Source organism: Pseudopodoces humilis, chromosome 22, assembly GCF_049639895.1.
Source record: "Pseudopodoces humilis isolate 2021_Gansu_Grassland_sample_001 chromosome 22, ASM4963989v1, whole genome shotgun sequence".
Lineage (NCBI taxonomy): Eukaryota > Metazoa > Chordata > Aves > Passeriformes > Paridae > Pseudopodoces > Pseudopodoces humilis.
The window spans coordinates 5,051,787-5,153,600 of NC_142221.1; the positions used below are offsets into that span (position 1 = coordinate 5,051,787).

General features: G+C 41.8%; 1 protein-coding gene across 27 annotated transcripts; it reads left to right on the plus strand.

The window, feature by feature from the left end:
* The first annotated feature begins 1,006 nt into the window (after positions 1–1,006).
* Positions 1,007–99,567, plus strand: FNBP1 (formin binding protein 1). 27 transcript variants are annotated; one of them, XM_088065961.1, is made up of 19 exons: positions 1,007–1,133; positions 3,903–4,036; positions 34,947–35,062; positions 39,675–39,731; positions 42,214–42,361; positions 54,506–54,568; positions 55,370–55,474; positions 68,909–69,037; positions 70,748–70,894; positions 74,072–74,269; positions 75,645–75,827; positions 80,718–80,804; positions 83,913–83,927; positions 87,975–88,084; positions 89,772–89,904; positions 90,861–90,982; positions 91,319–91,458; positions 91,826–91,984; positions 94,217–95,557. In XM_088065961.1, the coding sequence occupies exons 2-19, from the start codon at positions 4,013–4,015 to the stop codon at positions 94,249–94,251; spliced, it is 1,971 nt and encodes a 656-aa protein (XP_087922087.1). In that variant the 5' UTR covers positions 1,007–1,133; positions 3,903–4,012; the 3' UTR covers positions 94,252–95,557. The 27 variants fall into 27 exon arrangements, with proteins under 27 accessions (XP_087922087.1, XP_087922088.1, XP_087922090.1 ...); XM_088065962.1 differs by lacking the exon at positions 1,007–1,133 and adding an exon at positions 2,131–2,257; XM_088065964.1 differs by lacking the exons at positions 1,007–1,133; positions 3,903–4,036; positions 94,217–95,557 and adding exons at positions 5,575–5,759; positions 96,472–99,567.
* The last annotated feature ends 2,247 nt before the right edge of the window (positions 99,568–101,814 follow it).

Below are 101,814 nucleotides of genomic sequence, written 5' to 3' on the forward strand. Positions count from 1 at the left end.
TACTAGTAAAACAAAAAGCAGATTGGGCCTGGTTTCCATGACTTGTTGCTCAAAATGAGAGTAACACAAGAAGCAAAGTGAACATGAATAGGGGCAATTAAAATGGCTTTTTTGGTTGGCACATTGCTAAAAAAAAGAAAATGGAAAGACTATGCAATGGGAAGCCATCAATGTCAATAAACCTAATTTTTCAGTGAGGAGCCTTGTGTTTTCAGCTCCCAAAACTCAGACATTCTGATTTCCCCTTTCAGTGTGTGGAGTAACAGCTGTGCAAGTTCTATTGTCTAGAGGCAGATAAACAACTGGACTGGATTAGGCAAGTGAGGGTGAAAAGGGAGAGGAAAAATCAACGGCCTTGACCTTTATTTTATCAAGATTGTGTAGTGTGTCCCATCTTTATTTGGAGAGATGATTCACATGGTCCTGTAGATTTTTTCTCACAATTTCATTTCCCCCTTGTATATTCTTAGGTGAAATCTCAGCAACAGCCAAAGAAGCCTGGAGTAGTACCAAGAAATATCTGGAAGCATGAAAAAAAAAAAAAATTGTTTTTCTAGTAATGTGCTTTCTCTGGGCAGTACGTATGTGTGCCACTAGATGTCCTGGCAGCATCAGCCCTTGCACTACACGGAGCTACAACCCAGGTTGCAAAAAACCCCCACGGACCTACAAACATCGCATGATTTATTCTAAAAATCTCCGGTTAGATATTTTCTTGGAATTGGGTAGGGGGTTGCTGGGGTTTTTTTGGGTTTTTTAAGGATTGTAATTATTATAATACCTGTGCACTGACCACCTGGGAAAACTGGGGAGTTTTGACTCCTGAAAAACAGCTGCTTGCAACCACAGCTGCAGCACAGGCTGTCGTGCCTGGCTCCACTAACAAGTATCAGGCACACTTTGACTGCTTGAGTGGTCAAGAAATTCCCCTATAATTCTGGGATTTGGTTCAGCTGCAGAGTCTTTTTTAGTCTGAGGATGCTTCTTTTCGGAGCTCCCTTCAGAAGAAGAATCATCCTTAGTCTGAAGATGATCCCTAGTAATCAGGGATTTTTATGCAACAGAATGCAATTTTTCTGAAGCTCTTTATTGTTTTTTCAATGTTTCTTCACCATTAGGATATTGTAGTAACTGTAAGTTTCCCAATTACCTATACAAAATGAACAAAAAACAGAATTTATAACATGTTTACTTTCTTTGGCTATGCATTTTTCTAAGAATTTGTATGCTAAAAGATGTATATTTCTTCTTTAAATCTCTATCAAGATACAAAGCAGCTTCTGACTGCCATTAATAAGCTGTAACAATATCTTTCATTGTGATATCAATGTGTTTCATTGTAGCTTCCGCACAAGATCATTTTGCTGTAAGTCTGCTGTTTCCAGTATATGCTGTTATTTTTAGCCTGGACATCTTTTTTCTTTACTCCTTAATTGTAACTAAACCTATAATTAGAACTCTTCACAGGATTTTTTTTTTGTTTGTTTGTTTTTTGTGGGTTTTTTTAAGTGTATCATGGACAGCTATCGAGGTTGGATGGAAGGAATCAGCATTGTCAGAAAATCATAATGGAGGAGCAGTCTGCAGGTACAGCTCAGAACAGAATTAACCAGATTGCCATTTTGTTAACATGTTTTGTGAGCCAGGGTACAGTCGTGGAGTGGGGAGGTGACCAAGATAACACAGACCCAGGGCAGGAGCCACCCAAGATCCAGTCCCTGGGGTAAGAGAGAGGAGCAGCCCAGGGGTCAGAGCTGGAAGCAGCCAAAATCGAAGTGATCTGCTGAGTTCAGAGCAATGAGACAGGGGTGAGGCTGAGTTGGGAAGTCCATCTGCAGTTTGGGTGATGGTAACCAAAGTCAGTCATGGTCTCATGATGCCTGGACAGGGACAAGGCAGGTCTGAGATAAGGTCAGATGTGAGCTAGGCTGCATGTCAACAGGATCTGCAGCCAGGCATAGCCTGAGCTGGAACTGGGACCCCCTAAAACACTGGGCAAAGCAACTGGGCTTTCAGGCCAGAGTTTAAATGAAGCTCCTTGATCCATGGGCAGAGGGTGTGGGTGGGGGCCCCAGGTGAAGTTGGCCAGGGCCATTAGGGTTTATCAAGTATTTATCAGGTTTTGATCAGGCTCCTCTGGGCCCTGATGGGGCATTAAAGAGCACTGAGGTCCCTTGTTGTGTGTCTGAGTGATCTGTGTAGTGTTGGAACAGCAGAGAGGAAACAGCTGTGATGATGATGATGGCCTCTAGGAAAGGTGTGTCCTCTTCCTTTCCTGGTGCTGTTTCAGTCTCAGTGTATGAGAGGTTACAAGCAACATCCATGTTCTTTATCTTGGAAGTGGATAATTTGGGTAGAATTGTTAAATCAAAGGGAAGCAGCTGTAAGGGTGATAACTCTGGGGGGAAAGGTACGTCCTCTTCCTGCTATATCCTGGAAACTGGAAGTGCTTGTCCATGCTCTCAGAGTTGTGATTTTTCTTGCTTTGCATAAGTAAACAAACACAGAGTAAAATGGTTTAGACTGAACCATAGTTTACGGATTTATTTTATCTACTATATATGGTTTCTCAATAATTTAGCAGTGAATCTGGCCGTTTTCAAGGGGGATTGGGGTTTAGTAAACAAAGTCCTGGCTTTCTAAAAATGGAATTGCTTCTAGTGGGGTTTTGGAGCTGAATCTGGGAGTGTTCTGAATCATAACAACAGGAGAGATAAACAGAGAATTTACAGGAATAGGCCCATATCTGGATAACAGATCTGCATGGTCTTATTCTCAGCCTGGCTGAGGGAAAATTCCTACCCAGCTTCTGTGGCTCAGATATGGATTGTGCAAACTCAGTGGAGAAGTGCTAGATAATGTAACTTCTAAGTGTAATTTTTAGTTATTTTTTGAGACTGGAACCTACTGAGCTTTCCAGCATCAGCTTTGGCATAAAGGGCTCTTAATGCTCCTGTCATTGCTAATTAAATTAGTAATTAGGGACCAACCAAGCTGCAGGCCCCGTTGTTTCAGGCACTGCACAACTGAAAGTAATAATGTAAGTGCAGTCCCTGCCTTGGAGAGTTTCAGGCTAAACAATAAAGGCAGTTATATAAAAAATAGGGGAAAATCCTGTTCTTGAAACATCTAGAATTTTTATTTTTTTTTTTTAGATTTTGTCTTGAGCCTCTGTCCACAGAAATTTTGATAACTTGTAATAGTTTTGGGCATGGTTTGTTCTAATGTACCATCATAATACAAAACTTGTATTTCTGGCCTTTATCTCCCTGGAACTGGCGGAGCATTTCTATCTCTCGCTGTGGACAGGTTTCCCTGCCCATGCTGGTGTAACAGGTTTGCCCTGTTCCCCTCCCAGCTCTTTCTGCAAAAGGAAATTCCACACAAACTTAGCTCAGATGATACCAGTGCTGCTTTCTGTTTTTGTACTTCTTTTTCTGCCCCTATTTGTGGGTTACGTTCTCAAAAAGTCGTGATGCAACTGTGCTGTCTGGTTTTGCAATGTGTCCTGGGTGGATGTAGGGCTAAAGATGGTGGTCTGGGAGCCTGTGGAAGTACAGGCCCTTGGAAGACTGTGGTTGTGCTTCAGGCAGCAGGGCAGGCTTGGATATTCAAATATGTTGGCAGCAGAAGGAAGAACTATTCTAAAATGAGCTGAACAGGGTGTCTCTTAGTTGTTATGAAGTCAGCCCTTTAAAGTAATAACTTTTAATGATGAACAAAAGCACTGCCTGTTGTGTCTCTCTTCAAAGACAGCTGTGTGAGGAGCAGCACTCTCCCCTCATGTTCAAATCAATGGAACTTGGATAAAAATAAATGCCATTCTGTTATTAACATAACATTTGTCTTCATTGTTGTTCAAAATGTTGGAATTGCTTAATGTGTTTTTCTTCCTCATGTAGGGTAGCAGCCAAGCATCAGTGGAAGAAGTGCATTAATCTAGGGGAGATAATGCTTCTTGTAGCAGCTGGTCAATTTTTATCTTCTCACATCAAAAGCATCTCCACCGTGTATGAACAGAAGCCTTTTACCTCAGGTGAATTAATATGCTTTCCTTTTTTATTCCCCCCACAAAAATATCTCATGAATAGATACAGCAATAAATATATCAGTCTAAAGCTCTTTTTACATTTGTTGTAGCTGAAAAGCAGCACTGCAAAATGAGATTGACACAGCTCAAATAAATGACACAGAGGAAGAGGATCACAAAATAAATATTCTTCTGGCAAGGAAATGAGCTATTTTCTGCAAGGCCTGTGTAATTGCTACAATAACCCACATTTATGTGAAGGCAGATAATTTGGTTATTTTTCTGCTTGCTTCTTGAGCATTTTGGTGACAGATGGTGGATTTAATATTCTTGGATTTGGGTTATTTTGGGGGTGAGGGATGTATATACTGCTTAGCTGAGTTAGAAGTCAGCCCTTGCAGTGAATTCACATAATTAATTCAGTTGGAAAAGACCTCTGAGGTCATTGAGTCCAACCTGTGACCAATCCCTATTGTCAGTCAGACCATGGCATTGAGTGCCACATGCAGTTTTTTCTTTAACACCTCCGGCGATGGCGACTCCACCACCTCCCTGGGTAGCTCATGACAATATCTAATCACCCTTTATATGAAGAAATTCCTCCCGATGTCCAACCCGAACCACACATGACACAGCCTCAAGGGGTCTAAGGCAGTGGGTTCTCTCCCTTTCTAGGGCCCTCACCTCCTTTACAAATGCCCAAAGCAGGAACATTTGCTTGAAAAACAGCCTCACCTGGCTCGGGGAGAGGGTGGTAAGAGGCAGGGAAGGGCACCTGAGAGTGGGTGGGACTGGGATCACCACCTCTGTACTCAGCACAGGTGAGGCATCTCAAACACTGCATTCAGTTTTGGGTCCTTCATTTGGAAAAAGGACATTGAGATCCTGGAGCGTATCCAGCAAAGGGAGTTCTAAAACTTGCACAGAATCGTACCATAGTTAGGGTTAGAAGGGGCCTTTAAAGGCCATCCAGTCCAACCTCCTGCAATGAAAAAGGACCTCTTCAATCGTAACAAATTGCTCAGAGCCCTGTCCAACCTGGCCTTGAGTGTTTCCAGGGATGGAGCCTCCACCACCTCTCTGGGCAACCTCTGCCATGCTGATAATTCTGTGATCAGGACGGGAAAGCCTCCTCCACCTGTCCGACACCCTTTCCTTAGCGACCCCCTCTTTCTACTGATCCCCGCTCCTCCACTGCTGCCCATTCCCCAGAGACCCGCGTTCTTCATTCATCGCCGCTTCCCCATTGACGCCGGTTCCCCAGCGACCGCCGCTCCCCATTATCTCCGCTCCCCAGCGATAACCCGCATTGCCGTCGTTCTTCACTGGCTGCCGCTCCCCACCGATGCCCTTCTCCCGCCCGGATCCCCCTTTTCCCCGCGGATCTCCTTTCCCCCCGGCCCCGCCGCCGCCCCGCGCTCCCCTCGCGGCCGGGCCGCGCCTGCGCTCCTCCGGCGGGGCCGCCCCCCCGCGCCAGCCGCGGCGGCCCCGCGCCTGCGCAGCCCGGAGCTGTCAGTCGCGCCCCCGCCCCGCGCCGCCCGGGCCATTTTGCGGCGCGATGAGGCGGGAGCGGCGGTGAGAAGCGCCCGTCCCGCCCGCTCCGCTCGCACCGCCGGGCACGGCCCTCCCCAGGGCGAACACAGACAGCCAGGGGACAGCGACACCCCCAGCGCCCCCCGCCCGCCCCCTCAGCGCCGGCGGAGCCATGAGCTGGGGCACGGAGCTGTGGGTGAGTGCGAGCGCGGGGGGAGCGGGGCTGCGGGAGCCGCACCGGGGTATAACGGTCCGTGCCCGGGGCCGGCGCGGGGAGCCGGCTTCGCTCCGTGCCGGCACCTCGGCGCTGCTCAGCCCGGGGGTGCCCCCCGCTCCGGAAAGTTTCATGTGCAGCCTCCGGAGAGAAATCCCAGTGGAGGTTCAGGAGTTTGATTTAATTTTACTGAAGGAATTAAAAAAAAAAAAAAAAAAGGCTCTGTAGCACGAAAAAAGCGGCGGCGGCTGGGGAGCGGAGGGAGGCTCGCAGCGGAGCGTGGGGTGGGTTTTGTGTGTGGCTGCTGCGGGAGGCTCTGAGGTGGATCTATGGACAGGGGGTCCGGTTTCAGGAGAGGGAGCTGCAGGGAAGAAAAGCCAGATGATAGAATTTCCTGCCGCTGCTGTTGAGGGGCTTCTCTCCACGCTGGATCTGAAGGACGGAGATTTTTACGAGAAGAGTTTTGTGTTGTGTGTAAATAAAGCAGGTTTTAATGGTGCAGAGGGTTTCAATGTATTGAGCTTCTTGATGCTTTTGGTGAGAACCTGGAAAGTATAAATGCATTTGGTTTACGGTGGAACGTTAATGGAAGCTGTCGGACTGTTAAAAGGAATTAGAAGTGGGCAATAGCGATGTGAAGCGGTCCCTTGCTAAAGAGAAGAAATAAGGCAAGGGAGATAAAAGAAGTCTGGGAAGGCAGAAGAGCTGTTCCACATATTCAATCACAAAGAGGACATGGTGCAGCCATGTTTGATGGTGGAGCATGGGAGCAAACCTGCTGGGTCTGGGAGGGCTGGTACCCGCGGGCAGGAGGCTGTGGAGCAGCTCTCCCCTGAGTGCTGGGACATGAAACACCTTGGGACGAATCTGTGCTCGGGAGGAGGGGAAAGGGGGAAACGGAAACGGTGTTTTGAATGAAGTCAAGAATAAGTGGCAGAGGGTCATCTGGATTGTAAAGCACTGCAGGATTCTCTCCTGTAGTCATGTGTTTGTGGCTGGTAACCGTTGTGGGTTGAGATGAAAATATATCTGAGCTTTTGAGCTGGCTGTTGTAGAAATGGTTATTTTAGATGTGCTAATTGCTGTCCTTTCTGGGTGCATTCCTGGCCCGCTCTGGCAGGCAGTTCAGTATCCCGTTTTGCTGTGACATTGGAGTCATGTTTTAGCCAGATCTTTGCAGTAAATTAGGGAGCAACTGCTGACCGGGAGAGGTTATTTTGGTGTGTTTTTATATGTCATAGAAAGAAAGGTGATAAATGCTGGTGAAATAGTGTAGAGATTGATTCATCAGTATATGACCAGGTCTGCTGCATGGGAATGTTTCTGGGAGAACCTGCAGTTGCCTCCTTTTTCTGCATCTTGGATGCTTTGGGAGGAGACTGAATGGCATGGAATTAAAATAAGAGGCAGTATAATTTGACAATTTGGACACTGGAAAATAAATTCTGAATTCTCAAAAGGAACTTTTCTTTTTTTTGCATTCCTGAACTGCAGGCAATACTGAGGTGTTCCTGAACCAGAACGGTAGTAGAGAGTAGTGACTATAAATAGTTCTTGTTCTATGTAGTGTTTGTAGGGGCGTGTGCGTGTGTGCAGCCATATATATCTTCTGCAACAGTTATAAATTGCTTTTGTAACATTTTTTTATGAGAAAATTTTGTTTCTGAAATTGACTTCAGCAGCAACAAAGTATCTTTTTTTTCCTGTCCTCAATGTAGCATTCTGAGAAATGTAGCAGGTTACTGAGGAAAAGGGTTGGACTAAGAGAATAAATGATTCTAGATACAAATTTGGCAGGAGTTGTTCCATTTTAATTTGGGCAGAGCTCTGAAAACACATCGGTTTCCAGCGCTCTGGGTATTTAGGCCAAAACAGTGATTTCTCACTCTGTGTTCTCCCTTTCGTTGGAAAGAAAACCACAAAAACACCCTATATTTAATACATGCCACCTTATTTTGTTGATTATGGCATTTCTTTTTTAAACAAAATTAAATTTCCATTTACCTTAGAACTTAGTTGCTTTTTTTTTTTTAATGGGTTTTCAGGAGCAGGTGTGGTAAGCAGCAAATGCCTGTTCTACATGTGACTCATATGTGGTTTGAAGGGCTGAAAGTTGAAGCAAAAGCAAGTGTTTTTAATTGTAGCTCAGAAATTTGCTAGAAAAATCATCAATTTGCTAGAAAAATCACCAGTGTTTGATCAGGCTTGACTTGCAACCAGTATCTCTGATCTACCAGGCTTGCATGAGTGTTCATGATTCACCCCTTTAAATATAGCAAAGAAGTAAAATCGAGCTTGCTTTTTAGAGCTCATAGAATGTTAATGTACTTGGAGTTATGTAGAATTTCTGTTCATTCCTTGGGGGAGAAAAAGCCTGGTTGCAGAAAGCCTCATACTTCAGAAGCAATAAAATCCCTTTGGCAACATGTGAGTTGTTCCCAAAACAGGCTTTTAGCCTTGTGCTGTGCCAAGAGTGTATCCGGTGCCTTTGGGTTGCAAATCCTATTGCCAAGTTCCTACTGATATTTCACTTGATTCTGGACTTTGAGTAACATCTCAAGATTGTCCCTGTGAGCATAAATGGATCCATAACCAGCAGAATTATTAGATGTCCTAATGCAGCATTTATATTCTGTATGAGGTGGAATGCTGGGGGTAATGAGATCATCTGGGGCCTCCCAGCAATCCGGTGTTGCAGAACAAACCTGGAGGTCTCATATAACCCTGCTTGCAGCTTCTGTCCACCCAAACCCTGCAGAATTCTTTCTGCCTGTTACACTCCAAACGTTCAGGAGCAGAGGAGGAGGCAGCAGGTTAAGGACAAAGTGCGGCCACAGCACCAAAACATTTTGTTTTTCACCTGAGTTCAAGAGTGCGTTAAGGGCTGACAGGTAGGAGGGTGTAGTACATATTGATTTCACGTCTGATTCTTGAAACTGGCGGTGTTTTCTAAATACTTAACAAGTGGAAGTGATAAGCAAAAGTTATTTGGGGTGCACAGGCCTGACTTGCACCTTCAGGGCTATGCTTTGGGGACAACGGGCTATAAAAAGCACACTTGGATCTCCTTCACCTTTTTCTTCTTTTGGCTAATGGGAAAGAACATGAAGCATGGCACCCACAGCTCTTCTGAAGGGTACTTGAGTGGGTAAAATCAGAAGTGTGTGCCACACTTCCCACCAGTGTCCTTTTGTGTGGTATGAAGCCCTTGAAACAAGTGGGATTATATTGCAAACTGAGCTGAAACCAATCTCGGCACTTTGGTGCTTGTGTTCAGGACAGAAAAAGCTGTGGCTGCATGGATGGTATATTGAATAGAATGAACCTTCTTGATTGTGACATTTGGTACAGGATGTAGTTTGGAGACTTATGTGTAAGTTTGTGGTTAGGTGATCCAGGAAAAATTCTGCCTTTTCAAAACGCTGTCACAGCACATCAGGTGCAGCTGGCAAAGTGATTGAATGTGGAAGGTTTTATCTTTTTGTTATGAATGTTTCTGAGGTGCAGACGCTGTGGGTTTGATGCTGCAGGGTTTTTTTTTCCACATTCAGTGTAAAATTTTAAAAAAAGCCTGGGGAGGGAGGTGATTTAATCAAGTTTTACTTTGACCTTTGTGAAAGCTGGGTGGCTGCTAACAGCTGTCACTGTCCTTTCAGCCTGGGAGAAGGTGGATATTCAGTATTTGCACGGGTCTTAATTTGCTGCCCTGATGCTCTGTTGGCCAACTCTTGACGGAAGCACTACTTTGGGGACCACACCTTTTGTTTATAGGGTGTTCCAGTGTGCTTTACTGTGAAATCACATGGTTTGTGGATATGGTTTTTTTTGCTTTTAAAAGTTTATTCCACATGAACTCTGAGGACTTAAAGGCCCCCTTGCTATTTGTAACTGCTAAACCGTTTCCTCTTTCAGTACTCATGCCTCTATTTCATCAGCAGAATTTGTGTTTAAACAGCTGTAATCTTGCATTTCTGCAATTCGCTTGAACGCAGCATTGTTCTTCAATAGCATTTGCAATATATGGGTGTTGCATGTGCTGGTGACTCACATTTGGAAGCCACCTGGAATACCTGGGTGATTTTGACCTTGGCGGCATTGCACAGTGTGCGTGCATAATGGGCACAGTAGTCCAATGTGATCTCAAATGAAAACCCTGTTTCCTTCTGCTTGTAGGAGCATCTGCAGAGCTGGATCTAGGTTTGATGTATTGATCCTTGAGCCGACATCCAGTTTTATTGTATGCAGCATTGGAGCTGATTGCAGACAGTAGAAATTGTGTGTCATCCCACCCATCCCATTCTTACACCTCCTACAGCCCTCACCCCCCAAGCTCTTTGGGTTTGGGTGTTAAGTGCTGTTTTCCAAGACTTAAAAGAGAAGGAAATGGTGTCTGATGGGAAAAGGACGCAGGTAATTAGTCTTGCATGATAAGTCATAGGTTAACTCTGATGAGCTGAGAGTTTCCATTATGGGCCTAACCTTCACAGGTGGGTGGGTGAATTGTTGGCAGCTTAGACAATCTTCTCCTGTGGTAATGGCAAATGCTTTTCTGAAACGTGTATTTTATTCTAAATTTGCTGTGAAACTTACTTGATGCCATTCAGACAACTCCCAGAGGCAGAGCTGGGTATCCCTGGCCCTTTTTTTTTGTGTCTGCTTCATAAAAACTTGTTTCCTGTTTAGTAATATGTTAAAACTTTTGTATATTTCAAGGAATTTTACCCACAAAAATATGCTATAAAAGCACCCTAAGAGCAAATACAGTGAAAGGCTGAGGTCAGTAGTGAATGCTTCGTATTTTTAATTTTTGCTTGGTTATTCTAAAGTTCTTAGTAAAAGTTGTGCGGAGAGTGCTGGAGATGGGCACTTCAAAGCAAAACACACTTTTTATTAGTTAAGTAGTATTAGTTTAGTATTCTGCATAGTTATTTGGACAGTTTTGAGGCAGCAAAATTATCTGACATTAACATCCCCTTATTTCACAGTGGCTCTCTCGCTGTTTTAAGTGGTCAGCCTGTATATGCAGATTAGTGAGTGAGAAATAGTTTATAGAAGCTGAGTCATTACAGAGTATCTGCATTCTGCAGCTCACACCTTTGGGTGCATGCCCAGCTCAGGGTGGGATTCGGGGCTGCTGCAGCCTCTGTGCACATGCATTGTAAAGAACTATCAGAGTCCTTTTCATGAGCTTAAAAAGAGATTTTATTTTTTTAAAACTTTGTGTTGTGTGGGGGCTGCCCTGCTGCTCCCAGGAGGTGGCTGGGAGGAGAATGGGGTTATGTGAGAGGTCCCTGGTATAACCCATTGGCACCTCCAGGCACCAGGAGCAGAAAGATTCCCTTTTGGTACCTGAAGAGCTGCTGGGACTTTAATGTTTGAATGTCTGAGTAATTTCGTTTACAATTCTGATTTGCTTTACGAACGAAAATTTCTATAATGTTGTCAAACGACCTATTCTCGTATTTCCTACCTATTCATTAAAGAATGAGGGATTTACAGTCCCCCATTACGGTTCAGTGTGAGTCAAGACTTGCAGAATTCAGTGTTTTCCCTTCCAGCCGTATTGTGGCTGCTCAAGATCCCCCGCTTCCTTGAACCATATGGGGAAGGCAGTCAAACAGAGCCGATGTTTTTCTGGACTCTTTGCAGCTCATTAGTGTTACTCATGTTGTGAAACATTCTTTTACAGCAGAATTTCAAAAGCTGTAAAACACTCTTTTAAAGCAGAATTTCAAAAGCTGAATTCCACATAAAGAGTAAGAGCCACTGCTGCACTGCCACTGTAACTTAATAACCTGCTTTACATTATTGCCTTTGATTGCTGGACAGGTAACCTGCTAATGAATTTTTGGAAATTCACTTTCATCCTGTTTGAAATACTGCTGCTGAGATTGGTTATACATTGAACCCAGTCCAGCTGTCAAAATCCAATGGTTTGTTGTGTTTCCTTAGTGTTAGTGTAAATATTTTTAAATAACTTCCCCCTTCAGTATAATTGTACGCTTCAGATGAAACTTCTCTTCTTCCTTTCACCTCTAGAAACTGTTTTTCTATTTTTTTTTATTTTTTTTTTCCTGAAAACAGTAAGCTGGTTAAATTGGTAAAGCACTGCTGTCTCTTGGCGTTTTGCAGTCTTTGCCATTCTTTTAAATCAATGGCTTTGGCTCTAAAATAGAAAACAGTGGGAAAAAAAAAATATATATATATTGTATGTATGTACAGGATATGATGCTTTTAGTCTTTCTTCTCAAGCAGGTGTGGTGGGCTGGTTTGGATCCCTTTGGAATTTAACACGATCACTCTGTTTCTGTGTTGCCTGGAGACAACCTTATTAACCTGGTCAATAATTTCTTTCGTCTCTGTTTATTAAGAATGGCTTTTTGGCATAATTAAATTGTTTATTTTTGCATCTAAAAATGGAAAAAAAAACTGTAGAAGGGCTTCTAGATTAACTCTTCTGTAAGTAAAGTGCAGGAATGAAATATTGTTTGTCTGGTGTTCATTGCTGATCACTGAAGCAGATCATGTTGTAAACCATGTAAAGAAACGATTCTGTTGCAATGTTGTCCTTAATTTATTTGAGGAAGAGTCAGCCTAATTGGCAAAACAGTTAAAAGAACAACAGCAATCCCCCAGATGCCCTCAGAAACCCTGTAAAGCAATAAACTTGAAAAGGAATCAGTTGGGAATTAATGTCTGGTTCAGAAGGATGGTTCCCAATGAGCTACCAAGTCACCCAGATAGTCCTTAATCCTGAGGAAATCCCAGAGTGGATTCTTCTGCTTGTTGTAGCTGAAATAATATAGATTTCTTCCGTTAAATGTGTCACTTGGCCATCTCTTGTTCAGTGTTTTTCAAGAGTTTCTGTTTGGTACCTAAAATGTTTTTATAAAGTTCTGCCCTTGCAGTGGGGCTGGTGTAAGTGCTACCAGTACCATTCATTCCCTGAAGGGAAAGGGTCATTTGTCATGTTTAGATTTACTCCTCTGGGAGTAGCAGATACAATATCTCTCATAAATTATTAATTTTACAGTTAAAAAAAAATAATTTAATTGCTCTGAGTCTGTGGATGTGCAGGTAAAGGAGTGCTACCTATGTGATGAGAAGAATCATCTCACAAGGATTCTGAGCATATTCCTTATTCCTAGCTGCACTCATGGAGATTTTGCTCCAATTAACACCAAGAAATTGCTTATTTGGTGCCCTGGACAGTTTTCTTTGTCTCAGACTCTATTCTAAACTGAGCTGGCAGCCCTTAATTTTGAAAATGTATTTAAGATTTTTTGTTCAAATCATCTATTTTCTGCTGTTTAATTTTTTTTCCATTTAAGGGTGCTCAGGCTGCAGTTTTCCTCTTTCTGTGCCTGCCTCATGCTTTTTCTGTTTCAGAGCAGTCAGGATCATTCAGTTATTACCAGGGCAAACATATTGCACATGCTGAACACGGTGCCTCTTTGGTTTTGGAGAGCTGTAGCACTCCCATTTATTGGAGCAAGGTTTTGAAATTTGACGGACAGAAGCTGTTGAACAGGGATATGCCTGCTGATGTTGTTGAGAAAATATTCCTCAATTAGGCAAACCTGTAAGTCCTTGGAAAAATACCACTTTGCCTGTACTCAGTAAAGATGTTATTGACCAAATCTTCCTGGGTGCTGGCTGTGTTTTGGCCTTGGAGGGATTTTTGTGGGGCAAGATGAGGTCACCCACAGAATAACCGAAGGTGGCTCAGGCTGGTCCTTGCAGGAGAGCAGCCAGGCTTCCCATGGCATGGCTGCTCGAGGCCAGGGCGGAGCTGGGCAGCCAGCTCTTCTCTCAGGCTCCTTTGTTGGCACCCAGTGGCACAGGGGGAGAAGCTGGCTGGAGGACAGTTCTGGATGGGTGGGATCTGGGCTGTGTGATGGAAGGACAGCGTGGGTCAGTGAGCAGGGGGAAAGCATGGCTGCACCAAGTCAAGGTAAAGATCCCTCTGACCACTTTTATTCTTTGTTCATAGCAGCAAACCGGTTCTTCTGTTGTCATGGACTGGTTCTTGTTACACTCACCTGAGGGTGAGTGAGGTGTGTGGTCAGAGAGGAAACCACCTGATTCAGGAGACTGAATGTGGAGAAGGAGGACTTGAGATCACACCAGGATCTAGTTACAGACAGCTGGGTCTGCTTGCTAGGAAGTGTTCCTGTGATGGAAGTGCCAGGAATGATGGAGAGGGTCATTTGAAGAGAGATAATTCAAATTGGCAGTTCTGACAGTGAGTGAATAAGGACTAGTAGGGCAAAGGAAACTGCAGAAATGAGCTCAGGAGGGGAAAATTAATTTAAAGAAAGAAAACAAGGAACCAGTCAGTAACAAGGAAACAGCTTGGATAAAAGCACATGAGCAGGGCTGGGCTCTGGGCAGGCCGGGTGGGATTGTGAGTTGCTGTCAGACTGGATGTGCAATGGGATTAGTGCATTAGGAACCACAAGTCAAGAGTTTGATGGGATCAGGAGAAAGTATAGTGGGTGCACAAGGTGAAGGAATAAGCATGGAGCAAAGGATGAGGATTAGATAAGGAGTAAAGCAGAAAAGTAGTGCAGAGACCTAGCAGCCCTCTTTTGGCTTTGTATATTTCTATTTTATGTGGCTTTTTCCATGTCATGTTTAAGTGGAGTTGATGTACTGATTACAGTGTATATGCATTGATTTCTGTGGTTGCACTTTGCGTCTTTACTTACTGTGGAAGAATATTTGACAACATCCCCAAATAAAAGCTTTTTCCAGAACTTTGTGCACTGCTGTTTTTCATTCACTCATTCTGTGCAGAAAGCCTGAAGGAATTTTTTAGCAAATAAGTTCAAAATATGTTTAGATAATATTTTTCACTTCGCATTATACTCTCTTAGGCAGAGAGAAGTGCTTTAGCACTTTTATCTTGTATTTACAAAAAGAAAAAAATGATTGGCATGGAGCAGGGAGTGAATGGAAGTGTGTTTTCTCAAACAGAAGTTAAATGGGGAAGAGAAATATTTCTTTCCCTCTCGAGGGCTGTTGATCTGTCAAATGTGGGTCTTACAGGAGTGGTGTTCATTAAGAGAGTGTAACTCAGGTTTTGCTGTAGTAAAAGAAAAGCTGGCAGTAGATGATCAGGGAGGGCTGCGATAGAGCACTACATAAATATTTTTTCACCCATCCTGGCTCTTTCTCCCAAATATAACAGTCTGAGATCCTTTTGCTCATATGTAGTCACTGGAAAAGCCTAAAAATAAAGGGTGAGAGGAAAGGGTTATATGTGCTGGTCAAAAGCCTTTATTTCCTTACAAGTCTCTGGAGCTGTGGAACATCTGGGTTTCACACAGGATGCTTTTGGCATGTGTTTGTAAGTTAACATGCAAAAGCTAAAAAACTGCACAGCTTTGCTTCAGTTTTTGGTGTGCAAAACAACTCCTAAGCAAATGTTGCAGTGATGGAAATATCGGTTAGGGGTTCCTCTGTTGCTTTGCACCGTCATCAGCTGATCTGAGAGGCTCCATCCTCCCAAAGTACTGCCAGGCTGACCACCAGGATCAAGGCATCCACACAGATTATGGTTGCATGCTCTACCTGAAACCCAAATTTGCACCAGCCGACTCTTTAGGTAGTGAGAATGCATCTCACATGACATGTGTGACTTGGTGCCTGTTTAAATCAGTGCCCTGGGGATTTACAGCCTTATTTTTGGAAAGTGGGGGCTAGCTAGGTTCCAGCTCTATTTAAAGATAAAATCAAGTGTCTGGCTGTGTGGCTGCATGTGTCTTTCTGAGATGTGTTGGAGGAGCCCAAGAGACCATGCTGGAGGTGGGTAGGCGCTTGCATCCATTCCTGGTATGTGTGAGCATCTCCCACCACCTCCTCCTCTGGGTAACTGTGGGCTGGTTTTATTTTTGCATTGTGGTTCCTATTCTGATTCTTGTCTGCATCATCCTTTTACCTATATTATGTATAAAATTGCTAGAAACCTCATTTTTCAGAGGTTCAGTATGATTGACATGAGATGATCTTGAAATAGGAAAGCTGTAATTGTTGAAAAATGACAATTTTTGCTAGAAAATGTGCTGGTTTAAAACACATGCACCTAATTTAGGCATCATTGGAGACTGGGTCTGCATAGTTGTCACTCTTGGAAAATATACAGTCTTGAACAGAAAGATATCTCAGTGCCAACATTTAATGGTTGAGAGCGTGTGTTGAATTGTTCTGCTAACAAAAACCTTTGCTGAGCTAAACAATACAAATATAAATATTCCACTTGCCTGTTAGCAGTTGAGTTGAAGTACCCGATGGCTGGGAACAGCATGACAGAATGGTGTGCTCCATTCACACAGAGGTCAGAAGACATTTCACATGATATTTATGAGTTTCATGCACAGAGTTATAGACATTTGTATTGACTTGGATCTACTGTTGGCTTGGTGTAGTCTTCTGTGGTTTGCTTGTGGGTTAATCTCTGGGAACAAAAATAAATGGAATAGTGACAGAGGAATGAAAAGCCAGAATCCACACTAGGAGAGTTGGACAAGTGAAAAATGTCAAAATAATGGAAATTCAGACCCCATTTTTACAGTTAGAATGTAAGAATGAAGTGTTTGGGGGTTTTATTCATGATACATTGACACATGTATTGTTTGGGAGATGCTGGTCAGTGGAGCACAATTGATTTCCCTCTGGGGGCAAGGCATCCATCCAACCTTCCTGGCGGGGGTTGGGATTGATTCTTTAATCAGAACACCAACAATCTATCCTGAAGCTTCCTCAAGGTATTAGGGCTAAATTAAACAGTCTGGGACTAGTGTGTTAGCCCTAATGCACTTCAAGAGGCTTTTGTGGATAGGAGAATTTTGAAAATAATCAGAAGATGAACCCAAAAGTAACAGAAAAAAAGCCACAGGCACAAATCACTCTTAAAAAGGGGGACCATAATACGTTTTCTTTGTGTGGTGCAATGCTTAATGCTCAGATTCTCTTAGGGAAGAAAAGATGCATGAACTGTACTCTATTCACAGCACTGCATTTAGAACTTGTTTTTTCTCTTTTGTATATGTGTTCCATAGCTGCTCCAAAAATAGATATGGTCACAAATACCAAATTAATAGAATTAGGCATCTTAAAGCCAGGAAATACATCATTTTTTAAACAACAATCACTACAGAGGAAGTGTAGGATCTTACACATATTGTGTTATGTCTTTATTTTACAAAATGTTAAGACTGTGTTCGCTTGTGTGCATTTGCAGAGTCCATAAGCCATGTGAATTTCATAAGGATAAAAATGTCATGGTTGTGTTCAGCTTTATTTATTTGGCATTTTACTTTTCTTTAACTTGGAGGAGGAATAAAACATGATTAATGAACTTTTGTCAGTATAGTAAATACTCATAAGCAAGAACTACAAAGTGTCAGCAGCCTTGTTAGATGTGCTTACTGATCATGGTGGATGCCATTTGTGTACAAAAGTAGTCGAAAAATAAAAGTGAGGAGCCCACATGACAGATGTTCTGTCTTGCTCTTAGTTCTCAGTCACTTTGTCTTGATCCATCTCACTCTGCAGAGCCAGGTAAACTGCAATTTTATTTTACAAGAATCCTGTACAAGTACACCCTTAAGGACTTTATGAAAGCTGGAATGTTTTAGGGTGGCTCTTTGTTAGTAACATCTGAATTCTGAATGTCCCTGGTAGAAACTGGCAGGTGTGGTCATCTTGAGCTCTGGCTTCAGAGATGCTCTGCCCAAGTCTTCTCCCATAACATAAACTTCACTGCTCTTAGTGGTTCTTGGTCCACCAGTTTGGGCCATGAATTAGCAGCCAAAAATTTGGAGAGATGGATTTGAAATTCAGAGTTTGTGAAAAACAAACCCTTTGTTTTCACTTCCTTGGCTGGGAGAAGTTTTGACTCAACCTTTGGACCAGAGTTGTAGCTTCCAAAAACTATTTTAAGTGGAAGGTATTGTCATTGGAACAACTGTAGAGCACTGAGTGACCTCATTGTCCTTACTGTGGGAGGGGATGTTCTTGTCAATTTGTGAGAAATTTTCTTTCTTTCCCTGCCTTCTTTGTAGGCAGGCAAACACACCTTTGTTTTCCTCTTCCTCTCTGAATCAGTCTGGTTCAGAGGCCAAACTTGCTTTCCCTGCTTGGCAGATAAAGCATCTTGTAGATTCAAGTCAATATCCTCTTTCATATTTTTTAGATGATTCAACTGCTCATCAAGCAACTGCTCTATCCCTGTGTTATAAAATAGTTGGGGAGTCATGGGATGCTCAGGGAACTGAGCCCAGAAGCTCCAGTTGCTGTGTGAAGATCGGTAGCTCAGACCTGTTGAAGTCAAAGGTTAGAGAGGAGGTTCCTCTTTGTTCTTCAAACAAAAGTGTTTCTAACGTGTTTGAATGCTCATTAATCCAACAGGCAGAGCTGCAGCCTTACAATGGGTGAAATCTGAAGTAAGCAAAGTGTAGATATGAGGAAGAAGGAAAGGGGAAGAGGAAGGCTGACATTGTTGTGCAGATGCCTTACACCTTTAGTTTTGACCTCTGCTAAAGAGACAATTTACTTTTCTAATGTTCTGCAGCAGAGCAGGTTCTCTTTTTAAATATCCCATTATTTTCCCATGCCCCCTCCATGCATCTTACTTCCCATGAGTAGATTATTTATTCTCAAAACCAGTTTGTTTTGCCTTTCTTGCATTACTCATAAGATTTATCTTATCACCGTGTACTTTAGAATTTGCAACATTTGTTTCCAAAGATGTTGCCTAAATTGCAGTGTGATAACCTCTCACAGCCTTGAGCACCAAGTCAGAAATGTCAAATTTAGCAAGGCTCCTGTAGATCAGCTGAATACATCAAGTGTCACAGGAACAGCAAATTGATTTTTCTGGAAGACCCAGAGCACTGCAGAGAGACTTGCTGATAGTGACCTGGCAACGTAATAAAACAGCAAGATATTTCAAAATTAAAAAAGTGTCTTGAGGTGATGAGTTTTCATTTGCTCCAGTGAGCTGTAATATCCAAAGGTGTCTCTTCCACAAAAATAAGAACTTGCCCTTGAATATCTTCCACTTTTGAGTAAATGGCCATTATTGTCTCATTTCAGTAATAAGTTATTTGGAAGTCTATCTATCAAGACTTCTGAGGAATGCCTCAGTGTAAGTTGGTGTTAAAGTATTGTACTGTTCCAGAAGTCCTTTGATTATTTTTAAAATTTAAATATGTATTTGTTTTGTGAACTTGGGTTTGTTGACAGCATTTTTTGCTGGAGATCCAACCCCCTTGTGCTGGGTAAGCACTGTGCAATCCAGGCACTGATGGTCCCAGTCTTGCAAATTATGTGACATGAATTAAAGACAAGAATGATTGGGAGGATGGAGCACAAGACACTCAAGGATGTGGAAATCATCAACCTCTTCTGTCGCATGACTCTTCTGGTATAGGCTAAAATATGGTTATTTCTCTTGTGCCCACGTTTGTTATGGAAGTTCTGTGTTGTGAAATTGTAACTATGGAATAGTTACTGGAGGCTGGGACAAAGCTAAAAGTGAAATAGAGGTTATCTATTTTATTGTATCTTCTGATATTGAAAAGCAATATAGCAAGCTGATAGTACAATTTATTTTAGGTATTGCAGTATTCCCTGGATGTTATAAAAAGTATGTGTCTGACAGCCACATTTCAAAGAGTTTTTTCAATGTACTAATTAATTCTCTTCAAATAAATAGTCATGCAAAAAATGAAATGCAACATCAATATTTAATGGCATCTGCTTAAAACCCTCCCAATCTAGACTTCTGAAGTTGTGTGGGGGTGATATTCACACATCCCTGCTAAAGGGAGGATGGAATGTGTGTTTTCTTTTCATTTGAGTAATTAATTACTTGTTAAAGATGTCATTGTGAGGTGCCCTACATGGCCCTGTGCAAAAATAATGTAAGAAACAGCTTCTTTTCCCTTTGGAGGCTGTTGCACTGTGAATCCTGTAGATGTTACCAGAAGGGGAGATTCTGTTTCCTGAATGGAATGATCCGGTCTCCACCTTGCAGGCTTGTCCAGTTGCGCTGAAAATGAGCTGCAGTTTTTCTCTTGCTGCAGGAAACCATGAGCCCAAGTGACCAACATCTTACTCTGCACATCACATCGTTTCATGTTCCTCTGTTGAGCAGTACAGCAATGAGCTGACCTAAATTCATGGTTCTCTTGCAAGATGTCAGTCTGCTCTTAAGCTGTTTGCAGTACTTTCATCTGTGAACTGGCTGTGTTTGATGTTAGTGCTGTGTTATCAGTTGCTGATGTTAAATGGAGAATTGTTCTTGAGAAGAAGTGAATTTGTGACAGATTTGCATGCAATTTGTGGGCACTGTTTATGCCAGAGTTGGGGAATCCATTACTTTCTGGAAATGACAAGCATTTATTAGACTTCCTCCCACAATAGTGACAGAAAAGAGCAGTGCTGTGCTTGCCATCCTCTTTTAATGCTTCATGGTTTGTTATTGCTGTGATAGGAAAACACAAGGAGCAGGCTGTAATGTAAGCATTCCAGTGTTTATTTGTTGGTGGTGTTATGGTAGCCTTCCACTTGATCTTCCAGGAATGTGAGAAGAGTGGGAATCAGGATGACTTATCCGTAATCTTAGTCACAAAGTTCCACTCCATGTGCTCTGTGAGCAGCATACTTTGCTATTACAGAGTCCTAATAAACCAATTAATTAAGAAATATTCCTGTAACACACACTGTGCTGTCACAATGACCCAAACTTAACTGGCAGCTCTCCACAACGAAGATTTTAATAACATTTCACCATGGTTTGTGTTAGTTCTTTGACTAAGCACATCATGATGTATGTGATGTGGTGGTCTTGGTTTTGTTTGCCCTCAAGACACAAGAATGCTTTTTATTGCTGTCCCAGTAACCAGTCCAAAGTACAGCAAGCAGCTTTACACTTGAAAAACTGTAGCACCCTTTCAGGAAATATCTGCGGCGCCTCAGATTTTTTCAGCCTGCTCACACATTCAGAACCCCGGACAAGCAGCTTAAGATCTGAATGAGATTGTTCACCAAATGAGTTGGTGCAGCATATTAATTTGCTGGTGCTTCTAAATGCCTGCAGTGTTATAAGAGCCTGCAATGGCACTGAAATACCAGGAGCTTTGTTGGCTCTAAACTCCTTAAAAGAGTTTAAAATTCTTGTCTGCTTGCCGTAGCCTTACCAGCTTTATAAAGAATTTGGAAATCTGTATTTCAGAAAGGTTGTGCATCTTGGGCTTAGGAAAGTTAGTAAGAGCTTTTCCTGGTAGTATTAATTGTCTTGGAGCTTGATTGTGCTCTAGGTTTTACTGCATAGCTGGTTATGTGAGCCTCCTATTAGTCCCTTTATCTAGATGCTAATGGATACATTTATTGCATGGTTTTATGCATAGGATTTATGTTGAAAAAATATTTGCCTTTGCAGTTAGGTAAACTAATATAATATGGTTTTAATGAGGCTGGATGCAGCCTCAGCCTGATTTTATGTGTATTTTCAGTTTCATTTTAAGTTAATATTTAAATGCCAGAGTAGAACTGATAAAACATTAAACCATTTTTCTTTTTTTGTCTTTGTCTGGTGAGCATACACCTTCCTCCCTCAGAACCAGTATTCTGCCTGGCAGCTGGAGAGATATGAATCGTCAAAAACTACAAAAAGTTTAAAACTTCAGAAGTCAATTTTCAAGGTCTTGAAGTAGATGTCTTTATTTAGAGGATGAACCCAAATATTTTAGTGAAAGCTAAAAAATTCAGTCTTCCATGCTGTCCCTTGTTTCACTGTTCCTGGATTTAGGCAAATATGTAGTTCTAGAAGATGGGGTGAGCAGAGGCAAGTGGTCAGACTGGTGAGACCCAAGTGTGGTTTTTAATCTTGGCTCCAACAAGCACTGCTTTAAATTGGGTAGTGATTTTCTTCACAACTTTGTCTGAAAACTGTATTAATAGGAGGCTGTTTACTGTTGTAATTTCCATTAGTATTGTGAAGATATTTCTTCTAGTGCAGTGAAAGCTTGAAATCTGTATCATGGTATTGTCATTATTATAGCACGAGCTATAAAATATTGACATGTGGTTTTGGAACCTAAGGAAATGAGATTGTTGTTGCAAGAAAACTGGATTACCCCTTTTGCTCAGCTAGACTTGCCTATCCAGCTTAGGAGCAGAATATCCTTGCTGAGGGAAGCAGTCCTTACTTAAAGGATCAAAGGATGTTGCTCTTCTAGCTCAGGATGGCAAAATGTCATTTATTCTTAATGCTTAGGTTTCCAAGCCATTTTGGTCAAAAGAAACTATAATTGTTGATTTATTTCCATAAAATGTTCTGACTGTTTTTCTTTGAGAGGCTGGAGGCTGTGTAGGGAGCCAGACCAAAAGGTTTGGACAGTCTGTAGCTGCCCTACTTTCTAGAAACTGTAATTTTAGGTTGCCTTGGCTGGCATGGTATGGTCAGCACAGTGAACTTGAGCTTTGTCTGCTGGGGCTCAGAGTGTGGCTGTCCTGCAGCATCCTTGTGGCACAGGCAGCAAACCACCGAGCCTCGCTCGCCACGCTGTGGTTCCCCACGTGTCTCTGATTTCTGTGAGCTGGACCCAGCTCTGGATTTGTTGGACTAAAGGCAGCATTTAGCACAACGAGGCTGCTGTTAGACTGGGGAGTCTTAGCTGCTGCTACAACTTGCTTTAAATGCTCTCTGATCAGGTGCTCAGGCCTTAAAATTGATGGATGGTGGAGACATAGTTCTGCACGTTTCATGAGTGTTGTTTATGGGTAAGGAACTCTGATTTCTTGCATTTTACAAGGCTAGGTGACACGTGGTCTCTTTATTCTTCTTGTATGAATGTTTGTTTAGTGTGATGAAGTTAAGTTTACCTCTTTCTCTTTAGATTCTTGCAGTTGTCATATGTCCTGTTGAGAATGTCAAGTATCCCTGAGTGAGCAGCCTGGATGACTGTCACAGAGTGCATTGTGCTGCTCTATTGACTCTGCAAACCTGAAATGTGTGTGGGAGAACTTTCTCTTGTAGTCTAGCATGTAATTTAATTGATGTTTGTTTGGTAATTTGCCTCAGATTAAATTATTCATTGTCACCACTGAACAAATGCTTTGTATGCTTCTGATGGGTCAGCATTTTGCACAATGATTCCCCCTTCTTATTCCACCTACTTTGATGCATTCATTTAGTTTTGCTGCAGTCTTGGTACTGGGAGCTGAGAGAGGCTTCTGTTGGGAGAAGGGGGAGACCCAGTGGGGTTTGAGAGGCTTTGGACAGTGATTATTTGGCTAAAGGAAATGTGATTACTTTTCCTCATATTTAAACTTTGATGTAGCACAAGTTCACACTACAGTTAATGGAAGCTGTTACCTGGAAATGTCACAGAAGTGAGCATGTGAGAATAGAAAGATATGCTCTCTTTATCCAAAGGATAAGAGACTGAAGTAATTGAAGAATTGCTATCAATAGCAATTCATGCTTTGATGCACAGGTGAATGTTTCTGATCCTTAGCAAGATGTGTAGGTGGTAGAGTTGCCACATTAGTTTTGGTCTGACCATATTTTAGCTTGGTAATTCTATGGCTGTACTGGTAATGTTGTCTTTTGTACAGGAAAAGAAGCACGGCAAGGATCAGCTTAAAGTCTGAATATTTTAGGCAAGTGGGATCAGACTGAAACAATGTTTTTGTCAAAATTGAGATAAGTGGCCCAGCTCTAGGATGTTGCAGAGTGCAGTTGCAGCTGGGGTTAAGTTCTTCCCTGAATGTTTATCAGTGAAAAACTGAGAGGAGAAAGATATTGGGTAAAAGGAAAATATGTGGCAGGATGTTAGAGTACTGTCTTGCTTGCCATTTTTACAGCTACAGGAGAGGCCAGATCTTATTGTAATAAAAAAGCTGTGTGAGAAACCCTCATAGATAGATTTAAGGTATAGAGCCTCTACAGCTTTCTTTTGGCTCTTTGCTTACATTTCTGGCCTAGTAACAGAATTTATTCATTTTTTGCCAGTGTAGCTTGACTCCACTCCACAGAGTGGAGTGTATGAATAGATAATTCTGAATTATGAAATGCACTTTGAACGGAGTTTGTTAACGTATTTTGAAGTGGCCAACTTTGTTGTTTGCAGACATTTAAAATGTTATGCACTCTGACATTGTTCTATCCATTGCATTAGATTTCTGAGTTGCATATATCTCTGATAATCTTCCTGTTCTGGAAACTTCACTATTTCTTGGATCACAGTGGAAGCACCTAATCTAATTTCTGGGTTAAAAATGGAATGCAATGGCAGATAGAAGTACTTCAGGCATAGCAGTAATCTTATTTGGTCTTGAATGTGAAGTGGCTCTTGAAGAATCTAGGACTGTATTTGTCATGTCATGGTATTTCAGGTATTAAATACTTTTTGAATCCCATCTACAAAAAAGTTTTTCAGCAGTTTATTCCGTTTAATTCGGAAATGAGAGGAGGGAACAGTTAGTTCAGATCTTCACTTTCTTTTTGAACTTTAGGGAAGAATTTGGAGCACTCTGAAGTGGGGGGTTTTATTTTTTTAACTCTAGTTACTGCCATGGCTCCAGTGATTCCAGGAGTCAACCTCAAGCTAAGCAGAATTAATGATTTTTGCAACATTTTTCTTTTCCAAGTGTCTGCATAAACATCCTGGAAGGACAATGTGCCTGCTCTGGGGTTTGGTCAGGTCTGGCTTCACAGCCAGGGAAGGAGGTGAAAAGGCTGTTGAGTTCAGTGAATAAATACATCTCTGCATTAACGTGTGTAGAAAAGAGCTTTGCACACGTGCTCAGTTCTACACCCACCAGGGGATTTATTTAATGGAGATTAGAAGTTTTGCTGTTGAGAATACCAGGCATACCTGGCAAGACCTTTGGTGGTTTTTTAACTGTTATCTTTTTAGGCTAGTTTTGATAGAGGGAGACCAAGGACTCTTATTTGTAAAGTGTAACAATGTCACAGTGATTGTTTTTAAGTGATGATGCAAAAAAAATCAAATTAATCCCCTGGAACCCCTTTTTTAAACTCCAACTGTGTGGCCAAAGCTGAATCATATTCAAAATGTTTGATACTAATGAAGAAAGGTTGACTTTGAGGATGGATAAAACAACTTGGGTATTCTGCATGATGAAACCAGTATGGCATTGGTTTGTGATGAAGCTGGGCAAAAAGCTAATTTCCACAAAAAAAACCAAAACCATAACAAACCCATTCCCACAGACTTCTACAGTTTGAAGTATTGTTCTTGTGAATAAGATTCTGCTATTGTGATTCAGTATGGTTTTGGATAAGAGGGCAGAATTGCCTTTTTTGTGTGTGTTCTTTTAAATGGATCAGCAGGCTCGTTTGGCTTTCTATTGTAGTTACCCATGCCATGCAATAAACCAGAACACTCTATGGCTCATTTTTAATAATCAGTACACAGCTGCCCAAAGGGGAAACCGTGGGCAAGAGCTCTTGTTGATCTTTGTTTTAACAGCTGGTATTATTAAGGGAGAGCTTCGCCGACTGGGGAAAAAAAAAAAAGAGAATGAAAATCAGTCAACAGTTAATCCAAGATGTGGCCAGACAGCAAAAGATTTACTGGGAATTAGTTCTAAAATTGCATTTGTTCAAATAATTTCAGAACAAATGGGTGTGTATTAAATCAGGGAAGTGGGATGATGCTGGGGAACAGTGAAAAAGTTGCAACATTTGTCAACTGAAAATCCTTCCTGGAGCAACAGCAGAGTATATTTAGCATTGGTTACCATGCTGCAACTCCTGGGGGAGGCAGCTTGGATCTGGAGCTCTGCTGAAGCGCATGGTTTGTACCCTCCCAGCAGAGCCCCACAAACCAGGAGGATCTGCTCATTTTCAAAGCTCTTGTTTATAATGCACAGAACAGAGAATCCCTGTGGGTCCTTGCAGCTTTCAGGCTGTAACTCTGGATACTGTCAGCAAAAACCAAATCTTTATCCCATTCCTATTCCCCCTGGATGAGCAGGAGGAGGTTAGCATTGCTTTGTTTTGTTTCTTTTTTTTTCTTTTTCCTAAATGAGTTTTGTGGCTATAATTAATGCTAATGGTAGAGATGCATCATCTCTCTGGCCTGAGTAGATTTTAGTAGTTATGAGCCTTTGCTTAGCTAATGAGTCTGGATTTTAAAGTCTAGATTCTCCTGTTTATCCTTATACCTGGTACAAATAAGTTCACTTAAATCAGTTGAATTGCACTAGAATCACCAAAAGTAGCAACATGTGCATTTTGTCTCCTATTTAAATAACTTAACAAGTGCATAAAAATATTGAAATGCACTCAGTCCTTCAATAAAAATAGTTCAGCTTAACATCTGGCATTAGTTGAAGTTTCTCTCTTATTATCTTGCTCTTTAAGAGCTTTCTTACAACCTGGGTTATAATTTGCACATTATAATGTATTTTGAAACAAAACTGTGTCTTGTTCTGGGGTTTCTCGAATGTGTTTTATAAGTAGAATTGTAGGTTTGAAAAGAAATGTTCCTTTCTGAATGGGCTGCTCATGACAGATGGTTCTCATTGTGGCAAAGTCATGCAGTGCCTCAAACCTCAAAGTGTATAAATTTATTTGAAGGAAATGAATCGCTGCTGCATTGTGCCCATCTATGAAAAGTGTCCTTGGACATAGCAAACAGTGATTTTTGAGCCTTGTCTTTCCCTTATTCAAAGAGAGCTATAAAATTAATTTTCAAGTGCATGAGACTGTGACACCTCTAAGAAGCACATTTCCTCTTTCAAGGGATGCAACACTATCTATCTTTAGAAGGATCTCCTGCTCATAACAGCAGGTAATGCCTCAGTATGGCCTCTTCAGGTACCTGTCTGAATAAAACCAAAGCAACACCTAATGCTCCATGCTGGATGTATTTCTGTCCATGCTGTCCAGGACATGTAACCTACACAATTTACCATCAAAAAATCCCTTGTTCCAGGAAAACAAAGGATAGTCTTATTTGTCCTCACTATCCAGTATTTGGCTCAGTTGCTGTTTCTCTTAATCACCTGTTGCTCATCAGCTCTGTCCTGCTGTAGCTGAACTGATCACATCCTCCTGCCTCCCACTCCCCAGAATTAATCGCTCCTCTCTGTTATCTTGCATCTTTCTGAGCTGCTGCAACACCAACAACCACATCCTCTCTCGGATGGAACATCCCCTCTCTCACCTTCCGTCCTGGCTGCTGTGTTAGCACAGTTACTTGCCCTGTTGCTATGGAGGGACTACAAGTTCTGCTTTACCACATCCTTTGCAAGATACAACAGGCATAGGGGGAGGAGGAAGAGGCTTCGTTTGACACCAGGATGGCAGAGGTGGAGGGTTTGGGGCTCCAGCTGGTTTGGGCTCTGATGAGGAAGGCTCTTTGCTGCAGTGGTAAGAGCAACCCTTGGGGGCAAGACCAGGAGGTTTCTTGCAGGATCACCTGCTCCTGGAACTCCACTGCTTCTGTGGCCTCAGAGCCTTCTGGCTGCTGCAAAAGAAGCAGTTTCACTTCACAGTTTAAGCTGTCAGCAGAGAGAATGAGACGTTGAGACACTGAGTGTGTGTGTGTGTGTGTGTGTGTGTGTGTGTGTGTGTGAATGCCTTGGCAGTCAATGACATGTGTTGTACTCACACTGGGAAGCTTCTCCCCATGAACCACGTGCTGGGTTTTGCAAGGCTTCCATAATAGGTGTTAAAGTGGGTCACCACGGCAGGAGTGTGGCTGTACTCCCAGTGACCTCCCCAGCAGGCAGAGGTGTCCTCTTGCCGACCTGTTGCTCTGAGCTGCTGTCCAGCCCTGCTTTGGGAGCCTGATGTTGGCATTGCTGCTGTGGGCTCTGTAACCCAGTGCTGTTTTAATCTGGTGTTGGGCACCTTCTCTAGAGGGAGGTTTAACAACCTTCATCAGTACCAGGCTCACCTCTTTCATTAGTGGGGGATGTTCCTGTGTAACTCTGCTGTAGGTTGATCTTTTTGTGAGATGTTGCAATCAAATTGGTTCCCTGTCAGCCCTGATGGTCTGGTTGTACTCCCAGGACTGGCCATGCCTCAGAGCAGCTGGAATATTAATGTTGCTCTCCAGGTGCCGGCCTTTGTGCCAGCTGCTCATGGCTTTTCTCAGAAGTGCTTCTTGTTTGAATTAAGTCAGGTTTTTATCCAGGTAGGGTTAAGGTACGGCCAAAAACTGCCTGTGGGACAGCACCCTGGATTAATTAACAGGAGGGGTCACTCTTGAGTTTGTGGAAGGTGGTTTTTTTGGGGTGGGGATGAGTGTGGTTGGTCTCAGAAGCAATTACAAGGCTGTGCAAAGGGCCTTGCTATTTTACTGGGGCAATGTTATAGTCTATACAAATTAAAACTGGCATAAATATTAGAACTTATTTTGCTTTCCAGCTTCAGCAAAATGTTGAAGAGGGTAAGCATTTCACGGCTGAAATATGGCCCAGAAACTGCTTTATTTGTAATGTCTATTGAAATAGGACAATTAGAGGTGAGTTTACCTAGCAACATAAAAGGTATTTCAACCTGAAATATAGTTTGTTTCCACTCTTGGTTTCTGTCAATTCCCCTTCACACAGGTTTGAAATATATTCCATTTCTTAATGATGCAGCGAAGAATCTTATGTTTCTTTTTGTGATCTCCTACTTAGATCAAGTTCCCAGATGAATGGAAGAGATAGAATAGTTAACCTTGAGGGCTTTATGGAAAAATGTGTTTAGGGGATGGTGACGAAAGGAAGATGGAGGTGGGCAAGTAAGATGGCTTTTTTTCTCTGGGCTATCTATTGTTCATCTCAAGCAGAAACCATGCCTGTTTAGGCATCCTGGTGAAAGGTCAAGAGGAATTTAACACGTGAAGGGTAAAATGAAATTAGGCATGTGTGGCTGAAGAGGTGATCTGCATGACAAATGCATGTGATCTTAAATAGCTTTGTTAAGAAGAACTGGATGTGTGGGGGAATGGAAGGGTTCACTCAGAAAACAACCAGTGAAGCCACAGCATCGTTTGAGTGTCAGCCAGGCTGAGATGGTCTCCCTGCCTCATCCCTCTGTGCTCCATGGTGCTGTGAGTGCTCCTTGTCTCTGCTGCAGGAAGGGAAAGGTTGGTGTCCCATGTACCATATATAATCAGGGATGTTTGTTTAGTGTCATTAACTGAGGGTTTCACTGACTGTTGCTGACAAGTTTTGTGTGGGAAGTTGAGTCTCATCAGTAGAGGCTGAGTCAACAGATGCTGAATTGCTTTGGTATTTTCTACTCATCTCTATTTTCTGGAAGGCTCTTGCAGTGGTAGCCTGTATTTTATGCATTTTTTTTCATTATTAATTTGCCTGGAGACTGTTAGCATTTGCATATAGCTTTATTGTAGGTCGCTGAGGATCTGTGATCTGAATTCCCATGTATTCTGCCAGCATTGTAGTGCCATATGGGACTCAGCTGAGCCTGTGAAGGGCTCATCATCTTGTTAATTATTTTTATAATTTGAAGTTGTTAAACCATGGAATCTAAAAAAGTAATTTAGAAATTGAACACTGTAATGTATTCTTTATCTTCACTTTAATTCCTTTTTGCCTATGAAAGTGAATGAGGGAGTTTTAAAAAAAAGGGATATGGGAGGAGAAGGTATGATAAGAGGTAAAAAGTAGCTATTAATTTTCCTATCACTATTTTTGTTATTGATGAATGTGTGTAAACAAATAATCTTGTGGGGAAACAATCAAACTCACTGGGCAATGAAGTAGTAGAAAGTCTTCAAATATTTTTAACGTTCAAGAATCCTGGGTCTTTTCTTGTATTGCTGCATTAGAATTACAGGAGGCATATGCTAATATAAAGGCTTTTCATTTGCTATTAGCATCTGAATTTTCAGCATAGTCTTTCTTCATTATTTGTCTCTGTGTAGTATTATTAATTTCACACTTCTGCACTGTCACCTGTGAAAGCAGCAGAAAGGGTGACAGTGACAGTTTAGCCCAGATACTGGTACAGTAAATGCTGCCAGCTCAGTCTGCTCTGGGCAGGTTTGACAGGAAGATTTAAATTGCAGAATTAATTGGAAAAATTCTCCTAGAATCTAATGTTTTGTTCACAGTTGAAACCAAGTAGAAAACCCCAGTTCTTCTGGCCTGGCTGTGTGTTGGAGCTGGACAGGGTGAATCTGACTGGCTGCAGAGAGACTGATGCTGCAGCTCAAGGGAAAAGTGAGGACATTTCCTTTATTTCAGTCAGTGTTAAGGCTGAAGAAGTCCCTTGGTGGCAAGTGAAGGTCTATCAGTGTATCTGAACTACATGGGCTGAACTATTTCGCAATAGATGGAAGGAAGCCTTGTAGAAAGAGGAAGGAATATGTCACTGAGCTGATCTTCAAAGACTTTATTGCTCAAGAATTGGTTGTACTCCATGTTATATGGCCAAGAAATGGGAAGAAGGTTTTACTTTTCTTTAATGGCTAACTTTCCTCTTCCCAAAATACTTCAGTTAGCTGGGGAATGTGACTTCAGGAGGGCAATTCAGAAGTGAAGGGGTTCTGACAGCTTAAAGTAACTGTTCAAATGAAGCAAAGCAAACGGGCAGCACTGTTTCCATTTTAAGCATTGTCACGGTAACAAGCATGCAACCAAACTTTAGAAAGAATGCATGGATGGAAGGTTATTTGGGCAGCAGTAAAAGCACCGGGAGGGAATTAATGGAAACAGAAATGAAGTTAGAAAATTAATTTAGAAACATGCTTTGCCTTAAGGTTAAAATATTCAAAGCAACCTGGGTACTTGGATGTCAAATTCCTGCTCATGTTAATGACTGAAGTTCTACTTCCTTCTTTTGAGCTTCAATTTTTGTGTGTGTGCTCAAGAACAAGCTGAGCAGTTTGTTTCAAGCAGCAGGGACTCTGCTTTCCCACCTGTGTGAGTCAGGTGGGTCAGCTCCTGTATTCCCTCTCCTCCATCACCTGGGGAAGTGCTTGTAGTGGCACATGTTTCTGGATTTGGGAAGCAGGTGGAATCTGATTAAGGGGAGTAAGTTACAGTTACACAAGCAGTTTAATTACATGGACATTGTGATGGTCAATTAGAAGTCTATTCTATTTAGTAAGCTAATACCACAATAAACACAGGCACTTGAAACTGGGAGAAGATGAGATTTGGTAGTTTGGAAGGACATAGCAACATGAAGGCTGTGGTGGAAGCCTACTGTGATAGAAACTGATTGTCAATGCAGTATGCCTGCTCACAGAACATTCTTAGTTGTGAACCTGTCTCTGAGCCAGAGGAAAGTAGTGAATTCTTCTTGAAAATGTTTTGGTGCTTCTCTTTTGGAGAAAACAGGTGTGGTATGACCTTTGTTTCTCCCTCGCTGTGGTCAAGTGGGAGCATTCTTACTGAACATTGCATCATATTTCTTGCCTTGTTTTCTTGATTGCTAAAGCCCTGTGGAGTTTATTGTTTCCTATGTTCTCCCTGACTGGAAGGGTGAGAATGCTGCAAAAAAACAGAGGAGAGTCTGTGTATTAAAGCTGAAAGCTGAAACAGCATCTCATGGGGCACCTGAGCCCTTTTGCAGCTGATGACTGAACCTGCAGAGCTGCAGTGGCACAGTTCACCTGCTAAACCATCCCTGCCATGGCTGGTGCACTTTGTGCTGAAAACATGTGTTGTTCTCATTAGACTCCAGAATAATTGAAGGACTTTTTTTAAAACTCAAGATTCCTACCAATAATTTTCATTTTTGTAATGAACTTGGAGAAAAGTAAATCAATTTCTAAAAATTGTTTTCAGTATTGATTATTTGGAGGCACAATATTATTGTTAACTGCTCTCAAATATCTTTTTCAGAAGTCCTATTTTACATTGATTACATGTATCCCAATACTTTGGGATTTCATGAATTGAAGGTTATGCTGTACAATCAACACATTTTGTGTCCTCTGTAATCCTAGTGATTCATCAGCTTTAACTCAGAGCCTTTCCTTACCTTCAGTGTCCTTCCAGATGCATGGAATGAGGACAGTCTGTATTGTGTCCCTCTGGCTGCACTGCCCTTCCTTTGGAATCTCGTGCTCAGCCAGTGATGGTGTTGCCAATTTTACTGATTTTTTTTCATCCTCCAGGCACTCAGCAAAGGGAAGGGACAATGGAATGCATGACCCCAGTGTAACACACTGCTGTGGGGCGTTGGCTGCTGGGTGAAATGGCACTTGGGCCAACTCTTCCATGCCCAGAAAAGAACAGAAACTCTTCTCTTTAGCAAATCTGTAGAGTTAAACTTCCCCATGCCTCTCTTCTTAATAGTGGAGGTCAGTGCTTGTAGTTTTGAGGTGGTTCTGCCTAGAACTTGGCATGGGGCAAGTGCCTCATCTCACTTTATAAATAGAAATTCAGCATCTTCCCCAGGCTGATCTGTCCAACAGCTGCACCACCATGTGCTCCTCTTACACTGCTCCTTAGGGAGTTTTATTTCACCAAACTTGGCCTAGTGAGGCCTCAGAAACAGTCCAGCAGGTCCCTCTGTGGGATGCCAGCCCACACCCTGGAGCCATTTCTGGATTTTTATTCAAACTCTGATATAAATGATGCTCTGAGAATTGATTCAGGGTGGGATGATTGTGGGAGGTTTATACAAGCCACCACCAGGGTTGCCTTTTCAGGGTGAACCTGCTCTATCTTGAAATCTGGATTACCTTGAAGGGCAGGATCTCCTTGAAAGGCATTCTTTCCTCTGGGAAACCTTGACCTTTCCTCTTTGGATGGGGTCACAATAGGATAATAAGCTAGTTTCTTGGTACAAATATGATCTATTTGATAAAGGTGGTTAAATTTACTTACAGGGATTGCAGAGTGAATTTCCCTGCCTGAGATTTCCCTTCTCTAATCAGGAGTGTGTGAATCCATGTAGACTTGTGACTAATGGACTTCCCCATAGGGTATTTATTTTATATGCATGTGTTTATGTTAAATAATGTAAATGGTGGAAGAGTAGGGTGTGGGAGAGCTAGAAGACCTCTTTATCAGAAACCTTAAAAAGGCCATGTTTGCATTACTCTCCTGACTCCAGCATAATCCCAGAGATGGAGAGGTTGTATATTTGAAGCAGAGCAGAAGGTGCTTCTCTTAGCTTCCATCAGACTCCAGGCTGAGCTGAGCCCTCTGTCAGGAGGAGGACCCATTGTTATCCCTGATTTTGCCTTCTCAGCTGTGAAACTGTCTGAAATCGAAATTTGTATATACGCAAACACTTACGTTTTTAGTCTGTGTATTCCCTTTCTGCAAAATACATGCATCCTCTTTCTGAGTGACTGATGCTACACTGGTTCAAGGGTGATTTATATTGCTGGAATTCAGGCTTTTACTCTGTGTAGTTTGAATTTTTTTACTTCAGTTGCCCTTAAACACATTCTCGTAGTTTCTGGAGCACTTAGTCCTGGAGCACTTAGCAGTTCTTAACTATTTTTGTTACTTTACACTATTACCTTTTTGCTCTTCTGCCCCCAGTGCCTTCTTAATTGACACAAACTGACATAACCTAAGTTGAAACCTAGTCTGGCTTGGCTGACTCGCTTTGAAATAATACCTGATGCTAAACCAGAGCAAACACACAATGCCCAAACCCCATGGGTCCTATTCCACGTGTCTCACCTGTGGTTAACTCGCTTCTTGATGGTGTTTTGCAAATTGGTTCCTATTTCTCCCCTTCAAATTACAGTTAAGCAGTTTTATTAGCAGGTTTATTTTCTTTGTTAGCTCCTGTGTACATGACTGTGTGCAATGCTGGCAGAGTCCCTCCTGCCACCAGCGTCACTCGCTGTCACAACCAGATGTGCTACAGAGCAGAAAGTGGTATTTGATAAAAGCAACATATTCACAAACCAGGCTTTGTTGTAGCTTTAAGTTCTTTTTCTGCTCTGTGTCTAAAGGGAATGGGCCTGTCTGGCTTTTGTAACTCAGTGATAGCTCTGCAAATTGAGTAACAGGGCCAAATATTTTGCAGAGAAGCATCACTTGTGTCAGAATCTTGGGTAGTGGCAGCCCAGCATTCTACCTAAACCTAGTGCTGTGTGTTGTTTTCTGTTAAACATGGTCAATCTAATTTGTAGATTGTACAAACTTACTCTCTATTTTCCTTTTAAACCCTAATGGAACCTGATGCCAAATAACTTAGGCTGATATTAAAGCCCTTGTTTATTTTACATTGTATGTCTGTCAGATAAAGTATTCAATATTTTACAGTTTAAAAATTATATTTTGAGTATTGTAGAAACAGCGACTTCTGCAGAGCTATGTGGAATGGATTGTGGAATTTGAGTGTTGTTGAAGTAATTAAATTTTTAAAAATAAGGTGATTATAATTGAAATCTGCAGAGAGTAATAAACTGGCTTGGATAATTAATTTGGATTTAGAATTGCTTAATTTCTCTTGGCATTTGCAAATCCCAAACTGACTTGTGGAATGTTCTTGATGTTATTGAAAACATCTGTGATTGTTTTTGAGGGCAACAATATTTGAAGAACAAAGTAATATCTGTATATAAATGGAGGTGGACAAGAAATCTTTCAGAAAACATAGCTTATGTCATTTTGGGAGGCATTGTGTCATCTGTTTCAGAATGAAAAAAGCTACAGAGGAATTGAAGTCTGCTCTGTAAAAAGATTAACTGTTCTAAATAACATTTTAAATTCATAGCACTGACAAAGCTGGGGTTTAAATCTACAATTTTCATATGAAAATCAGAATTATTAACTAGGAGTCCAAATTCATGGAACTTCCATTAGTTCTTCAGAGTAAAACAAAATATCATGAGTATCTATTTCTTATCCTACGTTTAAGTATGTTTTTATGTTAGAAGATGGTATTTAATAGAATTGCCAGTATTTATGGAATGAAACTGATTCAGAAATTAATAATAAAGAATGTTACTGAATTGGGCTCATGTTAAAACACAGATTTCTGTTGATTAAAAATCTGTCTCACTATAAAAGCATCTAACTGGTAATGGAAAATAGTAACAATATTTTCTGTATGGTGATACTCCCTTTGTAAATTAATTTTAGTTGTCTCTGTGTTCAATTCTTTTGAAGACTAAACTATTTGAGACTAAACTATTATTTTCTTTTTTTTTTTTTTTTTTTTTTTTATTTGATTCATTGCAGGACCAGTTTGACAACTTAGAAAAACACACACAGTGGGGTATTGATGTTCTGGAAAAGTACATCAAGTTTGTAAAAGAAAGAACAGAGATTGAACTCAGCTATGCAAAGCAGCTTAGGTAAGTCGATATGTAAAATTCTGGACTTTGAGTTGCATCTCCTCAGAGCCTGTAATCAACCCTAGATTTGCTGTGTCGGTGGTGATTTTGTTTATAATAATGGCTTTTAGAAAGTAGCTTTAATTTAGAGATTGGAAAGTAAAAGTTAATTTAAGATCCTGTTGTATTATATCTGCTAGTAATCATATGTTTTGCAAAAAGAGGTTGTTGAGGTGGCTCAGCAGCACACTAAGGCTTACTCACGGTTTATGCATGATTAATGGCTCAGGCTTTGAGGACAGCACTGTAATGTTTTCCATGAGACTGGGGCTGCTGTGCAAAAATGCTGAAGGGTTTAGGAATTCAACAGAATAATGATCATGTGTTAGGCGAAGTTTAGGTTTTCTTTTCCTAAGACAGGCCCTTTTTGAACGGGCAAGGGGAGGAACTGCAGGTCAGAAAGTCAGCCCCAGCCCTTGGTAATTTTTCCTATGTAGTTAAGAAGGTTACAGCCTGAGATTTGAATTAGAGTTTTGTAATCTTTTGAGGTGTCTGTGGATCAGGGCAGAGATCTTTGTGAATTAATCTCAAATAATTCCTGCTGGGTACTTTCTACATGTCCATGCCTGGTTTGATTGTACACAGAGATGAGTGTGTGCGAAACAGCTACAGAAAACAAATCTTCCTTGAGGTCAGAAGGGAGGAAGTGCCAAGAACCCTCCCAGAGGAGTAGATATTGCCTTGCTTTTCCCAGTAAGGCAAAAAAACTGAGAAGTGATGGAGGTTAGAAGGGAGTGAAGCACATGGGGGGTCTGTTCTGCTGCTGCCTGTGGAACAACATTGTTGGCAGCCACTAGTGACCAGTGCTAAACTGGAAGGGCTGGAGTTAACTGGGAAGAGGAGAGCAGTGAACTGCTCCAGTGAACTCACCTTTTATTTGGATGGTGATAATAAATCTTGGGAACTCCTTCCATCTTCTCGGATTTTAAAGAGATGGGAACTGAGGTTTCAGTTGATCTGTGTATCTAACACACTGTCTGTTAAAAAAAAATCCCCCAGAATTTGCTTGTGTTTGAGTGGATTTGAGATGCACAGTGGCCTGTGATTTATGAGGAGCTGGTAGTAGATAAATCCCCACCTTGATGATTGTGTGCTCTCCCAGGGGAATGCCAGGAGGGTTCCCCAGGGTTTTTGCTACAGACAAGCAGGAAATAGAAAATGACTTGTGCAGGAACAAATTGCTCACATCCTATGGAGAGGAGCAGAGATTGAATTACAGAGGCAAAATGAGCTGGAACAAAGAGAATGTGACTGGACTGGGAAAGCCCAGCAGAGTATCTGGATGAGCTGGCCTGTCTTAGGCACAATCCTGCACTAGACTCACTGAGTATTCAGGATGACAAATTCCAGGTATAAAGAGCTTAGTTATTAAAATAAATATACAAAGAACATGTAAATGAAAGTTTTACCTGTGACCATGTAAAAACTATGAATTCCTGAGCTTTATTTCTTATTCTGTCCTAGACTTCCCAAAAAAAAACATAGTCAGTTTGTTTCTTGCCTCTGTATTTTTTATGGTTTGAGGACAAATACGTATGTCCCCAAGGAACTCTTAAACACAGGGCTCCTTGCAGGCACCTAAGTTAGAATTATAAAAGAAGAAAACCAAAAATGTAGACTTGTCAAATGCTGAGGTAAAACAGTGCTAGACATTAAAAAAAGAAAAATAAATCATGCATCTGCTTTTATTAAATAAGTGTCCTTAAGACTGGTGCAAACCTTTTTTGTACCAGATCCATTTGATGTAAAAGGGCTGCATCACATCACTGCATGTCATAACATGCAGAAAATTCTATTAGAAAGGGACAGGCTAACTCAAGGTACTCCTGGGGATGTAACTCTATTTTGTTTATAGTGTAAGTAAAGCTGCTGAAATTTATTTCCTTCTGTGAAACTTGTATTTTCTGTTCCATCCCTGGGCTCCCTAACTAGCTCTTTCTCCTCTCTGACTACCCACATCTCAGCCTGGTCATCTATTGAAGTTACATTTTCTTCTGTTTAAAAATGTTTAATTTTTTCTTCTTTATGATTCTGCAAATGTATATTTAATATTTTAGGTTAGACCTACATACCATTTACAATTAGCCTGGTGGTTTGAGAGCCCATTTCAGATCTGATATTATATTCTTAATTGTTTTACATTATATTTATTGCATCATTAAGCAAGGCTGGGAGGGAAGGGATGTAGAAATGATGGTAGAATGCTTATTTTAAGTATTATAACTTCCATGGAACACTGATGTGCTGGATGCTGTGCTCCCAGTGCTGAGGTGGTGTGTCCTTGTCTCTTCCCTTGCAACACATGCACTCAGAGCATCACAAAGGGTGTCAAAACCCTTGCCTAATGTGATGATGGATTGATAGCCTCGAGGAAAATCTGTTGGAAGAAATGCTTCAGGTGTCAGGATAATCTGAGAATCAGAACCCCTGATGTCTGACATCTCTTTCTCTCGCATTTGTCACCCAGGTTGAAATAAGGGAGCAGAGAAATAAGCTGGAAAGGCAGAAAAAATGAAGCAGAGTGAAAGGCAAATAGAAACACTCATAGGGGCGAGTGCTCAGGGTAGCACAGAATCTTTCCAGAGCTGGTGTTTTACTGCTGGTCTTTATTATGTGTCAGCTCTCTCTCCAATCACTGTTAGCACTGAAGGTGCCACTGTCACTGCTTCCTGAGCCTAGGCAGTGCTGGTGTGACACTGCACCATGCATACTGAACTCCGGCAATAATTCTGGGTTCACTATCACTTGTGGGGGTTTTTGTGTGAACCTGGTTGAACCCCATCATCTGATTTTAGAAAAGGAAAAAAAAAAAATAGAGTACTTCAATATATAGACTCAATTTGTGTGTTGTGTAAATTGCATAGAAGATAATGAAGTGTTTAACCCAGATGCTAATCCTTGGTAAGTGGTTTTTGTCTGTGAAAGCAGACTGTGGAGTTTTTTTGGGTTTTTTTTTGCCTCAGCTCTGTAGCATTTCTGCACCTTTAAAGATTCACAGGAAGCCAGTTGCTGTGTGTGTCAGAATTAATTGGGCAGAGTGACAGTGCATGGAGTTTTGACTGTGTGAAAATGCCTTATTACTGTAGCCTTCTGTGCTTGTTTTCTTGTGGTTTTTCCTTTTCCCTTCCAGCTGGTGCATGAAAGGAGGCATTCCCATGGCATACAAAGGGTGCTGCAAGATTTATTTTCATCATGCAGAACAGTTTGCAGAGCTCTTCCCATGCTGGTGTTTGGTGGAAGCTGCAGAACTAGAGAAGTTCATTTTTTCAGAGCATATTCTTGGAGAGAAGGCACAGACTGAGAGGGAGATACTCATTTGGATCCCTTCCAGTCAAGATACTTAAATTTTGAGGAGCACATGTTTGTGCAAATCTGCCAGCATTCTGGCTACTCCTCTTTTGGGGCAGATGCTCCTTAATTCCTCAAGGAGAACAAAAGGAATAAGAAATGTGAGATGGGGGGCCCTGCTGTCTCCAAGTCAGCAGTAAAATCAGCATCAGCAGGGAATGGGTTACACCTCTGAAAAAGCAGTTTCTTTACAACTTGATGTATTCTGGGACTTCTCCAAAGAGTTTGGCATGGATAAGTTGATAAAACTCAGTTCTCCTTTGGACTACAATTCCATCAATACTTCTTGTGTGCTGTTCTTCATCGCTGAAACAACCTTGTAAAACTGAACCAAATGGCTTCCCTTTCACAATAGGGTGAGAGGCTGCCAGAGGGAACAGAGTAATAGGGCTCAGTTTAGGACAGAGGAGTGCTGGAAAGGCCTCAAAATAGCTCTGTGAGGTTGGTCAGCTCTGTGGTGTGCTCTGGTTAAAGGGTGTACTGTGCTGCAGTGCCCTGTGCATCCTCATGCTGATACCAGCAAGGTGCACACCTTCACAAATCCCTGGATTTGCTGCTGATGAGAAGCTTGTGGGGCAATGAAAACCATACAATTACTGTCAGATGTGCTCACAGCAAGGTTCAGGTTTCTTATTTGAGATACAATCACTCCAAGGGCATATTGGTGTTTTAAAATTAAAACAGTAGTTGGCTGGGGGATAATGAGATGCAATCATCTGTGCTAATTAGGATAATCAAATGTCACACTTCCCCCAGCATTAGTTGATAATCACAAAATTATCTCCTTTTTGCTATCTCAGGGCAGCTTCCCACAGCTTTATGAAGGTTTTTTTGCCTTCTAATCATCCTGCTAAAGGCAGGCAAACCTGCCTGGCTAAGAGTGTCGTCTGCTGCTTCAGATCTCCCTTTCCTGGGATGACTCCTACTCTAAAAGAATCTCTCCTCTAGATCAGGTGAAGGAGTTCTGTGCATCAGCAGAACCACAGCCCAGATGTATGACTTCATGACCTTAATTCAGCAACCTCTTGGGTTCAGAATCTGCTACTTTGTTTAGTTACAGACTGGAGCACTGTGCAGCCCATTTTAGAGCCTGATTGCTTCAGGAAAGGTGTCTGCTCACTGCAGACAAAAACTCCAGCCTCACATAATGTGTGTGCATCTAAAGATCATCAGTAAGCTTCAAAGGATATTTTAAAATTTTATATTTCTGTATTTTTAATTTTAGGAATCTTTCAAAGAAATACCAGCCCAAGAAGAACTCCAAGGAGGAGGAAGAATACAGGTATGTTCATGATCCCCTTCTGGGTGAGCATGCATTGACGGAGGAATGGAAAGTTTGGGTCATCACCTAGAATTTACTTTGTAAGGCCAAGATTTTGAAGTCAAGTGTGAGAATACAGATGTCACAGTTGCAGAAACAGACTTATGTGGTAGATTCTAAGGAGTGGATTTGGCCTGTAACTTCTCAGTTCCCTTATGTTGCAGTTTCTGGATGCCTGGGTTGGGGTTTTTGTTTCATTAATTTTTTAATGTGCCTTAAAACCTTCAAGCCAGACTGGTTCTGGCTTTTTGAAGTGAATGACCAAATTCATATCTGCTTTCAGCAGGAGCAGAGACAGTTGTTAATTTTAGCATGAAACTCAAGCACTCTGTGTAAGTATTAAATTACTCAAACAGGCTGATAGCACAGATTAGTAACTTACAAAAGGGGTTATGTTCTAACACTGCAGTGGCTCCTGCAGAGCAGAGTGGAGGATGAGGTTTGTACTCCCAATATCCCCAGGCTTGCTGCTCTTGAAGGATGTGGCACAGCCTCACCTGTCTGCTTTTGATTCACCTGCTCACTCCTGTGTCCCCATGGCAGGGGGTTGATGTTGTGCTTGCAGGCAGCAGCAGAGAGCTCAGCTCCTTCTCTGAGACACCACAGGTCCCTAAGAACACTCCTGCCTTTGGGATGAATAAAGATATTCTTTAAGGAGAACTTTCTAGAAGATGAGCTTCCCAGCAGACTCTAAAGCAGAGCTAGAACTTATACCCTTAGAGCACTGTGACCCTGGAGTTTCTCAATGTCTGTGTTTTGTAATGCAGCTCTGAAGGAAGGCATGGCAGGGGCTGACCCTCAGCCTGGTGTTTCAGGAGGCTGTTCAGCCTCTGGAGAGCCCAGCAGCAGCCTCAAACCCTTGACTTTAAAATTTGACATGTTTCAAAAGAGCATGGATATGGGTCCAGCTGGATGATTATATTAATACAGATTTTTGGGTCAGCCCCCAAGCTGCTCTATACAGCTACTCCAGTGGCTTGTGTAACAGAGATAACAGCCTTTTTGCTTGCTTTTTAATTTATTTTTAGTAACATTGTTTGGGAATCAGTTATTTATGCTATTGTTTCCTGAGATACTGGTATTTACACAAGGAAGATTATGTTACCAGCACAGTGGCTGTTTTGGTCTGTGCCCAGGATTAGGAATAAATCTGCCTTTGGATAGCTCTACCATAAATGGGTATTTTGAATTTATCACAATGAATTTTGACACATCCTTCATTGCTGAAAAAAGGCTATCAGAGTTAAATGATTCTATGTGATGTGGCACAGAATATCCTGTGTATCCTTTGCCCTTTATTAATACAGTGTTCACCTCAGTGTAGTTACTTCATGTCTCAAAACAATGTCTGGGGATTTGTCATATGACCTTTGGGTGCCTCAGATGCTGCTTGGAGACAACCTGGCTAAAAATCAGCTTTTTCAAGCTCATTGTCAGTCTCTAGTTCTATGCCTTTTATATTTAGGATTTTCTTGCAACTGGGATTTCTCTCATTTCACATCTTGACTGTGGATGTTTCTGCTTGTATTGGATTATATTTTTAGTCCCTTTTTTAGTTTCTCTTGTTTTTAATTTCATCTGATGCCTTTTTCATCTCTACTTGTATCACTCCTCTAAATATCTCCATCTTTGCTTTGATTTTTTCAGTTTTAGGTGATGTTATCAGCTCAGGCCACTACTATTTTAGAATAATAATAACAACAATAATAGTTTTTCTAGTATGTAGTAGTGTCTTGCTGCTGGCTTCCAGCTGCCCAGCACAGCCAGCTGGGCTATTTAAATGAAGCTCTGTTGGCACTGGGCTGAATATACCAGTGACATAATCTGCTGTTTCAAAATTTGTGTGCACAGATGTTTCTTCTTTTCAATAATACATGGAATGCTGTATAGCAGATTATTTGGTATGAAAAATAAACCTTATGATGGAAGATACTAAAAAATATGGGTTGACAATGAACACCTGGTTGGTAAACTCGCTACTTACTTGAAAACTTTATACACTATATCTGATTTAAATCAAATTTACACTATGAAAAACTTTCTTTTCTAGGCTTTGCTGGCCAAAATTTTGCTTGCTTAGACAGGATTTTGCCAGGTAGGATATACTGATGACCCTGTGCACTGAATTGTAGGACTTGAGAGAGTGTAACTAGAAATGTTTGGTGAATAGAGATTAGAGAACTGAAGCTCCAGAGCTGTGCTGATAAAGAACCTGGCACTCTAAAGTGGTGATATTTTAAGAGCCAGTGTCAAACTGTCTGAATTGAGATAGATTTATCAGAGAACTGTCAGTGTGTGGGATAGGCTTCCTTTGGAGAAGTTCCTTCCAGTGAATCTGTGCTAATTCATAGCAATGCTAAGTGCTTAAGCAGGATCCCACCTCCCTTTGCAGTGTTTCTGAAAAGAAAGGGACTAAAGCAAAATGCACTTCTGTCCTTTGCAGGTACACATCAACTAGAGCCTTCCTAGCCACTTTAAATGAAATGAATGACTATGCTGGACAGCACGAGGTCATTTCAGAGAACATGACCTCTCTGATCACTGGAGAGTTAACACGCTACGTGCAGGAGCTGAAACAGGAGAGGAAATCGGTAATCAATCTTTTTTATTTATTATTCACAATGAATTGCTATCTAAGACAGCTAATTAGTGGTACTGGAGTTCAATGTTAAGTGAGATTTATTTGTAGTTAATAAAGATGAGCTGTGCTAATGAACCAAGCATTAAAGAAGTGGGTTATGTGGCCTGGCCAAGTCACTGAACCGTTTGAATCAAATGTTATAAAATCAGACAGCAATGCCTGCAGGAGAATCCCTGCTAAATAAGGTCAGAGACCCATCTGTGCTTAAGGCTCTGTTAGCCAAAAGCTTGCTTAAGGAAGAGTCCAGCAGTGCTGTGTGTAGCTTGAAATAAACAGAGGAACTGCAGTGCTGAGGTTGATTGAGAGAACTATTTGGATTTTGATTCATATTTTTATCCTTTACAGCCAGATCTGGCGAATTGGGTCTATGTAAAAAAAGTTATTCTAATAAGAAATAGGGGGTTCATCTTGTTTGGTGAAGGTGGGGAATGTGGATTTCAACCTGTTGTCCTTCAAGACTGATAGAATTAATAGCTTTATGTTAGTGCTCTGTTTCAGCTGGTACTTTAGGGACCTATGTGCCTGCTACAGTGAATGTTCAAAGCTGATTAATTTGCACATCACCAGCTCTAAAAAATGGTTAGTTAAGATGTGATTTCCTTCCTCGCCTTGAATCCTTTCATCTCCTGGATGTGTGAGCATAGAAGATGGATTTTAAGCACTACAAATACTCACAGAGCATAAAATGACTAAGCAAAGTGCAAAGGGAACATCACGGCATTACATTTCATTTCCAAACTGTTGGTCTATTTTGGAAAGTGCAAAAATACTCCTGCAGAACTCATATATTTATATGTAGTCCCACTAAACACTAAGCATGTGTTGAGGTGCTGTCTGGGATCAGAGCTCTGGAAATCACCACCTTTTCCTAAGTATAGCATTAGAATGATAATTCTGTCAACAGAGGAAGAGAATATATAGACATACCTTGAATCTGCAGAATGGTGTGTAATCTTTCAGGGGCATCATAAAGGATGTTTTACATATAGCTGTGATGAGAATATTTTCTCAGCCCCTGTGTGACCTTGAATCTAGTGTGGATCTGGGCAAAAAGGAATAAAAAAAGACAAAAACAGCATTCTAGTGTGGCATTCTTCTGTCAGCTCTAATGTTTTTACCATTTTTTTTCAATTACGTGGGCATATAAATTGATTGGAATATCTATTAGACATTTTAAGTACCATGGAAGAGGGCTTGCAATATTTCTTGTAAAGAATTTGAGCAGTAACTATTGGTTTTTTGTTTTGTTTGTAAATTTTCTAGGAAATATGGCTCATATAAGTAATGGGTGAATGACAGGAAAATTAGTTTAATATTGACCTAGTGATAAGAACATGAGAACAGCAAAAAGAAACTGAGAGTATTTACCTGCTGTTGCTGATAATTACTGGCCTTTAACAGAAAACAGTTGTCAGTCACATTTGTTTTGTTCTTGCAACATAAATAGAAGCTTATATGAATTAGGAATCCATGTCTGGTTCCTGTAGATTTCTCATTTATGAGAAAACAGTGTTGAAAAGGAAACTGTTCCCGCCCTCAGGCATTTTTCATACCTAGCCTCACTTCATCCTGTAAAAGCATTGATCCTGCTGAGATCTGCAAGAGGGGAGGGTGGTTGTTGTGTAAATATCACAGAGAGCTGCAGCTTAGGCAAAACCTTTTATTATATAAATTAATGAACGACTTGTTGAAATTTTGTTGCTAGAGTTCTTGTTCTTGCTGCTTGTTCAACATCAACTGCTGTGTTCCAGATCCAAAGAATCATTTGGATGAGCCATCCTGGGGCTGGGTCTGTGTGTAGGAGCTGGGAGACCCACATTCTTGTCCACTGAGTCTTGAATTAAGTCATTCAAGTGTCCAAATACCTGTAAAATGGCACAAATTTCCAATGATTTCAGCATGGCTGTGGTAGATAAGCACCTTTGCTCTTTTGGTTGTACTTTCCCACCTGGAAGATGGAAATGATACACAGAGGTGTCATAACTATAAATGTGTGAAAGATGAACTCAAGTCCAGCAGAAAGTGGTCAGGCAAATCAGAATGGGGTTGGAAGGGACCTTAGATCTCATCTCATTGTCCCCCTGCCATGGGCAGGGATAACTTGACCAGCCTGCACAAAGCCCTGGCCAACCTGGCCTTGGGCACTTCCAGGGATGGGGCAGCCCCACCATCTCTGGGCAACCTGTGCTGGGGCCTCAGCACCCCCACAGGGAAGAATTTTTTCAAATATCTCTAAATACATCTTCTAAAACACTTCTCTAAATATGACCTCTGATGCACAAGAGTGTTTGTGGGAGTTGTGGGCAGTGAGTGTGGCTGGTGATCTTTAAACATGTGGGAGCTGGTGCCTGCCTGCTCTGCTCTGTTTTCATGCTCATTTAGCTCTATTGATTCAAGTGGAATTACACCAGCAGATGATCAGGGTCGCACAGTAACAAATCACTTCTTGGGTTTTCCTTGATAAGTGCAAGCCCCTGGCCTGTAAGTGCTGTAGAACTGATACTGTATCATGCCTTGCATTGGTTTTATGCTGGATAAAATTCATTTGGCATGCAAATTGTACATATGTTGTGTTTGTCTGGCTCTCTGAAAGGTGTGCTTGATGGCTGCCTATGTCATGTTTTCTCTATAAAAGATAGTTTCTATTGGTGAAAATAAGGAAAGAAGCAACTAATCAAAACCAGGCAGGACAAGTGTGCAGGTTGGACAAGTGGGATGATGTGCAAGGTCAGTGGTTTGGTGCTATTGTTCAAAAGAGAGATACCTCCTTTGTCCTCTGGTCTGATTCAGAGCTTGGGAGATTTCTGCATTACCTTTACATTTTTTCAGATCCTGTGTTTTGTTGCATGATGGCTTCTGACCATGTGGTAGTTTGACAAAAAGTGGTTACAAAAAATCAGGCAAAGACTCCTTGTGTGAAACTTGAATACTTTTAGCAACAAAGGTGAATCAATGACTTTATCATATTGCACATTCCTCTTCCATAGGATTACTCTCAATGTTGTCACTGTACCAAATGAGCTGTTTTGCCCTTAGTCGCTGAAGTCAGGTACACGCCCTGCCTGTTCTTCATGCAGTGAGAGAGAGAACTCCTTGTGTTTCAGTTCTTCCCAGCTGCCCAGTGAAGTGAAACTCTTTATAGTGCAGTTCCTCACTTGAACTTCTTGTATTCTCTTGATCTTGCTGTGTCCATGCTCTCCCAGAAAAAATTCTCGTCCTCAGGGTCCTTGTTAGCTGCTTAAAAGCTCAAATTTCAGTTCTGTGTAGTGTGAAGGGCATGCCCCATCCATATTCCTCTTGAGGTTATTGAGGTTAGATGTCTGTGACTGAATTCCCCTTTGCTGTTGGAAGATGTCACCAAGTCACACAGATGAGGTGGGAATCATCTTTGAGTGGTTCAGGAAAAGAATTTGCTTCTGCAGTCATGCTTCATGTCACCCAGTGTCATCAAAGCCTTACTTTGGGGGTAGTCCTCAAAGGTGTCAAGTTTGAGCTAGAGGACCTGCAGTATTACAAAATTGGGGTCTTAATCTTGTCCATCTTTGACAAAAGAAAAGATGGTGGTCCTGTCACATCAAGAGGAACATTTGGACTTTACTTCACAAGCACTGACATGTAATACACTTCAAAGTTGGAAATGTCCTGAGCCAACCATGGAAAATTTCTGTTTGTTGGCTTATTTTTTTCCTTAATGTTTCACAGGACATAGCTTGATTTATAGATCCAGCTCTGGCTGAGGAAACCCTTCAATTCTGTAACTTGGATTGAAATTCAAGAATTATTTCCTGGGGCCATTCTGATTTAGATCTCTGGTCACAAACTAGGTGTAGCCATTGCTTATGGCAGCTTTGCTAAAAATGTGTTTGGGAGTTGTGAACTATCCCTCTTATTACTGCTGCTACTCTCACCTCTACCTCCACCTCCCCTTGGGGCTGGTCTGGCTCCATACAATTGGGCATGAAAGTCAAGTAGAAGCCAAGGGCTTTGCTACAGACTGAACTGGTGCAGCACTGGGATTCTGTGGTTGGGAGAAAATTTACCTGGTGTCAATACATTCCATTTTGTGCAGGGATAGATGGGGAACAGGGAATGAATGAATCCTTATGGGTACCATGGGGGCAAAACAGGTCTGGTTCTTTATGGTGGAGCATGTGCGCCCTCCTTGTGTGCATTCATCCTGGGGGTGCCTGTCAGAGGACTTTCTGTTTCTTGTTAGCTCTCAGGTGTTGATGCAAAGTAAATAATTGGAGGAATTCTGTCACGCTCACTCATTCTGAATAGTGCACTGTTCTGCAAATAGTCCTGTGGTTTTCCAGAGGATTTCTCCCGGTGTGGAGCAGGCGTGAGGCAGGATGGCAGCACATGGCCCTGTCAGGAGCACAATGGATTTTTCCATGTTGCATTTTGGATGTGCCTCAAGGTCTGTGTGTGTTTGGAGCACAGCTGTGCTTCGTGCTGCAGGGCCAGACACTGCTGTCTTCCAGAAGTGACAAACCAATGGTCAAGTGAGGGGTAGGAGAAGGAAAAGAGTGACAGTAAAAGGAAGTGATCTGCCAAACTTCAAACTGATTCAATTTAAACCAAGCTTTCCCCGGCTTCTGTTCTGTGACTAACCCCACTTCCAGCTCACTGCCCTATGAATGGAGTGAAGGTCTTAGTTTTAATCTAAATATGAAGTTATTTATGGGAGATTATGTTGTGATTGATAAATACACTGCACAACAGTCCTACTCCAAATATACATCCTCTTTCTTGCAAAGTATTTCAGCTGTATTTTGTTTAAGTTAAATTGTACCAGTAGAATGTTAAGTGATAATTATTAAAAAAAAAAAAAATTAAGAATGCAGATGATTATTTAGGAAAATGCAGAAGATTATTTAGGAAAGAACATAATAAATTCTATGTGTTCTTTTGGAGTGTTTGCTGGTTTTCACCATATTATGGATGGTAAATGCAATGAAGCTGTGTTAAATATCGGTGTGTTACCATGGGAGGGGGTGCTATGAAGGGGAAAAAGCAAGTGTTTACTCTGGAAGTTTCCAAAGCATTTTTGGGTGGGAAACTAATAGTAATATCCCATCCAACTGAAAGGTATAACGTGACCTTTGGATTTATCAGGATTCAAAGTTGAGACCATTGAACTTCATATCACACTCTTCCCAGTTTTGAATGGGTACATTGAGTTATGAAATGATAGTCCAAATAAATAAACTGGCTTCTGTTTACCACATGAAGGAATCAGATTGGGAAAACAAGATCTGTTTACTAACAAATGTGGTTCCATTTTCTATGAATTAACCTGAATATTGCTCTGCACAGCAAGAGCCCTTTGGAGGGACAAGATGAGAGATGCCTTCTATGAACAGCAGCATTTCCTGCTCAGTGCATGACTGAGAGATGCCTGAGGGTGAGGGGGTTGAGCATTGGCCATGGATGTATTTTTCCCTTTGTGTTCTGCCTGTACAGCCACAGAGATTGGCCTGAAAAGAAAGAGCAACAATAAAGCCAGATGAGTAGTGCATATGTTAACTGTGGAGAATGGTGTTCATCCAAGCCTGTGGTGCACATGGGCACGTTCAGCTGGCATTTTAGCTGACATTTAATATTTTATGTATCTGATGCAGGTCTTGATACTTCTGTGTAGGTGGATGTGTGCGTGAAGGGTATATGGAAACAGCTAAAAGTATTTCCTTGCATATTGAAGCACTAACTTGTACATCTTCTAGTTTTTGTAGTGCAAGTCTTACACAGGAATGTCACAGACAATTTGAAATGACATCTTTTAACTGGATCAGTGGAAGGAGAGCTTGGTAACAAGGCTGGGAATGAGAAGAGGTGGAAGCTAGAGCAGCATGTTCCTCTAATTGAAGGATATAAAACCACAATCAACTTTTCACACCATAGTTTTTAGTAGTAATGATGAATCTCCATTTGATAAGTCCTGGGTTTGCTATTGTGGAGCACTTGGGCACAGCTGAGCTTTTAAGGACAAGATTAGTCCCTAGGGATGGGTTGGAGGAGGGTACATGTTCTCCAAACAACCTGTCACACCTGTGTGCTCACTGATTCCAGGGTCTGCTGGCCAGTGCAACAGAGTGTTCCTGAGGACCCCTTAGCTCTGCTGCCATGGAGTTGTGCTGGAACCTGCAGGATTGTCTCTGTACCTGAGAAGAAGTTCTGAGTTTCAATTCCCAGTATAAAGACTTTATCTGTCATACGTAACATATGACATAAAAATGACAAGTTATCATAAATATTACACAGTGTCTTTTAGGTTTGTGCCAATCACCAGGGAGTCACAGAATGGTTTGGTTTGGAAGGGACTTTAAAGATGATCTCATTCCAACTCCCTGACCAGGGCAGGGACACCTTCCACTGGTCCAGGTTGCTCCAAACCCCATCCATCATTTTGTTACAGCTCAGTAACAACAGGGGTAGCTATTTCAGGTTGTCATGTGCAGCTGATCTGGAGTTTGAAGCCTGGGAAGCTTTGGTCTATAGTGCTTATTAAATGGAATTTCTCTGGAATGCACCACTCCAGGAGCAGATAGTTCAATCAAATTAAATTCAGCCTTGAACAGATATTTGTATAACTTGTTCCAGGCTTGACCAAGTTGATAATTACATGTTAAGAATAATGTTCCTATGGATATTACAAAGGAGAACAGGGTTATGCACCAATATTAAGTAGCTGATGAATATGTGTTAAAATGGTCATGAATTTCATGTCAACATTCACAGGACTGTCTTATGCTCCTCTTACTACAACTGGGAGAGATAAGACCTCAAGAACACGTTGCTATTTTTGGAAACAAAGATGCCTTTGGAGGAGACTGTTCCCTGTGTTTGCAGCCAGGAAAAGAAAAAACATTTGACAAGGCTTTTTGCAAATGTTGCTGAGAAAATTGAGGGAAAAAATAGTATTCTCTTATTTCCGTCTCTGGTGTGCTTTAATCACTAGCCATTATTTTAGAAATCACTTGTAACAAAAATGGAGATAAGAGTTTGAATTGGAGGATGAAGTACTGTGTTTATATTTATTGTCAGTGTGAACTGGGAGTACTTGTTACAGAAGCCAAAGGTAACTATTTTGTCAGTCTGTTGTATTATCTCATATGTAAATGGAAATGAGAATGAAGCACCCTTGCCTTAGATACATTATTTGAAAATTCTTGAAAAGGATGTTGTCAAATGAACCATATGCTATGCATATAAATTGAGACAGTTTTTGTGATTATTTCTTATACAAACATACTGTAGATGTACAAGTCCTCAGTTCAACCATGTAATCAACTCCTGTTTGTTTAGGAAAAACAAGGCTGACTTACTACAGCCTTTTTTTAAAAGGTTTAGTAAGATCAGTTTAGACAGAGCCTAAGCAGCCCTGTTGTCATGTTGGTGTAATCTACGTAATTCAGGAAATTCTTCCATTTCAAACTGCCCAGGAGCTCCTCAGCAAAAATGCTGGAATGTGTTGTCCTTCTTTAGATGCTTTTAGCAACATCTTTTCTCCTGCTTCTCTCAAAAGGTCAGGAAAAAGATAGGATGCATCTTCTAACAAGCTGTTGTTGTCTGCTGGGTGAGCTCTGGGGCTGTGTAAACCCTCGTGCATACCAAGGAAGTTTTGCAAAAATATCCCGCTGCTCCTAATTGTGGCAGTGTTGGCAGGAACAGGCTCTGCATTGTGGGTCCCTCGCTCGCTGCTCCCGGGGTTTTGATCAACACGGGTGAAATCTGAGCCCAACAAAAGTCAATGAGAGGTTTGTCTTTGATTGCACAGCAGTCAGGATTGCTCCCCAGCTGTTCCAGACACAGACAGCATCCTAATGAGAGCACACCGATCCTGGTGGCTGGATTTGCAAGGGGAAAAGCTCATTCCTTGAGCTGCAAGCTTTTTGAATATAACAAAAGCTTTAAAAAGTTGAGTTAATCCACAGTCCTCACATGAGCAGCTTAATACTCTGATAAAAGTATCTCAAATCTTAACAACTGAATTTTGGAATTCTAGGAAGAATTTCTGTCATGGAAAGGGTTGGATTGGATTGCCCAGGGAGGTGGTGGAGTCACCATCCTTGCAAGTGTTTAAGGAAAGTCTGCACGTGGCACCGAGGTCTGGTTGAAATGATGGTGCTTGGTCACAAGTTGAACTCGGTCTTGGAGATCTTCTCCAAACTGATTCTGTGAACTCTCATGAGATCACCTAAAACCTGCATTATTGTGTCTATCCTGTGGGCTGGAATGGATGGAGTTGTCCAGTCAAAACATGACCATTGTGGATTGTTCAGAGCACCCCAGGACACAACGGGCTTTAACACAGGGAAAAGGGACAGTTGTGGTCACATGTAGATTGAGCACTTGGGCAGTGCTGCTGTGTTTAAAGCCATTTAGTTGGTTTAATATTTCAATAAAATATTGTTCAGGGAAATATTAAAGTTGGCAGTGTTTGCCAGCTAAAGACTGCAATGTATAGACTTGAAGGTGATTTAGGGGAGGTTGACTTAATGGACACTGATAAGCCCAAACTTTTCACTTTACTGTGTTTCTAATGTGTTTTTAGAATTCTGTAGATATGGGTGAAAAGTCTGGAGGAAATGATGGCATGTGAGCCACCAACACTGCTGCTAATGTCTCACTGGCACACTTGAGGTGTGATTTATTAATTGAATATCTTGCTTATATTCTGATTTTTTTTTATAAGCAGCCTGATTTGGGGCATTAATTTGTGGGGGCAAAAAGTAATATTGTATCAATTACTCTAAATACATCATTGTGTGCTGCTGAAATGTATGTGACTAAGAGTGCTAGTTTTCCACAGGATTTGCTAAATCGTTTTTCATGTTTCCATTTGCTAAATGTTCAGGTGTAGAATAACCAATTATTTAATTTGTTCAAAGAAATGTATTTAAATTAGAATGTGTATCTTGAAACCTTGGCAAGGAATGGTTGAGCTTAGAGTTATTTTTGCTGGGGTTTGGGAGGGGGAGGAGAGGAAGGTAAAGGACATTTGCTGTTTAAGAGGATTGTAAAGGAAATGAGTTTGCAGAAGTTGAAGATAGTGCATGGTTTGAGGAAACTGGAGGCTTCCTGTATGACTTTAGTCAGATCACTTGACCATAGTGCCTTGATTTTTCTTACCCATAAAATTGGGCCAGTGAAGAAATATAGATATTTGGAAGGTCCCACTTAGTTCCTGTATATGAAAATGAATTTTTGTAAGGCAGAAATTGCCATTTGAGGGCAAAAGATTTGCAAAACCAGAAATGCCTTTGCTCACAACAAGGATCTATATGGGACAACACAGCAAGAATTAGGGGATGTAAGTATATGTCCAAATTTGTTGAACTAAAAAGAGGCAGTAATTCACTGAACTCTTCAAGATGTGATGCACCTGTATTTATCACTATTTAATACTTCATTATTTAATAATCTTCAGCACTTCCCATTTTACATCTCAGAGTTCTGTTTGTGCAGAAAACTTTCTAAAAAAAAGTATCAAAATGCAGCAAAATCTGAACTAGATGCAGTCTCACTGCTCAGGCTCAATGCCTCTTATGTACTTTTTAGAAGCTTTTACAGTTTGTCTTACAGGGAAGGCAAATTTGGAAGTGACAGGGATGGCTTGTTAAAATTACATTATTCAACTACAAAGGTTTAAAAATACACACTGAGGGCAGTCCTGTTATCTGATAAACTTTTGTTTCCAAGTTCATCCTCCAGCTCCTCTCTGCAATTGTCTTCTGTTAAATGAACCTGGCATGGTGTTTTCCTGAGGTTTATGGGTCATTCACGGTATTGGGTTTCACACAGGCCAGCTGCTCCCAAATCAGGTCCCTCCCTACCCCAGCCAAGTTGGAGCAATCGGAGTGGGGAGCACACAAATGGGGGCTGGTGGAACACGAAGACATCAGAATCATTTTACTTCCAGCTTTACTGTTAAAGCTTCCATGAATTTCATGCTCGTTAACAAAATGTTGAAAAATGTAGTGTTAAATTACAGTTGTTCCTTGGGATTGTTTTTGTTACTCCTTGGGACTGTTTTCCTAAACTCTAATTACAAAAGCCTGAAACAAGAAGCCCCTGGCAGGGAAGAGGCAGCATCTGTCACACGCTGAGTTGAAAGGACATGGGGATCTACAAAAGGAACTGAAATCAACTTGGAGCCTTTCCCCACCACCCAGCAGTTTTACAGTGATGTCAAGGGTTTTTTTAATGTCACAGTGTGGTGAGGCAGTGTTTGCAGAAGGTCTCTGCTGTCCCAGGCTGTCACTGCTCCTCTTTCCATGGCCCAGTGGCCACACGTGCTCCCTCCTCAAAGGGCAGGAGCAGAGCCAGAGCTGAGCATGGCACATGCCAGGATGGAAAGTGCTTCTGACACTGGGCCTCTCTTGTCTGCTTTAAGAATTTTCATGTGGAGATAAGCACCATCCAGACAGAATGTCCCCGTGCTCAGTTCTAGGGGAGCATCTCTCCTTAGCAGACAGTGTTTGGGACTACAGGAAAGAGCATCCAGAGCACCCAGGGTAGCCCTGGTGTTGTTCTGTTCTTGCAGACTTGTTGAACACTACTGTGATTTTTAAGGCTAAATGAGTCTATTGGACATGACAGAGAACTGCAGTTTTGTGGCTTTTTGCTGTTATGTGTGATGGAGCCAGAACAGCAGCTCTGAAATGTCCCTCACTCCCCTGACACAGGAAAATACCAGTTGCTCTAGTGGAAGATGCAGGAAACCAAGGAGATGCCAATTGTAGTGCTTTTTCTCCAACTGTGGCATTTTGTAGCAGGTTAATGATCTGGAGTGTAAGCTTTTTTTAACCCAATATACCGTTCCTTAAGATTTATCTAAAATCTGATTATGCTTGGGTGTGAGAGCACATGAATTCTAGTGAGATTATCTGGCAATATCTGGCCTTTATTTTTCAAGTTTACTGTGTGACACCATTCCTGTATTTGAGTAAAACTAATTGCCAGTAAATAATACAAAATAAAGACCTCTCTCTTCCTGTTTCAGTTTGCTTCATTATTTATTTTACAGGACAGTTTGTGGAGGGGAGTAACCTATTGTAGCAGTCAGCTGGGTCTGCATTTACATTCCTGCCCAGAGCTGGGTCACTGACTTATACAATGATCTGGAATGAATTGTTTATCTTGAGGGAAAGCCAGGCATATGGAAGAACAGTTTGCCCAGAGAAGCTGTGGCTGCCCTATCCCTGGAAGTGTTCAATCCAGGCTGGATGAGCTTGGAACACCCTGGGATAGTGGAAGGTGTCCCTGCCCATGGCAGGGGGTTGGAACAAGGTGGTCTTAGAGGTCCCTTCCCACCCAAACCATTCTGAGATTCTACAGAGGGATAAACACTAACAGTGGTTAGATTATTTGATAAAGAGCATTGTGTAAGGGCTAAGAACTGCTACTTAAACCAACTGCCATTAAGAGACTTGTTTCAAAAAGCATGTCAGGAGAGGAGTTCCTTGTTGTTTAGGTGACATCTCAATTTAAAAATTATGTTAACACCTCACTCTGTGAACACACACTCACCCCCAGCATGTGGGAGGGGAGGGATTCTGGAGGGACCCATGGCACCAAAAACCTCTCAAGAGGAAGGAGCAGCTGGCCTTGCACACACAACTAGTAACAAGGAAAGAAGAGGGTTTTTTTTGTGGAGTCTGAATGAAAATCAGGACAAACATCAGTTGTTAGAATGTGCCAATCAAGTGCATCTTGGTAAATTCATGTAGAGAGAAATTTTAATTTAGAGCTTGTGTTCAGTCTGTCACCAAAGAAATACTCGTCAGATAAAAGTGCTTCAGATCTCATGATACGGAAAACCAATAATTATGAGATACAGTGAACAATACAAGGTAGAATTGCTAAAGGCATTAATTAGCCTTAGTCAAACTAACCACTATAATTGATGCAAATATCCATCTGCAGCCTGCTGAGACATTAGATAGTCATCACACACCTGCTCAATTCGCCAGCCTTGCAGAACACAGCTGTCAGAATGATTTCTGGTTGGGCTTTTTCTTGAGCATACTTGAATGTTTGTTCTTTTGTTGTTCAGAATGTTTTCTTTCTCTTTTCTTTTTCTAAACAGCACTTCCATGATGGCAGAAAGGCACAACAACACATTGAAACTTGCTGGAAACAACTTGAAGCAGTAAGTGGCAAATTCCTCAGATGTGACATTTAAGTCATTTATTGTTTTCAAAGAGATGGTTCCAAATGTTTTATTTGGAAAAAGAAAGGTAAATGGATAAAAGTTGTAGAAATGGGATTTTTAAAACTCTGTCTTAAATACGCTTGTAGTCCTGAAAAAGTCTGTTTTAACAGAATATTTGGCTTCTGTGGGCTCTTTGTCTATCATGAGTAACGTTTCATTTGATATGACTTGAAAAGTGTGCTTAGCATTGCTGAAACTGCTGAGTCCCCAAGGATCCTGTTCAGATACTCCACTGAAAGTTGAACAGCTTCATACTGTGTGAATAAATTGAACAGGGACATCTCTTGAGGTGCTGCTTCCCAAAAGTAAATACATTGGAATTGTCATTCATGTGATAAACGAAAAGTGAGGCTGTAGGTACAGGAGAGGATAGAAAGGGGCTATCAATAACTGAAAGTCCTACTTGCAAATTTATTAATCTTAGTAACTCCCTCATTCATTTACAAAAATGAAGGGGTTAAGTGTTGAAAGAGAGTAATTACATCTACAAGAGTGGAAGTGATGCTAAAAGGGAAGAATAGTGAAATATGAGCAGCCTTGATAATGGAACAAAAAATGTGCCTCTGGTAACTCCATTTTTTGAAGTTCATTAATATGGAAATGTATTCCAGTGTAAACAAGAGAGCCCTAAAATCCTTCAGTTGTTACAACAGATTGTTGTAGTGGCAGGCAGTAATTTTAGGTAGATTTTTGTATCTTTTGCTTTCCACAATGAAGGTTTCTGGTTTTTCTTCTCAGAGTAAAAGGCGGTTTGAGCGTGATTGCAAAGAAGCTGATCGAGCACAGCAATATTTTGAGAAGATGGATGCTGACATCAACGTGACAAAAGCAGATGTTGAAAAGGTGAGCTGGAAGGTGGAGACTGTAAACATGGATATGATAGGTTTATTTCCTCAATCCTCCCGGTAGGATAAACCCTCTGAGGCTTAATGCCTTACTTGAATCAGTCTGTAGGTTAATTAAACCCAGGGAGATCTCTACAGAAACCTTTATTTATATAAAAACTCTAAACAGAGAGAGTCATATTTCTTTACTAGGTGTTATTTGATTTTAACAGAGCTGATTTGGCTCTAAAGGAGTTTATGCAATATTGGTTTTAACTCATACCCCAGGTTCTGTGACAGTCAGGCCTGTGAGGGATGCCTGATGGCTGCTTGCAGTTTCACACATTTTCATTCCCTCTTGTGATCCAGGTAGAACCAAGCTTCCTGCCCTTTGAGCAGCACTTCAGAGATTTCCCAGTGTCATTGGATGCAGTGAAGTATTACCAGAATTGTTTTTCATAGCCGTAGGTTTCAAGCAGGACAGTTCTTCTATGTGATGCAGAATCCTGGAATCCATGCTTGTCGCAGATGGCGCAGGGCTTTTGTTTTCATTTCTCAGTTGCTGGCTGGTTGCAGAGTCATTTGTGGCTTTTTTACAATGATCCTCACTCAGTGAAGCTTTTGAACTAATGCTTAATTTTAAACATCTAGTCCTGTTTCAGCACATGTGTCTGGAAATACTTTCTCTCTTTAGTTTGAGTCAAAATTGGATGTGTGGAAGGATGCGCAAAGTTTAAATTTTACTGGTCCAAGTCCAGTACCTGTAACTTAAGGAAGCAATGAAGAGGAAGAAAGTGTTTTAAATAGCTTCTGTTTTTGGAGTTACACATTTCCTCAGAAGATGCACTAATGTAGATCAGATACACCACATTAAAATGTGTAAGGACAGTTTTGTCCTCCTTGAGTTTTGAGTCAGACAAGCACAAAATAGCCAGAACATTTGAAAATGTTTATTTCTTGAAGGAAAGGAAAAGAAAAAAAGAAAAAGGAAAAAAAAGGCAACCAAAGGAGAAAGTAAAATGTGAAGCTTAAAATATGCCAAATGTTTTGTTACAGAGACAGGAAAGGAAAGTGAATTATAGGTAAGAAATCCTTTTAGTCTGAGGTCTCCTTGTAAAATGTAGGTTTTACTTCTCAAGAGGTCTGCTTCATTCTATTCTCAGTTACTTCAATCCTGTGAAGATATGAAATATAAATTTCCCTTTACATCTGTGGGATCTCATGTTTCTGGTATGCTGAGCATCAGGATGTTGCATGGCAGAGAGCATGAAGGATGCTCTTGGAAATGAGGACAGTAAATGATAAACAAGCTCAGAAAATTTCCCCCAAGTGCTATTGCATATCAAAGGACAAAATACCTCTGTGGTCTTGTAATTTGCTTGGCTCTTAGTTGCAAATTCACCATGTAGATTTGATCCTTTGTTGCCTTCTGGATTTGCCAGGGCACTTGACAGATGAATGCATGTACAGATTGTTAAAGATGTAGCACCACATGTGGGTTTTTCTAACAGAGAGGGATCATCTCTGCTTTATCTGTATAAAGTGATTTTAGAATACTTCTTTCATAGATAAAATTAGGGCTTGCCTTAGATTTTTTTTCCAAAGCTGAGGTCATGTCAAAGGGATACAAAGACATGACTTACTGTTTGAAATAGAGGAGTAAAATTCCTTGTTTCTACATTCCTTTCCAAGGCTGGCCTTTTCTGGTCAAAGGCATATTGGTGATATATCAATCTAAGAATGTTAGGTAAATTCTGGGAAGCAATTGCCTACCCTAGTGCTCTTTCCCTGTCAAGTGAAGCAGAGAGACTTCCCTTTTAAATTCCTCTAGCTTTTTATTGTATGAATTTGTAAATTATTTATTGCAAAATGAGGCTCAGTGGTATCTTGAAAGAAAAATCTGTTATGCGTGTTGGCAGCTCTCAGGAGAAGGCATTACTCCACTTTCCAGGCAGTCAACAGAGTAGATGTGAGAAGGAAAAGGTTATCAAAATGAGTGGAATGTGAAATAATATTACTGAACAGAGAGAACAGTGTTTTCCAAGTGCATGTGTTAAACTGGGTTCATCCATGTCAGGCTGTGAATAATGCCCTTTCTTTGCTCTGCTCTGCCCGTGTGACTGGGAGGCTCTTGCATAACTCCCAGTGCAGAATGGGATATTGTTTCACCAGCACTGCTGCTCTCCCCAGCTCGCTCCAGGGGGATGCAGGAACTGCTCAGCTCCAAATGAAGCAATAGGATGACTTCAGCCTCCTCCTTCTACTGCAGCAGTTCTGATTTCTCTTGCCCCTTATGGCTTGGCTGCTGCACTCCCACCCCCAAAAGCTCCCAGAAATCCACCTGGCCAGGAGAACAGGCAGTTTGGCTGAGTCAGAGCTTTTCTCTTTGGCAGAACAAGGTGCTCCTCAAGCAGTGGGGCTGGTTGCCCTCATTTCTTTGGCTTGAGATTGACACCTTGGCTGCTTCAGCTTGTACCTGCCAATATGAGGAGACACAGGAGCTGTATTTTGCATCACACATGATAGAGTGGATGGCATTAATGGAATTAAAATTCTACAGTGATCACAATGACACATACAGTCAGAAGAGAATACAGCTGCAGTTCCCTAATTCTAAGCTGTGTAAGGTTTTGAAATGCTCACATCCCTTCATCTTTCAAGTCTTTGTAGGCTTTGACAACTGCAGCAGGAAATTCTGTGCCAGAGCTGCCATCTACCAGCACCTATCCCTTGCCCAAGGTATTAGAATTTGGGAGCATTAAGTAACTGGAAAAGTGGCACAGAAGCAGAATAAGAGTTGCTTTCCTCCTTATTTCTCCAGGACTGCTTGGCAAAGGGCCTAAAGGCAGGGCTGGATGTGGAGCCTGGGCATCATGTACCAAGGTCCACATTCCTTCTGTAGGAGCAGGAACATGGAGGGCACATCCCTTCTCCACCCCTTCTGTGGCCAGGATGGGCTCCATCACCTTGCCAGACATCAGCCTGGTAGCTGATCTTGGAGGGAGGAGTGTTTGGCTTTGTTTCCTCTCAGCTCCTTTTTTGGTATTAGGAATAGGGAGCAGAAGCTCTTCAATAATCACACTATGCAGAACAGAGGGAGAGTGGAGCAGGGCACCTGGACTCTCTTCCCTGTTTGGACTGAGCCTCTAAACCACCAGCAGCCAAAGCTTGCAGAGATGTTTGTGTCAACACAAAATGCACTGTAGCAAAGTCAGGGCAGGAAGCTCACTGTCTGTGAAAATGTCCTTATAAACTAAATAAATGCTGCAACATGCTGATGCTGCTTCCAGGAAGCCTCATAGGTATCACTGAAAGCTTTATTTCCTTTGGATCACAGTGGGTTGTATGCTTTACAGCACTTCTCTTTCAAAAGCCACAGAGGAGCTGCTTCAATTTTTTGACCATTTGGGGAAATGGTCTCTGTCGCCAGCACGGAGCCACTGTACATATAAGGTAGAGCTCTATTGTTTCTGCCTTCTCTTCAGAGCTGCAATCACTAAAAAGCTGACATCTTTATGGGATAATGTGGTGCCCAGTGGTGCCTTTGCAGACTTCTTGTAATAAAATTAAAAAATCAACTGGCTTTTGTAAGGGTTGCTTTTCCAGGTAGGCGTTTTGGAGTCTGATTTTAAAGAGGAAGTGGCTGAGGCTAACCATGGGAAGGGTTTGCTTCTTGATTTGCTCAGCAGTTGTGGCGAGGAGAGTGGTTTGAAGTACTTGGTGTCAGGCAAGATCTGTCCCTCGGCTGAAGAGGAAGACGGTCAAATATTGACCTTAGGTGCAATAATCTGAGATGCTTAGGAACTTTAGATATATTTGCATTTGGTTTTGAAGTGGACAAACTGAGGGAAATGAGTGATCTCAAGTTTACTGAAATCTTCAGGAGCTTTCCCCAGTGCCCTGCAACTTTCAGGTTATGTCTGCAATACCCAAGATGTTTTGGAGACCCAGAATAGCTAAAAATTCACATAAAGCATTAAAATATATTATCACCATGATATTAGTTTTCTAGTCTGTAAATATAACTGTGGGGAGATACTGAGGTTTCACATTTGAGGTTTCATTTTCTCTTCTCTTGTGCCATGTTATCTGGGTGCTGAATTTCTGCACAAAGCACAGAGTCTGCCCTGCTTCTTACCCACAGGAGACACCCTTAGCATGGCTTGGGGTAGCCATGAGCTGAATCATGGGCAAAGTCTGACAGAACGTAGGTGTAGAAATCCTGCTAATTGGAAACTGGGATTAGCTGATCTTCCTCAGCAATGCTGTCAGGTGGTAACTGCTTTTCCAGCCTGTGGGCTGCCGTGCTGTGGAACACAAATCCCTTCACTGGGAGCTTACACATCCTTACAGTCAGGGGTGTAAGAAGCTATTTTGGGCTCTGGAGACATCTCAGGTGGGTGTTTGAGCAGCTGAGTGAAGCCAGATGCAATCACTGACATCCCCCCAGACTAGCCTGCAGGAAAATCTCCAGCTCAGGGCTCTGCTGTTCCACATCCCCCTGAGGTTTAGTCAGCAAAGTCTGTCAGCAGTAAACTCCACCACAACCCCAGGCTGTGGGTATCTGCATTCTATAGACTGTAACTACTTAATAGGCCTGGCTTCTCAGGAGATGCCAAGTCATCTGCTCTGTGATGGTGGGACTTGTATCCCTCCCCTCTCCCGTCCACAACAAGGCACCCACTGGCACCATGAGAGTACCAGCATTGTAGAAAATGTAGTGCCATGCAAAGGTGGTTTTGCAAGGTGGAGAAGACTTAGAGTGCTTGTGTTATTAATACTGCAGTGAGTGATTCCAGAGGCTTTGCTTTTCCTGTTCTTTGCTGTGAATTTGTAGAGACACAGCAGCAGCATCAAGGTGAAATATGCAGGTGAGGTGTGCCAGGCCCAGTCCTGAGCTTGGTGCAGGAGGGCCTGGCCTGTGCATTTCTTGCTGGAGAGTTTGATACTGCAGAGGGTTTTCCCTGTGTGGTGGTAAGTTTTTTTGTATGTTGAGTAGCTGCATCTCCTTTGCTCCTCAAATGGAACTGGCTAAATTTCTGTGTCTTTGCGTGTGATGTGTGTCAGATTTCTCATCAGTTCAAAGGCTGGGTAATGTGATTTAATGTTATTTCTTTGGGTTACGCAGACCCCAATCTCCTTCTTGAACTACTTACTTCCTTCCTGCAGGATGATGCAGTGTGTGAATGCAGGGAGTCCCTCAGGAGAGCAATTTGCATTTCTGGAAGAGTAAGCCTTGTTTACAACCTGCCGTCCCTGCCGCTCCGTGCAGAGCAGCTGTTTCCCTTTTGGAATCATGACTAATTTAAGAGGGTCGATTTCTACTCAATAGGGAGTTAATGACTCCAGCAGGAGTGTCCAGGGGACTTCATAAATCTCCATATGTACCCTATACATTCCCTATGCTTGGTGATAAGAGATCAGTGAGCCGATTGTGAGCCAGTTTTAGTGTAAAGCAAGGAAATCCAACTGAACTTAAATTTCCTTTTAGCAGTGCTCCCCTGCAGCAATGCTCTACGTGGCAATTTGACTGAGTTTTGTAACAATACAACTCTTTTGGGAGGTGATTGCTAAAGGGAGGGAAAGGGGGTGTGAAGGGGAGGTTTAAGAATATCTTCTGAATTAAACAACTGCAGTTTGAATCACCATTGCAATAGAAGTGGTATTCTAAGCTAATGCAAAGCAATTATTTCATGCTGTACAGTTGGAAAGCTTCTTTATAGTCACTCTTTTTCTGTCAAAACATTGGAACAAATCTTTTCACCTGCATGAGAAGTAAGGCTTCAGAATTTAGCTAATTTAGTTTGTAAGCTGTTCAGTTTCGGTAAATCATAGAATACCAGGTTGGAAGGGAATTGAAGGATTGTCTGGCCCAGTGTTCCTTGGCAAAAGCACAGTCTAGACAAGATGGCCCAGAACCCTTTTCAGCTGAATTCTGCCCCATGTTGGGAATTCCACCATTTCCCTGGGGAGATTATTCCAATAGCTCATTGTTGTCACTGTGAAAAATTGTCCCCTGGTGTCTAATTGGGATCTCCCCAGGGGTAACTTGTACCCATTACTCCTTGTCTTTTCCATGTGACTCCTTGTACAGTCTCCATCTTCTCTGTAGTTTCCCTTCAAGCACTGGGGCACAGTGACAGGGTATCCTAAGCCTTCATTCTCAAGGCTGACCTAACCCAGGTCTCTCAGCATATGACAGCTTCCCTGTGCTGGATCATCTTTGTGGCCTTTCTAGATCTTCTCCAGTCTATCCAAATATTCTTTTTTGTATAGTGGGGACCACTGAACACAATATTCCAGGTGTGGCCTGACTGACTTTTATCTCTGCTGGGAAAGCCCTTGTTGCTGCAGCTCAGCATCAGCATCACCCTGGTTGCTCAGACTAATTTGCCTCCCAAGAGACAAAGTTGTGTATTTTACCCATAAAATTGACCTTCAAGGCTACAAAATTTGTCCTGGTAACTTTTTCAACCCTGACTGTCCCTTCTGCCTTGGCTGTGTTTGTAAATTCTTTCTTGGAGAGAGAGGACTAGAACCGTGCCCAGTATTCCAAGTATGAGCTAAGCAGTCTATTACCCAGTCCTGAAATTTCCATTATTTATATTCAAGAAATAATTTCCATTTTTTGTATTCAATACCCAGATTTATCCATGGCAGAGTTTAATTGCTTATGTAGTACAACTAAACAGACCTCCAGAAATCATTTAAACATTGTCAGCTAGTTCCAAATACATCTTTTTCTTTTCTCTTTTCTTTTCTCTTTTCTTTTCTCTTTTCTCCTTTTCTTTTCTCTCTTTTCTCTCTTTTCTCTCTTTTCTCTCTTTTCTCTCTTTTCTCTCTTTTCTCTCTTTTCTCTCTTTTCTCTCTTTTCTCTCTTTTCTCTCTTTTCTCTCTCTTTTCTCTCTTTTCTCTCTCTTTTCTCTCTCTTTCTCTCTTTCTCTCTTTCTCTCCTTTTCTCTCTTTTCTCTCTTTCTCTCTTTTCTCTCTTTTCTCTCTTTTCTCTCTTTTCTCTCTTTTCTCTCTTTTCTCTCTTTTTCTCTCTTTTCTCTCTTTTCTCCTCTTTTCTCTCTTTTCTCTCTTTTCTCTCTTTTCTCTCTTTTCTCTCTTTTCTCTCTTTTTCTCTCTTTTCTCTCTTTTCTCTCTTTTCTCTCTTTTCTCTCTTTTCTCTCTTTTTCTCTTTTTCTCTCTTTTTTCTCTCTTTTTTCTCTCTTTTTTCTCTCTTTTTTCTCTCTTTTTTCTCTCTTTTTTCTCTCTTTTCTCTCTTTTTTCTCTCTTTTCTCTCTCTTTTCTCTCTCTTTTCTCTCTTTTCTCTCTTTTCTCTCTTTTCTCTCTTTTCTCTTTTTTCTCTCTTTTCTCTCTCTTTTCTCTCTTTTCTCTTCTTTTCTCTTTCCTCTTTTTCTCTTTTCCTCTTTTTCCTTTTTCTTTTCTCTTTTCTCTCTTTTCTCTTTTTCTTTCCTCTTTTCTCTTTTCTCTTTTCTCTTTTCTCTTTTCTCTTTTCTCTTTTCTCTTTTTTCTTTTTCTTTTTCTTTTTCTTTTTCTTTTTCTTTTTCTTTTTCTTTTTCTTTTTCTTTTTCTTTTTCTTTTTCTTTTTCTTTTTCTTTTTCTTTTTCTTTTTCTTTTTCTTTTTCTTTTTCTTTTTCTTTTTCTTTTTCTTTTTCTTTTTCTTTTTCTTTTTCCATCAAACCCACATAACCTTGCATCCACAGAGATTATCCTTCTTTTATAATGAATTAGACTTGCCAGATATCCTCATGGAACTGCATTTCTCTGAGCTTTGTGGAAAACTCCTGGGTGTTTGCAGGGATTCACAGTTCAGTCATCCAGAGAGTTTGGTTATTTAGTATTCATGACATGAGAAGGGCAGTGCAAGGAGACAAACTTTTGGGTCTGAGGCACAGTTATTCCCTAGGGTCTTGGAGCAGTGTGCTTGAGAGGTGCTGCTGTGCTGCTCTTCTTAATTAATTTAGTCTGTCTCAGCTGTTAGAGCTTCAGCAGGACGGTGTTGTTTGGGGATATCTTTTGTTAGTGTGAGTTTCTGAATTCTGGTAGTGAGACTGCACTAGATAACAATTCCTGAGATGTGGTGAGGAAGATTTTCCATCCTCTGTCAGTGGTTTACTCATTTGTATATTATATTCAGCCAAAGGATTTCAGGGACCCACAGAATCTCAGTTTTTTCCTCCACCTCTTCAAGTGTTAAGGAAGGATTTTTCTTTCTGTTTATTTCCCTGCTGTTGTTTTTCACCTCCCCATTCTACTTTTTCTTTCAGGGAAGCAAATTTCAAATCCTTTCTTTGCTTGCCGCTTCAGAGAGACCCAGCTGGTTATTGTAAAATAGTAAAGAGTGGAGCTTGATTTGGAGGCTGTGTAAATCCAAGCCTGGAACCCTGGCCCTGTTTTGAAGTCTGTGGCAGGATGCCCACTGTTATTAATGATCCTGTACACGCTGCCACTGCTGCTGCTCCCGGAGGCTCCCGGTGCCCAGTGGTCGTGGGGCAGCCGTGGAGGGAGAGCCAGAGCCTAGAGCTGAAAAATCTGTGAGCAATAGAAAGCATTCCTGAAATTGGTGAAGTATTTCTGAGTCTGCCTTTATCATTAAGCTATTTTGGAGGGATTGGGTAGTTGAGGGGAGGGGGCAGGGGTGACTTTTTTGTGTTTGCATTTTAGTCTGATCTTGGATTTGCCAAAGACAGATCTGTTTTGGCAGGCAGTGGCCTGGCAGTGATCATCTCACATACTGTCTGAGTTTGAAAGAAAAGAGGGGGTGCAGAATGGGAGAAAAGAAAGAAGAAACAAAGTGACACCAAAGTTTTGACTGGAAACTTTGCCATTCTGGACAAGAGCAACTGCTGAGAAGTTGAACTGTCCCACTTAGTGTGGACCAGCTGAATAACAGCCAAAGTTTTTTTCTGGCCTTTTCAGTTATTCATATCACTCCCACCATAACAGCCCTGAGGAGCTGCATTTTTTGTCTGTGTAAACCCAGAAGACAGTGTGTCTATTGACCCTTTTGCTGTTTCTGGAATGTGTCTCAGAAAATTGTTCTCAGCAAAATATCCTCATTCTTTTCTGCATTGGAGACCAAAATGGCAGAAAATGTACTTGGTTTTTAAAATTTTCTCCTACACTTCAGCATCAGCAAGTTGCTTTTCATATCAAAGGAGGCTTGGGGGAGAAGGTGTAGTCAACAATACAAATGGATTTATTTAATTCTCTAAGAGTCTTCATGTAAAGTGTAGAAGTTTGCAAAAGTTTTCTTACACTGTCAGGGTTGACAGTGCCCATCATAAAGTATCCATATTCCCTTTCTCTTCAATTTTCCTGTTCAAAGGCATAAAATATTAGGACTGATTTAATTCAGATCTATATATAAAGCTTTACTTGTGCTGAATGTTTGCAAGGATTATGGATAAGTTCCCTTGTCTGTAATTCTTTGATCTCATTCTGCTCTGCACTGATTGCTGAAGTTGCATCATATTGATAAACTGCAGATGGTAACAAGCAGGTGATAAGAAGGCTCAGGGTTAACTTTTTTCTAATTTCTTATTTTAAAAGGGAAAGAAATATCCCCATAAATACTTAGGTCAGATTTTAGCACATCAGTGTCCCACCCTGGCATCTCTGAGCAACTTGTAGAGTCATTTGTCCAAACTAACTTGTTATTTGAGAGTCTGGTTTTTGCAACTCAGTTGTTATGAAGAAAATCTGCAGGAAGTGTAGTTAAAATCTTATTGAGAAAACAGTGTTTGTGTTTTTCCCCACTACCTTAAAAGAGAGATGCCACAGTGTGTGTTGCCAGCTCATATGGCCACTGAATTTAGTGTTGTTTTTCACCTATGGTGGATGTGCTGCTGAGGCCTGATTTTTTAAAAAAATATTTTTAAACTACTGAAGACAGCCACAAAAATCAGCAGTTTGCAAGTTAATACTTCTCTGCTGTTAGCTACTGTCCTGCATTCTTGCCCATGGAGCAGCAAGGCTGTATAAGGGAAGAGAAAAAGGTGGGTTTTGATTCTATTTAGTGGCACTTCTGAATAGATTCTGAGACAGGTCACATATGATAAGCCTTACATGCTGCTGGTGAGCTATTGCCTGGTTCAGGCTGTGAGAGCTGCACTCCTTTACCTCGAGTGTTCTCCCAGGGCTGTGGAAACACTCCCCTGGTGTGACTGCTCAGATTGCAGTGGCAGTGGGAGCCCAAAGCTCACCTGTCTGCTCCCTGCAAGGCTGGAGGTACTGCAGGTCCTGGGCTGTTGCTCAATTTGGGGAGTTCATTTTCTGGATAAGACAAACATTGATATTTATGACCTTTTGATTTTGGTGCTGCCACATGAGTTCAGACAAGTGCTGCCTTAACAAAACCAGGCTTCAGGGAGGAAGCACTGCCTATGTGTGCAAGTTTATTTTAGGGCAAAAAACTGTTACAAAGGTATGTTTGGGGTGGGAGATGTTTGAAATCTGTGCACCTTTTGCAGTGGAAGGCATTTGGAAGCAAAATGCTGCTGTTCTCCCCACAGACCCCTCAGGTGTACATACCCTTTTTGCTTTTCTACAGTGCTGAAAGGTGACCTCAATCTTTCTTCCTTCGAAGAGGGGAGTTTTTTGCTGCATTCAGAGTCCCTGGCCCTGACACCACTTAAAACTGAGCAATCTGTCAGCCTGTAGAGGTGAATTGTGTTTCACATATGGGGCTGGAAACTGAGCTCTTGCTCACTCATCCCTGCCCAATTAAAGGAGAGAATATGTTGACTGAAAGCTGCATCCCAGCATTGTTCTCCTATATCTGAAGTCATTGTCTGGTTTTCCAGACCCCGATTATTCCAAAGCCTTTCCTTCTGGAAATACTGTTCAGGGCAAATCTTTTAGCATTAACTCTAAGAAGCCCCCAAAAAACCTCTGAAGCTGTTTGCTTGCACAAGTGAGCAGCAGAGAAGCAAAACTTCATTTTCTGTAAAGCCCAGCTATAAATTATTCCTGAAATAACTTCTATAACTCTCTGCAGTTCTGGGCTACTGCATCCATTACTCTGAATGTGAAATTTAAAATCATTGTCTTGTTTTTATCATTCTGTGCTTCAACAGAGTGCAGGAATCTCACTATAAAGCACAATTCTGTTAATACTAGAAGTGATGATGTTAGAGGAAGTGACATACTGAAATGAAGTAATAAAGAAGTCTAGATTTTAAAAAATATTTTTATTTTAAGATCCAAATACCTCATTGCAAAGATATTTAAACAGTTTGAGGCTTGCCAAATGCATTAAATGGCCAAGAGGAACAAGACATCACTAGGGCTCTCACACAAAAAGTTCTGATTTTGGAATGCACACAATTTTATTTACTCATCTGCTGCCCCCTCTTATTTAGGGCCAGTTAAGATCATTTTGGAAACTGAGTGTATACATTGAGCTCAGAGTTACTTTGTCATATCCAGCCAATGATTTTGCTCATGAAAACGAAATCTGATGGCTTTAATGCTTGCTGGGTCTGCCTGGAAATGTGTAATAATGGATTTCTTGTTTGTCTGCTTCAACAATAGAGTCAAGGGACAAATTCCTGAGCTGCATTATTTAAAATTATTTTTAAAAAAAGAAAGAGTGAGACAGCTATATGAGTGGGAGTAGGGCTGGTGTGAAGTCAGCTCAGACAATGGGTTCCTCTTAGGTAGATGAGGAGAATGGACCTCACAAATGGATATTGATCTGCAGGAGCTGGGATGTGAGGAAGGGGCTGGGAGATGAGTGTGAACCACTCTTACTGCTGCCTGCCTTTCCATGGCCAACTTTGTTTTCCTGGTAAATTTTTTTTTGTGGCACAAAGATATATTGTTTTCCACTTGTATTTAATGTAGTTGTATGTGAGTGTGGGGATGGTAAAGCTAAATAAACTTTATTAGTGCTTGGGCAGGGAAATTAATGATGTGGCTTCTTGGAATTTGATTGCAGGAGGTGAATTTTCTAAAATTAGACACTCATCATTTGCAGGAGTTAGTGGACAGTTAAAACCCCTGGGAACAAAAAAAAAGTTGAAAATATGTCTTTTATTGGATTCACTTATTTGGTTATAGTCATATTCTTCTCCATTTGATGCTACTGTTTCATCTCCTGTGATGCACTTAGTGCCCAGTATCTCCTCATTCTGCTTGAATTATTTTTGTAGAAAGAATGTGAAGGGGATCTGTGAAATTCCTACAATCAACTGCAGAAGCAATATCTGAGTTGAGGTGAAATAAATTATTAGGTGAGATGGCAAATGCAGGGAAAGGCTACTTCTTTACAAACTGAGATTTGAAACCTCCTGGCAGAATTTGTCACCTTCCAGTTATGATTACAAAAACGTTCCATGATTTGATATTCCATGGATTTATTGTCAGGAAACTATTGACTGCTTGGAACAGTTCAAAGAATAACCCTGCTCTGAACTGATTTTAATGGGAAATATACACTTAAAATATACTGAAATTCTCTGCTGTGTTGTGTCCCCTGAAACATGATTTTTCAAAGTAACATTTCTCTGCCTTGTCTTAAGGAATTATTCTGAAATTCAGCAGCAGAGCTCCAGCCAGGGAGGGAGAGCTTCAGTGTGGGGAAGGCATAGGGGATGTTGGAAAGGAAGAGAAGGAAGAGCTGCTGTATGGAGGCCAATGGCAAGGAAGGAAAAGGCATCTAAACCAAACAGATGGGGAGAGGCAGTAAGGGAAGAATATTGGGCAGTGAAACAGATAACAGAAGGCCTTGGGAACAGAACTCTAAAGGGAGGAATCTGAAAATGTGAAAGGGTCACTTGGGGACAGATTATTCCAGGGAAAGAAGTGAGATTAATTGCCCAGTGCTCTGCTATGTTGGGCAGTAAAGCAAATCATCTGTGTGGGTAAAAATAGGAAGGGAGGCATCTCAGCTGCTGCTCTGGCTCCCTTTTCCTTGTGTGCTTCATGCCAGGGCTGTGTGAGGAGTGTGGAGAAAGGGCTCTGCAGGGCACACAAAGAGGTTTCATCATGGTTATGTTGGCTGAAATGAGACAAAAATGTTGGGTTTTTTTTCATTTCCCCTTCCCCAGAAAACACTACTTGCCAACAGGGAAATTATTAATTCCTCATTAGAGGAAAGCACCAGGTGACATCCACCAGGGCATAGGGGGAACAAGAAGTGTGTCCATGAATGTACTGGGAAGGTGCCTGTCCAGTGAGCAGGTGGAGGGACCAACTTGGTTTGGTGTTTGAAGTGCAGTTCAAACAGAGGCTGTTCATGGAATGCAAAATGGGTCGGGAAATAGCACATTGTAATCCCAGGAAGGAGCAGCAGCACTGTCCACACTGCAGCATGGATGTTTCACAAAAGAGGAGTAAACCAAAAGCTGGTGCTCAGAGTCTCATATCCCAATGTTCCTGCATAGTAAGATGCAATTGATCTCCAGGTAGCCTAAATTCTAAATTTCTTTTGGTATTTCCTCAGGCAAGACAGCAAGCCCAGCTGAGACATCAGATGGCAGAAGACAGCAAAGCTGAATATTCTTCCACCCTACAGAAGTTCAACAGTGAGCAGCATGAGCATTACTACACACACATACCAAACATCTTCCAGGTAAGGGTCACTGGCAGTGCTTTAGAGTAGCCCATAATCCTGTGACAAGAGCACATTGCACATCACCTCAATTCTATCACCCTGACTTTTAATTTTTGATGATTTTTTTTGGTCATTCTTAGCAAATTTTACATTCAGTCTGCCACCCTGAGAGGTAGTAGCATAAATTATCTCTTTTCCTTAAATTAGATATAAAGGGATCAATAATACATAAGGAAGGTGATGTTGAAGTGTCGTGCCAGATGAGGACAGCCTTTGGAATCCTCACAATCTTTCTCTGTTCAGCTCCTCTGTCTGTGCAGCTGGGGATGAAAGGGAGCATCACTGGCATTGCTGGGGCAGGAGGCAGCTGGGCATTGTTGCATCTGTAAAGTCCAGTAGCCCTTTATAACCTGTGTTCAAATTAGGCTGCACAGATGTTTAAATGTGAACCACAGTAGTTCTACAGCAGTGAATCCAAAGGGTTTTAAGCAAGCTTGTGTCTAAGGGTGCCTAAGGACAGGCTGCAGAGGAAGAATAAAAAAAAGCCATCAGATTCATTCTGAGTGAAGGTCTGAGTTTGTGCTTGAGTGAATGAATTGAGGTTAATGTAGTAGAACAGAACTTCTAAATGACTGTTCCATTGTAATGGGTCATGAGCATCAGAAGTGGAAAATACAACATTTTCAAAGGAGGACATGTCACATGCTTGTCATCAGATGAGAAGTAGCTGATATTTGCGTGGCAAACACGCACTTTCTTACCCACTGCTAAAACTTGTGAGCTAAATGGACACCTCCTCTTTTGCCTCATGGTATTTCAAACCAATGCCTTGAGATAAACTGGAATCAAGCAAATACTGGAGCTGCTGAGCACTCTGATGTAGGTGAGCATGTTAAAGTCCTGCAGATGTGCCCTCTTCCCTCAGTGCACCAGTGAACTCTCCAGGGTTTTCTTTTAGATGTTGAAATAAGTTGTTTTGTAAAGAATTGATGTTGCTTGTGGATCAGCCAAGGCAAAGGGGATTTTTAAGTTGACTGCTCCTGGAGTCCAGTGTGAAACAGGCTGCTTCTGTATCTGGCTGTAGTTTGTCATAGTAGAATTATGCCACATTCAGTTTCCCTCTGTGGTAAAGGAGAGGCCCCTGGAAGAGGTGCTGGAGATCCTGGAACAGAATCCACTGAGCAATGAGGAGCTGTGGTGTGAACAGCATGTGATGTTTGTATTGTACATGAATATATCAATATATGATGCATTGTAAACAAAACATGATGTACAGGACTCCCTAAACACCAAAAATTACCTTCTAGGGAAAAGAAAGGGAGACATCAAGATCTTTGTTTCCTTACATTCTACAGTGGAATGAAAATAAGATTGTTCTGAACAAGCACAGAAAATGAAGGAATTTGTTGCAGAAATTCTTTTAAAAGCCTTAGGAACCATCCTTACAAAAGTCTAAAGCTAGGGTTTGACAAATCAGCATTTTTTAACATAAAAAGTTAATTGAAAAATTTCCAGTAATAGTAAAAGAGCTTACTTTTAGAATGACCTTTTGATGTTTGAGGGAACAGCAACACTTGGTGCCTTCCTGAGAGCAGCTGTCCTAGTTTGTTCTTAAAAATACATTTAATCCCTAAGTTTTAAAGTAGTTGATGTAAGCTGGAGAGGAAAATTGGGTGAAACTGTGAAGTTAATCTTGATGTTTGACCTGAATGAAATGTAATATTTTAGAAAATACAAGAGATGGAGGAAAGAAGAATCGTGAGGATAGGTGAATCCATGAAAACCTTTGCAGAAGTCGACCGCCAAGTGATCCCTATCATTGGGAAGTGCCTGGATGAGATAACAAAAGCTGCAGAATCAGTGGATCACAAGAATGTAAGTGTTGCATTGTTGGTTGTCATATTTAGTATTGGTCTCAGATTTATGGAGACTGAAATCCTGGGTCCAGGCTTAGCAGAAGAGCTTTGCAGTCATGGAACGAAACCAAAGAACAGCTTCTTGTCCCAAGCTGCTTTGTCTGAGACAGGATGTGCTCAGATTATTTTCCAAATCTACTAACATTCAGAAATGCCTTTCCTGCAATACTTTTTAATTTTTTTGGGTTTTTTGACTAAGGAATATTGTCTTGTTTCATTAGGATAATTCCTTTTTGAAATATTGTAATTTAAAAGTGGACATCAGCATGTGATGTTGGACATAAGTTCAAATACTTAGAAACCACCTTTAAAATAATTGGTGATTATGTCTCATAGTCAGAAAACTAAATGTTTCAGAAATGTCTTAATTCCAGTTAGCTTTATAATAACGAAAATCTTTAAAGTATTGGCTACATGAACTTCTGAAAAATCTTTCTGTAAAATATTTCTTTGCAGGCTTGAGGTTTGCTGGCAATCTGTAAATGAGAAAATTTGATTTCTGAACATCATTTTTCTTCACAGGATGCAAATAAACCTCTCTGATTAAAAGGCTGGAAAAGATTTTGGTTGAGCTTCCTGATGTGCAGTGACCACAAGGGCAAATGTGTTTTCTGTTTTGTTTGCAGAATGATCTGCTCCCTTCCTACCTGAAGGCTCTGTTCTTCCAGCCTTTCTCATGGATTACATTATTGCTTCAAACACTGACAGCCTGTGTCTTGCTGACTGTTTAAATTTCCCATATGTGCTCTTCACTGGAATCTTCTCTGAGCTGTTCTGTGCCCAGAGCCATGAACTGGCAGCAAAAGCCCAAGGCTGAAATTTTGAAATTAATCCTTTACTCTCTGTTCAGCAATTGCTCTCACAGAGAGCAGCATAGGAAACTCAGGAATCTGAAAACCACTCTCTGAGAGGGAAAAGGGGGAATTGAGGCAGCGATTCCTGTGTTAGAGCAACATACCCTGCTTGAGGTACAGCCTTTGGTGCTGCATGGTGAAATCATGGTGGGGAGATTCATATCTCAGCCTACACTCTGCCAGAGTCTTCTGAGCAAAATACACATGAAACTTAAGCTGGGTGTTTGAATCAGGGTGAATTTTATATTCTCTTCCTCACAAATAAGTCCATGATGGCTCATACACAAGTGTGACATTGGAAAACGATGACTTTGAGCACTGATAGCTGAATTTACCAGGATTTCCTGTGAGCACTGTGCTGACAAAAATGTATTTAGCCAAAATAGTTAGATCTGAGCAGCTACAAAGGGTTTAGTGTGTTCTCTCTGGAAACATGTTTATAAAGAGTTCTTTTTCCTTAAATATCATCAAGGATTTTTTCATCTCTGGAGCAGTAATTTCTAACTATGTTGATTATAATGACAGTGCTGGATTAGTTACTAAACGTGCAACTGTGTAAATAGGATTGCTTTATGCCCTCACTGCACTGCATAGAATTCCTGTTAATGCCAATACAAACTGCCTGGACTTAGCAGGGAATACTGGTTCACTTTTACTGTGTTTTTAAGGCAGTTTTAAATATGTTTTTTTTCCATTTCCCCTTTTGAACCACTTGAACAACACAAAGGTCACGTGGCAAATGTGAGCTGTGGTGACTGCCAGGTGAACCTGTGCAGAACCTGATTCAGAGGGCTCCAGCAGCAGATAAAATTAATTTGTTATGGGCTTGGAGTTCCTGTTATGACATTATCTCTGTGATATATGGGGCATGCTGGTTAATTTTAGTTCCATTGTAGTGGAATGATGTTTTGAATAAATGGAAGGAACACTGTAAAATTCATAGAGGAAAAAGTGAAAAGCTCCATGCATAGGATAAAATACCAGTGGAGTATTTAATGTAACAGTGTCATCTCTTACAGAATGGTTTGGGTGGGAAGGGACCTCGCAGTTCCACCCCCTGCCATGGATAGGGATACATTCCACCACTCTTTTCCACGCTTCTCTAATCCTTCTTCATCTTACTTTCATGTCTGTCATTAATGAAGAGTATTGTTCTACTTCACTAAAACTCAGGTAGGAATTTCATGGTGCCACCTGATAGATTGAGGATCTTAAACCCATGTGGATCTTCACAATCCCATGAAGACTTTTGCAAAGCTTTTCCTGTATGTGTTTTGCTCAATGGAGCCTGGCCTCTGGATATGTTTATACCCCAGCAGATTTCTCCTGAACAGCATTTTACCCACAGCCATTCACAGAACCTGTGAAATACCCTCAAAGCAACAAGTTCTTTTTATGTAACAGATCAGTGATACTTTTCCCTAGAGAATAACAAGATATTTGTGTGCCAAGGCACAGTGTCTCTAGTGATCTTGGAATGCAGCTGTTAGAGTATAACATAATCTCTTCCCAAGAAAACAAGTAGATAAGAAGTCTATTAGGATCTGTTTTTCTTGAGTCCATTAGATTTAAATGCATTTGGCAAGCTGAGGTCTGAATTTGATCTTATGTATAATTAATTTTGTTTGTAGTCTTGGGTAGGAAAAATGCTATGGATTGGTTTGGCTTTGATTTGTTGTTTTTTTTTTTCTTTTTCCTGTCCAAAACAAAAAAGCAAAGCCATTGTACAGTCTACAGCCAGTCTGTGGTTGACTTAGATCCCTCTTAGCAGTGCCAAAAGGGAATGTGGCTTCAGTGGCTCCCACACCAGGGCATGGGGCTGCTGATGTGACCTTGGACTGCTCAGATGTTGGGTAAAGCTCATGAAACATTTACAGCCATTTACTGTCACTAAATTCACAACCAACTTGTTGACTGGTGGCAGTGATCACACAAGAGCTCCCTTTTATAGGAGTATTTATTGGGATTTTCCTCTGATTCGTTAACAGCTGTATTCCCAGCAAATCTGTACCTTAAATCTTTGTTATGAGTCACTCACTGAAGTGTGATTTGCTTTTCCAGTCAGTAAAGTTAATGAGCTCTTACCCCTTTTCAGCAGAAGGTGGAGAGTCTTGTATTGACCCTGGGCTCTGGAAGGGTGTTCATTCCCAGGAATGAGCCTGGTCACTCTCAGGGTTGGTCCCACATTGACAAACTTTCTTGTTCTGCCTTAATGTGCTACCAATTTGATGTCAAGCCTCACCTGAGATGTTTACACTTGTGTTGGATCTGTCCTATTGCAGGATTCCCAGATGGTAATAGAAGCCTTTAAATCAGGGTTCGAGCCTCCGGGAGATGTTGACTTTGAGGATTTCACACAGCCCATGAAGAGGACAGTGTCTGAATCCAGCCTTTCCAACTCCAGAGGGGATGGGAAGTCAGAGCCCAAGTTCGGTAGCAAATCCAAGGGCAAGTTATGGCCATTCATCAAGAAAAATAAGGTACTGATTTGCAAACTTGACCGTGGTGCTAGTATGTGTTTTGTCAATAACCTGTGTCTTGTCTAGTAATCTTGGCAAGTTTAGTTTTTTAAAGAGAATTTTAGATTCAGAAAGTTAATAATTTATGTCTTAATATGGTGCTTTGTTGTAGTCTTTGGTTACTTAAGTTTCTTTATAACTTTAATTTATATTTTCTTGTATAATTTCATTAATTATGTTGCAGTTTTTAAATTAATTTAACTTAAGTTGTCACGTCTCTGCCATGGTCCATTTCTGTTCCTAACTCAGAAAAGGAGTTGTTAACCACTTACCTAGTACCATGTGTGCCAAACTAACATTGTTACCTGTGGGAAGCTTCAATGTGGCATTACTGTTTTGACACTCCTCAAACTCTCCTTGGCTTTCCATTTGCGTTGTCTTTCCAGTCTGTGCACTGGGGTCAGCAGGTGGGTGGCTGGGAGCAGGGAATTGCTGGGATCACTCTGAAGCACCACTAATGGAGCGTAACTAACTGAGCAGTTGACTGTTTAAAGGGCCATATTAACTTATGTACCCATTAAACCTTTTTCATTCCACTGTCATACTTTACACCATAATGCATGGCAGCATTTATCTGGGGTTACCAGGACATGTCAGGGGGACTGGACTCAATCAGGTTTCAGTAACACTGATGGAAGCCCAGAATAGCTTTGGTTTTTTGACCTCACTCTTGCTCTGACCCTTTCCCAAACCTCTTAAATTCGAGATCTAAAAATCCCCCTGTTCACAAGGGATCATTCCTGTAGTGCTGGTGTGAGAGAGGACTCGCTGTCTGGTGCTTACATCAGTGTAGCCAGAATAAAAACACAACCAGGACTAACTCCTGAACAAATTCATAGAATGATCTGTACAAGTGAAGTGTGATGCACATTGCTGAGGTATGATTTGGAAGCAGGAAGGAATGTGGTTTGTTGTTTTCCAGATAATAGAAACGCTACTGGGCACTAAGGTACCTCCCTTATCTGATCCATTTAAATTCAGGTATTTGAAAGCTCTATCCATATGCATTGTTCCGAGCTGTCCACAGAGCAGAACAGGGCAAAATATGGGGATAGTGCTGCATGGAAGAGTCTGCATGAGCTTCCTTCAAAATACTTTTGTGTTACTCTTCTGTTGCATCACTTACTAATACTTTCATTTATCACAAATCTTCATTTAACACGACTCTTTTAAGTACTGCTTTCTCCCCTCTTTTGAACCATGGCCTTTAATATTTAATTATTTAATTGGTTTTTTCTCTGGATTTCAAATATTGGTTTTGATGCTTATTTTCGTTTTGTGTTTTATCTTTTTATTTTGGTTTTTATTCTGTCACTTCTCCATCTCTTATACGTAGCTTATGTCCCTTTTAACATCCCCCCATCAGCCCCCTCCTCCTCCCCCTGCCTCTGCCTCACCCTCTGCTGTTCCCAACGGCCCCCAGTCTCCCAAGCAGCAAAAGGAACCCCTCTCCCATCGCTTCAACGAGTTCATGACCTCCAAACCCAAAATCCACTGCTTCAGGAGCCTAAAGCGCGGGGTAAGTTCTCCTCTGGATACCTCTCTCTCTCTCTCTCTCTTCCTTTTCTTTCTTGCGCTTTTATTGCACGTTCTGTTATGTAAAAACTTTTGTTTTGTGAACGGTTCCATTGTGTTTTATCATAACATGCAGACAAATCCAAGGGTTCCCAACCTATAAAGCCATTTGTAGTCAAAACCCCCACAATGAAACCACAAAAAGTTGCTGTTGGAAATTACCCTCTTGGGGGAGGAGGGGTTGGACAAAATACAGAAGGAGGAGCTGAACATTCAGTAATACTCATGTAAGAAGTCAAAGTCTTTAGTTTTTTGCTAGCAGGGTGAATTCAGCTCAATGTCTGTGTCAGAAGGAGAAGAGTAAATTAGGAGGGGTTCTAGGAGATAATAGTTGTGATTTCAGTTGGTAAAAATTCAGTCTGGAAAGATGTGATGTTGTCACTGGAGCAGTGGGAGCTTCTGTTCCAGTCACCGGGCCTCAGCTCATGGTTCAGTGTCAGTCTGTTCAGTAACTGAGTCTTGCCACAAGAAACTGGTGAGATGAGAAAGATGTACTGATTCTGGGTGGTAACAAAGTCTTTCCATGGTCTATGTGTGCTTTAAGGCAGGGCTGCCAGCTCAGGGGAGACCAGGACACAATTCTCAGCGCCATGATGCATAGTTCAAAATTATTTTCTGTGTGCAAAAGCTTTACTGATGCAGAATGCAAGCTCCAAATGACAGAGGAGAGGTTCTGAGGGAACAGGATTTGGGATTCCCCTGCCAGCAGCTGCACTGCAGTGTGTTAGTGCTGGTTTAAGCACTGTATGGTGGAAAGATGCTGAAGGCCTCCATGGCTGATTTGGGGATTCGCCTGTGTCACACTGGACCAGCACTCTGTGACACATCAACACTGTTCCAAGCTCGGTGTCCCTGTCACCTTTGCTGCTGATAAAGAAGGAAATATGGCCTGAGGTTTTCCAGGTCAACTGCTGTTCCTGTTGCTGACAGCAGCTGTGGTTATAGTCATAAACCAATGTTGAAGTGTTTGAGTGGAATTAAATCCTCTCATTGGTGGTCTTCATAAGCAGTAAATAAAATGTCAGGTTCCTGAGATTAAATTTGCCATTTTTCAAACAAAAATAAAACTTTATCTTCCCAGAAACTCATACATTACATGGTTCTACTGAACATTTGCTGGCACAGCACGGCTTTGCCACCTAGGTGAAAGTCCTTAGAATTATTTTCTCTTGGATAAATTACAGGAAGGAGACAAAACTGTTCAGTATTTTATGTTTTTTAGAGCAGACAGTAACAGTGAGGAAGTGACTACTTAAAAAAGCCCAAATTCTGCTCCAGGCACTCATTTAGGACTGAGGACTGGAGCTGTATAAAAGCAGGGATGATTTCCATGGGGAACTTCAGTGGCTGGTTACAAAGAACTGAGAGCAGTGCTGTAAACAATGCACTGTCTCATCTGGTTACAGACAGAACAGTTAAAAATAAATGTTTTAAACAGTTTCAATTCTTTGCTAGGAAACAGCCACTTAATGGGACACTCAGAACACAAAAAATCCCATTTCTTCCCATCCCTGTTTCACTGGGGAAGTGGGAAGATTCTAAACTGTCCAAAGGCAGGTTCTGTACGTGTCTCTCCTTTCCTCAGTTGCAATTTGACTCAGAGTATCTTCTCAGTGGTTTTTCCAGATGGAGACAGACTTTCAGTTCTGCTTGTGCAGCAGCAGAGCTGAGGATGTGCTGGGTGGTGGCACTGCTCCAGGGGTGGCAAGTGGAGCCCTCGTTGTCCTGGCAGTGCTGGGTCGCTCAGGGATGCAGGCACTGCTGGAGGTCAGGGGTGTGTTGCAGTCTAATGCTCCATGGTGGCATTCAGAGAACAGAAGGTTGAAAATAGTGCTGAGTATTTCTTATTGACTTAAAAATACTGGTTTGTAGTTCCATGGGCACTTCACCAGTTTGTATTTTGAATGTACTCTTTGGCTGATTGCTTGGCCATATAAGCAATTATAACTAATTGATTTTAAGAGTTGCTGAAGGAAGGCCATTATTTTATGTATTAGCAATCTAAGAAATCCAAGCACACCTTAAGAATTCTGCATGCCTTATTTTTTTAAGTGCTTTGTGTGAAAGGCAAAGTAATGAGAACAATGTCCTACAGTTTTCTCTGGAATCCCTCTAATTTCTGCTGACACATTCATTGAGAGTGTGTGAGGATGGGCTATTGCTAAATCTTCATTAAAACCTTTCATTGTGTTCTTTTGCTATTTAATTTCCTTCCCCTGTCAGCTACCAGGATGTTTGTGTGTAAATACTTTTCCTGCCTGACTCATCCTGAGGATTTGGAGTCCAGTGTTCAGATAATCATCTCTTATCCCAGAGGGATGAATTCAGGCCCCATGGATCATCCAGAGATATGGAGGAGGAGGAGGAGAGGCTGCAAACCTTTGGCAGCTTGCTCTGTCTCATTTAAAAATTCACATTTTTATAGGTCCTTGGTGATTTTACAAATGGTCAGACTAAGAGATCATCAAAGTGCCATATGACCTTCAAAAATAAAATCATTCTAACCATGCAAAAGGAAAATAAAGAACCACCCACAAATCATTTTAATTTATCAGGTGAAAAATGAATGGCGTTTCTTTCAGTTGATATGACTCCTGTTATATTAGGTACAGCTAGACAATACTGTTAATTCTGCTTTAATCTTATTAAGTTTAGTATGGTTTCCTTTATTCAGTGCTTTTCCATTCCCTTGTAAAATCCAAAACCATCTCAGTTTTACTCAGGAGCATGAGCATTAATGTCAGGGATCCTGGATGGTGATGTTCCCAGAGGAATGAGTGGGATGTAGGGTGGAACTCTCCTCTGCACAGAAGAATGTTTGATCTGTACATCAGGGAAACAGATTTTTGGAAGGTCATGCAAGGACCAGCAGGGTAGCACAGTGTAACAGGAGTTTGGACTCTGGATCATTTAATTTTCTTTGAATTGTCTCTGCACTGCTGGGTTTGTTCCTTGGCAGAATTCCACTCCAGACACCTTCAGTGAAGGTGCCCACAAGGCTCTTTAAGTCTTATTTTAGAGTATTCAGCCAAATTGCCAAGCAGGTGCTTACTGGATTTCTTGATAACCTTTGAGCTCTCAAATCCTACAAAGCCAGTGGAAAAAGTTTGCTTCAGAAAAAAGGGGATCACACTCCTTTTTCACACTGTCTTAAAGAATAAGGAAAAGTAACTATCTGATATGAACAAGTCCTGAGACCATTGCAGGATAAATTCCAGCATCAGGAATCGCACATTGTAATTGATCCTTGAAACATAACACATGAATGGATTCCCATACAACTCCTCCATGAAATCTGTGAGATCAGAACATGTCTGGAGAGGGAGTGTGTTTTAGTAATTTCCTTTCAAAATTTTGGTTTAGCATCTTAGGTTGCATTTGGCAAAATCACTGGTGACTGTTAAAACAAATTATATAATTAGCTATGATATGTCTTGCGCTCAGTCTGGTTTTAATTTTGCTTCCAAACCAAAAATGCAGTGAATCTTGTTTTCATGGAAGGAAACAGACGCCTGAACAATTCACAACAGATGCAAGGTTAATGTGGAGGCACCAATACCAGTACCATTGGTCACTGCCAATATGAAATCCTAGTCTGTTTAAACAAAATTAAAAAAAAAATTAAACATTTAGCTGCTGACTCTTGTCAGTGTCTATGGTTTTCTGATCACATTTTTGTATTTTTCCTCCAAGCTGTTTTCTTCTAACCCCAGCAACAGAAATGTCCATTATAGAGAATACCATAAAACTGTTAGAAAACTTATTATGGATCAGAACTAAGAAAAACTATCATATATTGTTTTGTGGGTGTTTTTTCTAATAGATGCTTTAAAAGACACTATAAAATTAGTGTAGCACTTCAAATCAACTTCATCTCTTTAGGGAAGTTAAAGCCAGAAGAGCACAAAGAATGAGGAACCAGTTACATAACTTATAATTTCATTTATGCTTGCTCTGCTTTTTCTAATTCCATTTTGAGGACAAAGGAAACTTGGTATTCTGCCGGTTGGTACTAATTTTGTGTTTTATTTTAGTTTTATTGCTGCAGCTGCAGTAACATCAGCACCTTTTTTTAAAAGAGCAATCCTCCAAACTAACAACATCCAGGGGTAGAACTTACACCTTTGAATGACTCTGTGTGCCGGTGTGGACTTGGCTTTCCTTTCCTCCCTCTCCCCAGAGCCTGGGAAGTGTCTGAGCAGGGAGGATGGTTTGGGAGCTGGGGCAGACATTACTGCCAGTATCCAAGTTCCATAAAGCACATGGAGGAAATTTTGTGGTTTCCTTTCTAGTGGAAGTTGTTGACTTCATTACAATGTGATTTTATTTCCATTGCACCCGTTGCTGTTGTCCCTCCCTGCCCGTCTCCTCTGACAACTCTGTGCACTCCTGTCCGACACCCAGCTCTGACTCTGCCCCACTGATCAGTAATTTGTTGCTCTGTGAGCATGCAGAGACAGCAAGAAAACCACCCCCTCTCCATCCTGCTCTGTTCTCTGCCCTGGGAACACTTGATGTTCTAATGTAAGTGTCTCTCTCTGTGCCAAGACTGGGACTTTTTGGTGGGTGGGGTCATTAAATCCATGGCTTGTTTTAGCACCGAGAGAGATGTTTTCTGACCTTGGTATTTAAAGAAGCATTAAAAAATATCATGTTTTCTGATATCTCTGAGCATGCTGGACTCTTAATATCCACCTGGCTCCTAGGAAGTTCCCACTGCACCTCGAGGGTAGTTAAACACCAAGCTGTCTTTTGCTGTAGAAGCAGTGAACACAGAGGTGCCGCGCTCATCCTCGGTGTAACCAATGTGTGTTTTCTCTTGCTGACTCACCAGCAGACACAGTCTTTGTATATTCACAAAGAACTCATGAAGAGGACTTTAGGGACACCCACGTGTGCCGTTGAGGCTAGGGAATATGTTGTAAGTCTGAGTATGGTGTGATCAGCCCATACCGTTGCTACACAGTCGCTAACCCCACTTACAACGCCGGCCCGAGTGTGCTGTGGGAATGTGCTTTGTCAAAGAGCCAAGGAAAATTTGGTGGGAGGCAAGTGGCAGCTCATGGTGTGATGTGCAGGAAAGATAATGTCTGCTAGTCCTGGAAATGCTGAAATTGGCACTGTTAAAGTAGCTGGACCTGTGAAATCCAAAGTTTTGTAAACAGGTTCTGCACATTTATTTTAAATTATTTAATGAACGCAGTCTTGAGCATCACGAGCCCTGATGGACAGGAATTCTGTGCCTTGGTTGTGGAGCACTCTCTAGAGCCTTTGGAAACTTCTATGAGCTGTCTATAATGATGATAGTTCATGGAATCAAAAGGCATGTGACCTTTAAATCTGCTACTTGGACAAAGCAGAGTATGGGGAGATTTTTACAGGGCCACTAAAAAAAAAAGAAAAGTTACCTCTTGGTTGTATATATGAAAGTCCAGTGATTTATTTGAACCCTGTTTTCTGTAAGTGAGGTTAGTGGCCGTGACTGTCCAATAACACATGGACCTGCTGGCTCTCATGCTCTCTCATGTGTTATTGAAGCTTGTGGCTCTTAGACTCTTCATTTTTTCCCTGCAAGACTGAGCTAGGCTTGGTTTAAATTGACAGCTTGAAACACATTTGCTCATTTCAAGGAAATGTAACTTATTTGATCATTTGGGTGGAAAATGCCTTTGTTCTCCCAGGAGCTGTGAGCAAGTTTCTAACTGTGAAAACCCAATAGAATGGGCAAAAGTAGTTATGTAGTGTTTAATGCAGATTTATTTTCAATCTGCTTATATTTGTTTATAGAAACTGAATCACTGTCATGTAAAATTACCAATAAATTTCAGAAATGGAAAACTGTGAATATGACTTATTTCAGCATTTCATTGTTTCCAGCCTATGAACTGCTTTATTTATACTGGTTATAACAATCCCTGATGTACTATTTGGAAATGCTATTAATAAGTTCTCTATTCTTGTCATACTTAACAGCAAAAGAATTGGGCATACAGTGTCTGTAATCCCTTTCAAATTTGCTGAATTTGCAGCAAAAGAATAGCCTTGATGCAGATGATTCTCCGCAGTATTTAGTGCCTTTAGAGTGAGTAGTGTTTAGCCACTAGCGCATGTAGCATACATTTGTGCCTTTTTAGAGTGCTTCATAGGTAAATATTTATTCTGCACCATGAGTCTTGTCTGTAGCTATGTACAAGAATCTCAATTTGTGCTGATCATGTCTATGCTAAAGTTCACAGGAGTGCTAAAGCAATGATGCAAACACAAGCTGCCTATGCTGAATTTCTTCAGACCATTCTTTCTCCTTCTATGATTACTCTCTCCAATGGATTGGTTTTGTTTGCTTTATTTTTTTAATGGCCTCTCCAGCTCAGAGGGTGAATTTCTTCATGGCACTGTGATGATTGTCATGTATTTGTTCCCTAATGGACTGGACTGCAGAGGGAAGTGTCACTGCTGCCTTATCACTGAATGATCAGTTCAGATGCAGCATTCCATTATTATTTCAAGACCATTTATTTTCCTTGAATGGCTGGCATGTGTTGCTGTACAAATCCTGGTAATTAATGGGAATTATTATTTTAGGAAAAAAAAAAGTGTATTTCTTAAATCAGCCACCCACAAGAGATGTGGAGCCTTTATTTTAAATCCAATCCTAATGAACTGTGTTTTTGCTAAAAATGGAGCATCTGTTTGAGAACACCATTGCCAGGAGCTGTTGGTAGTGGCAGAGAACTCGAATGGAAAGAGGTTCCCAAATCTGGCAGCACAAATCCTTGCCTGGAGAGAGGCATTTCCCAGTTTTTACCTTTCAGCTGCTGTTAACATGGAGAGTGTGCTTTTATGCACCTCAAGTTTGTTGTGTTGTTGGAGCATTTCACAACTGTCCTGAGAGCTGGCAGGGCAGCTCAGTGCCTGCTGCAGGAGGAGGAGGATGCTGGGTGGAGTTTGGATTCTCCTTTTCTATCTGCCTTTAGATCTCGAGCTGCAGCTCACTTGTGCTTGGCACAGAACCGAGCACTGTTAGTCCCACTATCTCTTGGAAATCCTTCTGAGCTGCAGCTGTTTTGTCATTTTGCAATGCTGGAAGAGGCTTTGGGAATTTTGCTGGTTGTGTGCCCAGGCACAGTTGTTCACCTGGGAGTTCCTGGGGCACATGCCCAGAGCTGTGTGTGCAGGTGAGGCAGGGCAGAGATGCAGCTCCATGGGCACACTCTGCTTTCCCAGAGTAACTAAATGATAATGTTTGGGCTCTGTCCCAGGAAATGTGGTAACTTCTGAAGAATTAGATCATGTATATCATATAAAGAGTTTGAATAATGTCTTACCATGCTGTCATAGAACCAATATGATGTCAAGAGAATAGATATTTTTTTCCTCCTTCTTGGACCTGACCTTGTCTGGCTATGGCCAAAGTACGTTTGAGTCTGAGTATTTGTTTGTGAATTGTTCAGGAATGTGAAATGGCTTTCTGTGCCTGCCTGGGCAGCACTCTGCAGTCCACAGGGACAGTCCAGGGGTGTTGTCCTTTGGCTGTAGCCAGAGAACCAGGCATTCCCTGGAGATCCCATGGTGCTGGGGTGCTGTTGGAGCCATTTCTCACCTCTCCACTGAGATTTGGCTCACGGGTTACCCCCCAAAGCCCTTCCATGAAGAGGCTGATGCATTTCAGCATGTTTTTGATCTAAAGTGATGCCCATACATTTGCAAGCTGTGAGTTTTCTCCACCTCAGTGATGTTGCTGTGATGAGAACTCCCAGTGTTGTTGTAGTCAGTCAGTCCAGGGCCAATTCCACCTGTGCCCAGGTCCAGCACTTCCCATTCCTGTTTCTGGCCAGGTTGTGGCAGCTGCCCAAGCCCATCTTGTGAACTTTTGCACAGATCTGTTAGTGTGACCCATTTTGCCTTCCAACAGCAAGAGGATTGTGTCATTTTATTGTAACATCAGTCTGAAAAAGTTCCTCTTCTACTGATGCACTGTTGTTTTTTCTCTCTCTCCCCCCACCCTGTATCTCTCCAATTTTACATGAAGCTTTCTCTCAAGCTGGTAAGCACATTTACAGCATGCCTGTCCTGTGTTTTAATCACAATTTCCTGTGTGTGTTTTAATGTGCACTGTGCCACATGTGACATGACACTGAAATTAACTGTTAAATTTGTTTCTTCTTTGTGTTTGCTTTTTTTGACATTTATCAGATAAATCTGAATACACAGGTCTGGAGTCTAATAGAGGTGATCAGAATTCAGTCTTCTAATAAGCTGCTAAAAAATTAACTCTAATATATAGTTTAGTTTTCACTTTTATAATCTAGGGCTATGAAAATGTAGAAAAACAGTATCAAGTAATTCTGCTACTGTATAAGCATACATTAAAAGAAGGGGGTAAAAATTAATATAAAGGTCTCTGCACTTGCTGGACTTTTTCCAGAGAGCCATGCATGTCTTTCTGTGTAAAGTAGCTGCAAAGTTTGCTTTCCATGTACAGTATTACTGGAAATTTGCGTCATTATCACCTACATTTTACAGCCCTATGTAGTCCTTCAGAATAACCAATAATGACATTAATTAAAGTTCTGTAAACCTTAACCAACAAGGTTAACTCAATCTGATTTGAATTTCCAAATTGAGAGATATGTATGTGTGTGAATCCTAAATTCCATCTCGGATGCAGCTGGGAAGGTTGCTTGATCTATGGTAAGGTAAAGATGTTACTGAGGTGGAAAGGGAAGGGATGAACAGACCTGGTGTCACCCCAGAACACCTGGGAAAGCAAATTATGTGCTGAAGTCCTGGCACAAGGTATTGTTTTGCTTGAGACACTGCACACTATGGCCCTGACAGCTTGTCCACATTCCTCTGGCCCTGGAGAGCCCCTCAGCAGGAAAATGTGCCTGGTTTGCTGCCCCACCTTGTGCAAACACACAAGAGCCAAGCTGGTGATGGCATTTGGGGACTTCAAAGGATCCACAGGAGCACCTAAACTGTGTCAGCTTCCAAGCTCTGTTATTCCTCACTGGTTTGTGCCTTTGGGTGCTCTTTTCCTTCCCTGAGAGGGTGGGGAGGTCCTGGCTCAGGTTGCCCAGAGAAGCTGTGGCTGCCCCATCCCTGGAAATGTCCAAGGCCAGACTGGACGGGACTTGGAGCAATCTGGGATCATGGAAGGTGTCCCTGCCTGTGGCAGGGGGTTGGAACAAGATGAGCTTTAAGATCCCCTCCAACACAAACCATTCAGTGATTCTACATGTATCTTGTGCTTGGATACATCATTGTGGGCCACCAGAGCTGCCTGGAGCAACCCTGGCAGTTTTGGGTCCTGCTGCTGCTCTGGTGGCACAGTGACTTTCTTGGGCTCCTTTAGCAAGGTTGCTTCTCAGCAAAGAGCTGTGGTAGGTCTGAGGAATGATGGGAGTGGAATGATGGAATACTTGCAAACCTTCTTTTGGCTGTTGCCAAAAGCCACTGTCCAGGGAGCTCAATGCATTTGTACTGGATTTCCACTAGTTTTCTTGGTCACAGTGCTAGTGTGCTGTGGAGCTGAGTCAAGCCTTTGCATGTAGGAATAAATCCTCCAAAAATGGCTGGCACAGCCTTTCCCTGGGAATTGCAGAAACTGGAAAGATGTGCAGGGAGGGCTGGGACCCATTTTCACCTCAGATGGAGAAAAGCAGCTTTTTGTAATCTCCTCTTGGATCCTCACTATGCAAGAGCCAAAACTGGGCCTGAAAAAGCTCATGCTCTCCTCACATGTAGCTTCAGCTGAGAAACTAGTCCTAACACAGCCTCTGTTTTCACAGTCCTTCATCTTGGGACAATTTGAATCCTAAATCTCATTACGTTTCTGCAAGGAGACCTTGTGAGCAGCACATCAGAAATAGCACAGCTTTCCCCTCACCTCACTGCTGCAGCATTTCTAAAAACCTAGGCAATGTCCATGATCTGAGAGATAGCCCAGGTGTGCTTGTGCTTGAGACCATGAAATGTGCCCAGTGTGTGCAAAAACTGCTCCTTGACTCTCCTTTTTGGAGCAGGGGCTTCAGCTTCTGATAGGAAATTCCTGAGCACAGACTAAATTTGGAGTGAGGTCACCTGCCAGCCTTGGCTCTGCAGCTCTATGCAACACCCCTGCTTTGGGCTGAAGCACTGGATTTAGTCCAGCTTCGAACTCTTGAATAAAGTTGAAGAATCAAAAATAAGATACCAAAAAGATGCTTTTCCAAATTTCACTCTATCTGTTGCATTCTACTAACGTACAGCTGGGGATATTTTTAAGCCTGTTTCCTCTGCTTAGAAGTTAGGAGGATGTCAGAATATGTTATCTAGACTTTCCCGTAACTGCTTGCTTGTTTACAGAGCTGCCTCCAGATGCTTTGCCTTAAAAAGATGTGTGTGGCTTTAGTGTAGATTATCCATAAAATAGATTGAATCACTCTCATGTCTGTTGTGATGTGGGAGTTGCTGTCAAGCAAAATCTAAACATTAAAGAATAAATTAAAGTAGATCTCTCCTCTACCAGGCACATCAAGTAATGTAAGCACTGGTAGGACTCCGTGTGGGTGAAGTTTCAGAATCAGCATAACTTTCTTAGTCAAGAAGTCTTCAAAGTCTTCTTCAAATCTTAAATTTACTTTCTCATTGTCTCACAAATGGAATTTTTAGTGTATTATTGCACAGATGATCAAAGCTTCACTAGAAGCACATGCCATCTTTGACTGACAATCATCATGACAATGACATCAGCAATTTCCTCAGGCCTGCTCTGTGACTTTGGAATGGCCAGTCCAGAGGAGAAGGTGACCCGTGAGTGGTTTTCCTCCAGCCCTCTGACACCCCCAGACTTTAAACAGCTGTTCTGCAGCTGCAGAAGAAAGACACAGTGTCCCAGCACATTCAGGACAGAGCCAAGGGTCTAAAGAGCAGTTTTTGTGGCAGTGTCTCATCTAAATCACTCTCCTCTGGGAGAAATTTGGTGTTTTAGCAAGGCTGATGGCCCAGCCCTGCTCACAGGCTCTCAGTAAACTGATGGACCACTGAACTTGGTTACTCAGCTTTGTGTTTTTACCCTTCTTCCTCCAAATTCTCCCTTAGAAATGGGACAGGGAATGAGCAAAAGCTGAAACAAGCAAAACCTGCCCAAATTCAAGCTTATGCACAAGAACCTCACTCCCTTATGGTGCAACTAATCAGTATTGATATGTGTTCAGTATAGCCCACCCAATCTGCCTCCATTGCCTTCTGGCAAGACAAAAATAGGTGTTACTGTGAAGAAAAGAGTGTGGATGTATTTATGTGTCATCTATCTGCTATATCAAATTGAGGCAATCAAGAGGAGACATAGCAGAAGGCAGAAAAGGGGTTGTCAAGCAGAATCACACAAAGGTAACCACTGTGGTCTTCACTTTTTTTTTTTTTTTTCCTTTGGTTATGATTTCAAACTGACTGATTCTAAGGTTTTGATATAACTTCTGGTTTTTGTGTGAGTACAAGTGAGAGAGGAAAAGCTGAGAGACTTTGGCATGAAATGTGGACCCTGGAAAGTAAGCAGCATGTTTTTTAAATTGCAGAGTCCAGTGGGGAATGCTTCTGTTAGCTTGGTGTGTTCAGGAGACCCCTGACATAAATTAACTGTGTTGGACCAGCAGTCAATCAGCAGTGTACAGAAGTGCAATGACATGGGACTAAAAGCCAGGAACTACTTTTATGGGAATGCTCTTTGTAGCAGAGTGAAAGAAGGCAGGAAGGGATCAGCTTTCCATGAGAAGGGAACTCTGTTTAAAAAAAAATCTGGTGATAAAACCGTAGATAAAAATAATTTCTCAGCTTTGTTGTTGAATTCTGGAATTCTCCAGTTTATCTTCCATTAGCCACTGTTAGGGAAGGAAGCAGGATGTGTTCCTGGGATCATTTTGAGGGCATCCAGATTCCTCACCATTCAGGGACTGGTAACACAGTACAAATGATAACAGTGCTTCAGACCACTGTGATTTTGCACAGCTTTTTGTGGCCTGTTTTCAAAATGCAATTCCAAAGGCTTCTTTCAGACTCTGATTATTAATTTTTTTCATATTCCCCCCATCCTCCATTCCACTCTGTGCAGGGAGCAGGCCCAGAAGACTTCAGCAATCTCCCACCTGAGCAAAGAAGAAAGAAGCTTCAGCAAAAGGTCGATGAACTAAACAGGGACATTCAGAAAGAGATGGATTCAAGGTGAGTCGAACCCCTCCAGTGAGAAGTGAGATTGCACTGAGCAGAGCCCCTGTGTGTGATGGACATGGGTAGATCCCAACAGGAAAGGCTGTTACGATGTGATGGCATCATCATCAGCCTCTCTCATCTGTAGCTTTGATTTCCTGGAAGCAGGAAGATGATGAATTCTGTGCTTCTGTGAATGCTTTTTCTACAAGGCTGCATTTATCATTCTGGTTAAGAATAACGCTATTTTAGCTACACACTTTTAATTGATTCTGGCAGCCTGTATTTGTGCTTTGGTTTGGTCACATTCAGTAGTTGCATTAAAGATTCAGCATGTTCTGTTTGTGAGACACAGAACTTTTCTTCCCTGAAGGATTTCAAAACTGGTCTCTCCCTAAATACTGCTTTGTGTTTGTACACACGTGCCTGCATTTTGTGTCAGCTTGCTGTCAAGAACCTGCTTATTTTGCCTACTAACCCAGAATTTCTCCTTTATCTTTTATATCATGGATAAGAAAATTGCATGTGGATATATGATTTCTCATTGCTTTGGTTTTTTTCTCTGTGGTAACTTAGGTTTGCCTGAGCTTTTGCAGGTTTTTCTTTCTGTTCTGTATTGATTCAGAGGGAAGCCAGCATTAAAATTAGATATGGAATTGCAGCAGAGTGAAATTTAAATTAAGAAAGTTTATGATGGAGAAAATAGGAGCAGCAGTTAAATAAGAGTTAAACAAACAGTAATAATTGTGACTCATATGTTTGCAACATTGTCCCTTAAGGCTTCAGGCACAGAGCAGTCCCACTTCCTTGCCACCCACACTTTTTCCCAGTTTCCATACACAGGAGGCAAAGGCATAGGATTGCAATTGTCAAGAGTTTGGTGGGAAACTCTAATGCATAAAGAGTGTTAACTTGAGTCGTGGGACTGTCATTAACCTCTCTCCTACCAGCTAATGCCTAGAGAAAATCTGAATAGTTGTGCCTAAAGCCAGCTCATAATTCCATTTTCAGCTCTGAAATGTCCATCAACAGCCGAGTGAAGCTGCCCTGGGACTCAGCTGGACCCGGGGTCACATTTTGTAACTGCAAGTCTGTCTGTCCCTGTGCTGTGACAAACACAAACCATCTGCAGCCAGCTTCCTTTTCAGCAGTGTGAAACAAATAAATATCTTTCAGATTATTTGAGTTGCTAAAGACAAGCTGCAACAGGCAGGGTGAGGATTTCTGGTTTGCCCTCCATTTCTCTTATCAATATATCTTTGTTCCACTTTCTCAACTGGAGGTCAGCCCATGATGGATGATAATGATTCAACTGTTTGTCTATGCCCTGAAAACTGGGATGGTATTAGTCTAGAAAGTTGGAGCTGTCATAGATTGCGATGGTTGTAAGATTTATTATTATTATTTTCCCCAGGGCAGCAAGTAGGTACTGTTGTACTACATAAAAAAAACACGTCAGGCTAAAAATCAGTATCAAGTATCTTCTTATATTGTTGGTAACTCACTGTTTTTTATCTCTGACAGTGTAAATTCTCTTCTGGCAAATAATTTCACTGTTCTTTTTTAATGGTTGGTTCTATCCAGGGCAAAAGCCCCATCTGGGTGTTCTCAGTTTCCTTCCTAACAGCTTAGATTGAACCTCAGAGTGAAGAAGAGACCCCCAGCTGCACTAAATGTGTTTTATTTTTGTCTTGTCCCTCAGAGATGCCTTAACGAAGATGAAAGACGTGTACATCAAGAACCCCCAGATGGGAGACGCAGCAAGTGTGGACCACAGATTGGCAGAGCTTGGGCAGAACATTGAAAAGCTGCGATTAGAAGTTCAGAAATTCGAGGTATGAGAAGAAATATTTCAGTAAAAAGCAGCTCAGCAAATGCTCAGGTCTGAGCAGGGCCTTCCTGGCTTTTTCAGGTGTATTGTGGGGGCAAAGGCCCCGTGAGCACTTGCATTAATTGGAGTCTTTGAGCTGATTTGTGTTACATAAACATGCACCATCTCCTGTGGCTGTCAGCCCACAGGTAAATTTGGCACAGAAAATAAATTGTGCTACGCAGAGGTAAAGAGAAAATGCAGTGCTCTCTGGACTGCCCAGAGGGCTTTAGAGAGCTTTCATTATTTAATTAATTAAATAAATTGAAGCATCATGTTACAGATGTCTGTGGAGAATCATAGTGACATAAATGCAAAGCACCATTTAGAGACTAACAGCAAGACAGAAGCCATCAAATTAAATATGTTTTAAAGAACAGTCTGCCATGAACAGGAAGCTGCTCAGAGATATAAAATCTCCAGAGCAGAGAGGGGGGCAGTGTTTGGAATATTTGAAGCCCATTATAATTACATAAGAAGGATTAGACAGCTGAGAAAAGATTTCACTTTCTACATTGTGCTTTGAACATAAACAGATACAGCCCATTAATTTCAGATGTGGTTTTGCTATCCATTGCCTTCCCACCCATTTGAAATCAGTGGCTCTTTCTTTCTTTCCAGCTTTTGTTCTCTTGCTTTCAGCAATTGCTGAGTTTCTGGTGTTCCTCAGACTACTCTAAGCAGCCACACATCATTTTACTTGATTGTGACTAGAGCAGCATCATCTCCTGCTGGCTGTTAACTGCTTCTCTCTCAGGGTGTCTTCAATAAGTGTGTTTTTCAGCAAGGCAATCCAGAATTTGAACAACGGACCACTGCCGCTCAAAGGAAAACATGAACATGTTTAGAAACCAGTCTGTTCTGCAGCCTGGGAGTGCCCCAGTAGGGTGAACACTGTCTGTCTGTCTGTCTGTCTGACAGGGCTGGCTGGCAGAGGTGGAGGGGCGGCTGCCGGCACGGACGGAGCAGCCCCGGCGGCAGAGCGGGGTGTACGAGGCGCAGAACCCGTCAGGAGTGAACAGCTGTGCCCAGGACCGCGAGAGGTACCGTATCTGTACAGGGCTGGGGCTGCAGCAGAGCCTCTGCAGGCACACACCAGGGCTCTGCAGCCTGGTCTTGCCATATCCTGCCTCAAAGAGCTACGTGTCTGACTGCAATGAGCCGTGTGACAGTCCCCTCGCTTGCTTCTGTGAAGCTTTTTAATGGTAAAAATGAGGGTTCTCTCACCTATCTGTAGTTAGAGCCAGCTGCAGGCAAGCTCTGGAATCATTGAGCTGCTCCAGCTGGAGTTACTCCCCTTGCCCCAAGCCTGGTGACCAAGTGGTTCTGTCTGCTGCTGAGGTTGGTTGCTATAGTTGCTGTGTTTTTCCTCTCTTGAGCAGCCCCGATGGCAGTTACACAGAGGAGCAGAGCCAGGAGACTGAGATGAAAGTACCTGCAACAGACTTTGATGATGAGTTTGATGATGAAGAACCACTACCCACCATAGGAACATGTAAAGCACTCTATACATTTGAAGGTATCATGTAAACTTTATCCTCATTTCACTGACTGGGGTGTTTTTTAAGTTCATATGCTAAGGGCAAGTGGGAAACCTTCATTAAACCTTAAATAGCCAAAGGGCAAGTGAGGTTCTGGTGTGATTCTGTAAAAAGATACCAAGACAGGGATTCATCTCCTGTTGCACAGGAAGTCTACAAGAGAACCAAAACTCTGCTGTTAGGATCACATTTATCTGGTTCTTTGTGTACACACTGCTGACTCCTGAATCACAAGCCCCTGTTCTTGCTGCCAGTGATGCACCAAAAGCTGTGTCCACCCATGGCCTGAGTTATTGATTCCTGCTGTGCAGCACAGCCTAAAGTCCCTGTTGCTCTGTGTTGCAGGTCAGAATGAAGGAACAATCTCTGTAGCAGAAGGAGAGATGCTCTATGTAATAGAAGAAGACAAAGGTGATGGGTGGACGCGAATCCGAAGGAACGAAGATGAGGAGGGCTATGTCCCCACGTCCTATGTTGAAGTCTATTTGGACAAAAATGCCAAAGGTGCTATGACCTATATTTAATGCTATTATTATTGTTTTATTTGCTTTCACAGAGATAATCCAACCCTGAAGCTGCTCTGTGTTGCAGATAGAGCCTTTTAAGAGTCTGTACAATGCCACCAAGTGCATTATTCTGTACGTGGACTAATTATGGCTTGTTGTACTGCAAAATGTGCTTTTCTTGCTCAGAGAAGGGTAGTGTGGGGGACTGTGAAAGCAGAGGGGAAACGCAGCCTTTCCTGAACAGTGTCTGCTCAACTGTCATTGCCACTGCACACCCAGCTTAGTGCAGGAAGCACAAAGCCCTTTGGGATCATTTGGGCTCTCTTCAGATACCCAGGTGGCATCTCAGACACATCCACAAGTCAACTGTTTGTTCCAAAGTCCCTCGGTGGAACTTTATAGAGGGAATATTTAGACTGCTGGTTTGTGTCTGTGTGGGAGCTTTTCAGAGCCTGTTGTGTTCTGGGGACCTTTTGGATTGAAAACTGGAGGTAATTTAGTTTTGTGTCTGTGGAAGGGAAAGGAGAGATCTTACCAAAACCCTTCTACATAGCACTCTGTGATCCTTGATAAATGCGTAAAACATGAAGAAAGCTCCTCTCTTCATTCCCACCTTGCTACATTTCAGATGTATTTGCTGTTTCAGATGACCAGAACTAATGGTTTAATCTTTTGCTTACACGAGATCAATGGAGACATTCAGAGTTTGGACTCCGTAAGATGCTGTTTGTTGCTTTTAATTCCTCCCAAATGTTTTGTGTAAGGAAGCAGTGCTGCAGGGCAGACCTGGCTGGTGAAAATGCCAGTGCTGGACACCTGGCAATGGAATACACCAAGAAATCAAAGATTTTAGCCCTTTTTCAAATTAGGATGTGTTAGAACTCCACTGTTAAGTAATTTGTGTTTATTCAGTCACTTAATCTTTCAGATTATTGTGTTTCCTAGCTTGAGAGTTCTTGGTGTGAAACAAACAGCCTCATCAAAGTCAAAAGCAAATGGAACCATTTTCTTATGGGTTTATGGGAAGCAGGAAGAGAGGAGTAGGACTGTGCCCATAAACCAGCACTGAAACTTGAGCAGTTCAGTGTTTGAGTTGGGTGTTAATCAGTGCAGTGCCTCATCTGCTGCAGTTGAAAATCTGGGAATTGTTTTATTTTGCCATAAATTTATGTTCCTGTTGGCAAATACATTGTCAGTTGAGATTCAAAAGAGTGTAAAAATTTTAGACCTGTCTTGTTTTTTATTAACCTTTGAAAGAGGAACATGGATTATCCATTCCCCTTTATATCCAGAGCAAGGCTGAAGGATTGGAAATCATGGAATCATAGACTGGTTTGGGTTGGAAGAGTCCCTCTCATTCCAACCCTCATACCTTCCATCAGAGTAAAAATGCAAACTGTGCCAGGGGTAAAGGCTGATACAGCTGCAGCCATTTCTGTAGCCACAAAGGAGAGTTTTGAGATCATTTAAAGTTTCTCCATTAATTTTGCTGGATTTCAGGAACAAAATCAAATGTATCTGTGAATATCTGATGTATAGGAAAGATAATGTTTACCTCTTTTATTTCTCAAGTCTCTGGTTTAAAAGAAAAGCTAAAAGAAAACTTTTCATAGAACGCAGCATAAAGATTTGGAGGAAATGGTGTGTTTAAAAGATGAGCTTTGTTGCAAGCTGCAAATTGATTTTTAAGATATTGGTAGAAGTGACTTGAGTCCTTGAAATAGAAGCAATGACATTCCTGAAGAAAACACTGTAACCATGAGAGCATTTGCAAACTTTAGTAATCCTTTCCTCTTTTTGGAAAGAAGGTTGAGCAGCTGGTACCATGAGAGGCTGGTGGCACAAGGGTGGGAGCTCCCAGCCCCTGTGACTGTTCCAGCCAGCAGAGCCAGTCCTGGCTTGGCCTTACCTGCCTGGCCAGGCTGTGTCTGTGCCATGAGCCAGGGGCAGCTCAGTGCTCTGAGACGCTGCTGTTTCACTCAGCTGGAGCCTGTGTTGTCAGGGCTCTGCTGCAGAACTGAGCTGAGCAGGACAGGTAAGTTGTGTGCTGCAGGTGCCCTCCTGATCGTAGTTTTAGAGGAGCCAAGCTGGGTCTGTGCCCTGCCAGTCCCTGTGTGAGGGCTCCTGATGACATTTACAGGGGTGCCTCTGGTCAGAGGGTGTTGGCAAACCCTGTCACAAAAAGAACAGTAATGCCTATCTTGTTTTGCCTTTTTTTTTTTTTTTCCAGATGTGCACAAACCACTTCAGAAAATCTCTGAGTAGGTTTGCATAGGCCTGTCCACCCTTTATTCTCCTGGTTTGCTGCTACGGTTGTTTTAAGAGCTCTGTTTGAGAAGGTTTTCTTTAGAAGAGATGAATGCACATATCATATCTCCATCACTGAAAGACTTTGTTAGGTACCAGCTCGGCTCTGAAATGCCGATGAAGGTGCTGCCCCGACCGTGTCCATTTAGTGCAAACAGCATTGCTGTCCTTCTGAATAGAAATGAGAGCTGCAAGCTCTGCTCCTGTTGGGATTCCTGCAGGAAGCTGTTCTGTGCACACCTGGGTGTAGCATCTTGCAGGGCTTTTCTGTACCTGTCGGGTGTCTGGTGCTGAGAACTCTCAAACACAGGAATTATTTGGGCCTTTCAGCTCAAGCCTGACCAGCCTGTGTTACTGACCATGGTACCTCATCATCTGCTTGGGAACAAAACTCTTTCACTGAGGGATGTTGTGAAATCGTGTGACACAAAAAAGCCTGCATGGAGTAACCAGCTCTGTACAAACCCTGCATTGCACCCAACAGAAATGCCACGTTCCCTTCCAGCAGAAAGCCTGGATGTTTGTTTGGGTGACATGCAGGAATAGAGGCTGGTTTGGGAGGTTAAACTTCATGTTAAAAACTATTTTGGAGCCATGGGCTGATGAGCATTTTGGGTCCTTTGCAGCTGTGGGTCTGTTCCCCCTCACCTCTGATGATATCAATAATTCCTTATGGGCAGCTCTGGTATTCCCAGTGCTGCAGCTCTGCTGTTTGCTGTAACCATCATGCAGAGCCTTGACTTACATAAAGAAATAGGTAAAAGTTAACCATGCTGATGCACTTTTTATCTAGGATATATCTGATTATTTAATGCTTGCCAAATTATTTAGGAATTGGTAATTATAAACTGGACTGTGGCTTTTTAAAATCCTTTTGTTAAATAGATGCCCTTAGTTCTCCCAGTATATAAAAAAAAATTGTATATAACATAACTTAAAAACTAAAGTTACTTGAATTTGAGTTGTTTTTATCCTTTTATATGTGTATAAATATAAATGGTTCTATAGGCTGTTCTTCTGCTTAACCCAGCTGTTTTGGTAACTACTCAGTCCCTCTGATGTTGATAAGTGTTTTTGGTTACTCAGCTGCCTGCACCTGGACCTGCATAGGAACTGCTGTTTTGTGTTAAGGTTTGTTCAGTCTGGCCAGTGTGGTTGTCTTGTTTCTATTCTTATTTTTTAAAGAATCATCATCTGTCAGGAATCTCTCTATAGCTTGATGTACCATGGTGTCTTCTTCTAATAAACATTATATTTTCTCATTCCTGTGAGGTTTTGGTTTTTGAGTTTTTTGAATGACAGTAACTAGTAGATGGCAATAATTACTGGCAAAAAATAGTGGCATTTAATTTTCCTAAGGACAGCAAATGGCCCAGAGCTGCTTCTCACTCTGAGCACAAATGCAATTCTTCTCAAGAAAAGTATTTTGTTGTGGCTCTTTGAAAACTTCTTTGTGCTGTCATTTGGAAGGATTTGATGGAAGTGGGTGCAAAGGAGGTGAGAAGGTTCCCCTGGTCTCTCAAATGCAAGGGAAGTTTGGACTCATCCTGTATTCCCTTGGATACATCAATTTGGGCCAAATCACGCTCCTGGATTGTAGCTTCACTTGGCCAAAGGAAAAACTTGTCCTCAGTGCCCAGTCTGTGGGAACAGGGATGGCCAAAAGAGAGGTTTGGAGGCTTGGGCTGGTTCACTGAGCTGCATATTCCTGCCTTCCCTTGAGAAGGAAAGCCCTCTCTGGCCTGTGGTGGAAAGGAAGGAAAGCTCTGCATTCCTCTGCAAATTCTTTGATTTAATTTCCTGTTGTTGTTGTTCAGCGTCATTGATGGTCTCTGGAGCTGTCACTTGAACAGATGCAGTGCTGCTTTGCAGACAGAAAATGAAAAAGCTGTTTGTGTTCTCAGTGGCACGAAGCAGGTGCTGGCAGGGTCCTGCTCCTGTGCTTTACTCCCAGAGCACAGCAGAATCCCAGTGATGCTCATCCCAGGCTGGAGGGAAGGGCTGAGGGTGGAGGGTTGCTGTCTGAGTCAGGAGCCTTCCTAAGCCCTGTAACCCAGTAGATGCTTCATTGCTTTATTTCCTTTAATCTCCTGCAGGCAGAGCTGCTCTTAAGGGACCCCATTTCCCCCAGCCTCTTTCTAATCCAGTCTCTTTCTTTTTGTCTTTCTTATGTTTTAGATTCCTAAAGGTGTTTGTGCTGGTGCAAGAACCTCGGGGCGAGCTTGTCACAGAAGGAGAATCAAAATGGTCTGTTTACTCTGCAGGCAGTTAAAACACACCCATGGAAAGCCAGACTTCCAGTCTTGTCTGGAGTTCCCACTTGAAAAATTCAGACCTAAATTCCATCCCAGTACCATTCAGATGCTTGCTCTTTTCCATGGCATGCTACCTGTGGCTCGGATTTCCTTATCAGCCTCTCTCACTCTTCTGTCAGCCTGGCACAGCCCCTCTGTCAAACATAACACACACTTCTCCCAGCCCAATCCCTCCCAACTTCTGTCAGAGAACTGCTGGCTGCCCTTGGATGCAGGGCATAGCCAGAGTCCCAAGCATGTTCTGGTCTGTCTTCTGTCCCTTTGTCCCTCAGTCCATCTGGATGTACACACTGGTCCAGCTGCACTTCACACAGTGCCTTTAGTGCTAAACCTGGATCCTCTCACCAGAGAGCTGGAAAGGAGATGGAAAACCTCCCCTGGGAACAGTGTTATAGCAGCTGGACTGGGCTCTCAATTTGTCAGTATTAAATCTGATCCACATGCATTATTCAACATTCTGCCTTCCCCAAAAGGTCACTAATACTTGTCAGCCTTTATTTCTCTTTTCTCAAATCCAGGCTGATGCTCATTCCAAGTATTAAACCCCTCTGACCCTGCTGTTTCCTGAAACCCTTCAAGCTCACATATGTACTTGTTTTCCTGCTTGTTCTGTCTTCCCCCTCCTGTGTCCCTGCTGTTCCTCACACACACACAGACACACACAGACACAGACAGTGGCATTTTGGTTGGCAGCCCTTGTTGCTGCTCACAGGCCTCGTTTGGCTCTGGTTTCAGCCTGCATGCTCGCCCTGTTGCCTTGCCTGCGCCCACCTTCCTCAGGGTCACGTTATTTTGTGGCTGGTGGTTTAATCTCTCTGCAGTTTTCTTTTGGTTGGTTTGTTTTTCAGCATTTCAGACCTGCCTTCTCTTTTTGCATGATCTCCTGTGCGTTCTCATCAGTTCATGTTGAAATAACAGAGTTTTTTTAGATAAATAAAAGAGGAAAGGAAAAAAAAAAGAAACTGCACTGTTTCCTTCTCCCATTTTGTCGTGGACTGGACCTGGACCCAGCAGACAGACAGGAATTGTGACCACCCTGTTCTCACATGGTTTGAAGCAGAAGTAGGATAAGTGATTCTGCACTTTATCATGTCATACAGTGGTAAGAGAGCTACAGTATCTCTGAAAATCACATGATCTGGACTTAAACTGCCCAACAAAGGGTCAATTTCCTCTCTAAACTTCTACAAACTTCTATATTCTGACTTGGTTTCCCCTGAATTGTTATCATTGCTTGGGTTTTAGTCATGGACATGTTTGAGCCCTGCAAGAGTCAGTTGTTACTAAATAGGTCTTGAGGGCCAAATTTATTCATGGGTGCAGACCTTGTCTGGGGAATCTACTGGCTCTAGTCCAGCTCCACAATATTCTGTACAATCCCCACAAGTTGAGAAATTTTACATGGAAGCCACTATGGGCAGTGACCCCAAAATGAAACCTCTCAGGGTTTGTGTGCAGGCAGGTGAGTGTTGTTGTGCTGCCTGCTGGGCTGTCCTGCAGGGTCAGCACATCAAAACACATCCCAGACTCTCAGATTCTCTGTGTTGGGGATGGCCTGGGCCATCTCCGTGGAGGATTAAGTGATTTTGAGCTGGGCTATGTGTGGTCATAATTCTGTCCCTTTCTCTCCATTTAAGATGCCAAGTTTTGTTTTTACAAAGTCCCTTGGTGCTACAGTTCATCCTGTAGCTGTTATGTGATGGTGCTTAAGAGATGCCAGCATGAACCATCAGAAGGTTTGTGATTTAAACCCAACCCAAATGTGCTGAGCACAGGCAGCACCAATGCTGGGGCTGTTCTGCTGCAGCACTGGAGGGTCAGAATCCATAAATCACTGCCTTATCAGTGCTGCTGCTGTGCTCACTGAGCTGTTCAGATCAAGAGCAGAATGGGATCCCCATGGTTTACACCTCTGGCTTTGTGCAAAGGCTTTGTGGTCTCCACCTGCCAGGGGATCTAAAGGGTTAAACAATTAACAGGTGTGCAAAAATATCCTTACAATATTTTTAGCTGCAGTATTTTTATTCTCGTGTCCAATGCACTGTTGAATCAGCAGCTAAGAATTCATTTTCACCTATTGTTGTGCCATCTCTGTAAAAATTAGATCAAAGTTTGCTTTTCTATATTTAATCTGGGTGGACAGTATATTATTGTCAGCCTCTGTGGAACATTGGAACAATTGCAATGTCTGTGTTTCTAAATTGTGCTGTAGAAGGAGCATTAGCTTTAGCTGACTGATTGATTCCTGAAGTTTTATTAAAAGACCATGTATGGAGTTTTTATAAACTTGGCAAGTGGTTCCCAAAAGCCTGCATCTTAAAACTTATTTAAGAAATAGTGACGGTCATATCTCATAGTCTGCACACGTTTATTCCGCTGTTGTTATTCAGGGTAATGAATAATTTTTGTAGAATTTACCTTTGGCAAACGCTGAAGAACTAAATATGTGACTGGTTTATAAAAACTCTGCTTGGATTTACTAATCTTGCCCAGCAGCGTGGACTGTACCTCCTACAAAATTTCATGATCCCCAGCAAAAGTCTCTAATGCCCTTTCTTTAACACCTGTAAATAGAGAAGAAACATATTTACTGATACTCAAAGTTGTGTTTAATGCTGAGTATTTTTCAGAAGTTCATTTAGTTTGATGCATATTGTTCTTTGGTTTTTTGTTTTCCTGCCTGAAATGTCAGAAGACCTAAAAGAAGCCAAATTCTATTTTAACATGATGATGTCAAGCACTTTTTTATTTGTATATGTGTGTGTATGTGTGTTTGAGCACTGATCTCGAGATCTCGGTGGCATCTCAGTGTTGTGATTTCATTGCCAATGTAAAAGGTTCTGGTGTGGCCCATTTATTTCTGGAGACAGAATTCAACCAAATAAAGTGCTTCCATTTGAAAGCGAATATTGACCTTGTAGCAATGAAACTAAGTCATCTGCATATTTAAATAAACATTTAATTCCAGAAATACAGTTTCACTGGACCCTTTTGATCAGCCAGACAGGAAGAAAAATGGATTTGTTGCTTTTTTTTCCCCAACAGAAAAGTTGGTGCCTCTTTGCTGGGGCTCTTGGGGCTGTGGAGGTGCAGCTGTCGCTCTCCAGGAGCTGCTGCTTCCCACACATGTGTCCAGTGAGTGGGAATTTGGATTTGGCTGTGGCTGCTGCTTCAGCCACAGAGAAATTCAGACTAAAACTCCCCAGAGCTGCTCTCTTACTCCTCATTATTCTTTATGACTGCAGGGTGGATTTGGGCTTTGCTTCCAGATGTAAAATGCACACGGAACAAGTGGATCAACACATCCCAGTGTGGTGCTGCTCCTAGCTCTCTCTTCAGAAAAGTGAGGACACATTTTCATTTGTAGTACCTCTTGGCTTTGTTTTTTTTTTTTTTATTTTATATTATTTTCTACTGGAATTTTCAGAAGTAATAATTTGGCTCTGTCTGTAGCTCTGACTGTCCCACAGAGCTGAGTCCCATCAGGTCACTTTGAGATTTGATTTTATCAAACTTGGACCTTTTCAGCTGAAGAGAGAAAGAAGTGGTTGGGTTGTTTGTTTGTTTGTTTGTTTGTTTGAATTTAGTCACATCAGGAGAAAGATAAATTGGCTGTTGTGGCTGGAGTTGGTGTTGGGAAGGGCAGGTGGTTTGTGATTTTTCAGCATGAGAACTGGAAACCTGGGGGAATGATTTCATCTGAAGAGAGAGCTGTACCATGGAATGCCTGTGGTGAATGCTCTGCTTTAGCTGGAAGTCTTGGCAGATGTTTGTGATGTTGATTGGTTTTATATTAAAACTCAGGCTGTTGCAAGCCTGGTAAGGAATGGGTTTGTGCAGGGATGTGTGGATGTGCAGGTGTGTCCCACACAGCAATGCCTGCCTTCACCAAATAATCCAAAAACCAGGCACGTTTCTGTAACTTTGGCTGAGGTGTACAATCCCATTCTGGTGTGCAGGGTTGTGAATAATGTGTGTGTGTCTCTAGCTGAGAGAAAAGCCCCCAGCTCTTGGCCAGCTTCTCCATCACCCCTTGGTCCAGGTCACTGCAAAGCCCATCCAACAGCCAAGAAGATTTGCAGTTTTCCCACTCAGTAGGTGACTATTCATCCGAGTGGGACTTTCATCTGAGAAATAATTTAGAGATTATTTTTGTTTAATACAGTCAAGCTGCTACATTTCTTCAAAAGCATTTCAGTTGTTCTTTGCCAGCAGTAATTAACATCCCTGTCAGTTCAGGACAGATCAGGGCTGTTTCTGACAGGCTGCTGGTCTTTGGTTTTGGGCAATAATGAATAGGAGGGGGTGTTCCTCTGGCTCTGACTTGGATTTATCTTTCACAGAATCAGCACTGCTGACTTTAAATAGAAACAGCACAACTGAAGGGGTGAGGGAGAGCTGGGGGTGTAGAGCTGAGCAAAAAGGGAGCAGAAAATGAAGTAAGGTTTTTGTATGGAGTGTTTGTGTCAGAGTTACAACAGAGCAATGGCTCTGCTCCAAGGAACAGGAGCAGCACACAAGAACTGAACTCCTGGAGAACTGAGGGGAGGGAGCAGAAAATCTAATACTGAGCTTTGCTCCATCAGTCCCCACTGCATGAACAGTTCTCTCAGCTCTCCTGTTTTGCAATTGGCAAAGGGACCTGACAAAAAAAGGGGGAAAATTATTTGCAAAGAGAACTGGTAAGAGTTCAGCATATTGGCACTGGCTCCCAGAGCTGTGTCTGAGGTGTGCTCAGAAATGCCAGGGCTGCCTCCAGTGGAGCTGGAGGAAAGCAAGGCTGCAGCTGGATCTCAAATGAAATCAGGATGCAGAACTAACCCTCGAGTGCTTGACCCAGAGCAGAGTCAGGGTTTTGCCAGAACAGCCCTGGAGCTGTTTGTCTGGACTGGAGGGCAGTTCTTGGTATCTCTGGGAAGGTTTGGAGCTGTTCAGTTGCTCAGGGGAAATATTTGTTTGTAAGATCCAAGTTTGGACAGTTGACTCCAAGCTCCTCAAGAACAAACTGCACATTCTTATTACCCAGCTCTAGTTCGGCTTCTTCAAACATTTCAGGCTCCAGCTGAGGCTGCAACACTCACTCAGGCAGGGAATTCCTGCTGCTCCAGCCCCTCAGGCTGCTTTAGAAACTCTGTTAATTCCCAGTGCCCAGAGCCTGGTGTTTCCTGGGGAACAGGCTGCTGATGTGCGTAACCAAGGGAGGGGA

What these genes read in the sequence shown, in the direction of transcription:
- FNBP1 (XM_088065961.1), top strand. Translation starts at nt 4,013, where the DNA reads ATGAACAGAAGCCTTTTACCTCAG. An exon ending in AGCTATGCAAAGCAGCTTAG is followed by an intron (nt 35,063 to 39,674) that starts GTAAGTCGATAT and finishes TTTTAATTTTAG; the next exon opens with GAATCTTTCAAAGAAATACC. An exon ending in AATCAGTGGATCACAAGAAT is followed by an intron (nt 70,895 to 74,071) that starts GTAAGTGTTGCA and finishes GTCCTATTGCAG; the next exon opens with GATTCCCAGATGGTAATAGA.